General features: G+C 34.9%; 4 protein-coding genes and 3 pseudogenes across 37 annotated transcripts; 2 read left to right on the top strand and 5 right to left on the bottom strand.

Moving 5' to 3' along the window:
- Positions 1–1,754: 1,754 nt before the first annotated feature.
- Positions 1,755–6,040, bottom strand: LOC127083710 (acyl-protein thioesterase 1). 3 transcript variants are annotated; one of them, XM_051024036.1, is made up of 10 exons: positions 5,944–6,040; positions 5,383–5,452; positions 5,112–5,226; positions 3,831–3,867; positions 3,622–3,691; positions 3,370–3,474; positions 3,133–3,283; positions 2,968–3,050; positions 2,419–2,512; positions 1,755–2,193 (listed from the first exon to the last, which is right to left on the bottom strand). In XM_051024036.1, exons 2-10 carry the CDS (start codon positions 5,411–5,413, stop codon positions 2,103–2,105), a joined length of 777 nt encoding a protein of 258 aa, XP_050879993.1. In that variant the 5' UTR covers positions 5,414–5,452; positions 5,944–6,040; the 3' UTR covers positions 1,755–2,102. The 3 variants fall into 3 exon arrangements, with proteins under 3 accessions (XP_050879993.1, XP_050879992.1, XP_050879991.1); XM_051024035.1 differs by lacking the exon at positions 5,944–6,040 and adding an exon at positions 5,763–5,846; XM_051024034.1 differs by lacking the exon at positions 5,944–6,040 and adding an exon at positions 5,616–5,736.
- A 32,013-nt stretch (positions 6,041–38,053) lies between these two features.
- Positions 38,054–39,013, bottom strand: LOC127078850 (uncharacterized). The gene has a single exon (XM_051019269.1). It carries the CDS (start codon positions 39,011–39,013, stop codon positions 38,054–38,056), a length of 960 nt encoding a protein of 319 aa, XP_050875226.1.
- A 510-nt stretch (positions 39,014–39,523) lies between these two features.
- On the bottom strand, positions 39,524–45,990 carry LOC127086786 (peptidyl-prolyl cis-trans isomerase CYP95). 3 transcript variants are annotated; one of them, XM_051027597.1, is made up of 14 exons: positions 45,680–45,990; positions 45,135–45,263; positions 44,995–45,049; positions 44,630–44,718; positions 44,292–44,316; positions 43,675–43,713; positions 43,464–43,581; positions 43,221–43,348; positions 42,684–42,999; positions 41,989–42,095; positions 41,610–41,814; positions 40,536–41,531; positions 40,373–40,444; positions 39,524–40,058 (listed from the first exon to the last, which is right to left on the bottom strand). In XM_051027597.1, the coding sequence occupies exons 2-14, from the start codon at positions 45,219–45,221 to the stop codon at positions 39,737–39,739; spliced, it is 2,559 nt and encodes an 852-aa protein (XP_050883554.1). In that variant the 5' UTR covers positions 45,222–45,263; positions 45,680–45,990; the 3' UTR covers positions 39,524–39,736. The 3 variants fall into 3 exon arrangements, with proteins under 3 accessions (XP_050883554.1, XP_050883555.1, XP_050883556.1); XM_051027598.1 differs by lacking the exons at positions 45,135–45,263; positions 45,680–45,990 and adding an exon at positions 44,112–44,160; XM_051027599.1 differs by lacking the exons at positions 44,630–44,718; positions 44,995–45,049; positions 45,135–45,263; positions 45,680–45,990 and adding an exon at positions 44,461–44,508.
- A 22,676-nt stretch (positions 45,991–68,666) lies between these two features.
- LOC127078849 (ABC transporter B family member 1-like) lies at positions 68,667–70,547 on the bottom strand (annotated as a pseudogene).
- A 2,085-nt stretch (positions 70,548–72,632) lies between these two features.
- LOC127078848 (uncharacterized) lies at positions 72,633–98,129 on the bottom strand (annotated as a pseudogene).
- A 12,160-nt stretch (positions 98,130–110,289) lies between these two features.
- On the top strand, positions 110,290–116,080 carry LOC127086773 (uncharacterized). 30 transcript variants are annotated; one of them, XR_007789624.1, is made up of 7 exons: positions 110,290–110,538; positions 111,105–111,530; positions 111,760–112,410; positions 113,152–113,205; positions 113,331–113,439; positions 115,121–115,329; positions 115,790–116,080. XR_007789624.1 is itself a non-coding variant. In XM_051027574.1 (4 exons), exons 2-4 carry the CDS (start codon positions 111,132–111,134, stop codon positions 113,249–113,251), a joined length of 1,200 nt encoding a protein of 399 aa, XP_050883531.1. In that variant the 5' UTR covers positions 110,290–110,538; positions 111,105–111,131; the 3' UTR covers positions 113,252–115,476. The 30 variants fall into 30 exon arrangements, 2 of the variants coding, with proteins under 2 accessions (XP_050883531.1, XP_050883530.1); XR_007789628.1 differs by adding an exon at positions 112,887–112,954 and having other exon boundaries at positions 113,331–115,329; XR_007789614.1 differs by having other exon boundaries at positions 111,760–112,460.
- Positions 116,081–117,107: 1,027 nt separating this feature from the next.
- Positions 117,108–119,761, top strand: LOC127078847 (uncharacterized; annotated as a pseudogene).
- Positions 119,762–144,179: the final 24,418 nt, after the last annotated feature.

Here is a 144,179-nt window from a genome sequence, read left to right as displayed (position 1 = left end):
CAAGACACTGTCAAGCTGCAAGTTTTTCAATTATATGTAGTTGATAAAGCTACATGAAGAAAGCTAATATGTTCCCTTGATGTTGTAGAGTTAGTTTCAAGGTGAAGATTTGTGAGAATTTGGATCAAACTCTAATCTCGACAGGGATAGTTTGATATTTCTACAGGAGTTATGCAAGTTATAGTCGAAGTTTGTTCAAGCATGTTGTCAAAATATGTTAAATTCTATTTTAAGTTAGTATGTCGAATTGGGAATTTTGTTAAGCCCAATTGTTTAAGTTAGCTTGTTGCTTAAGTTAGATTAGTAGTCTATAAATAGGCTAGTTCTCTCAGATTGTTGAGAGAGGTTAGTTGTTGGTATTCACTTGTAATCTTTAACCCTTATTGAGTAAGTGAATAGTAAAACAGTTCTAACCAATTCTTCTTTTTCTTCCTTTTTCTCTCTCTTTCGTAAAACCTAATAGGGTTTCTTGTGTTTGTTTAAGAAACTCAATCTTTATCTCATATTTTGGTTTATTCTTTACGACATCAATTCACAATACTATGTAAATTAATAACCGTCAACAACAGTTAACTCTCCAGAATTTAACACGTATATTATTATGACTTTTATCCTCTGCTTCGCTTCCCCGCGTCTTTAGTTCTTGAACTGCTACAAACCGTTATTGTTGTCGAAAACAACTTCAGTTTCATTAACTGCCCCTGTCGAGAACCTCACCGGCCGAAGCTTGTAATTTTGATGTCGAAACATGATTTAACTACCGATGCTTTAGCATGTGTATTCATCTCTCATCCCTACTTCTCTTGAATATGCTTAAGTAAAAAATCACAAACTAACAAGTCCATATTTCAATTTCCGAATAGTGTGACGGAATTTGAATTTTAAAATTCGGACGCAATGTACATATTTCATCTAAAAAAACCATATGATATAAAGTAATGATCAGTATAATACATTGTTCGTTACCTGAAATTTCAACTTCTTTTGTTCTTTTTGATGTCAAAATACAAAAGAATGTTGTTTTGTAGTAAAAACTCTTGAGTAACAATGGAAGGAGATTTTTGTATGGTGTTTTTTTTAAATAAAAAAAAGTGTTATGAACATGAAAAAACATGATGAGAGGTATACATGCAAAGTGACAGCCAAATTCGTTTTCCCGCTTGGCTTTCTAGAGATTATAATCTAGATTGTATCCGAAGATTAAACTCCAAACATATCTTTGGCAAATATTGACATGCCTCATTCATGAATTGATTTGATTGTAGAATTGGTGCGAATTTTGAAATCTAAAATATAAGTATGTTTGATCCTTATATAGGATGCAGTGAACAACACTCATTACCAATACAATACGAATCAAACCAGTTTTTCAATTCAAAGTAATTTTAGCCGAACTCGTAAAACCAATGTCCAAACTAGTCAGAAGTTAGGTCTCTTTATTGAATTATGTAATGTCAGTTGGGTGATTTGGGTCCTAAGACGAACCGATAATCACCCCTACAATAAAAGGATAACTCAGTTGAAGAAAAATCATACATCAACTATTTTTATTTATTAAGGGCTCGCTTTTCATGTTTTTTTATTTAAAGAAAAAAAGTTTAGATGAGTTAGGTATTAAATATTCACTAGAGTTTAGAAGAGTTAAGTCTATTAACTGCTGGCTGAAACCCTAGCAAGTATAAAAACTTGTGTTGGCTGTGCTTTTCATCTTTACAGCAACTTGTCTTAAAATCTAAAAATTACAAAAATCCATGTCAATGATATTCTAATGTAATTTTATTCTTGTTTGGCTTATTACATTTTGCCTCAAAGACATAAAAGAAATACAGAAAGCAACAATACATAACCATAGCTACATGAAAAATTGCCAAATGAAGAGGAAATTATCCATGTCCACACACCAATAAAAATGAGTAACATTTAAAGGTATAAAAGGAAAAGTTTTATTTAGTGCCAAGATAATAGAAAAAGAAAGAGAGAATGAAGAGGCTATTATACCATATTACCAATATACCCCCACACCACTATCTATTCTATAACCCCTTGATTAAATTTAAAGTATGGTTCTATAATCTATAACATGATGATTGAACTTTACTTCACTAGTTCAATCTTAACCCCTCAAGTGCCAAATTTGCAGTTAACCATCTGCATACTTCATCAGTCTCTTCAGGAACTGTATAATGACCCAACCTGCACACAACAATAATATTATATTATATATTACAATAACTTCATGTCATCCACAAATATGAAATATGATCTAGTTCGGTTCGGTTCGATTCGGTTTGGTTCGGTTTGGTTCAGTTCAGGTGACCTTTTATTATGGTTCGGTTTGGTTTTCTAACTGAACTGAACCATGAACTTCCCTCCAAAACCTTTGTACTTGGAAGAAAAGAAAGATAAATGGTTGAATACCCGTTGTAGCTTCTAAATATAAGATTCTGGAATCCGGCTGAGCTTAAGGTCCTTGCAGAATTCTCTCCGTGTTCATATGCAACCACGTCGTCAGCTGCAAAAACAATTCAGGTATGAAATCGGTTCAATATTATTGCATGATTTAAGATTGTATCATTACAACTTTGAAGCTTGAATTACAATTTACAATATCAGAAGCAAGCAAAGAGTGTAAACGGTTGGTTCGACGATGGTGAAATTTGATTTTGATTGAGTTTGTTTTTGTTTAAATGATGTATATGATCGGTTATATTCACGTGAAAGTGAGTTGAGCAATGAATTCAAACGTAGAAATGGTGTTTGTAGAGAAAAGTTATAAAATCAATTCTAGATGCAAAATCAACTCTAATCAAGAACCTCCAAACATGCCAAAATCAATTCTACGTTTTCAGAATCACTTTTGTCAACCTCCAAACGTACACATTTATACCGAAATTAAAAGAAAGGGAGCAGATTATAACACATTAAATTTCAAGTTGCAAAGGAAAGCGATAAAAGTTTTCTAAATACCCCTCCCATGGCCGAGAAATAAGGGCAACGACGCTGCGCGTCTTATGCCATCGCGGGATCCACGAATCTTGTTTTCCAAGGTCCTGTATCAATTAGCACCATCCGAGTTATATGTATAGCATGTAGCTTTACAGAAAAGGAAATGGTAGAAAGTAGAAACCAAACCTTGAACAAGGAAGCCAGCCACTTAAAGAAACAATCGCACTCAAGTTGATACGATAAACGTTTCCATTCCCATAGTGTCCCAAAACATGACATGTAGCCGAGTGAAGTGCAGTTGCAGCGCCGTTACTGAAGCCTCCAATACCGAGTTTGACTGTACATAAGCATTAGCTCAATCAAATTAGACGATTATCGACAGTTTATATCATTACGCGTCTCAAAGGATCATAGAAAACCTACTATTTGCAGGCTCTGTTGACAAAAGATTGGCAACATGTGCTGCAGAAGCATCCAAACCCTCCAAATCATTCAGAGCATCTTCGGAAATGTCACCGACATCAGACCCTGGCAGAGATACCTCAATCAAATTAGACTATTGACGAGAGTTGAAATGGAGACGGTAATGTTACTATAGCTCTAAACCAAATATACAAAAATCATGTTTTGCAGCGGAGAAACGAAAATGGTCAAAGAGCAACGAATGAGCCTTACAAGCAGTGCAAGGAAATCCGCCAAATAAGGCTACAGGCCGCGTAGGAGCAGTTGGACAAATCCATTTAATCTGAAACACAAATTTCAACATCACAAATTTCAACATCACAAACAGCATCTTCTTAGCATAATAGCATAACATGCAACTGCGGATTTGCAGTATCTGTTGAAAAAACAAACGCCTGTGTCGAATCTACGAGTATTCTTACATTTGGAAGAGGAAGAGTTTCCAATAGTTGAGACCAGCTGCAAAGACAAAATAAAGTCTATGTTATTCATCATAGGTCAATCTTAAACTAGTTTAAGGTTTCTATAACCTTAGTTTGGGACCACACTACATATTTATAAATAGCATAAGTTGTATTATATAAGTCAATAATGCACTAATCAACATGGTTTCAAAATTATGGAAATCAAGAGTATATTACTTGCATAGGGACTATATGTGTTCTAGTTTGGTGTGGTCCCATTTCTATTATTTGCATACACAAGTATCAGAATCAATGATTCCATCAATGCAAAAGAATGGAAAATAAACTTATTAATAAACCAACTTTAACAGAAGAGGACAAAAATATTGACATTCCCTTACTCTAAAAGCATACTCTCAAGCATAAAGAGAAGGTAGGTATCTATAAAAACTAAGTTTAACAATAAAAAGGAATAAACTTTTTCAAATATTCATGTTCCAAACAACACCAGTTCCAAACTTTTGAGCCATGCACACTAACATGGATGTTGAGAAAATGCATGGTAATCTATTCCTGTGAGCAGAATCAGTTTTCATAATAGAAGTAACATTTAATTGCACTTGCCAACCAGCTCATAAAAGCTTTCCATCAAATAAATCTCCAAATGTATTCCAATTCTAAATTCTAATAAAGATAGTATCTAGGGTTTTCAAAAACGGTCGCGACAAAACAGTATTGATAGATGCCGATACCGATACCGTTATCACCGTATTTTATGTTCAAGAACAAATTGTGGTTAATTCACACCGTGATGACTGCAATCAGTATCGTGACACATATACCGACCGAAATCGCAGAAGCCTTAACGCGACCGCGACCATTTTTTAAAACCCTATAGAATTCATCTTTAAACCATGTTAGCATAAATCACTATGCTCTTGATCAATGGTGAGTCTAGTGTTTGACACTGACACGACGCAACAAGGCTGTCATTGAGGACGTGCAAGGCGGACTATCGCATATGGCCAAAAATTTGTCTTGGCTGAACCGTGACTAAATATGGCCTCATAAAATATTTTCACGGTTAAATCGTTGTTAAATATAGTATCTATGTTCTTTTCCATTGTTAAACACATTTAACCTACACAGAGCCTCCAAAAACTTGAGACGACTCTGCGACTGCGACACAACACCAGCGCACGTGATTACATCCAATTAATTCATTTTCTCACATTATTATTAGTGTCAACATGTCTGTGCCAGTACTTCACACATAAAACATTCGAGTTAGCAATATACCTTGAGCCGTTATCGCCAATACCGTGTAGCCAAACTATAGTTGCCTGGTGCTTTCCTTTAGGTCTAACCACATGAGTCCTTCCAAACTCAAATGTCCTGCCAGCATTTCCACTACCTGAAACATAGAATACTTAGTTTCTACAAAGGTTAATTACTAAATCGGTTAAACGACCCGGGTTCAAACCCGGGCAACATACTAACATTTGCCTATAAAAAAACAAAACAAATTTGCAGTGCAATAGAAATGGCATTGTTACACATGAATACTAACCAGAACTAGTTGAGAAGTTCCTGTGACTCATATTTTCAACTTCAAACAGGTAAATGCTTATGTTAAGCTTCTGGAATGAAGAAAAACCAACATTAGCAATATCTATTTATACCCAAATGAGAGAATAAAATATAATAATAACAACAACATCAATGAATCTGCATCAGCTACCCTACTTATAAAACTAGCTAAAAAGGCTCGTTAAAAATTGACAGAAAGTGAAAAGTTGTAACCCTTTGTGAGCTAGAATCCACAAAGAACGAAGCAAAAAATGCAGAGAGAAAATAGTAATAAGAATGGAGAATCTATGCTTGTGAAAATAGAGTAAAAGCAATTGGAAAGCAAAGAAAACAAGAAGAATAATTTGGTAATATAAAAACCTTTATTTTTCTTTGACATTTGCCACCTTGAATAGAAAATAAAAAAAAGTTTGTAAAATAGGTGCATGAATTAAGGATATTATTATTATTATTGTTATTATATATGCATACTAGAATCTTATTACATTAACAAAATATATGTTTGTTCTTTTCACAAAGCTCGACCAAGTGAGAAACAAACCTAAAAAAGCATATGGGCTTTTTTGGTTTTCTTCGTGATTTGCCTTTTTTGGCCTTGTTCCCACGACTTTCCCTTTTGTTACATCACGAACTCTTCACATTTAGCAGTGACAAAGAACATGGTAAACCTTCACTTTATAGTACCAAAATATTGTGAATCAATAATTGCATTCACTCTTAAAACTAAGCTTTTAAAATTAGTTTTAACACTGCAAGTCATTTAAGGCCAAATTCTTTAAGGATTTCACATGCAATCATTTTGATATCTCTTGGTATTTTATTGTATTACTATGAGTAGCTAAATTATTCTAAATTAGGATTTACTTGATGAACTTGTTTTGAATTTGTTAGATTATGTTTTTAGTTTGATGTTTTGTGTATAATTGAAGTTATATTTTATATTTAATTATGTTTGCTATTGATGTTTATTATTTGTGTACGCGTTGATAATATGAACTGAGATGAGTGGGGATTATTGACCCTAAGCCTATGAGTTTGAACTAAGATAATCAATCTAATTTCGCCTGTTGAATGGGGATAGGAGGTTATTAGTAGTGGCTTTTGAATTAACACATTGTAATAACGCCTAATTTCACTTTCATCGACCGAATAGAGATGGGAAGTCACTTGTAGAAATTAGTGAGATATACATCAAGGGATTAGGTATAGTGGCTTTGTTAATTCGCCATAAAAATATAATGAATTTACCAATTCATTTAATGCATTAAACAGCAACCGGGGTTAAATACGGGATTCATAGTAAAACCTAGTCATTTTTCTCCTATTGAGTTCAGAACAAATTTACTTTTCGCATTAAAATTCAAAACCCTCCCCGCATAATTACTTTTATTATTCGTGCAATGGTAGTTTTGTTAAATAGCAATCGATGTGGAGACGATATCTTTTAGTATTACTTTGACACTATCGGTACACTTTCCGAGAAGTCGTCAAATTTTTGACGCCGTTATCGGTGATTGTTGATAATACCAATGAGGTAACGCTTATGCGATGTTCAATTTTATTTTTTATTTTTTATTTAAGTTTTTTAGTTATTTATTTTTCGTTAATTTCATTTTCTTCGGTTTGGTGCAGTACTACTGGATGTATTTTTCTGTTTGTTTATGCGAGGTTCAAGATGAGAGATAATACCTTTTGATCCAGAGATTGAAAAAGACCGAATAAGCAAATCGGAAAGCAGCACGAGAAGCACTTTTAGCACAACAAACTTTAGTAGAGAAAGATTCACCTGTTTCTTCTAATAACGAAAGCGAAGACGACGAAATAACCATGGCAACTCCCCTAGCTCAAACCATGGGGGACTAATGCAAACAAACTAATGCAGGGAAAATTTCTATGGGTTTCGTACTCGTTAACCCGGCTACTTTTGAAATTAAAAAAATTTCGCTTTCAGGTTTAAGGGACAATTTTTTCGATGGAAACGTGATTAGTGACCCGTGGGAGCATCTAGCTCGCTTTTATGAAACAACCTCAATGTGCAGACCAATTGGTGTGGCTGAAGATCAAGTTAAGTTGAGGTTGTTCAATTTCTCGTTGATTGGGAAATCTAAATACTGGTTGTTGTGTTTTACCAATGGCATAATTGGTACATGAAAGGAGTAAGAAGACAAATTTCTAGAGAGGTTCTTCACCACCATCTAATTTTCCGAGAAGAGCTGAAATCACAATTTCGAGCAACAAGAGACTGAGTTCTTGTACGATTCATGGGAGAGGTTCAAATTGTCATTACGAAGGTGCCTGAATCATAATACGAGCAGCATGGAACAAATACAAAATTTCATCAAAGGGCTCAGAAGTCAGACACGAATATTATTAGATGCCTCAGTTTGAGGTACCATTTAAACCATGACCGAAGGGCAGATAAAAGAGCTAGTTGAGAATGTATGCTTGAACGAATACCGCTCAAAGAGTTAAACGGGAGTCAAGGTTGAAACGACAGGTACACCAAAGAGTGTGTTAACTCTAGACACTCATATTGTATTATGATAACATGTAAAATGCACGATTTTATTAGTTTGATTTGCACCTATTTTAGAGTAGATTAGTGTATTTTATGTTGTTATTGTGTCTGCATTTTAGGTACTTAGCAGTTGGAGGCCTTTATGCAATAAAATGATGAAAAACGGTGAAAACGCATGAAAAATACCCAACTATGACTATCATGACGGGCATAACCCAGTTATGATGGGCGTCATGGTCCCAGAGGTGTAAATCGTTATCCAGAAAAGTGAAGGAACAAATGAGGGCATGCTTTAGAACCATGACGGATATGTCATCATCCAAGCTGACGCACATCATGGCCCTACGATCTGGATATTTACTCAGCATATCATGACAGGAAGGTCGTCAGCCAAGCTGACGCCCGTCATGACGTCGTCTTCCTAAAACTTCGCACCAGATTCTGCATTTTCTTATACTACTTCCCAAATTTTCTCCCACTCATTTTGCATATTTCAATCAGTTTTCCTGCGAATCTTAGTTTATAAATAGGTCCTTATAACTCAGTTTTAGAGAGTCAAGCTTTGTCATAGTCATAAATTTACTCTTAAAAGTGTTTACATATTGCATTGAGGTGTTCTTGCAACCATAATTTTAGGTGCTTGGAGATTTATTTTTTGCAAAAGTGTAGTTGCTCTTTTCATTTTCATCTGTTGTTGATTTATTTTGTTGGTGTTGTTTTGTATTTGTACTGAAATTAAAGTCTCTGTTTGGAGCAGTTTATTTTATTCAATTTTATTCCTATCTAGGTTCCATCTTTTATTGATTTTCTTTTACTGCTATTGTTTGTATGCTTTATTTAATGTTTATTGTTTTCAATATGAACAAGATATATACATGCTTTATTTTTACCATTCTTAACATGTCAGCTTAAATCAGTTGAGTCCAGAATCTGAAGACCATCGTATTGGCGGTACTCTAATAAATCGTGTGAATAATAATTATCGGATATATTTTTAAGTCTGAAAATTTTGTTTTTAACATTAAAAGTTTGTTGTGAAAGTAGAAATAAGGCGATATTAGTTTCAGCTCAAAATAGTGAAACATGTATCTGACGGTAGAAAATTCAGAAATTGATTTTAAAATACAGCGAAAGCGCTTTTCTAATTAATTTAGAAAAATCTATTTTTCGAAAAGGCAATTTTAAGCTTATAAGAGGACACGCGAAAACAAGTGTTTATACGTTTAAAATCTGGTACTAGCCACGCGAAAGTGGGTGGTACCTTTAAATTATTTTTCTACTAAAAATAAATTTTTGAAATAAGAATTGATTATTTTACAAACATGATTTTGAACTTTAGTATGTACACACGAAAGCGGGCAATTAGATTATAGAAAAAAATCGATCTCGGTCACGCGAAAATGGACAGTACCTTTATCATTCACACAACCATAGTTTCGTTAAATAGAAATCCTTATGGAGATGATACATTTTAGTATTACTTCGACATTATAGATACAATTGCCGAGAAGTCATCAGCTTCTCCATGAAATCATATTTCCTCCAATAAGAGCACAATATCTAGAAGTGGATCTCTTATCTGAGGGTCATCTGGCTCAGTCTGCATCTAAATAACAAACGATTTCAGCATCACATTTATCTTCATATAATAGTCATCTTCCCGGTGCATTCTTTATATATCTGAGAATCTGAATAACTGCGTTCCAATGACTATCACAATGAGCGTTCAAAAATTGGATCACAATGCTCAACATAAATGTAATATTTGGTCTAGTGACAGTAAGATAATTGATGTCTACCCATAAGATGTCGATATCTTCTTGAGTCTTTCAATTATTCCCCCTTACCCAGAAGAAGCTTGATGTTGTGATCCATAAGAGCATCAATAGGATGACAATCAAGCATACAATTTTCACTTAGGATGTTTAGTTCATACTTACGTTGGTTAATTGTAATACCTGATGAGGACTAGGAAACTTCAATGCCTAAGAAGTATTTGAGTGGACCCAAATCTTTTGTCTAAAAGTTTTTGAAAAGATGAGCATTGGATACCATTTGGGTCATTTTCAGTGGTAACATTGTCATCAACATAGACAACAAGAAAGATACGCCGACTGGAAAAGGAATTAAGGAAGAAAAATTAGTGATTCGCTTCATTTCTAGTCATACCAAATTGGATCAAGGCAGAGCTGAAGCAACCAAACCAAGCACGTGGGGATTTTTTTAAACCATAAAGAGAATGCGAAGCCGACAAACAAGTCTAGAATTGCCCAGAACCATAAAATATGGAGGTTAATACATAGAAACTTACTCCTCCAAATCTCCATGTAAAAAGGAATTTTTAATGTCCAACTGATGAAGAGACCAATGGTGAATGATAACCATTGCAAGAAAGAGGCGGATTGAACTGATCTTGGCCACTAGAGAAAAACTGCCACCATAATCGAGACTAAATATCATGTGTATCCTATAGCTACCAAACGGGCTTTATAACGATCGATCTAACCATCTAGTCCAACTTTCACTGTATAAACCCATCGACATACCACTGTAGTTTTGTTTGGAGGTAAAGATACAATGTCATAAGTGTTGTTTGAATGCAATGCAACCATTTCTTCCACAATCTCCTGACGCCAATTAGGATCAGTCATATCTTCACATAGTAGACTTAGGAATAGACAGATAATTCAAAGCAGAAATAAAAGAAACATAGGAAGTAGAGAGATAGTCATAATTTAAAACACAAACATATTAAGGATTAAGATGATGAAACCAAATACCTTTTCGTAATGCTAGTAGAAGGTCAAGTTCAGGTGACGTAACTGGAAGAGCAGATGGCGTAGAAGATGGTGTATGTGGATCAATATCATATCTTACTTATGATGGACGGTGTGTCTATTGCTGGTAGATACGCAATGGAGGTGTATCTCGAACATCTAAAGTACAATTCTAATTAGGTGACAGAGAGGAAAAGAAAAATGGGGAAGTTTCAAAGAGTGTGACGTCGGAGGAAATAATGTATCATTGAAGTTGGGGACAAAATCAATGATATACTTTTTGTATATATGAGTAGCATAGAAAAATACATTTGAAAGATTTGGCACAAAGTCTGTCTTTACCTATACCAAGGTCATGAACAAAGCATCTGCAACCAAAGACGCGAAATATATTTGACGTTTGGCTTAAATAGTCTTTTGGTCCTTGTAAGTTGGCGAGTTTTTTTTTCCGTCCATGTATCTCTTTTTCTTGAAATAATCCTTGAATGTTAAAATCATATTGGCTTTAGTCCCTAAAGTTAAAATCCGCAGGGATTTCAAAGAAAAATCCACAGGAAACCTGTGGATTTTAACTTTAGAGATTAAAATAAAATGAAATTCAACATTTAAGGACTTTATCCAGGAGAAAAAAAAGATACAGGGACGAAAAACAAAAAACACAGCAACTTACAAGGACCAAAATACTATTTAAGCCTTGACATATTTATAGGTATCCTTGGGCAATATATGACCTTTATTTGAAAAGATCGAGTTTGAAAAGCTCAATGGGGTTTCCACCAGAAGCAACTCCAAAAGATGAAAAGATATGGGAATGAAGCCTCAATGGGAAAGCCCCAGAAACACTCTTACTTTATTATTGTTTATTTGTTTTGTTTCTATTATTTGTTATTTTAGCAAGTATTGTATATCTGCCTATTGTAAGGACAAGTTTTTTTTTAAACATTTTTTCCCTTGTGCCACATAAGAGGGCAAGGGTTTTTAATGAAGCCCCTCATTTTTTTATTTTTAGTTATTTGCATTGTTGTCTTTCTCTTTCTTCGCAAGAAAGTGAAGGAAACCACCCTCGTAGGCGAGATAAAGTTGGATCTTCATAGAGGGATCATTATCGCCCTATAAAGAGATCAACATGGTGGATCCTCGTAGATGAATCCTTTCCTCCCTTTGAGGCAATCAAACACGCTAGATCCTCATATAGGGATCCTTGCCGCCCTTTGTGGCAATCAACACGTTGGATCTTCATAGAGGGATCCTTGTCGGCCTTTGAGGCGATCAAACAAGTTAGATCCTCATAGAAGGAGCCTCGATGGCCTTTGAGGCGATGAAACACGATGGATCCTCATGGAGCGATCCTTGTCGCCTTTGAGGTGATCAAACACGATGAATCATCATTGAGGGATCCTTGTCTTCTTTTGAGGTCGTCAAATATAGTGTATCCTCATAGAGGGATCCTTGCTTCCCTCTGAGGCTATCAACATGTTGGGTCCTCATAGAGGGATCCTTGTTGCCCTCTTAGGCGATCCAAAATGTTGGATTCTTATGCGGGGTCCTTACAGCCCTTCAAGGTGATAAAAAAAATTGTAATATTGGATCCTCACGGGGGAATCCTTGTCGCTTCACCTTGACCCATATGACCTAAAAGCTTTCCATGGGTCACTAGTTGGATTTTATAGGGAGCGGGTACAATTCAAAGTCTACTTAACATGGAAGGCCACATTCAAAGTAGGATATCAGGCCAGGAAGATCAAGGTCGGATATCTAGTTATAAACACACTCTTTTCTTATAACACGATCATAAGGCGACCAACTTTTAATAAGTTATGTGACGTCATGTCTACTTTATATTTGTGCATGAAATATTCGCTCTCTAATGGGTGGGTTGGAGTCATTCAAGAAGACCAAGAATTGCTAAGAAATGCTACATAAAGAGTCTAAAGCTGAAAAGAGTCTAAACTATAGGCATGAACACCAAAGGCATGGGTTAGAGAGTCAAGCCACCATAAGCAGCTCCAAAAGATGAAAAGATAGGGGAATTAATCCTTAAGCCCATCGATGTGTTCAAACTAATTCACGTGTTGGAACCTTGAACCTGCAGAAGGACCAAAATACTATTTAAGCATTGACAATAATCCTTCTGCAGGTTCACCTACAGAAACCTTGTTACGATTTCTCCTTCCTCTAAATGATAAGGTTCAGTGGACTTTTCACAATGTCTCGAGCAACAAACCGCCCACGTCTCTGCAATACGAACACTTCACCAGACCACTCAATCGGTATGAGTGATGGACGGTGTGTATAATGGGTAAGGACGTAGTCAACGCAAGCTGATGACTCGCACTTACTAGAAATTCCTCGTTGAAGACCGAAAATTGCAATGATTTATCTCCATCACGATGAAATTTCAAAGATTACCCGGGCCTGATGGCCAAGGATATAGACTCGTTGAATACATCAGTGTAGCGCACGTGCAGCCCAGAACATCTAAGGGCATCACAAACCGATTATTACATCAAACTTATGTGGCCTAAGCGACCATAGTCCTTCTAAAAAGCTGGTCATGGAAGGTTACATCCACATAGTTATTTAGCAGGCTAAGGTCTCGTTCGTAAACGGAATTAACAAGACAAATCGCTCCACCAACTAAGAATGTCCATGCAACACCACCCATAGAATCAAGAAAGAGATCCCAGTCTATCAAATTAAGTTGTAGACTCCACTCCTGGTGGTGCCCTTCCGCCACTTCCTTTACGTTTCAGCCTTGCGACTATACTCCCCCATGAACAATAACAAACTAATGTATAGTTATTCTATTATACTAAGTATGATTCGAAGACTTCTTCAAATATGTACCAATTTATCGATGTGCCCTTTAGATTTCAAGTCATGTATATTTTCTTCAACTGAAATTGAAGATGTTTCGAAGGACTCTAAATTGTTGCAAACATTAATTGGGATCTTATAGGATTGTGAAGATTTTGATTGTCCAATTTGTTTATCTCCTCCATATGATGTTGTAATTACATGTTGTGCTCATATTTTCTGCCAAGAATGTATTTTGAAAACTCTATGGTGCAACAACTCTAGTTGCCCACTTTCTCGACACTCCCTTTTAGAATCTGACTTATTCTCAGTTCCCTTTCTCAATACAGATACTACTGAACTGTGTCTTGTGATGTTGTTACTCTTCAGTGTTTCAACAATAAATATGTCCTCACTGCACCTGGATTCTCACGCATTATGCATTCCCCAGCCTCAATATCCTTTCACCTTCAAAGGCTACCCTTCCACTCGAAATGTTGTTGTTTGTTCCGCAAAGCCAATCGTGTCGCCTCGCACTAAACTCGCAACTGTTGATTATATTGTTGGCTGAACCGATTCGTTTAGCCAAGTCTACAGTGTTCACGGTTGTCGATTGGGCGATGAGAGTAAGGGAAAGCTAGTCGACATAGGCTATCTAAAGCACCCAGTAAATGAGTCATTTTCATCTTCATTAGTCAGGTAGAGGGAATTTTTTAAGGAAATTGGGATCAGAGACTTTGTTCAAATAGTTCTGGTGGAGAAAAGTATTGTTAACATATGTGATGTTACTTCTAAGCAAAAGGTGCTTTGAAAGGTTGAAACCATATATTTAAGTTTTGCTATACATTTTTATTTGATATTATTTTCAATATACAGACAGAATGTCGTCTTTGCACAGCCGTAGAGATTGTCATTTTTTGAATGGTATGTGTCGGGCATCTTTAGAGATTATAAAATATTATCACACCGTTGATATTCTGCATGTTTAAAAATTAATGAGTACTTTAAATAAATAAAAAATGAGATTGCATTTTTAGTTGGCTGGGGTTTAAAAAACAGTGATTTATGCTTCGAAAAAGTTATTACGTCGTGACGTTGATCTAGAATATTGGACAGCTTCAAAAGATAACTTTATCAATGCGTGTTACAGTGTAATGGCGTTAATACTTGGAACGAGGAAAAGAAAACAAGTGAAAAATTAGAGTTAAAAAAAATAGATATTACACGTACGATTAATTATAATATTTATACTTATTGTATAATATCAATATTTAAAAATAAAAACATAATTTGACGAGATGTATCTCGTCCTTTATTTATTGACTATGTAAAATATTTTATAATTTTAATGCATGCTTTTATTTTCAAAAAATTAACAGAAAATATAATTTATGTTTTACCAAATTAACAGATAATATTGGTCCTTCATATCAAGATGGTTTATAATGTTTTTTTTAATAAAAAGGTGTACTTTAGAAATCTAATATCTATCTAGGCTGTTTGTTGGTCTAAATGACATTGTAGATAAGTATAATATATTATGTCACAATTTATTATTTGATAAAATAGTAAAATATGATAATTTTATTTTAAATTTTATTTTTATTTTAATTTGAAATTTTGTTCGATCAAATCAAAGTATCGCATAATTAGATTTCATAATAACATAACTCATATATATTCAAAATAAAGACAAAAGGACATCTTATTAAATATTTTATCAATAAAAATAAACCAATCTATATATAATTACAAACTCTATTTTTAACTATTTTTAAGAAAGAAAAAAAAAGTACTTTTAGTAGTACACATCATAATTTGATAGTGTAATTCAAGTCAGTATCAAAATAATCCAATTATCAAAAATAAAAATATAATGTGAGTCTCTCTCTTTATTTCAAAAGGGCTAAAGATAATTCTGGGAAGTTTGAAAACTAAATAAGATATATAATTGTACTTGTGAAACACAATAACGAAAATTTTCTCATGTGTATAGAGGAAAAGATTATGTATATAATGAATATGTGAAATTCGTGAATAATCTTCGATACTAAGGATTATAATATTTATAAGTGCATTGAATTGTTGCTAGAGTGAAGGAATGGGTCAATTCCTATTTATATGGATTTGGCCATGGTTCTATGGTTTGACTAGATCATGGAACGAGTGAAACTGATATCCCTTAATCTTAGAAGAAGCATGTGGCGATCTAATATATTAGTTTATATGTTTTACCACGATCTATATCTAAAGTATTGGGTCTCACGGTAATAGAGCAACAAAGTGGTATCAATCTTCCAACTAATCCTAATCATTGCGCCCGCCGGTGGACATGAAGCATATTATGGCTTAATCAGGTCGGTGCCTAACATATATGGGCTCGAATCGGACGACCCAAAATCTAGGCAAGGTGGATCAGGCGACCATTGACCCACATGACTCACTTTATGGCCCTTTTTAAAGTTTCAGGAAGTTTGAGTTATTGGCCATTCCCTTTTAAGACACGCTCTGAATTTTCTCAATCCAATGTTCCTCAAGCACGATTTTAATAAGGACGAAATGATTAAATAAGGTAGACCGTGATCCCTTTCCAAGTGAGGCTAGTAAAGATCAGGTGAGACTTTGAAAAGGTGAGTTTCTCATGTGAGACTTTGTAAAGGTGAGTCTCTCACACGAGACTTTATAAAGGCGAGTCCATCAGGCGAGACTATATAAAGGCAAGCTCCTCATACGAGACTTTGTAAAGGCGAGTCCCTAAGACGAGACTTTGTAAAGGTGAGTCTCTCATGCGAGACTTGTAAAGGGAAAATCCCTAAGACAAGACTTGTAAAGGTGAGTCCCTCAAATGAGACTTGTAAAGGTGAGTCTCTCATGTGAGACTTGTAAAGACGTGATACATATACCTAAAACATTAAATGATGCACTTACCTAGAATATTTCACATTTCATCTCCAAATCCACCTAGAAACTTCAAAAACACCATCGTTTCTCATCACCTTTCTTCAAATCTTCAACATAACCTTCATAAAATTCCTAGAATCTTCATTTGATCACAAAAACCCTTCTTCCTTTTTCCCAGAAAACATACCTTTTGGCTTACCAAATAACCATGATATTCATCATTCTCTCACATTCATTTTCATAGCGAACCTTTTTACCCATAAATCACCAATTCACCTTTATCAATTTTGTAACCCTAAGCCTAAATCATACTTTTCAAAATCTCCTACCACCTTCTATCAACTTCAACCTCTTAATCACAATTTTTACATCATCAATGGAAATTTTTGATGGAATTGTTGAAGATAAATTAAATTCAAACGATTCGCAAACTATTCCTCACCTTAGCCCTCTTATTTCCAATATTTCCAATCCTACTCATACTACCTAATGTAGTTATCAAACTGATATGTTAGACCCTTTTTTCATGCACCCATATGATAATCTGGACCATTCCATAGTTACACCTCCTTTAACCAACCAAAATTGCCATACTTGGTTCCGTTCCATTCGTGTAGCTCTTGTATCGAAGAACAAATTAAGGTTCATAGATGAAACCTTAATTCGTCCTTCAACAATGAATGAAAATCCAAGGCATAGGACCATTGTAACACCATGGTAATGGTATGGGTAACTAATTTTATCAATCCTGAGATAGTCGAAAGCATCCTTTGGATGGAAACTGCACAAGAAATTTGGGAGGAACTTCGAGAAAGGTACCATCAGGGAGATATTTTCATAATTTCATAGTTACAAGAGCATATTTGTGCGCGTTGTCAAGGCGACCAAACCAATATCCAGTTCTTCACAACTCTTAAGAAGATGTGTCAAGAACACGATAATTTCCGAACTATCTCTTCATATACTTGTGTCTTTCCATGTTCTTCCACCCTTCTTGCCATAATTAAAACATACAAAGATAACAATCATGTCATTCACTTCCTCAAGGGCCTCAATGAACAATACTCTCATGTATGATCCCAAATCATGCCCGTGCATCCTCTCTCAAACATTAACAATGTATTTTCTATGCTAATCCAACAAGATATGCAATTCACTCCCTCTACTGATCCTAAGAAATTCATTGCTCAGCTTGACAAGTTTCAACCTAAATTTCGTACTCAAGATTCTTCGTTCAAACCCGCCACTCCGGGAAGAGGCAGAGGATTCAAATTTTTTCATACTGCAACAAACCATGTCACACTACAGAAGTGTGCTTTAAGAAGCATGGGCTTCCAACCTACCTCAAAAAGATGGATCTGACTCAAACAACTGAAGTTTAAAGTGACAACACAACTACGGATCCTCTTTGGGAGACTTCTTCTTACCATATCCCTACGAGCTTCACATGGGATCAGCAGAAATCACTTTTGGCCCTCATTCAACGTGCACCTCAATCAACTCAAGCCAACATTCATCAAATGCATACCAATCCCCCTGCTTCATCAGGTACCTTTTCTCATCCATATTTTTTTCTAATCACGACACTTGGATTTTAGACACTGGGGCCATAGATCATGTGTTCCATTCTTGTTCTATGTTTTCTCATTTAATTGAAATTAAAATTATCCTAATTAAACTCCCTAATGGAGCATCTATTAAAACCATTCATCCATGCACTATTCATTTTAATAAACACTTTTATCTTGATATTGTTATGTATATCCCTGAATTTCATGCCAACCTAATTTCTATTCCCCGAATAGCCATTGCTTTGAAATGTACCATTTACTTTTATTCCTCTAAATGTTTGATACATGGGAACCATAGCCTGAGGATGATTGGTACATCTAAGCTAACTAATGGGCTTTACATGCTTACTTTTGCCTCCACTTTTGTCCCTATCAATACTAAACACGTTGTTCCTAATAATAGCATTTGTTTTAAGTCTTATAACAACATTTCCAATAGGTTTAATCTATGTCTAAATCTCCTTGGTCACCCTTCTTATGACACGATCATTCATATCAATAAAAAAAATCCTCTGAACATTACTACAAAATCTACCTCCATTTGTGATACTTGTTTTATAGCTAAACAAAAACGTCTTCCCTTTTATAATAATTTTACTAAATCTTTAACTTGCTTTGACATTTTCCATATGGACATTTGGGGTCCCATCTCCACCCCATCCATGTTTGGCCACAAACATTTCTTAACTATTGTAGATGATTATAGTAGGTTATGTTGGATTTTCTTGATGAAACTTAAATATGAAACATCACCTTTAATTTAATTCTTTGTTACTTATATTCAAACTCAATTTCTTCAAACTATATGGATAATGGTCCTGAGTTTACCATGAAAAGTTTTTATCAAAAACATGGAATCATACATCAGGCCTCTTGTTCGGATACCCCTCAACAAAATGGTTTTGTAAAATGTAAACACCAACACTTTTGAGTGTCACCGTGCTTTACTTTTGCAATCTCATTTGCCTAAAAGTTTTATGGCACATGCCCTCCATCATGCAGTATACATAATTAACAGACTTCCCTCTCATTTTTTATAATTCAAAACTCGTTTTCAAATTTCATACAATAAAAATCATGAATACTTTGTCATTAATGTGCTTGGCTTCCTAGTTATACTTGCACTTCTAAACACAACAAATCTAAACTTGACCTAGATCTTGCAAGTGTATTTACTTAGGTAATAAAGATGGTGTCAAATGTCACATTCTCTTTGACATTCAACCTAGACTTATTTTTATCTATAGATACACTTTGTTTTTTAAATCTATTTTTCCCTATCCCTCCATACACAACATTAACCTTCAAACTCCCACATTTCCTCTACCTATAAATGTCCCATCCCAACACATAACTCATGCTGACTTTGACCTTGACTATCTTGATCATTAATCCCCTCATGCCACCTCTCCCATAATTCCTTTACCTCTGAATGCTCCTAACACAACTCAACTCTTAACTTCCATTAATTATACTACAAACAACACTCCCCCACCATCCCCACTCAATTAAATCCCATTTCTACAGCCACTGTGATACCCACCACCCAACCCACTATAAAATCTAGTCGTATCTCTAAGCCTTCTTTATATCTCCAAGACTTCCACGGTTCACTTATCCCTAATTCTCCTACTCCATCCACAAGTAGATTTATTCACCCTTTATCTCACTATTTATCTTATGCTAATTTATCCCACCCTCATAAAAAAAATCTTTAAAATTATCTTCCATCCCTTAACCTACTTCTTTTTCTACTTTTGTTTATGATCCTAACTGGAAGAAAACTATAGATTTAGAATTACAGTCTCTTATTGACAATCAAATGTTGGATCGTACTCCCTTCCCCCCTATTAAAAAGGCAATTAGTTGCAAATGGATATTTAAGCTAAAATTCCATTCTAATGACACTATAGAGCGATACAAGGCTCGTCTAGTCACCAAAGGCTTTACTCAAACTGAAGGTCTGGTTTAGAATGAAACATTTATCCCCGTTGTCAAAATGTCAACAATTTATACCTTTCTTTCTATCGCCTCCATCAAAGGTTGTCATTTACATCAGATAGATATTAACACGACCATTCTCCATGGGAAATTAGATAAGGAAATTTATACGAAACTCCATACGGGCCTTAACCATTACTCCAAAAACCTTATGTGTAAACTCAACAAGTCTATCTATGGCCTTAAATAAGCCATTATCCAATGGAAAAATACCCTCACTACCACCCTCCTTGAATTATGTTATACGCAATCCAATGTCAACTATTCTTTATTTACTAAAACTGGTGATTTATATTTCACTGCCATTCTAGTATATGTCGATGATATTTTACTTACAGAATAACTTATAAAAATTTAATTATATAACATATGATCTTGAAAAACATTTTAGTATCAAAGATTGGTATATTAAAATATTTCCTCGGTTTCAAGATTTCCATATTAGTTATTGGCATGTCACTGTGCCAACGAAAATACTATATAGATTTACTACAAAATACAGGTTTATTGGGAGCTAAGTCTAAAACTGACAAGAAACACAAGAAATGGGGGGTTTGAATTGGGTTTCTAAGATCAAAACTTTTCTTACCCAAAACACTCAAAGATAGAACAAGAACAAAAATAAATGAACACAGCTATTTTTATTCTGGTTCACTATTAACTAAGTTACTCCAGTCCACCTACCAAGGTGATTTAACCTTATCCACTATAATCAACTGATTACATATAAACAAAGACAACATGTCAATGTCTTCTTTAGAATCTTGACCAAACCCTAGTCTCATAGGAATACAAACTCAATCAATGAGATACAAGAAATGTGCTTACAAGATTGCTTCTAAGAAAGCAGATTACACAAATTTCAGTATAATGAATTTATCACACAAAAACGAACAAAAGCTCTATGTGTGTTTTCTTTTCTATATTCACAAGAATAATATTCAGTTCAGCAAAAGCGTTGTGATATAATAGTGTATTAGCAAATGATCATTCTTTCAAGTCTCTTTTATATAGGCAATGAAAATATTCATTGGAGAGTGGATAGAAATCTTCACAAATAAGTTGTCACCTTGCATAACGGTCTGCAAATGTGGGAGATAAAATGGTACAATAATACAGTCTTTATTCCACAAGATCAGCGTAGTGGAATGGGCATTTGCACTTGTACTGTGTACTATTTTTCTCATGTAAAACCTTGATCTTATCTTATAATCTTCAAAGGCTTTTGAATAAATGTTGTTGAAGCATGTTTACACTACGCCAAATAAGGGAAAAGAGGACGCTTTTTTTGGCCTATAACAGCGCTTTAAAGCGCCCTCTAATCTGGCGCTGGCATAGGTAAAGACAGCGCTTTTTTTCCTGGTGAAAGCGCTGTCTAAAGTGGCTCTTTAAGCCCTTTAAGGGCCACTTTAGAGGGCGCTTTTTAAAGAAAGTGCCCTCTAAAGTGGAAACATTTAAGGGTTTAGAGGGCGCTTTTACTGGTAAGCGCCCTCTAAAGTGGAAACTTTTAAGGGTTTAGAGGGCGCTTTTACTGGAAAGCGCCCTCTAAAGTGGAAATTTAAAGGGTTTAGAGGGCGCTTATTTTGGGAAGCGCCCTCTAAAGTGGGTGGTTATTTAAATTTTTTTTTTTAAAAAGCGCTATATTTTTTTATTTATTTTAGACAACCTGTATATTGAAGCAGTACACCCAAAACTGTATAATTTGAAGCCCTTTTTCACACATTGCATTCAACAAGCCTTATATACAACAATCCATACATATACAACAATCCACTGATATATAATCGTTTAACTTCTAAAGATTCTAAATATACAACCAATTCATAACTTAAAAAGAAATAAAACTAAGTAGCAAAAGCATCTCTGAGATGTATGTTTTTTTTGCTAGCAGCAGTCTTCTTACCTCTTTTTGTTCAATATCAATAGCATGAACCTAAAATATCATAAAATTAGTTAGGTGAAGTATAAGATCAAGAATTAACATTTTCTATGCATAAATATCATATAATTGTGTTTATACCTTTTTTTTTATGCAACTGACTCAATTTGCTGCGTAATCCCCTTATATTTTTGGTCCCTTATCTTTTGAAGATAGAATTGATATTTGTTTAGATGGACATGTTCCATTGTCGTAGAGGGATACTTTCAAATATCCAGCATCATCATCTACGCGAATGAGGCTTGACGACAATGGAACATCTCCATCTAAACAAATATCAATTGATACTTTCAAGTATCCCTTGCCCCTTGCACGAATGATTGACTTCATAATAGCCATTTTACCTGTAATAAAGAAAACAATTAAAATCAGATGCAAATATAAAAACAATTAAAATCATAAAAGTCATTTTACCTGTAATAAAGAAAACAATTAAAATCATTTGACCTGTACCTTTTTCACTAAGTTCTCTTTCTTTTCTTGGTTGGAATATGTTCTACATGTCTCTTAACAACACGGACGGTTGGATTGATCCAAATACCCTCATTATGATCATTTCTAATATATGAATCATTTGATATAATATTCTCATCTTGATCATTTCTGGTAAACGATTCAATCTCAACATCAATATCACCTTGATCTCCAGTGTTTTCATCAATTACTTTGTTGGAAAAAAGAACTATAGACCATTTCGTACTTTTTGGATCATTGACATAGAACACTTGTCTAGCTTGAGAGGCTAGAATAAAAGACTCATCTTTGTATCCCACCCTATTAAGATCCACTTGCAAAAATCCTGACTTATCCATTCGAATGTCGTTATTATTTTCAACCCACTTGCAACCAAATATAGGAATCTGAAACTTCTCATAATCAAACACCCAAATGCGCTCGATAACACCAAAATACGACAGATTTGCAAATTTGGGGTTTAAGTCCTTCACACTTGATATGTGCATTGCTTCAGCTACCACGGTGACACCACTATTCTACATAGTACTTTTATCATCTTGTTCTTTGGTATAAAATGTGTATCCATTAATCGCGTATGCGCTATAAGAAAAAACATGGAAACTTGGACCATATGCTAAGCATCTCAACCTTTCTGTTATTGAAGCGGGATCTGAATAATACTTTGAATAAATATGATCCTTAAACCAAGGTATAAAACATCGATTGTGCTCTCGTACTATCCAATTTTCATTTCTATTGGGATTTAAACCTCGGAGAACATCCTTGTGAATTTCAACATACGGCTCAACCTCATTCTCATTGTGCAGAACATACAAATGCACTTGATCCCGTTCGACCCTTGATACTGCCACGATTTTATTTCCAATTAGATTTTTTCCTTCTTTCTTTTCGACAAGCTGAGACTTGGGGAGTCCGATTGACTGAACATTAGACAAATATTCAGTACAAAACTCAATCGCTTCTTCAACAATGTATCTTTCAACCATACAACCTTCTGGTCGACTTCGGTTCTTCACGTACCCTTTTAATATTTTCATATAACGTTCAACAGGGTACATCCATCTCATATAAGCTGGTCCACACAATTGTGTCTCTTTCACAAGATGAACAACTAGATGTACCATTATGTCAAAAAATGATGGAGGAAAAAACATTTCAAGCTCACACAAAGTAATAACGATTTCTTTTTGCAACATTGGTAAGATCGCAGGATTGATCACCTTACTGCAAATTGACTTGAAGAAAGAACACAACTTAGTTATAGAGCTTCTTACTTTTTCTGGAAGAATAGAACGTATACCTATTGGGAGAAAATGTTCCATTATAACATGGCAATCATGGGTCTTTAAACTCTTTAACTTGAGGTCTTACATAGACACAAGTCTTCTAATATCTGAAGAGTACCCTTCTGGAACTTTAACTTCACTTAGAAACTTACACAATGTTTTTTTCTCCTTTCTAGATAGAGTATAAGCAGCAGGCGGTAGATATGTTCGTTTTCCTTTCTTCAAGGGTCCTAATTCAGTTCTCATTCCCATCGCTATCAAGTCCTTTCTTGCCTTAAGGTCATCCTTAGACTTTCCTTGTATATTGAGTAACGTGCCAATAACACTTTCAAATACATTTTTTTCAATATGCATAACATCAAGAAAATGTCTCACATACAAGGACTTCCAATACGGCAATTCAAAAAAAACTGACCTCTTCTTCCACCCACTTTTGACAAGTGTCTGGGCAAAAGGCTTGCCAAACTGAGTATCCAAATCTTTCACCTTTTCAAAAATTTGATCACCCGTCAATATAGGTGGAGCTCTGCCTTGTTCTGTCTCTCCATTGAACGCCTTTCTCCATCAACGGTAGTGATGATTTGAATTTAAGAATCTCCGATGACCGAGAAAGACATTCTTCTGACCAAACTCCAAGCGCTTCCAATCTGTTTTATCTTCACAAATAGGACACGCACATTGACCTTTTATGCTATACCCTGATAGATTTCCGTATGCTGGAAAATCATTAATTGTGCCAAACAACATCGCCCTCAAGTTGAAACTTTCTTTCCTATATCCATCATAAACCTCCACACCGGTCTCCCACAAAATCTTTAAATCTTCGATTAAGGGCTTCAAGTACACGTCTATGTCATTCCCTGGTTGTTTAGGTCCAGAAATCAACATAGACAACATCATGTACTTACGCTTCATACATAGCCATGGAGGTAGGTTATAAATCATAATAATCACAGGCCATGTACTGTGTAAGATACTCTGGATACCGTGTGGGTTCATTCCATCAGTAGATAATGCCAAGCGAAGGTTTCTTGATTCTTCTCCAAATTCAGGATAATCATTATCAATTTTCAACCACTGTGGTGAATCTGCCGGATGTCGATACTTTCCATCTATAATTCTTTCATCTGCATGCCAGGTCAAGTGTCTTGAATCGGTTTCACTACAAAACATGCGTCTAAATCTCGGAATAACAGGAAAATACCACAAGACTTTTGCTGGAGACAACTTGTTCTTATATCGCGAGACACCGCATTTAGGACACTCATTTAACGATGCATACTCATTTCGAAACAAAACGCAATCGTTTGGACATGCATGTATCTTATCATAGCTCATGCCAATAGAGCACAACATCTTTTTGGTCTCATATGTTCGATTGGGAAGAACATTATCCTCAGGAAGCATATCTTTCAAAAGGGCTAATAACTCTATGAAACTTTTATCCGACCATCCATTGCCGCCTTTAAGTTGTACAACTTTAATACCGCAGACAATCTTGTGAATTTAGTGCAACCATCATACAAAGGTTTCTCTGCATCACTTACCAACCTCTCAAACATTTCGGGACAATCCTTAAGATCTCCTTCAAGTGCTTCTGCAATCTCTTCAACTCGATCACAATCGTATGTATCTGCGCCACTATAGTTTGAGGCATAGGTCGTACTATCCCCCGGTTCAACATTCTCGTTACTTTTCTCACCATGCAAATTCCAACATGTATAACTTCGATCAATTCCATGCCTCATTAGATGTGATGTCAACTGAAGTGCGTCAACCCGTTTCCCATAACAACAACCCAAGCAAGGACATATCATTCTACTGGGGTCTTCGGCGTGCGCAACGGCAAACTTAACGAATTCTGATACCCCATTCTCGTACTCTCTCGACAATCTATTGGAAGACATCCATGTATTATCCATTACTAATTAGAATAAACAAAAAACATTTTCAAAAGAGAAACCAAAAATGGGATGAGACAAAACAATTTCCCTTTATTGAGTTAGTCTCTGTGCAGGGCATTCATGTCTCCATTTACTCTATCAAATAACATCCATACCTAAACTTCTTAAGTTACTAGCTACGCTATGTACGCTAAGTTACTAGAATCAAAGGTTTCTAATGTCTCTATAATGCAACCATAACCGAACCCTAACAACAGTCTTTGAATGTGATTCATAGCGATATCAAATTCAGCAATTTAAAAACCAACCGTCAATTGCCTAATAAACCCAAACTATTTAAATGACTATGAATATTGAAACTTTACAGGTCGAAACAAACGTAGCATAGACAATAATAACATAAAACTGAGATGGGGCAAAGCTAAAACAAAGCAATAGTGCAAGTAATAATGTATGCTAGAATAAATACACTCATAAGCTGCATCGTGTACCTTTGATTGGTAGAAGGAGGAAACGTCGTAGATCTAACATAGGTGGAAGGAGAACGCCTTAGAAGTAGCAAAAATCGTAGCAGTGAGAACCCTAACGTGAAATAACAAAGAGTGAAATAACAAAACGCGCAGTATGTTATAATTTTAATGTTTACTAAAGGGGACCTTAGAGGGCGCTTGTGGAAAAAAAGCGCCCTCTAAAGGGGGCCTAAGAGGGCGCTTATGAAAGCGCTCTCTAAGGCTTTCCAAAAGCGCTTTATAAACTGGAAATGCACATGGACTTATAGAGCGCTTTTTTAAAAGCGCCCTCTAAGGTTAACCTTAGAGGGCGCTTTCTAAAAAGCGCCCTATATTGTTGTCCCTCTATCTCCTCCTTATTTTTTCGCTTCACCTTAGAGGGCGCTTTATTACAAAAACGCCCTCTAAAGTGCGCTGCCTATTGCTCCTTATTTTTTCGCTTCACTTTAGAGAGCGCTTTTGTAATAAAGCGCCCTCTAAGGTGCGCTGTCTATTCCAGTTTTTGGCGTAGTGTTAGAAGGATCAAGACTGAATAGAGAGTCTTCAAAACTTTGTCTTCAGAGTTTTTAGAACCTTGTCTTCAGAGTCTTCAGAACTCAAGAGCGCAGAACCTTGAGAGCTTGACAAATCTTCAGAGGCTCTTCTATCAGAGTCACGCTCAGAAGCTTTATCATAAATGTTCATCAGAACTATTGTTTAAGAGCGTTCTAGAACTTGATATAATCTTGTAAAGTGCATTTTTGTATCTTTTCAGAGTCAAAGTGTGTTGAGTCCGGAATTTGATGACGTCACTCGCCAAATATTCAGAATCAGAACATGTTAGCAAAAGCTACACACTAGACAAAACCATTAGGATACGCAATTGTCCTATAAGAAATAATGTATTGTTATCATCAAAACTAAAGGCCAGATGCAGAACTAAATCTTGTTCTTACAATCTCCCCATTTTTTATGATGAAAAAACCATGTATTTTAATGAACAATTTTTAATAGGTTTAATCACATAAAACATCAGAGTGAGGTTTGTAAGCTACCCCTGAATTTTATACTATTAAAATTATTTTTCAGCCCAGAATTTTAGAGTTAGGTTTGCAAGCTCTCCCTGAATTTAATACTTCAAAATAATTTTAACATATAAAATATCTCAATCGGCATGAAAGAAATAACTTCCCAGAACATAGAAGCTTAGTTACAGGATTATTCAAAATTGTCTTGGCTTTGAGTATCATAAAGTCTAGTTATTAGCCTTGTATCAGAGCTTGATTTGTTAGAACTTTTATACGCCTGGTCAACTCAAACTCAGATCAGCTTGGTTAATATCTTCTGAAAAAAGGTCTTAACTCCTGAAAAGTCTGGTTAACTAGCAGCATGGTGAACTTTAATCAAAGTTCCCATATTAGTTTTCATAGTCATAAGTAAGAGTATCAAAGACATATGTTGGGTGTCAGAAAGGAAATAGGTATATCAAAATCACATCACTCTTCTCCCCCTTTGTCATTAATCAAAAAGAAATAAATAGATAAAGTAAAAACCAAAATAGAAATTCATTTCATTTTTAAAAGAATAAGGTACAAAAACAGAAATAATAAAAAATTAGAAACTAGGAAAGCAATAAGTTTTAAAAACCAAGGTTTAAGAATGGAGTGAAAGTCTGGATAAGATAGCATGAAGCATCCATTCAATCTTGTTGTTCTTTTCATCTTGTTATTTGAACATCTCATCTTGTTTGTCTAGCTGGGTCTTTACAACTTCACTCCCTTACTTCAACTCTTGCAGAGTCTTCAGAACCAGAGGAATGGGTTCGGAACCTGAACCTTCAGTTTCCACATATTAATGTATTCCAAAAGATGTTTCCAATGTAGTTTCTAGAGTAGGAGGAGTAACTTCCACTTCAGTTTCAATTTCTTCTTCAACCATCTGAACTTCTGGGATTTCAGTTCCAGGAGGAGGAAGTTATCTTATAGGACTTCTTGGGGAGAAATAGTTCACAAGAGGCTCTAAGTATTCAGTTAGCTTGACATTGAATCTTCTATGAGCACCTACATAATAAATTTCCTTGAGCTCCTAGAAGCGTGAATTCATCCACCTTCTGAGGCCAACCCATGCAGCATCACTCTGAGCAGGATTGACACAGTTTGTGCAATCTTGTACTACAAATTGGAGACGTTCATTTTCCTCTTACTCAAACTGTCTAACTAAATCATCAATTTCCTCAGGGTATGTGATAGGGTTAGGTTCATATTCTATCTTAGAATCAGAAGAAATTTTAATAGTTTGGTTAGAAAGGATGTTTATTGTTTGGTCAGAAGAATCAGAGGTAGAAGGTTCATTATTTCTGATTCGTTCCATGAAGATGTCAATGACAGGTTCCTCTATGATAGGTTGGGGGATGGATTTGGTGGAGAGGGTGTGTCTTCTGAAAAGGCACGATCTACATGTATTTTAAGGGTCATTGAAATTGATGTGGAAAAGACAAAATCAGAAGAGTAATCTTATGTTTGCATAGGTTAAGGATCAGTGGGAGTAGGTTCAGAAGTTGGTGGTGGTTCTAGTGTTTGTTCATATGGTTGTTCAGTAGATATAATAAGGGTTTGATTCATGTGTGGTATTTGTATTTAGGATTTGGTAGAGAGGAGTTTGTGGAATAGTTATTGTGGGTACTCAGGCAGTGGTTGTTATTATTGGTTCAGAAGGAACTAAAGTATTAATGATCGTGGTTGATTCAGATATTATTGGAATAGGTATATGGAGTGTTATAGAAACAGATGATATAGGTGTGGTGATTGTTTCAGAAACACTTGATGGTTTTTGAGATAGAGTGGTTATGGTTTCAAAAGGAATGCATGAAGAGGGTGGCGGAGAAGGTTGTAGAGGAATAGATGAAGTAGAAAGAATAGAAATCACCAAAATAAATCAAGTCTCAGTCATAAGAGACCTACCATGAGCTCTAGAAGGAGTAAATGCTTCAGTAGCTCTAACGTTCCCAGAACTGGCAGGTTCAATATCTGATCCCAAGTATCTCTCAGAATATCAAAAGTCCTAGCAACTTTGGTAGAGGGGAGTCTGACAGTTCCAGAAAGTCCATCACCAGAAGACTTAGGCTTCCTCTTTCTCTTGAGAGAGAACACATCAGTAGGATGATTTGGGAGTTCCTCATGAGAAAGCGCAACTGGAGTTATACTTGTTCCCAAGGAATCAGCTATATAAAATTCCAGAACCTCTATAGGATCTTCCTTGGAGAAGAGAGGATAGTTATCCATTTCAATTCTTCTAGTACCAACAATCGTCTTGTCCAGAAACTCTGAAGGGTCAACAACTGTTGTGATCAAGGACATGTTCTTCAAATTTTGTTCATTGAAATTCTTTCCAATTTCAAATTCCACTTCCTTTGTCATCCCAAATTCCATTAGAATTTGAATCAATTTGGTCTCAAAGAGGATATCAGAAATCAACTTTCCCATAGGTGTCAAACTTCTGAGCTTAAGGGATCCATCTCTTGTGTCTTTAACCATCTCCCTCAGATACTTGAAGAGGATGGAAGACGTATTCATCTTATCTCCAAATGACAGATAGTACAACATGTACTTCTGATCTATGTTAATGTAATCTGGAGAATTTGTAGAAGGTTTATGATGAATGCACTCCATAAGAATCTTGAACCAAACTCTGAGATGTTTGTGAAGATTCTTAGAATTGGAGGAGTTCTTCCCATCCAAAAAAATGACCCTTGCAATTTATTCCATTTTATCCTTCTTATCCAACATCTCAAAGCAATGTTTCCCAGAACCATCATGACTAAGAAGCTTAGCAATAGACTTCTCAAAAATGGTGATCTTATGCCCTAACACTGAAGACGTTACTTGAAGGTTCGTAGCTGAAGAAAATACCTATAGATGATTCACTAACTCAGTGTAAACAGGTCCTTTGAGACATTTAGAATAACATTCCCAGCCTTGAGTTATAATATCTTCAGTTAAGTCAAACCCATTTGCTTTCAAATTCTCAAAATCCACCATTAACTCATAGAGAACTTCCAACTGATTAATTGTTGTAGAAAGCTTGAGTTCCTGAACTCCTTCTCTTATTTGCTCTTATTGTTGAGGTTGTTGATTTTCTTTATGAGAATATTGTTGTTGTTGAGAAGTCATTATGAAGATGAACATACGAACAAAGGGTTTTGGGTTGCATAGAACTTTTAGTTTGAAAGAGATAAAGTGTAGGAAGTGAATGTAGCGAAATTGTGTGAAATGAGTGAAGTGGGTTAGTTTAAGGGTTTTGCAATCATGAATAAAATCTTGAACAGTGTACAAAACTGACAAGGGGTAAAGCATGAAGATTTTACTTAATCCCAAGAAATTTATTCACCCAATATGTCACTCAATCATTTAGAAGCATTTCAATTTTCTAAGACAATTGTCTTTAAAACTGTTCCACTAACCAAGACTGATTGATAGCTAATTAATGCAAAAATTGTTCAGTATCGAGAAGATAGAACATTGAACCAAACAAGTTCTAACTGGATACTTATGAACTTATGTTCTCACTTCAGAAGACTCAAATGTTCAGAGTCAAAATATCCCAAAGCATCATTAAACCACTATGAGATAATCATCTTTTTCATTCTAAACATAAATCCAAGTTTAAATTTTTCAGAACGAAAACAAATATATCTTTAGCAAGGGGTTTTGTAAAGATATTAGTCCATTAATGGTATATATCAATAAATTTTAAATTTAAAGTTCCCTTCTGAACATAGTCACGTATAAAGTGATGTTTAATCCCAATATATTTCGCTCTAGAATGTAAAATGGGATTCTTAGATAAACAAATAACATAAGTATTATCACAAAGAATATGAATGTTACTCTCATATATCTGAAAATATTCTAGATTGCTTTTTATCTAGAGCATCTGAGTGATGCATTTAGAAGCTGCAATGTATTCAGCTTCAGCACTTGATAGTGCTATGGTTGATTGTCTTTTGCTGGACCATAAGATCAAGTTCTCTCCCAGAAACTGCAGCTTTCATAAGTGTTTTTTCTTTCAAGTCTATCTCCAGCATAATCAATATCAAAATGACCCACTAGCTTATACTCTTTTGATTTTCTATAACACAAACCAAGATTAATAGTACCTTTCAGATACCTGAAGATCCTCTTAACAACTATTAAGTGGGATTTTCTAGGATCTGATGTGAAGCGAGCACATAAACAGACACTAAACAAAGTTTCAGGTCTAGAAGCAATTAAGTATAAAAGAGAACCAATCATACTTCTGTATACCTTTTTCTTTACCTTTGCACTTACCTCATCCTTCTCAAGGATACATGTAGGATGCATAGGAGTCTTTGCCAACTTGCATTATGACATGTCAAACTTCTTCAGAAGTTCTTTAGTATATTTACTCTTATGGATATATGTTCCTTCTGGATTTGGATTAATTTGAATTCCTAGAAAGAACTTGAGTTCTCCCATCAGACTAATCTTAAATTCTGCCTACATGGACTTAGCAAATTCCTTGCATAAAAAAGCATTAGCAGAACCAAATATGATATCATCCACATAGATTTGAACAACAATGATATCATTTTTGAATGTTTTACAAAACAAAGTTGTATCAACCTTCCCTCTAGTGAAATCATTTTCTAAAAGAAAATTGCTTAGTCTTTCATACCATGCTCTAGGAGCTTGTTTTAAACCATACAATGATTTCTTAAGTTTGAAAACAAAATCTGGGTTTTTATGATTTTCAAAGCCAGGAGGTTTGTGTACAAATACTTCTTCAGTTATGTAATCATTCAAAAATGCACTCTTAACATCCATCTGATACAAGATGATGTTATGATTAACAACAAAGAAATCAAGAGATTGATATATTCTAACTTGGAAACTGGTGAAAAGGTATCAGTATAGTCAATACCCTTTTGTTGACTATAGCCTTGTGCAACCGATCTGGACTTGTTTTTTACTACCTTTTCTTGTTTGTTCAACTTGTTTCTGAAGACCCATTTTGTCCCAATGACATGAGTTCCTTTGGGTCTAGGCACATGAGACCACACATCATTTCTGGAGAATTGGTTCAGTTTTTCTTGCATTATCAGAATCCACTCAGTGCCCAGAAGTGCTTCATCAACATATGTAGGTTCTATAAGGGACACCAAACCCAGAAGTGTCACTTTATAAGATTTGAAACAGGACCTGGTTCTGACTGGTTCGATCTTGTTACCCAAAATCAATTCTTCAGAATGTGAAGATCTTTGCCTTTGCTTCCTCAAAGAAGTCTGAGCATTTTCAGCTTCTAGAGAATTAACTTTAGAGACTTTCATTTATGATTCTTTAGCTCTAGAGTCTTTTGCTTCAGAATACGTGATTTCTAAATCTGCGAATTTCTCAACTAGCTTTGACTTTTCAGAGTCAAGCTTATCATCGAATATCACATGGATTGATTCTTCAACAATTTGTGTCTCAGTGTTATATACTCTAAAGCCTTTTGAGCATTCAGAGTATCCTAACATGATGCACTTATGTGCCTTAGAATCAAACTTATTCATATTCTCCTTAGCATTTAACATAAAACAAGAACATCCAAAAGAATGAAATTAAGAAATGTTATGATTCTTCCATAATTCATAGAGAGTCTTACCCATAATAGGTCTTATGGAGATCTTATTCTGAATGTAACACACAGGGTTAACTGCCTCTTCCCCGGAGTGTTTTGCCACATTTGTCTCATTGATCATGGTTATGGCCATTTCTTACAAAGTCATATTCTTCCTCTCTACAACTCCATTTTGTTGTGGAGTTCTAGGGCAGGAGAAATTATGGCAAATGTCATTTATGTCAAAAATATTTTCAAAATGTTTATTCTTAAATTCTCCACCATGATCACTTCTGACTTTGAAAATTTTTAGATCCTTCTCATTTTGAACTTGGGAGCAGAAGGTATAGAATACAGAATATGACTCATTCTTATGTCTTAAGAATTTCACCCATGTCCATCTGCTATAGTCATTAACAATGACTAGTCCATACTTCTTACCATTGACAGAAGCAGTTTTCACTGGTCCAAAAAGGTCAATGTGCAGAAGTTCCAATGGTCTGGAGGTACATTTTTTTTCTTTGAAAGAGGTTTTAGAAAACTTGCCTTTCTGACATGCTTCACGAAGAGCATCTGAAGAGAACTTCGGATTTGGTAAGCCTCTAACTAAATTGAGTTTATTTAGCTGAGAAATCCTTCTCATACTAACATGGTCAATCATCAATGCCACATCCATTGCTCTTCATTCATAGACATTAGACATTTTACATTTTGACTTTTTAAATCATAAAGCCTAATTTTGTAAATTTTGTTCTTCCTCTTTCCATTGAAAAGTACTAAGTCATCCTTCTGTCTGACAACTTTACAGGACTTTTGATTAAAAATAATGTCATAACCATTATCATTTAATTGACTTATGGACAGAAGGTTATGCATTCATCCTTCAACTAATAAAACATTAGTAATAGAAGGGAGATGATAGTTACCTATTGTTTCGGAGTCAATGATCTTCCCTTTCTGATCACCTCTGAAACCAACGACGCCGCCAGGCTTAAGTTCTAGGCTTTGGAACATATGCCTTCTTCTTGTCATGTGTCATGGGCATCTAGAGTCCAGGTACCATGATTGGTGTCTTAAATGCGCTGCTAAGGATGTCTGCAACATAGATTATCTTATACTTAGGTACCCACAACTTTCGGGGTCCTTTTTGGTTAGTCTTCCCAGAGTTTTTGACAAGCTTGGGTTTCTTTCAGGATATTTATACATGCATGCATGGTTGAAACATGAATGAACTTTTTCTTTAGCCTTAGGTTTTGAAAAGGTTTTACCTTTAGGCACAATATCATTTTTTTACCAAAAGGGACAAAATGGGAAGAAAGAGTTTTTGGTTTATCATCTTTTTCAGAAGTAGATTCTTCATCAGAATCATAACCAATTCCTCTTGTTCCATTTCTACTTACGCCATAAATAATTGAAGTCATTACGCTTCTATTTAGGCTTCTAGCAAGAAATTTCTGGAAGGATTTGTCATATTTCTTGATGACATTATCAGTCTGAAGAGGCTCCTGAAAGATTTTCCTTCTCAAGTTTGAAACTCTTGCTCTGAAGCACAGAGTTATTATTTTTCAAAATAATTTTTTCTTCATTTAAACTTGAAAAATCTTTCTTAAGCTTACAGTATGCTTCTGACTCAGATACATGAACCTTTTTTAGATCCTTGTATTTGTTCATAAGCTTTTTATATTTATCCAGAACTTCTGTTAAACTGGATTCAAGTTCAAAGTGAGAGAGTTCAGCGAATACCTCTTCAGAGTCTAACTCAGATTTTGATTATGATTGAATCTTCTCAGCATGAGCTTTTGTGCATTCTATTAGCGCCACATTAGCTTTCTCTTCCATATAGTCATCTTCTGAGGATTCTGAATTATCCTATGTAGCCATCAGACCCTTCTTCTTCCCTCTAAAGTCTTTCTTCTTCGATCTATCTTTCTTCAGCTTGGGACATTCATTCTTGTAATGACATGGCTCCTTGCACTCAAAGAAGATAACTTCCTTGATGGCTCCAACTTTCTTTGACCCAGAAGTAAACTCATAACGACCACTTGTCCTTCTTTGTTCTCTGAATCTGCCTTGTCTTTTCTTCTAGAGTTCATTCACTCTTCTGGACATGAGATACAACTCATCTTCTTCTTCAGAATCATCTTCTTCTGCTTGAAAAGCTCTAGTCTTTTTAGACTTTCCTAAAGACTTCAGAGCAAAAAATGTGTTCTTTCTATGGCGCTGATCTTGTTCAAGTTCAATTTTGTGACTAAAAAAAGAACTAACAAGTTCTTCAAGATAGGTGTTGTTCAGATCCTTTGATAACTTCAACGCAGTTACCATAGGTCTTCATCTTTTAGGTAGACTTTTGATGATCTTCTTCACATGATTAGCAGTAGAATACCATTTGTCCAGGACCTTCAGTCTTGCAACAAGAGTTTGAAACCTTGAGAACATATTCTCAACAATTTCACCATCTTCCATCTTTAACGCTTCATATTTCTGAATCAAGGAAAGTGTCTTGGTTTCTTTGACTTGAGTGTTTCCTTCGTGAGTCATCCTCAAAGAATTAAACATCGACTTTACAGTCTCTATTTGTTATCTTCTCGTACTCAGTATACGAGATGGCGTTCAGCAAGATAGTTCTATCTTTGTCATGATTTTTATAATCTTTCTTTTCTTGTTCTGTCATCACTCTTCTTTCTATTTTGTTGTCGCTGGCGTCAATAGGATGTACGTAGCCATCGACTACTATATCCCATATATCTACATCATGACCTAAAAAAAATATTTATATCCTATCTTTCCAGTAATCAAATCTTTCTCCATAAAAAACAGGAGGTTTAGCACTATAATGATCTTTATCATTTAAAGCAGGAGCAGGTGCAGGTGGAATAACCGTCATTGTGTTTAATAGACTGGATCTTTATCTGACATGGTTAAGTGTTTGATAATCTTATCAATACCAGAATCGGAGCTCTAATGTCAATTGAAGGTGACAAGAAACACAACAAAGGGGGTTTGAATTGGGTTTCCAAGATCAAAACTTTTTGTACCCAAAACACTCAAAAATAGAACAAGAACAAAAGTAAAGGAACACAATTATTTTTATCTTGGTTCACTATTAACTAAGTTACTTCAGTCCACCCGCAAAGGTGATTTCGCCTTATCAACGAGGACTTAATCCACTATAATCAATTGATTACATACACACAAAGACAACGCATCAATGTCTTCTTGAGAATCCTGACTAGACCCTAGTCTCTCAAAGAATACAAACTCAATCAATGAGATACAAGAAATTTGTTTACAATATTTCTTCTAAGAAATCAGATTACATAAATTTCAGTACGATGAATTTATCATACAAAAACGAACAAAAGCTCTATGTATATTTTCTTTTTTACATTCAAAAGAATAACATTCAGTTCAACAAAAGCGTTGTGAGATATTAGTGTATTAGCAAATGATCATTCTTCCAAGTCTCCTTTATATAAGCAATTAAAATATTCGTTGGAGAGTGGATGGAAATATTCACAAATGAGCAGTCACCTTGCATAACGGTCTCCAAAGGTGGGAGGAAAAATTATACAATAGTACAATCCTTATTCCATAAAATCAGCATAGTGGAATGAGCATTTTGTCTTGTATTGTGTACTATTTTTCTCACGTAAAACCTTGATCTTATCTTCTAATCTTCAGAGGCTTATGAATAAATGTTGTTGAAGCATGTTTTGGAAGGATCAAGACTGAGTTGAGAGTCTTCAGAACCTTGTCTTAAGAGTCTTTAGGATCTTGTCTTCTGAGTCTTCAGAACTTAGTCTTCAGAACTCGAGAGCGCAGAATCTTGAGAGCTTGACAAATCTTCAGAGGTTCTTCTATCAGAGTCAGATTCAAAGTTTTAGCACAAATGTTCACCAGAACCATTGTTTATGAGCGTTCCAGAACTTGACATAATCTTGTAAAGCTCACTTTTGTATCTCTTTATACTCAGAGTGTGATAAGTCTATAATCTGATGACGTCGCTCGTCAAATCTTTTGAATCAGAACCTGCTAGCAAAAGCTACACACTAGATAAAACCATTAGGATACAAAATTGTTCTCTAAGAAACAATGTATTGTTATAATCAAAATTAAAGTTCAGATGCAGAACAAAATCTTGTTCTTACAAAGTCTGCCTCTACACCAATGGATCCAACATCCAATTTGCAAGATGAACCAACAGATTTACTCCCTGATCTGTCTCAGTTCTGACGTTTGGTAAGTTGATCTATTTAACGCGTTCATGACCTAAGATTTGCTTTTCTGTTTACAAGCTATGTCAATTTATAGCTAGCAACACCAAAAGACGCCTCAATGCCGCATTAAGGATTGTATGATACTTGAAAATGCATCGGCTAATGGATTGTTCTTCAAAGAAAATTCCAGCCTAACTCTAATCGGGTTTACAGATGCTGATTGGGGCTCATGCACGCTTATTAGACGTTCTACTACATGTTTCTATTTCTAGTTGGGTTCCTCTCTAATCAGTTGGAAATCAAAGAAGCGGATCGTTGTTTCTCGATCATCCTCGGAGGCTGAATAACGTACTCTCCCAAACTCCACCTGCGAAGCACAATGGATGCTACATCTCTTACAAGACTTATTCGTCTTGCAATTCAACCCGGTTACAATTTTCTGTGACAATCAAAGTGCAATTCACGTTGCGACGAATCCGATGTTCCATGAACATACAAAACACATAAAATGGACTACCAAATAGTTAGAGACAATATTCTAGATAAATTTGTTCACCTGCAACCAATACCTTCTTCGAATCAAATTGTTGACCTCTTCACCAAAGTTTTACATTTTAGTCCCTTCAATTCTTCGAACTGGATTTGTTCCACATCAATTCTAGTCAGAGGGGGTGTTAAAATACCATATTAATTATTTAGTTAGTTTTATTTCATTTAATATTATTTATCAATTAGATAGATAATTCGCATTTTTCTCTCTAGATTGGTTGCACTTTATAATGTATATATGGGACCATTGATTCTGACTAATTAACTTTTGATTGAATGAAATATTTTTATCTGATTTTATTTTTCATTTGTCTTTCATGTGTAAATTGAGATGATGAATATCACAGTTCAACAAAACCAACTGTCACGGTCCACAAATCTTAATTAGATTGATAGAAGTCAATAGTGTTAGATTGGACGTTATTACTAGAATTTGAATTCTTGGTTATTACTACTTCATCTACGAAGAAAAAAAGTAACTATTATTATTGATTTTGACAATGTAATCATGTAAGATTAAAAGGACAAGTATAATAGTAATAGAATTGGTGAAAATAACTCTGAAGCATGACATCATTTGACTTGTAATAACTTGATTAACTAAAGCTATTAATCATATGGTGAGCAAACTAATTCCATGTTAGTCTCTAAACTCATCTTTGCAATCTTCCTCATCAACAACTCAGCCTTATCTCTCACTCTAGCCGAACCCCTCACAGAAATATCAGCCAACACACTTGAAAACTCTGATAACATCAAAGCTTCTCTAACACATTCATCACTCTCATCAAAAAGTCTAACAAGAATATCAACTGCACCTTCCTTACACAACAAGGACCTTCCTTTCAACACACTTAGCATTGAACTTATTATCTCATTTGTTTTCTTCACTACATTCAGCCCTTCATCAAACCTCACAAGGAGACCGAGAACGGTAAGAGACGTTCCAGCCAAATCCTCGTTGATATTATCAGTGCTCTTTACGACTTGAAGCAGGACCGGAACTGCTCCGCCTCGAACAGCTAGAGTACAGTTTCCATGGAATTGAACAAGTTCAGCTAAAGAACTTAGAAAATGATGAGCGTCAGCGGAATCGATAAGAGAGTCTTCAATAGCCTTCACTAACAGCTGAACGGTACCTGCTACTCCGAATTTGGCTTTGTTTTTATCAAACATGGCCAAGCTACAAATCAATGAAGAGGCAAGTTTGCATGAATCAAGGGATCGCAGAGATGATGACGATGAGTTTATGAGAGAATTGAGGTGATAGATTGTTTCCATATCTGCTAGAGATTGCTTTAAATCAGGGTTGAGGGAAAGGTTAAAGAGAATCAACAAGGAAAGGGTTTGGATAATAGAGGAGGAAGCATTTGTGAGTGTGGCTAAGGTTGTGATTGCTCCATCTGTTTGAGCTACCAAGGTTCTGTTTTGGGGACTTACCTTGGTGATGGCAGCCAATGTTTGAAGACCTTTCTCCTGAGATTCATGAGAATCTGATTTTGCAAGGATGAGACATTCATGTATGGTGTCGAAAACACGAGATGACGACGACCATGATGATACTGACATTTGTCTGTTTTTTTTATCTATGGTATCTGTTTCAAAAACAGAGGTTGCGGAGTGTTTATAAAGCTTAAGAGTAGAAGAAATGGCCTAACCTTAGACAACAATGAAGTGGATTTGGATGGTTACAATGTTTTACTAGCATTGGAAACTGCCCCACTACTTAGGTTTTTTGTCTGCCTCCGGATTGTCCTGCCTGTCACATTTCTTTCATCACATTGTGCCGCCTCCTTACCACATCAGTTAGCGGTAGAAAATTAATTAAACAAGATTAAATTAAATTGAGCTGATCTCTTAATAAAACATGATACACTAATCATTATTTTTCTACCAGATCAACATTTTAATTCCAATAATGTATATCTATAGTAATGAAAATATATTAATTTTAACTAAAATATTTTATGTTTTCATTAAGTCGGTTAATATTTAGATTTTGTAAAGCAGGCTACAACTTCAAAACAAACAAAATTGCAATTTAAGATGTATTTATGAAGGAGCATTATGGACCAAATCTAATGTATTCCAAAATTTTATAAATCCAACTCAGCCACCGAAGACAAGTCAGGCAATGTTTCTAATTCGAGTTCGACCAAACACATGTGATTGCTGTCTATGAAAGGGAAGAAAAAAACATGAGACCCACAAATTCCAGCATGCAAGCAAAGCATGAGGTAAAGCTCGAAAATCGAAGCCCCAAAGTACATAAAACATGAGACTATTTCACATTTAGCCTGAGTCAGGAGAACCATCGCCATATGATACCAAGCCTTTCTTTCCATCTGGGCTTTTGGATGATGACTTTGACCTTCTATCTCGACTTACTTTTTGTGGAGATGGTGATTCTACAGAAGACCTGGACTTGGGTAAACTCCTGCTTCTGCTCCGAGAAAATGATGAATGCCTTTCTACACGAGAGGGGCGTGATCGATTGGGGGAAGTACTCCGAACTGGAGAGCGAGTGAGAATTGGGCTGCGGCTTCTGCTATATCGCCGACCTTGGTGGCGTGGACTGGGTGACACAGATAGCGTTCTGCTCCTCTTTCGGTACCTAAAGTATAAACTCCCAAATAATTATATGAACTCAACTATTATTAAATAAAGGGAAATTCTAACGTGTGCCCCTTTAAGAGTTTAAAAAGGCAAGTATTTTTGAAAATGCGTGTATTGAATACATTGGAAATTGAAATAATTAACTTTTTTAAGAATATTTTATTAGGAATTCTTAAATAGTGCCCATATTTTCTTTATTTGGAATCATTAAAGAGTGCCCTGACCCTTAAATATATGGCACAAGGAACTAACAATGGGCATAATAAGCAATGCATCAAAACAAAACCAAAAAACTAATAAAATTATATAAACCTTGGAGGAGTTCTTCCACGAGGTGGTGGGCTTCTGAAACGCCTGGGAGAATACCTTCTGTAACTTGAAAATCTGCTGCCAGAATGTTTTAAGTCTATCACTCCACTATTAAATATCAATACCAACAGTGAGGTAACTAAGTAAAAACTGCATATAACTTTACCTGTCGCGATCAATTCTACCATTGTACCGGTTTGACCTCACCGGAGACCGAGAAGGTGTTCTATACCTTCTTGCATAGGAGTATCGCTCGCTGAAACCTCTTCCCCTTCTGATACGCTTTGGTGAAGCATCGGGTGAAGCACTCCTAGACAAATTACCCCCACGAGGTGTCCTCCTACGTACAGGGCTAGGACTCCTAGAATAACTGCGGCGATTGCTTCTACTAGGTGCTCTGACAGGACTTCTGCTGTTGCTTCTCTTCGAAGGGACCCTACCAGAGCTTCTGCTTAAGCTTCTTACCCGTGATCTAACTGGACTACGACTTACACTCTTTCTTGACACTCTCACAGGGCTTCTGCTTAAGCTTCTTACCCGTGATCTAACTGGACTACGACTTACACTCTTTCTTGACACTCTTACAGGGCTTCTGCTTAAGCTCCTTGCAGGTGATCTAATTGGACTACGACTTACACTCTTTCTTGACACTCTTACAGGGCTTCTGCTTACGCTTCTTGAAGGCAATCTAATTGGACTGCGACTTATGCTCTTTCTTGACGATCTTACAGGGCTTCTACTGATTGTTTTTCTTGATGATGCTCTAGAACTCTTGCCCCGGCGGGATCTAACAGGGCTCTTGCTGACACTTTTAAGAGGACGAGCTATAACAGGACTTCTACTAACATTTCTCCCCTTTCTGCTTCTCACTGGGCTCCTGTTGATGATGCTTCTTCTTGGACTCCTACCAATGCTTCTATCAGAACTCCTGTCGATGCTCCTGACAGGACTCCTGTCGATGCTCCTGACAGGACTCCTGTCGATGCTCCTGACAGGACTCCTGCTCAAACTCATCCTTGATGGGCGAGGAGGGCTTCTACTAACATGTGGGCTTTTGCTCATTCTTCTTTTCGGAGTAATACTACGGCTCTTGCTTCTACTCCTCCCGGGACTAATACTCATGCTCCTACTCGTGGGTCGCTTAGGACTTATGCTTCGACTCCTGCTCATTGACTTTTTATAAGTGAAAGAAATGATAAGCATAACAAATAACTGAGGTGACAAGAGAAGGAAGTATTACCTATATTTGCCCAAATGATCATCCATCACATCAGGCTGCATCTCTTCACTTCTCTCAGATCTATACGCAGCTCCAGTACCATTGGTATGCCGCTCTCCATTTTCCTTTATTATTTTTGGTTTACCCTCGGGCATACCTGCCTCTTCCTTTTTATGATGAATGGTAGGTACATCTTTCCCCACCACTGGGGAAGACGTAACTTCAGCTGGACATAAAAAAAAAAGAGAGAGAGGGAGAGAGAGAAACATGTCATGCATATATCCCAAGGAATTAAACTTAAACCAAAAAAAAAACATTAGGATGTATTCAACAATTTTTTTAAGATAACTACGGGTCACAGTTTTATTTGGAGAAACAATTAAAATGCTTCAAAATTTACCTTTCTTCTGAGAACGATCTTTTCGCTTCAGCCCTTTCTGAAGAGTATCAAGACTTTCACTGTCAGAGCTACTGTCACTCTCACTGTCTGATTCACTGCCAGATTCCCTGATAAAATATGACATTCAGTTTGAGACTTTGAAAAGACTTGTTCTCTCAATATATTAAATTGAAATTTTTGAGAAACACAAGAAAATTGATGTTTTTCTAGTAAATTGAAAAAGATTGTGAATCGAAAAAAGAATAGTTAAAATCACAGATCAAATTCATAAACTTCAAGTCATCAACAAATTCCGACGGTCAAAAATGCAAGAAAAACATCATTCTCAAGAAAATGTATAAAAAAACCTTGAGAAAGAATATCTGCAATAGATTATTTCATGCTTACAAAGTACTCCTCCGTTCTCTTTTGTAAGCAACTTTAACTTTTTAGATTCATTAAATAATTGATGTATCTAGTCTAAATATAGTCCAAATACATCATTTATTCAATGAATCTAAAAAATAAAATTTGCTTATAAAAGAGAACGGAGGGTGTACGCATCAAAAGAGATTTGATACAAAAAAAAAAACATGTGAGAAACTTGTATAAATATGCACTCTATGGGAAATAACCTACTTCAATCATTGTGCATCCATGATAATACATTCCTCACAACAAAGATAAATTACTAGCAATATTTAAGTATTCAATACCTTTTTGATCTACGCTTCGATCTCTTATCTAGTCTTTTCCGCCTTTTGTCACGGCGTTTATCTCTCTTTTTGTCACGTTTATATTTGTCTTTCTTAGATCTCTTCCTCTTTTTTCGTCTATCATCACTAGAGGAACTTGTATCAGTTGATGAGGATGTATCTGAGTCAGAATCACTGTCAGTTTCTGAAGATTCTGTGTCTGAATCCAAAGAACTCTCCGATTCAGAAGAGCTGTATCTTCTCTTTTTCCTTCTGTCTTTTGCAGATCTTTTGTGCTTTCCCTTTCCTACTTTTGATTTGTTTACTTTCTTCCCATCTACACATATGAATATTCAAATCAAGGGTTTAATAATATTAAAAACAAAAAGTGGTTAAGAATAGAGCGTTTTCAAATAAAGAGGGAAAATAAAAACAAAATAAACTATGCTCAGGCATTTAAAGGGAACGTTTGGAGACGGAATTTTCATAAATATAGAGTAATTAGCATTCATATCAAGAGTAGAACTGTGTTATTCAAATGAGTTAAGCAATGCGTACCCTCGTTATATTCACCACAATAAATAATTTTAACAGTGACAGTTGGATGTCCTTCATCATCACCCACATCTTCAATTCTCCTCAATACTTGTTGCCCTTCAACAAGCTTCCCAAAAACTACATGCTTCCTGTTAAATTGCCTCACAGTAGCACAATTAAGCAATTTATCTTACCACACCCTCAAACAAATATAATATCAAAGTAACAAGTCAAATGCAACCAAAAAATATCAGATTAACAAACCTATCAAGATGATGATCAGCTTTCAAAGTGATAATAAAATGAGACCCGAGTGTGTCACGGTCAACAATTGCCATAGTTAAAAGACCTGGAGCGTCATGCTTTAGCCTAGGCGACTCATCTAAAATAAACCAAAAATGTTAGTTGAGATAATATAACATAGCACAAGGAACACTGTACAGTTTGATCTTGGTGGAGGTGGTAGTATTCTCACCTTGGAAGTTTGAACCATATATGCTTTCTCCACCAGTCCCTGAAAACATGAGAAAATGTAGTGCACGTGTAAGTTAAAAATTAATGGACATGGGTAAAAACCACCATATCACGGAAGAAAAAAACACTTGAACCTAGACTAATCGCTAAGCCATGACGGTAAATACTATGAAACACCAAATAGATATGGTATTTAATCAGCGGCTGCAATACTTTCAAAATATTGAAAAAAATGAAACACAGAACTCAAAGATTATAAATCCACGTATTTTAGAGACATATATTACCATCAACATTACCAATATCAAAAGTAAAGTAAACCATATTTATAAATCAAATCAAAAAATTCTAATACCCCTATTCAGTTACAGGCCAGTTTGTGTTCAAGTAAAGGAGCTGTGTTAAAAATGTTTCCAATTGACTTAGAAAAGAAATTACCATCGTCACAGGAAACATGCAAATGGAACAAGGCTTGCAACTCGGACAACTGAATGATCAAATAATAAAAAAAAAACACAAAGGAAGTGACTACGTGTATTGTATCAAATTGCAACCATCAAAAAATGGACAGCAAACTCATAATGGGGTGCAATATATAGATATTTATAAAATACATACCATTACGATTGACAAAATCACCACCCTGTACAAAAGTAAAACCAGCAATTAGTACACATAATAACAGTACAAAACAATGCATACAAAGTGGGCTGGGGCACCAAGAAGCTTAAAGCGTTACAATGATGTACAACTTAGTAAGAGCAACAAACAACACTGTAAGTACAACCTTAAAACTATATCACAAGAAAAGAAGTTGTGACCATCAGCCCTGTGTATCCTACAGCATAAACAAGGGTAATGGAAACCACTGCTAAGCCATGTTCAACCACAGTGAGAGGACATATATCGAAATTCCATAGGAAAATTTAGATATAAGACCAGATAAAACAACATACCTTCACAATGGAGCCTTTTATAACACGATGGAAGAAAGAACCCTTGTAGTGCAGCGATTTTCCAGTATTTGGACCGATACCTCTCTCTCCTAAACAAAATCAAAATTTGGAAGAAAAAATGAGGAATAAGTGCACCATTCATGAGGTAGACAGTTTTTAAGCAAAGATCAACTTGCAACCAAAAGTAAAAACAATATCTGCATGGATGCAAAGTACATTAACATGTCCAAGAACCTGTTTACTCGGTGAATGTGTATCTGCGACTCTAGAAAATGAACTTTTGAAAAGGAAAAGGAAAAGGACCGGTAAACAGAGGCTAGAATAGAAGAAATTCCAAAAGCAAATCAAACATAAACTCAAAATACCTGTACATAATGCACGGAAATTTTCTGCCGTCTTCGGAGCAACATCGTAGAAAAGCTGTGACGACACAATGATCATGCATTAAGGTTGTATAGTACAATAACTGCAGCACAAAAATATTAATACAAAGAATATAAAGTACCTCGAAAACCATCCTTTCAACAGGATCCCCATCAATAGACACATCCATAAACACCAGGGGATTCTTTTTCTTTGCCATAGCCTTCATCTTATAATAATTACCAAATTCTAAAACAGCATAATCATTTACCTGAATTAACAAGGCATTATTAACAAAGAGTGTTTACTCATTGATTTGTAGTTAATAAATCTTAAATAAGAAATAAACCGGAACTTAGAAAATAGAAATAATCATTGGAGAGAATAAAATAAGACTAGACTCCTCTAGAACATAGGATAAAAGTGCATAATCATTGCATAACTATAACTGTTAATCGAAATATCAATGGTTCAAATGTTATCTACTTTGTAATAATAGTTATAGATCTGGGTACATTTTCAACAATCTCGAGAGGTTCATTTTCCGATCAATGTATGTTGCATTTATCGCACCACACTTCAGATAAGAGAAATTCGAAAAATAATTCTGTTTATCTAATAATTGTATGTAAAACTTGAACGAGTGTGAAATTAATAGTTAACAAAGGAAAAGTGGATTTTTCTCACAATTTTGTGGCGGGTTTCGTTGCTTCGCCTGCGATTTGCGGTGGTTTTGACGGCTGAGTTGAGTTGTTGCGACTGAGAATAGTTTCTGAAACTGATAAGACGGCAAAATAGCAGCGGCTTTGTTTGTTTTATTGTTTTAGGGTTTTAAGGGCCGGTTCTAAAGGAAATGAATTGGGCTTGGTAATTGGTATTGCAATCTCATATATCTTTCTCAAATATTAATGTAAGTTAATAGTTAGTAGTAATTATTGTGTCTCTCTAGGTCATAATGTGCATATTGTTGAACTTTTTGTTTTTCATCCAACACCCTTAAAAAATTCTTATGTAGTTCTTTTGATGTTGATATGTGATTGTTGCAAACAAAATTATAATAATATTCATTGTTTTATTTTAATAGGAAAAAACCATATTGAATTGTATCCTTTTAAATGTGCATGAAAATTTAAGGTTTAGATAGTGGATATTGGATTTAATGGAATGAAATAAAGTTATAAATAACATATTTTTATTGTTTCAATTTTGTAAATAATTGATAGAGTTGAATGGTTGTTGAATTATTTGATTCAACGTTCATAGGTAAATATCGACTAATTCCTTAACATATCTCTCATAATTTTGATACACTCGTAGCGTCTTTAATGGATTTGACCATACTTGGATGAGTCGTTGGTATGTTGGTGAAACGTCAAGGATCACATATTCATTTTACCAATTTAACACACCCAAAATATTTGAAACTTTTACGCTAAATAATGTATAAGTCAACTAAGAGACAGTTTATGCATTGCTAGTCTTCAACCCAAGTCGAACATATCTTTATATTCTCATGCAAAGCATTTTTCTATCCACAAAGGATAATAATAATTTCTTTCCTTAAAGACTCATCTAACAAATAACGGTTTGGGTTTTGTCTCTTCTTATATCAAGTTAATCTCTTCGAGTGGATCTTGTACCTTTAAATTCCTAATCTCACTAGACCATTCATTCTTAAATCCTAACAGTTAATCGTCAATAATGCATTCAAGGGTGTAGTCTAAAGATGTGATTTATGTCACATCCCTTTAGGTATCTTCAGTTTTTTGTGTTGGGGAATTCTTCATATGGTTTCTTTGACCCTCTTTTGGATTTTCATTTACTAACATTTTTAAATACTTTTTCATCGAAGTTGGTTATAATAGTCGGTAATTTTATTTAGGCCCTCAAGGTCATCTTCAATTTATTATTTTCCATGCAGCTCGATATTTGACCGATGAAGCTTGAGGTACTAATGCGAGCACACATCATGAAGGTGAGAAAAACACAATAAACTATGGAGGTTGAATTGTGTTGATTTTAAAGTATTCTTTTTATATTCTCGAGCTCATAGAGTAACGCACTGTGAAGTAGAGTAAATAGGGAAGAGAATCATACACAAAATTTATACGGGATCGATTCGTTAACTATAGGCTAATATAGTTCTCTCACACTTGAGAGATTTCCATTAAAGTCACACCTAATCACAAATAATTGACGATAGTTTGTCATTATGTGTTTTTTAGTACAATTTGTATTCATTTCAAGTACTTTTGTTTTTAATTCGTTAATGTTTTTTTTTAGGTTTAATAAATATTTTGAATAATCATGGAAAGACCTAATCCATGCAAAAAAAAGCATTTTAACCAAACAATTCATGTGGTATTTTACTATGAAGTTGTGATGACGGATGAAGGTGAAGACTTGCATACAATAATCGAAAAAATAGAAGAAAAGAGGACAAATTACAAGATTTAACAAAATTGTGTCGCACAAGACAGACGGTGTGACACCATATGGAGCATGAAAATAATAGTTTAATATTGGAAATATCACGACATTCGGTCCAGACATGAAGTGTAACACGACTTTTACAATCACAAGACACACATGTCACCAACATTGCAAAATTGTGGTGCGCCATTAAGGAAATGCAATGTGATTTAGCGAGATTTATTTTATAAGTTACCAAACATATTTAGATGTTATGGTTCTAACTTTTATGATAAAATAGACGTATTATAAAGCATTTGAGCATGGGAGAAGGCAAGGAATCATAAGGGTTCGATACATCATCATTTGTAAGGTGTAATTGCTCTTTTTTCCGTTGAATTTACCATTAACCCATTAAGGATGGGTAGCTAGACCCCTTAGACTAACTCTCCTTAAATGAATTTGTCCTCATTACTGTGATCCATTTAGATATGATTTCTGTAATAGTAACTTATAGTTATTCAGTAATATTTTGTATTTAATGTTTTTTTCCATTTACAAAATTGTGTGAATCAATCTTGGTCATGTTTGATAACTAACCATAGATAACACTATTGTGATTAAATATAATTGGAAGACTATTTGTCGATCAAATCTTCTTTGATTACGACTCTGCCCAAGACATTAGGCTATTGTAATTGGACAGAGCATGTTGTGTAACGAGACATCGTGTGCAACTATTTTGTAAAATAGTCATGATATAAGAAGAATCATTATAGGTTCAGAGAGAGATTAACAACATCAAAAAGGGGCAAAGGATTCAAAGAGAACTTAAACGTTTATATCATTAGTATTTTAAACTTCTAGTATTCCCTTGGAGACGATTTAAACTCATTAATCACTTTTAATTTTTGTTGACACATGTTATACTATACTTTCATTTTTCACACCAACAAAATGATGTTATTGTCGGGGATTGTTGATTACTTCAACAATGAAATATTAGGCAATTATACTTGATATTAGTTGCATGTCATTTCTATTGATTTATTTTTATTTATAATTTATATTTAGTTTATTTTATTTCAATTCATTTGGTACTACCAAAGGTACCCACTGGTTTAATTTTGTGCATCACATGTTTGAAAAATTAAGATTTGATATGAGAGTTTTAGTATGAACCTTAATCATCCAACTTTAACCCAAAAACACTGAGAGTTGTGATCACAACACATTGGTGAGAGAACTCTAAAACACTCAACTTGAGATCCCTTAGATGAGACATCAAAGTACAAAAATGATTGGATGGTAGCTTTTGACAATCAAGGTGTTTTCGTGTGTCACTTTTAAATTACTTTTCTTTATACTTCGATGATATAACAAATAAATTTCCATCGATCAAAACTCAATTATAATTGGGTTATTTGGGTCACTAGACTAATCACATGTTGTTTATATGATGAAGATTTACACTTGAATCATATATTACACCACTTTCTCTCTCATTATGTCGACAAAAGTTATATCCTACTCTAATAATTTAGTGATAATGTTTTCATTAGTATTTATTTTTAATAATATAAAAAAATATGTTGAACTTTATTGAGACTTGAGGGTTATAAGTTAGTTTTGGAAAAAAAGGTAATAACGAAGATAAGTGTTAGACTCGACAGTTGTGTCAATGCTTAGATGAAAGTCTTTCATACACTGACTTCAATAATCAATATGAAAAATGCACGCATTTCATATAAATTCAATTTCCCTCGTTTTTGTTCCAACCCCATTTGTAATATTGAGCGATTACAGTGTGGAACACAAAAACCTTGCATACTTGTTTTCTTAAAACTCGTTATTTATAGTGTGGTTGAAGGAGAAGGGCGATCCAAAACGCAGCGGAATTTAAAATTTCTCCTTTAATGATCCTTACGAATGGGCATGATCAATGATAGAATCGTTACCTCATGTGGCGATTGTAACCTTTGATGCAGATCTACGGAGCGATCACGAACGTTGAACGATGGCAACGTCTCTACTCAGTCCACACGAACGGATTCCTTCAATCTCAGTGCTAGCTGCTACGAATGAAGGCTTTAAGTGTGTGTGTGCGTGTGTGTGTGTGTGTGTGTGAGAGAGAGAGAGAGAGAGAAACGAAATTGCAACTGCACTAATCCTTCTACACAAGGGTTCTATTTATAGAACCACTTGTGTGGGCTATAAGCTAAAAAGCCCACTTAAGTGTATGTAGCCCATATCTTATAATATGCCAAAATCACTTAAGCGCGTGGTACCTTACCATATTTCGTATTCTACTTAAGTACACCGTACCTTACGATGTTCTATAATTCACTTAAGTGCACCGTACCTTACGATGTTCCTTAGTTACTCTATCTCTCATCAATTCGTCCTTTGTGTGTGACCTTATAGGTTTTCGCGGCATTGGCAATTATATTAAATCACGCATTAACATAATAAACAGTGAGCGGTATCTAGCAACACATCACTGCTATCCACGACACGAAAATGTCATGTGATCTGACAAATCCTTATGTGATAATACTTATGTGTATAATTACCCTTTTACCCTTATGTCTATATTGAACACAAGGCATAAACCGTGTCATCCTTATCCAGTTCAATATTGGACCCATAGACATTTATCCTGTTACGCGGGATGGGAAAATTCCATCTAGGTCACTCATGTCCCTTAGCATGCTTCGTGGAGTACCCATCAACTAGCTTTATGGTCATCCAATTACAGACAACGTTTGATCAACAATAAGGCACTCGACTCTACATCTAGGGTCCATAGTGATTTCAGGTCGAAGGGTGGTATACACAATTATCACCATGAGAATAACTTATGACACTTTGCACAACATTCTATATAGTATTCTCATAGCGGGTCAATCCAGTATAAATATTACTCTTAATATTCATACCTATGTTTAAGACTTGATAACTCTTTATCCGTGATCCATGAGATGTGATCATCAGTCTATAAACATAATAGTATTCATGCTTTAATGTTATCCCACTTCACAATAAAGCTCGACTACGAATACTTTAAGAATAGTGTCCTTACGTTTAATGTGATCTCATGATTAAGTCACATTTGATACATTAAACGGACTATCTATTCTATGGACTTTATTAAACAAACATAATAAAGAAAAAGCCTTTTATTATTAATAAACAATTCGATACATGTACCAAAAGTATTGGCCTCTAGGGCTTACACCAACAATCTCCCATTAGCACTAGAGCCAATCAGGCATACCCCTAATGCCCATAGATATAATATGACCATCATGCTTCTGCTGCGCAAGAGGCTTTGTCAGTGGGTCAGCAATATTGTCAAGTGTAGGTACTCTGCATATTTTCACATCTCCTCTATCTATTATCTCTCGAATGAGGTGATAACGCCTAAGTATGTGTTTGGATCGTTGGTGAGATCTAGGCTCCTTAGCTTGTGCGATAGCACCATTGTTATCACAATAGAGACCAATGGGATCCACAATGATAGGAACTATGCCAAATTCACTAATGAACTTTTTGATCCAAACAGCTTCCTTTGCTGCACTTGAGGCAGCAATATACTCGACCTCTGTTGTAGAATCAACAATTGTATCTTACTTTGAACTTTTCCAGCTCACAGCACCACCGTTTAAGCAAAACACATAACCAGATTGCGATCTAAAATCATTCTTATCTGTCTGGAAGCTAGCATCGGTGTATCCAATTACATCCAACTCTTCCTGACCTCCATATATCAAGAATGAGTCCTTAGTCCTTCTCATATACTTAAGGATATTCTTGACAGCTATCCAATGAGCATCACCAGGATCAAATTGGTACCTACTCGTTGCACTTAAAGCATACGAGACATCTGGTCGAGTACATAACATGGCATACATGATATATCCTATTGCATATGCATATGGAATCTTATTCATGTGATCCCTTTCTTCCTTAGTTGAAAGGGATTATGTTTTTGATAGACACAGACCATGTTGCATAGGTATGAATCCTTTCTTGGAATCATGCATATTAAAGCGTCTCAGCACTTTGTCTATGTATGTACTCTGACTTAGGCCAAGCAGTTTTTGTGATCTATCTCTATAGATTTTGATTCCTAATATATAGACTGCTTCACCTAGGTCCTTCATAGAAAAACATTTCCCCAACCAAGACTTTACTTGTTGTAGGGTAGGGACATCGTTTCCAATGAGTAATATGTCATCTACATATAATACCAGGAAAACGATCATGCTCCCACTAACCTTCTTGTAGACACAAGGCTCATCTTCGTTCTTGATGAATCCATATTGTTTTACCGTTTCATCAAAATGAAGATTCCAGCTTCTGGAAGCTTGCTTCAATCCATAGATTGATCTTTGTAACTTACATATCTTTTGGGCTTCTTATCGTATGTTAAATCCTTCAGGCTGTGTCATGTACACATCCTCAAGAAGATTCCCATTAAGGAAAGAAGTTTTGACATCCATCTGCCATATTTCATAATCATGATATGCAGCGATAGCAAGTAAAATCCGAACAGATTTAAGCATTGCAACTGGTGAAAAGGTTTCATCATAGTCAACCTGTAACACCCTTCTAAAATACCCCCAATAATTAATTAATTCAACAAAATATAAATCAGAGTAGATATGCAATTAAGGGTGTCACACTTGACACTTCACACCATTCACCAAAATAGTTTGTCATGCTCATTTAATAATCAAAATAAATTTTTGCACAATTCGCAGCGGATATGCAAACCATGTAACACATTACATGTAAAATTATTCAACAACCAAATGAAAACAAGGTAAAACATCCCGTCCCGATGTTACATATACCAGAGCATGACCCACTAAGGAACTACACTAGACTTCAAGCACTAGCTTCTACTCAATCACTGCTCGTTACCTGAAACATAGTTGTAAGGGTGAGTTCCTCAATCGATATAATAAGCATTATAAAATATCATGTAATGCTAAGTAATTTAACACATTTCATCACCCAAATCAGATCACACATTCAGCAACGGCACATCAACTCAAAATCATAATCATACTCAACCCAACACAAAACACACGTATAATATTGGAATACATCCATTCATATTATACGCCATACATACATTATGCAATGAGACTCCATGCATGCGGTACCGACTATTCATGAACACATAGTTCAACCTCACCGATCAAACCCAGATACGGCTACCAAGCTCACTAGTCCCACTCATTTGAGACCTAGTGACTCACTCACTAATTCCTCACCATGGGAATTAGCTACCACCCCAAGGGCTATGCTATGCACGCTAAATCACCTAGCATGCAAACATCAACAACAATCCACAATAACTCACTCACTAATTCCTCACCATGGGAATTAGCTACCACCATAAAGGCCATACTATGCACGCTAAATCACCTAACATGCAACCATCAACAACAATCCACAATGGACATATGCTCACACTCTAAGCCATAAACAGTCCATTCACAATTGCATACATAACAGATAGATTCACAGTATTATGCATACCATCATACATCATCAGCATATTTATCACAGAATCATATTCATATCATGCCAAATAATAAATCACAGTATTAGCACACTCTACTAATACCTATACTGCTCAAAACAACGGGAAATGATCCCTATTATATCATACACCAATATAGGCCAATCATCAAATATGTCCACAATATTTAAATATCAATTTTTCACTTTTCCAACAGTGTTAACCGGTTAACGCCCTGGGTTAACCGGTTAACGCAACACAGAACATGTTTCCTGGCATATTTTAACAGTGTTAACCGGTTAACGCCCTGGGTTAACCGGTTAACGCAAGACAGACAGCAATTTCTCATAATTCATAACAGTGTTAACCGATTAACACCCTGGGTTAACCGGTTAACGCAAGACAGAAAGCTGTTCCTGCGCTAACACGAACAGAATGCAGAATCCCCCGCATTTTTCGCCGTCGGAGGACTTCCGGACCTCCGATTTCAATTCCGTAAAAAGCTACACGTCCAGAAATTTACGATTCACCCACATATAGATTCAATTACAGTTTTAACATAACTTATTCATCATCGTTTACAACATTTCTCATCCCAATTAGAGTCAATTCAATGGCTTATTACTACCCATTACATGTTAACCCATAATACCCATTAAACGACGATAAACCCCCTCTTACCTGAGTTAATCCGACAAATCCTTTAGCTTCAAGCTTTTCCCTTCTTCAACCCTTGTTCTCTTGCTCTTCCTCTTTGCCCTTTTCTCACTTTCTGTCGCTTCTCTGGTTTTCACGTGAAAAACCCTTTTTACCAAATGGAACTCTTTATATATATATTCCAACTTTATTATTCCAATAATAATAATCCAATAATATTCCAATTATTTAATTAAATTAATAAATATACTATTAACTTAAATTAAATAATTATCATATTTTATCGGGGTGTTACAACTCTCCCCCACTAAAAGAGTTTTCGTCCTCGAAAACATACCTCAAGCGAATAACTCTGGATAAGACTCCTTCATCTGACTCTCAAGTTCCCAAGTCACATTGCCACCTGCTGGTCCTCCCCAAGCTACCTTTACCAAAGCAATCTTTTTACCCCGCAACTACTTCAACTCTCGATCCTCGATCCTCATAGGTGATGTTTCAACAGTCAGGTTATCTCTCACCTGTACATCATCTACTTTGACCACATGCGACGGATCAGGAATGTACCTCCTCAACTGAGACACATGAAAAACCTCGTGCAAATTCGCAAGTGACGGCGGTAAAGCGATACGATAGGCTACCTCCCCCATCCTTTCCAAAATCTAATAAGGACCAATAAATCGAGGTGTCAACTTCTTCGACTTCAAAGCTCGACCAACCCCAGTTATCAGAGTAACACGAAGAAACACATGATCTCCCTCTTGAAACTCAAGTGACTTCCTCCTCTTGTCGTGATAACTCTTCTGACGACTCTGAGCAATCCTCATCTTCTCCTGAATCATCTTAATCTTTTCCGTAGTTTGTTGAACAATCTCCGGTCCAACCACAACACTCTCACCGGACTCATACTAACATAAAGGTGTCCGACATCTCCTACCATACAAAGCTTCAAACGGTGCCATACCAATGCTCGAATGAAAACTATTGTTGTAGGTAAACTCAATCAAAGGTAAATAACAATCCCAAGCACCTCCCTTCTCCAAAACACAAGCCCTCAAAAGATCCTCCAGTGACTGAATCGTCCTCTCAGTCTGACCATCAGTCTGCGGATGATATGCAGAACTCAATCTCAGCTTAGTTCCCAAAGCCCTCTGCAAACCTTCCCAGAACTTCGATGTAAATCTAGGATCTCTGTCCGAAACAATACTCGACGGAATACCATGCAAACTTACAATTTTCTCAATATACAACTCAGCTAGTCTCTCTAACGGATGATCCATTCTGATCGGAATAAAATGAGCCGATTTTGTCAACCTGTCAACAATCACCCAAATAGCTTCAAAATTCTTAATTGTCCTCGGTAAACCAGAAACAAAATCCATACTGATACTATCCCACTTCCACTCTGGAATAGCCAACGGTTGCATTAGCCCAGACGGCTTCTGATGCTCAATCTTTGACTTCTGACAAGTCAAACAAGAATAAACAAAACTCGTAATTTCTCTTTTCATTCCCGGCCACCAAAATAACTTTTTCAAATCATGATACATCTTCGTAGCCCCAGGATGAATACTCAGGCCACTACGATGTCCTTCCTCAAGAATACTCTTCTTAAGTTCGGTAACATCCGGAATACACACCCGATTACCAAATTTCAAAACACCATTCTTATCAACTTTGAATTCACCACCTTGACCTTGATTCACTAGAGTCAACTTATCAACCAAAAGCACATCGGATTTCTGACCCTCTCTAATCTCATCCAGAATACCACTCGTTAACTTCAACATTCCCAATTTAACACTATTGTGAGTACTCTCACACACCAAACTCAAGTCTCTAAACTGCTCAATTAAATCCAATTCCTTAACCATTAACATAGACATATGCAATGATTTCCGACTCAATGCATCAGCCACTACGTTTGCTTTACCCGGATGGTAATTCAAACCAAAGTCATAATCCTTCAGAAACTCTAACCATCTCCTCTGTCTCATATTCAGCTCTTTCTGATCAAACAAATACTTTAAACTTTTATGGTCACTGAAAACCTCAAATCTTGACCCGTACAAGTAATGCCTCCATAACTTCAGAACAAATACCACAGCTGCCAACTCTAAATCGTGTGTCGGATAGTTCCTCTCATGAACCTTCAGTTATCTCGAAGCATAAGCTACAACCTGCTTATTCTGCATCAAAACACCACCCAAACCCAACAATGAAGCATCACAGTAAACCTCAAATGGTTCCGACGGACTCGGTAATATCAGAATAGGAGCAGTAGTTAACCTTCTCTTTAACTCTTGGAAACCTTCTTCACATTTTGAGTCCCAAACAAACGCTTGCCCCTTTCTAGTCAACATCGTCAACGGTAACGCCAACTTAGAAAATCCCTCAATGAATTTCCTATAATAACCTGCAAGTCCAAGAAAACTCCTTATCTCAGAAACTGACTTCGGGGCTTCCCACTCAGACACCGCTTCTATCTTAGAAGGATCAACAGCAACACCACCTCTGGAAATCACATGACCAAGAAAACTAACCTCTTCTAACCAAAATTCACACTTAGACAGTTTAGCAAATAACTTCTTTTCTCGTAGAACTCCTAAAACCACTCTCAAATGTTCAGCATGCTCTTCTTCAGATTTCGAATACACCAAAATATCGTCAATAAACACCACAACAAACTTGTCTAGGTACGGATGGAAAATCCTATTCATATACTCCATAAATACCTCAGGCGCATTAGTCACACCAAAAGGCATTACAGAATACTCATAATGTCCATACCTTGTTCTGAAAGCAGTCTTTTGAATATCCTCAGTTTTCACACGTATCTGATGATACCCCGATCTCAAATCTATTTTGCTGAACACACTCGCACCAACCAACTGATCCATCAAATCATCAATCCTCGGCAAAGGATATCGATTCTTGATCGTCACTTTATTTAGTTGCCTGTAGTCCACACACAACCTCATAGTACCTTCTTTCTTCTTAACCAATAACACTGGTGCGCCCCACGGTGACACACTCGGACGAATAAATTTCTTATCCAACAGATCTTCCAGCTGACTCTTCAATTCAGTTAACTCAACAGCAGACATACGGTACAGAGCCATCGATATCGGCCTAGTACCAGGTACCAAATCAATCGAGAACTCAACTTCACGCTCTGGCGGTAATTCATTCACTTCTTCAGGAAACACATCAGGAAAATCACACACCACGGCTAGATCACAAATCACCAGTTTATCTTTAGCCTCCAAAGTCGCTAACAGCATAAACAACTCTGCCCCATCTGCTACTGCCTCATCATAGGGAGTGTAATACTTCGACAGCTCTGTGAACTTAGCAGCATACTCAGTAACAGACCGATTGCCCTGCTTCAATTCTAAGAACTCTATCTCTTGCTTTCCCCTGACATCCTCTGGAAAGTACTTCCTCAGGAATCTCTCTCTGAACACCGCCCAAGTGATCTCAGCACTCCCCGCAGCTTCCAACTCAATTCGGGCAGCAACCCACCAATCATCTGCTTCCTCTGACAGCATATGCGTACCGAACCTGACATTCTGGTTATCGGCACACTCAATCACTCGGAAGATCCTCTCGATCTCCTTCAACCACTTCTGAGCACCATCTGGATCGTATGCTCCCTTGAACATTGGAGGATTATTCTTCTGGAACTCACTCAGTTGACGAGCAGCTCCCAGTCCCACAACATTCGGATTCCCTCCAAGTACTCCAGCTAGCATACCCAGAGCCTCAGCAATCCCAACATCGTCTCTACCTCTTCCAGCCATCTCTATTCTGAAAACCCAACAAGCTAAAACAATAAGTACTGATAGGGTTACACAACACCTATCACGTACAGGGAAACAGAATAATTACGACTCGACTCGACCGACTATGCTCTGATACCACTTATTGTAACACCCTTCTAAAATACCCCCAATAATTAATTAATTCAACAAAATATAAATCAGAGTAGATATGCAATTAAGGGTGTCACACTTGACACTTCACACCATTCACCAAAATAGTTTGTCATGCTCATTTAATAATCAAAATAAATTATTGCACAATTCGCAGCGGATATGCAAACCATGTAACACATTACATGTAAAATTATTCAACAACCAAATGAAAACAAGGTAAAACATCCCGTCCCGATGTTACATATACCAGAGCATGACCCACTAAGGAACTACACTAGACTTCAAGCACTAGCTTCTACTCAATCACTGCTCGTTACCTGAAACATAGTTGTAAGGGTGAGTTCCTCAATCGATATAATAAGCATTATAAAATATCATGTAATGCTAAGTAATTTAACACATTTCATCACCCAAATCAGATCACACATTCAGCAACGGCACATCAACTCAAAATCATAATCATACTCAACCCAACACAAAACACACGTATAATATTGGAATACATCCATTCATATTATACGCCATACATACATTATGCAATGAGACTCCATGCATGCGGTACCGACTATTCGTGAACACATAGTTCAACCTCACCGATCAAACCCAGATACGGCTACCAAGCTCACTAGTCCCACTCATTTGAGACCTAGTGACTCACTCACTAATTCCTCACCATGGGAATTAGCTACCACCTCAAGGGCTATGCTATGCACGCTAAATCACCTAGCATGCAAACATCAACAACAATCCACAATAACTCACTCACTAATTCCTCACCATGGGAATTAGCTACCACCATAAAGGCCATACTATGCACGCTAAATCACCTAGCATGCAACCATCAACAACAATCCACAATGGACATATGCTCACACTCTAAGCCATAAACAGTCCATTCACAATTGCATACATAACAGATACATTCACAGTATTATGCATACCATCATACATCATCAGCATATTTATCACAGAATCATATTCATATCATGCCAAATAATAAATCACAGTATTAGCACACTCTACTAATACCTATACTGCTCAAAACAACGGGAAATGATCCCTACTATATCATACACCAATATAGGTCAATCATCAAATATGTCCACAATATTTAAATATCAATTTTTCACTTTTCCAACAGTGTTAACCGGTTAACGCCCTGGGTTAACCGGTTAACGCAACACAGAACACGCTTCCTGGCACATTTTAACAGTGTTAACCGGTTAACGCCCTGGGTTAACCGGTTAACGCAAGACAGACAGCAATTTCTCATAATTCATAACAGTGTTAACCGGTTAACACCCTGGGTTAACCGGTTAACGCAAGACAGAAAGTTGTTCCTGCGCTAACACGAACAGAATGCAGAATCCCCCGCATTTTTCGCCGTCGGAGGACTTCCGGACCTCCGATTTCAATTCCGTAAAAAGCTACACGTCCAGAAATTTACGATTCACCCACATATAGATTCAATTACAGTTTTAACATAACTTATTCATCATCATTTACAGCATTCCTCATCCCAATTAGGGTCAATTCAATGGCTTATTACTACCCATTACATGTTAACCCATAATACCCATTAAACGACGATAAACCCCCCCTTACCTGAGTTAATTCGGCAAATCCTTTAGCTTCAAGCTTTTCCCTTCTTTAACCCTTGTTCTCTTGCTCTTCCTCTTTGCCCTTTTCTCACTTTCTGTCGCTTCTCTGGTTTTCACGTGAAAAACCCTTTTTACCAAATGGAACTCTTTATATATATATTCCAACTTTATTATTCCAATAATAATATTCCAATTATTTAATTAAATTAATAAATATACTATTAATTTAAATTAAATAATTATCATATTTTATCGGGGTGTTACACAACCTCATGAATTTGTTTATATCCTTTTGCAACCAGTCTTGCCTTATAGGTATGTACCTTACCATCCATGTCAGTCTTCTTTTTGAATACCCACTGGCATCCTATAAGGTTAACTCCTACAGGAGGCTCTACCAAGGTCCAAACTTGGTTTGTGTACATGGAATCCATTTCAGATTTCATGGCTTCTAGCCACTTCTTAGACTCGGGACCAGTTATGGCCTCTTGGTAGGTCACAGGCTCATCTTGATCCATGAGTAATACATCACCTTGATCAGTTATGAGATATCCATATCTCTCAGGTATGTGACGTATCCTGCTTGACCTACGCTGGTCTTGTTCTACTTAAGCAGGTTGCTCTTCCACAACTACTTGTGTTTCCTGCTCTAATTCCTCCATAGGTGTGTCGATGCTTTGTGATTCTTAAATTTCTTCAAGCTCTACTTTCCTCCCACTGATTCCTTTGGAAATAAAATCCTTTTCTAGGAAAACTCCAGTTCGAGCGATAAACACTTTGCTCTCAGAAGGATTGTAGAAGTAATACCCTCTTGTTCTTTAGGATACCCCACAAATAAGCATTTTTCAGATTTGGGCTCAAGCTTAGTCGAAATTTGTCGTTTCACATAAACTTCGCAACCCCAAATCTTCATGTAAGACATATGTGGTTTCTTACCACTCCATATCTCATATGGTGTCTTCTCAACCTTTTTGGATGGAACACGGTTAAGTGTGTAACCTGTTGTCAATAGTGCATGTCCCCAAAAGGAGTTTGGAAGATCGGCGTGACTCATCATGGATTGGACCATGTCTAACAGGGTTTGATTTCTTCTCTCAGATACACCATTCCATTGGGGTGTTCCGGGAGGAGTAAGTTGGGATAGGATCCCACACTCTTTTAGATGGTCATCAAACTCTAGGCTTAAATACTCACCACCTCGATCTGATCGAAGAGTTTTAATATTCTTTCCTAGTTGGTTTTGTACTTCATTCTTGAATTCCTTGAACTTTTCAAAGGACTCTGATTTGTGTTTCATTAAATACACATAACCATATCTACTAAAATCATCAGTAAATGTGATAAAGTACTAAAAACCTCATTTGGCTGGTATGTTTAGTGGTCCACATACATCAGTATGTATGAGGGCCAAAAGATCATTAGCTCTTTCACCTTTTCCTGTGAATGGAGACTTTGTCATCTTTCCAATTAAACAAGATCTGCATGTCTCATATGATTCATAATCAAAAGAGTCAAAGACTCCATCTTTATGGAGTTTGGAAATGCGTTTCTCATTTATGTGGCCTAATCGATAATGCCAAAGGTAAGTTGGATTTAACTCATTAGGTTTCATCCTTTTAGTATTAATGTTATAAATAGGCATTTCAAGATCAAGGACATATATTCCATTGTTCATTTGTGCAGTAGCATAGAATATATCATTCAAATAAATTGAGCAACAATTATTCTTTATTATAAATGAAAAACCAAACTTGTCAAAACAAGAAACGGAAATAATATTCTTGCTAATTGCAGGTACATAATAACAGTTCTCTAACGGAATTATTAAACCACTAGGTAAAGTCAATACATAAGTTCCTACGGCTAAAGCAACAACCTTTACTCCATTACCAACTCGTAGGTCAACTTCACCTTTTGCCAAATCTCTACTCCTTTTTAGTCCCTGCACATTGGTACAAATGTGAGAACTGCATCCAACATCTAATACCCATGATGCAGAAGTAGATAAATTAATTTCAATAACAAAAATACCTGAAGTTGAAGTCTTTACTCTATTCTTCTTATCTTCCAGGTACTTTTGGCAGTTTCTCTTCCAGTGTCCGGTCTTACCGCAATGGAAGCAGGTGCCTTCTTTTACTATGCCTCCACTAGGCTTCAAAGCAGCAACATTGGGTTTGGGTTTGGCAACTTCCTTGCCTTTCCCTTTATCACCCTGCTTGGTGGGCCTTTTGTTCTGTCTCTTTCCATTTCCGATCATCAGAATGGACTTCCCTTTTGACTTTAGATTCTGCTCAGCAGTTTTAACATGGCTAGCAGTTCAGGAAGAGATTTGTCCATATCATTCATATTGAAATTTTGGACAAATTGACTGAATCTATCTGACAACAATTGCAAGATCAAATCAGTCGCAAGTTCCTTTCTGAGGGGAAAACCCAACCTCTCGAGGTTTTCCACATACCTAATCATTTTGAACACATGGGGACCTACAGGGGCTCCCTCAGCTAACTTGCCTTGAAAAAGGTCTTTTGAAACTTCAAACCTTTCATGCCTTACTGGCTTTTGATAGAGCATCTTCAGGTGTTCGATCATATCGAACGCTGCCATGTTCTCATGTTGCTTTTGCAACTCTGAGTTCATGGTAGCTAGCATGAGACAAGCAGTTTCATTGGCATCATCGACATGCTTCTTATAAGCATCTCTTTCTGCCTTAGGTGCAGAACTAGGAGGTTCCTCTTCAGGAACAGGTTTCTCCAAGACATACAACTTTCTATCATGTTTGAGGACAATCCTCAGATTTCGGTGTCAATCCAGAAAATTTATCCCAAACAATTTTTCCTTGTCAAGGATTGATCGCAAAATGTTGTTAGAGGTGTTTGTTGTCATGGTAATCTACATGAAATTAATGAAAATATAAGTATCAATAACATATTTAATTAGGCCTTTAATTAAATATGCTCCCACTATTTTACTTAAAACAAATGACCATCACCATTTGATTCGGAAAATCCCGTTGGAAGATTTTCTAGTGGGTCGAGATCCATATTTCACTTTGTTTTAAGTCCGCGTAGGCGGATTATGCAAAACTAGGTTATTTAGGTAGGAACTCCTTCCAATTGTATCTAATACATCTCTCGAATATTTTAGTTGGGTGAATAACTCCTTATTCCAATCCATCACATGGATCATTTCCAACTCTTGCTTCTAAACATATATAATATTATTATAATTTGTTTAGTTAAGTTTGACCCATTGTTTTAACAATTGGATATTACAATTATCCCATCGCACCTTACTAATATAGAACATGCACCTCGCGTAGGTGAAACCTACATTATCCGATACTAGTCTTAATGAGTGTTAAAACTTAGAAAGCATAAACTTAATATTTAATTTGAGGGGATTTTGCAATTATTCTGATCTCACCGACTTATTTATCATATAAATCGTCTCTCACATGTCAACATACATTCACATGCATCAACATACATACATAATGAAACAGTTATGGCCCCCTAGCGCAATTGTTCTCCCAAGCCAATGAGAGAACCTAAGCTAACTTAATAACGATCTAAGCTTCTCCAAGCAAGATCTTCAAGGTTGTCCTCCTTTGATATTGAATTCTTCTCTTTCTTCATAACATTACATTACATAAAAGAAACTCGTTTTACATACGAGGGAGTGAGATGAGAAAAGAAGTTACATTAAGAGATTAAAAGAGAGGCACGACACGCTATCGTACCTCGGGAAAATGAGAGACACAACCTAGCAAAGCGCAATCGCACGCTCGTAATGATGAACTGAACATAGTCGCCACCGAACTTTATTTATTCCTAAAAAGGAAAGGGGAAATATCGATAAAACCCAAGATAAAATGACAATGATTATGGTCGTCGCAACCGAATCAGGGTTCGGGAGTCGATTACGCAAGGGGAAGGTATTAACACCCCTTACGTCCGTTGTACTCAACGGGAACCATTAGGTCAGTTGTGCGTATTAGTGTTAGTTTGAAATGTTAGGCTTTTCAAGTTATTAGGTGGGAAAGAAAGAATAAAAGAGAGGAGAATGTTTTTTGGATTTTTCAACGAAGGACTAAACCTAAGTTTTTTATTAGTGGGCGTGACAAGACTTACAAATCCTGCTCCTACGTATCTCAATAGAGAAATCAAGGTTTACGTAGTTATGGGTAGAAAAATGTTTGTTTGTTGGTCGATTTTAGCGAAAGATACTTTGTGTCAAATCGACGAAAACATTGTTGGACTACCCAAAACAGGTGGAAAAACATTGTCTTGCATTGTTTTGAAACAAAGTACCTTTCGTTTGAGAAAAGGTTTAAGAGTTAATCGCACGACGGTGAGAAAAAGAAATTGATTGGTTTGATGTGTTTTGAATAATGGCGAGAACTTGGATGAGCGAGATATCCATCTCGAATCCTAGTCTCAGGAGTGCGTGGTATCCACCACATTCCATTTCCATCTTATTTGCAAAAGTGTTTGATAAGGATTATGTGTTTTAAATTTGATTGAGAAAGGGTTTGAAGAACCGCATTGATAATTTTGGATGATGGCGAGTGCTAAGATAGGCGAGGCATCCACCTCGAATCTTAATCTCAGGAGTGCATGGTATCCACCATGTTCCATTTCCATCTTTATTAAAAAAATATTAAATAGGAATTAAATGTTTTGGGTTTTATTATGAAAATGACTTGACATTGGATCAAGCATTGATGGACGTTTAAGAGAAATTTTTGAATGAATGTTTGAGAGAAACATAATAGATGAATTTGGATGATGGCGAGAGCTAAGATAGGCGAGGCATCCACCTCGAATCTTAGTCTCAGGAGTGCGTGGTATCCACCACGTTCCATTTCCATCTTTATTGAAAAGGTCTTAAATATGAATTAATATTTTTTGATTTTTGATTATGAAAAATGGCTTGACGTTGGATCAAGCATTTGATGAAGTTTTGAAAGAAATGGAATAGAATGTGAAGAAGAAATGGATTGATTTGTTTATTGATAAAATACTCGACGTTGGATCGAGTCTTATTTTTGATCTTTTGAAAATGGTTGATTTTATTCTTGTGTTAGTAGCTAACTAAACAGTCAAGCAATAACAAAATGAAACAGTAAAATTATTACATGGCAGGGGAGTGGGGGTACATTTTATCGAATGGGAATTCAAAGTAATGAAATAATTAAATCGAACCCAAACAACAAACAATGCGATGTATGAGTGTAAGTGCAAGAGAACTGTCTCATTGTAAGAAGGCCCAAGAGTAAGCCATGTAAAGAAAATAACACAACAAGTTATATTTACAACACACTTAAAAATTAAATCGAAAAAAGGTGAAATCGGGATTTGCACAGATGGAAATTGAGGGACACACAACCTAAATAATGTGCTCAAAGCCGATTTGCACATATTAACAACAACCGAAATGTCATATATGATTAATCAAAACGCGGCGAAATACTATCAATATATCGATAAAAATAATCATGGAATAACAACATGGGAATTGTTGAATCCATAGATTAAAAATCGATGTTTAAACAATAAAATAAATTAAGGACAAACATTAAAATCAACAAGTGTCGGGAAAAATGGGAATAAAACATAAAAATATTAAAAGAGAAAATAATGAAATAAATAGGAAATGACATGCACAAGGATCAAACCCATGGTCCTGAGAATGCAAACCTACAATTCTACCACTCAACCAGGATCGCTTACTGATATGTGCATTCAATCACCACTATATGATATAAACGAAAACGCTGAAATGTAGAAATAAAATCACAAAGATGAAACAGTAACAAGATCCTCTCTTTTTTAAAAAAAAAATGGATACTCTAACCAAACTTTCCAATCTAAACTGACATTAAATTTACGTGAACAACAACAGCAGCTCAAATGTGTCTACTACACCATTCTATTAATGCATTGTCCAAACAAAACTATAGTTAATATAATTTATGCATTGAAACTTAATCAAGAGTGGAACACGATTCACACTATCGATTTGGCAACGCAATAAAAACTACAGCAAAAAATAACACACACGCGCATCATGGTGACAAAATCAACGGTGCAAACACAACAGTCCATCAAAGTCCATAGGAAAGGAAACGGTAAATAAAACAGGTGTAGACAGATCCAAAACGGATCTGAATCGAGATCGTACTTCTTATTCGAAAGTTATTACGCCGCTCGGATCGAGACCGTGTTAACTCTGTTCGTCCTTGCTGAGTTGATGTTATTTGTGGCGAAGAGACGTCGAGCTTGAAGACAATGATGTTAAGGTGCTTCACGACCGACCGTCGTTCTACGTTGGTAGTGTTCTTTATGAGCCAAATGGCTGGCAAACAAATTCTCTGCACTATGTGGATTGTAGTTGGAAGAAGAAAGGTTACAGTGCCGATTTCATGAGGGAAAGATGAAGGTTTTTTTTGTGTTAAAGCAGTGCTCTTCAATTCTCTTTTTTTTTCTTTTTTGGATGGTAGCCGCCTCCCCATGAAGAGAGTGTTCTTGCTTTTATATTCACCTGCTAGGGTTTGGAATTGGTCACTGAGATCAAAAGAGTATTGGAATTGGAAGTGCTTTCTTGTGCTGCTTTATTGTCTACCCCATTTTGGTGCTTGCTCTGAAAAAGGTAACTTGTACCTTGTACCTTCTTCTGAAAAATATTTTGATTCCCTTTTGTTGTTTGTGAATTTTTACCGTCTTATCGAGTCGTTATGATTTTACTGCAGTGAATTTTCTTGCAACTTTGAGGTTTCTGTTAACCACACTCAAGCTTTAAATATTTTCAACATACATGACAATCTCATGCTCCGTCACATCGTAACATTTCGGTATATTCTGGACAACGATTGATGATAATCGCATGGGAGCAAGGGGCACCAAATCAGGTATTTGTTTCAGAGCATCATGCACCTGGGACAAAACCTTATTCTTTCTATCAGCTCCATTTTCGTTTTTCAGAAAAATCAATGACATGTTTCACTACAAGAAAAACTCCCCCCTGCCACATGATTATCACGTGGCAAAGGTGAAAATCACTTCACTAGTCAAAAATAGCGACGTGTTGATTCACGTCGCTGGAACGCGTGTGGCAACTTTTTGTGACGTGATAAACACGTCGCTAATTTGCCAAAGGCAAATCACGTCGCAACATTGTGAATTAACTTGCTTCTGCGCTTAAACTTTGCCACGTGATATTCATGACACAACTTTGCCACATGAATATCACGTCACAACATTTGAAAATGGATGGTATGTTGCCACATGAAAATCACGTGGCAAATTACCCACGTGATTTACACTTCACAACTTAAAAACAAAATTAAAATAAAAGATAAAATATATTGTTATTATTAAATTATATTATTAATAAAAGATAAAATAATTAATAAATAATAAAATATAGAATAATTAATAATTAAGTGAAATATTTTTAAATTAAAATTACACATATGAAAATATATCGTTACTATTTTAATTTCAAAAGTGATATTCCTCTATCGTCCAATTTAAAAATCGTTCTATCGTACATCCAACTAATTATTACGTACAATTTAAAAAAAATATATTATACTATTAATAAATATATAATATAACTATTATATACTTTATTGTTTAAACTAAACATATATTTATAAAACATATACCCTAATATGTGTTATTTAAAAAAAAACATTTTAGACATACATATTATTCATACTAATTTTTTTTATAAACATATTTTTAATATAAAAATATATATGAAATTAATGTTTTGTTTTTTTATACATTATTTTAAACATAATATTAATAATACAACTTCTATTTATTTAGTTATCTAAATAATATATATACACACTTATCAATTTTTACTCAAAACACTAATCTATTATATTTTTTAAACTAACCATATTATCTAAATAATAATACAACTTCTATTTTTAGACATGATTCATATTACTTTTTCTAATAAACAAAATATTTCGTTTTTTTTTATAAATATTATTCTGTTTTAATATTTTGTTTAAAAAAAATTATATATTATATTTCTAAAAAATATAATGTGCACATATATAAAGGCATTAAATAGTTTCTAAACAAAGTAATATCAAAGTTTTAATATTTCCAAGCTTGACATGATTTTCTTTTGAAATTTATAATTTCTCTAGAAATAATTAAAAATGATTTTATAAATAGGGTATTAATAGAGAGGATAGTATTGGTATTAATAGTATATTATATAAAATCTATTTCTAAATTATAAAAATTTAATACATAAAATATTCTGTTTTTTTTGTATAATACATTAAATATATAATACATTAAATATTCTGTTTTTTTAAAACTATTATATATTATATTTCTAAACAAATTCTAAACAAATTCTGTTTTAATAATACATTAGGGTATATGTTTTATAAACAAATTCTAAACAAATTCTAAATATATAATACATTAAATTTCTAAACAAATTCTATTTTAATACATAATGTGCACAAAAACAAAATCCAGTCCAAACAAATTCGGTTTTAATACATAATAAGCACAACACATAATCCAGTCCAAACTCAATACATTTAACTAATCTGAAAATAATTTAAAAAAAAATTAAATTTCACAATTTTGAATATACCTGGATGAAGACTTTGAATCTGTTTGCTCCAAATTCTTGAATGAATAATTCACTCTTAGCTATTTCTTAAAAAAAAAATACAATAATTAAAATAAAATTCATATATATTAAACAGAAATGGGTTTAAGTTGAAATAATAAAAGTATTTACCTTTAAATTTCCAATTTCAAAATGGATCTGAAGCTTGAAGGAGAGAAATGGGTTGAAGGAACTTGAAGGGAAAATGGGTCTGGTGGAAGCTTGAAGAGGAAACGAAGAAGAATGAAACGGTGAAGGGAAGAGGGAGAGAAGAGGGAAGTTAAAGGAAAGGTTCCCACGTGGTAAACACGTCGCTATTTGCGACGTGATTTACACGCCACAAAACATTCAACGGTCATCTATAACGTCTCTCTGAACCCAGTACCCACATGCTTGTCACGTCGCTATTTGCGACGTGATTGTCATTTCGGAAATTAAATTACACCACATGTACCCACGTGATCAGCACGTCACTAGTTGCGACGTGAATTACATTTCACAAAACATTATTTGAATTTTAAATTTAAAATAGCGACGTGATCTGCATGTCACTACCAAATTTTAATTATTTTCATTTCCCCCCAACCTGAAAAGTTGTCATTCCATTTTTTTATTATATTTTACCTTTAGCCACGTGAAATTCACGTCGTAATTGGCATTTTTTGCCACGTGCATTTCACGTCACTAAATCACGTGGCTGCACAAAGTTATTCTTGTAGTGTTTAGGAGCAGTAAAATGCCTCACAAGCCTCTCCAAACACCAATCAATATAGATTCCCTTCGAAGCAGCCAATGAAACGAGGAGCTCAATCAAAGCATCCATGATATAAGTTGCATCATAATTCTTATATGTTGTGGCCAAATTCCACAAGCTCATTCTCTTAAGAGCAAAAATAAGAGCTCCATGATGGACAGAGTCTACGTAGGACCATAAAAACATTGATTGTTTTAGAGAAGTCGGATATTCCATGTTTCACTAGCCATGAAGCATACCAAAGACCAAGTGCATACGAAGCATAAAGTGCAAACTAAGCTATTCCATATCCGCTTTCAGAAATCTGTCCCTTCCAAAAGCACCTTTGTAGCGGAGTTTCAAGATTTGAAGCAAAAATGCGAACAATTTTTGCTTCTGAATTTAAGGCTGCAACAGTCCTTGCATTGGCTATAGCCTCCCCAGCTAGTTGCGTGGCCTTGGCATGCGCAGCTTCCAGGTCACCAGAGAAATCGGTCATGAACATTTTCTGCAAAATAGTGGCTACAACAACAATAGGGAATACAACAATGAGGACAAGGGCGAGACGCCACTGCAACACAAAACCTGCAGCACAAACAACAAGCATAAGTGCAGTATTCTACATAATTATCGAAATTCGGTCTCCAATAGCTTATCTGACATTGTTGGCATCAAGAGCTAGCCTTGCAACAATCCTTGCACTTTCATTTTCCTCCTGATCAAACCATGCCATTTCATTCTTAAGCACGGTCGCCAGCATTTTCTCCCTCACATGTTTCATAAGATTTTCGCCAATAATATCCCAGAAGAAGTGTTGCAATGTGTTGAAGATAAGTGTAGTTGATGAAAGACCAATCAACAAGTAACATTACTTATTTATTTCTCGGATCATATATTTGTGGTCCGGATTGTAATAGATACTGAGAACAGCACTAAGAACATAAGCAAAAAAAGCACTAAGTGATCCACAAACAATTGAACCGGTTAAGCCAATTAAAGCGTAAAACCATTCAGGAGAGTTCATTTTAACTAGTCTCCAGAACGAACCGGCTTGATCTCTGAAGGCAATCTTTTCGTGCTTGTAATTTGGATGAGATGCATATAGGGACAAACTGAAATCTGATGTAGAGAAATCAGACAATCTACGTGAGTACGATGATCGTCCATAAGAAGAATTCCTAGTAATTATTGGCAAGCTAACTGAGTTTCTTGCACTTGAAGGCCTTGCACTACTCTTTATGGCGTTATTCATAGCAGTTTCATGAGCAATCTCTTGCATCTTAATGAGCTTGGCATAAACTCCATTTTCACCTTTGGAGAAGAGCTCGTCATGAGTTCCAATTTCAAAAACACTTCCTTATTGAATCACAACTACAAGGTCAGCTTTGCGAATTGTGGAGAGACGATGCACAATTACAAAAGTTGTTCTGCCAATCATAAACCGGCCAAGTGCTTCTTGCACCAACTTTTCTGATTCAGAGTCCAACGCACTTGTTGCTTCGTCAAGAAGAAGAATCGCTGGATTCTTTAGCATTGCCCTTGCTATCGATATTCTTTGTTTTTGCCCTCCGAAAAGTTGTAGTCCTTTTTCTCCTATCTGAGTTTCATAGCCTTCGGGAAGTTTTACGATGAATGAATGAGCATTAGCAACCCTAACAGCTTCCTCAATCTCAACCTGGTTTGCATCAGGTCTTCCCAAGAGTATATTTTCTCGAATCGTGGTAGCGAACAAAGCAGGCTCTTGACTCACAAGTCCTATCTGCTGCCTCAGCCATTTAAGCTTCAAAGTTTTAATGTCTTGTCCATCTAGCATAACTTGTCCTGAAGTTGGGTCATAAAATCTCTCAATAAGAGAAACAACAGTACTCTTGCCAGAGCCACTGCTACCGACTAAAGCTATGGTTTTTCCGGCAGAAACATTCAAGGAGAAATCATTGAGGATTTTAACCTCGGGCCTAGAGGGATAAGAAAAGTTAACATTTTTTAGCTCCACAAGTCCAGTAACTGTCTCCAATTCCAAGATCTTCATTCCCAACTCTTCATTTATTTTTATTTGAGAAGCTTCCGACTTTTTTCTATTCTCAGTTTCTTCACTTGCATGTTGTAATTTCCACAGCATTTCCTCACTATGTTTTTTTTTGACAAAGACAGTTGTTGTTTCAGTTCTTGCAACTTAGTTTCATATCGTTCTTTGATAAATGCAATTCTCAATGACTCCTGCATGGCGGTCGGTGGTCCTTCATTTCCTCTTCTGTCACGAGCATTAAGACATTCAGTTTCGGCTTTGTCTTTCAGCTCCTTCAAATGAATAGACAAATTCTTGAACTCCTCTGTCTTAAGAACCTGTTCAGAAAGCCTCCTGGTAAGCTCATTACATTGGTCCTGCAGCCTTATCAGTTCATTATCTGATTGTTTCAATGAAGTAATTGCAGTTTCCAGTTCAATCAATTTTCCTTAGAGAACTATACATTTGACTTCAGCTTCTACATTTGATAAAAACAGTCATGCCCCGTCTCTACAAACACTTTCCAACAACTGCTCCAGCCTTACGACCTCAAGCCGACACTCACTTTCACGCAAGCAAGAAGAATTGCTGAAATTTTCTGTCCTACTTTTGTGTTCCTTAAGCTCTGATATTGTTACACTATTTTGATCAATTAGTGCTTTACACTGAGCAGTATACACTGCTAACTCATACTTTAGGTAGTCAAGACTCGTGGACAATGTCATATTTTCTTCCATGCAATTCAATTCTCTACAAAGACAGGCATTCAATTCAGATTCTACATCAAGATTCTTTTCACAAAGCACATCAACTTGTCTACAAGCAGAATGAAGCTTCTCAATAAGTTCCTCTACATGACCCTCAAACTGAGCTCTGGTAAAGGTCATAACAACATCTGTAGCAATTGAAAATTTGTGCACTTCAGATAAGTGGGTTTCCAAACCACTAAGAGAAGAGGAGTCCACTAAAGCATCTTCAAGACGTTTCTCAGATATCTGTAGAAGATCTGAAATTCTTGATTTTTTTCAAATTCTACATCTGTGACCAGTTGCTTGAGATGGACCAGCTCCTGCTTGTTCATATCAGAATACTGCTGCTGGTGTTGCTTTTCATTCAATTCGGTGGTTTGAGCTCTGCTTCCTGTTAGATGAACCTTTGGTGGTGGCGTTGCCATACCGAGAAAATGGAGAAGCATTTGAATGATTCAATAGTTGCCTTTCCTCATCGGTACAATATAACAAGCTGACAGAAAACACTAACAGAGGTATTAAAATCAAACAGATTTCACCAGACCTACATTTAATCGCGTTGTCGAGTAAAATTAGTGTTGGAAGTCAGACTGTAAATCAATAATGAACGCAAGATAAAACAAAACACTCTCAGTAACCTCCGGTCAATCCCGCAAGTTCACTTTGTACTTGGCAAACAAACTGCCCTTTCACCCGTGGACGTTTATCTGCCTGTCTTTTCCGCTGGCTCAATGTACTTGAAACTCCTTTTATTGGTCATTGTAATCGAAGATTGCTTCTTCTGGGGACTGCTTTTGTCATTCAAATCCTGTGTTTCATCATCTGAGTTATTCATGCTAATATCATTTTGAATTGGTTGTAGGTCGTGATAACTTCTTGCAAGCATGGCGCCTAAAACAAATTTGAACGTGAGGGCTATGTTGTCAAGACCATGAATGCTTGTCCTCTGATTTAAACTGGCTTGTTTGGAGATAAAAATGTTACAGAATTGGTGCCGACTACAACGCTCGATTGCATACTGGTTTGAGGAATCTCATGTCATAACAAATGATAAGCTTCTTAGTCCTTGCTCAAGCTTTTCATGGTATATGACAGAGTTGCTGAATTTATACGTATTTGCTATATTTGATGTTTGTGTTATGTTATAGCAGGTTCTCTTTTATTGTGGCTAGTAGACTATCACTCTGCCGCCACGAGTTAGCCCAATCGACATTACAGAAAAGTTGACATTCAGTGTAACAAACCTTGAGTACAGAGGAAATCCTCCCACACTGCTGATTTTGAGCAATGCCATATCTTTCTTGCACTACATTGATATTTCCATGAGATGGAGCTGCTCCACTGGTGATACCAAGACAGTCTCTTGCCCAATGTCCTACTTGATGGCATTAACATAGTCACCTTGTTTATTAAGGGGTGTATGATAAGTACGGAATTCAGAAGCTTGTATGACACCACCCTTGTAACCATTGAGATCTACACTATTGGTGTAAGCTCCATGGCCACCCTTTGCACAATCAGCTGATGGCAGCGCATTAAGAAACCAGGGAAGCTTCTCTTTGAACTGTGTTGTAGATGGACGATCATTAACCAAATCCGAGTGGCGGAAACATGTTGTACAGTCTTTGCAGACTCCACCAAACTCACACGGTCCTTCATCTGGGAAACAGCAAGGTGGCTGATCATCAGGTGGACAATATGAGTCATTTGTGAATTTCCGACAGCAACTAAAAGCTTCAGGTGATATCCATACAAGGAAATCATCAAGCCATGAGGCAACAGGTTTGGCAATGTAGCTTGACTTCGGTACCGATGATGCTTTAGATATCACTTCTTATAACACAAGATGAGCAGCTCATTTAAAAGAGAATTTGAATCACAGTTGCTAATGGAGCATATCTGGTTTGTATGTCTCGATTCCAAACTGTAATTGTAGTCTTTCACAACAAAATACAATGGTGGTCCCACTCTGAGGTACTCAGAAATGTTACTGAAATAACCCTGAAGGCAGGAGTCCCGCGGAAGAGCAATTTGTTGCTCAAGACCAGGTTCAATCCTGGTGCATAATGCAATGCTTGCTAAGGTAAATGCACCAAATATGGCAATGACCAAGATTTTGACTACCCATAGTCCAACAAATGGCGCGTGAACCTCCTTCATATACCGTGTCGGTAGTCCATCTGTTTCCTGCCTAGTTCCTTTAGTCTGCTCCATAGAGTGTCGGTTCAACTTAATGCATGGGAAGCAGTCAACCCTGCTATCCTTGGCTCTCTCAAAGTCTAATGTAACCAAAGCCACAAAAGCAGTGATTTGTAGAAGAAAGTCCAGCAGAACTGCTAAAGCTGCAATCATCGAGAAAACACGGCATACTGGCATAGAAACAAATGATCCTGCAGCAAATGCTAAAACCTCTGAAAAGCTGGAGAGTGTTATGGATGGTCCAACTTCTCCCATTGCATTGCTTATTTGTTCTTCTTTTGGTATGTCAGAGGGTTGCCGTTTAACAGCATCTACGATTATACACATGTTATCCACACCAACAACTTGGTCGAGAGGTAGAAAGAAGATAAATGATGTGGTGTATCTCCCAGTGCCACTGATATATAGGCAAACATTACAATATAGCTTACGAGTATTGTAATGACATCAACAATGCTTTCTCTATTTAATTCTTCCTCAATTGAACTTTCCGAAGAGAAAGACAAAGTAAGGTTGCTAGATTGCACCATTGGCAGCAATTCCTCCTTGTAATTAAAACTTAAGTGCCATTTTTGTAAATCATGTATGTTTTGGACAACTATTGATTTGTAATGAATATGACATTGATATAAATGAAAAATTGGTGTTTTTCGTAGCAAGTCAAAAATCTTTCTTTGTATTTTAGAGACCTTATGTATGATGAATTAATCATATGCTATGTAAATGGTGGACCATGATTGAATAAATGAATGAAATAAACAAAATATGAATGAGGATGTGGAAATTCTTGAATATGAATGAAAAAATCTCCAATGTAATGAAGAAATATGAATGAAAATTTTGAATATGAAATGTAGAATCTCGAATGTGAAAATGGAGAATATAAATGTGAATGAAGAAATATGTGTGGAATTTCTTTGAATTATGAATGAACGAGAAAATGAATATGCATGATGACCCAAAATAAAATATTTTGCACTTGACACATGATTTACTCGAAAGGGGGGGTGAAAACTGTAAATAAGATAAATGATAGATGAATAATCACTTCGATGAAATTGGAACGAAAGATGAAACACGAGGTTCATTTGATTCCAACAAATGAAAGAGTTTTCAAATCTCGCATGGCTAAGAAGATTAATCATCTTATACCAAAAATCAAGAAACAAAGCCCAAAAGACCCACATGGACTAGTCGTGGTAGCAAGCCCAACAACTAATGTTGGTGGGTAGCATCATGACTATATGGAATGGTCATGAAACAAAGAATGCAAACGAATGATTGATGGGAGAAATTTTCAGGGCCAAAATCGGGGTATGACACACGCAGGTCGTATTTTAAAACCCAAAACAAAATAAAGGAAAACTAAGACCATAACCGATCACCATAAGACAATAATAATAAACACATTATTATTATTATTAATTTTAATTCTTTTAATTAATTAAAACCAAATTAAATTTCGGCTACCGATCACACTACGCAGAGTTAGTCGGGGGTCCGCTGCCCCGTCAGCAAGAACGGGTGTTCCGCTGCCCGGTCAGCGAACGGTGAACCTTAATCGCATAACTCTTTGACAACACAACCCTTGTGTCGTCATTAACCCTAATGCACCAATTTCAGACCGTGAAACATATCTCGATTGTTGATTCAGTATGATTGATCAATACGTCATTGCTTCACCATACTAATGTCGGATCAAGAAGCAAACGACCATTGATCGCTCAAAGGAAAACAATCATTAAGTGTTTGAATGAATGAAACAAAAATAGTATATCATATATACCAATTTTGCATCAGGATTACTTATATCGTATATATAACTTGATCGATCTTAATTTAATTACTCGTTTATTCTTTGATTCATTATGTCTTTTAATCGTATTAATACAGAAAATACAGAAAATAAACAGCTATCAGATGCATGGTTTCATAAGTGACTCTGATACCACTGAAGGAGAAGGGCGATCCAAAACGCAGCGGAATTTAAAATTTCTCCTTTAATGATCCTTACGAATGGGCATGCTCAGTGATAGAATCGTTACCTCTTGTGGCGATTGTAACCTTTGATGCAGATCTACGGAGCGATCACGAACGTTGAACGATGACAACGCGTCTACTTAGTCCACACGAATTCTTTCAATCTCAGTGCTAGCTGCTACGAATGAAGGCTTTGAGTGAGAGATATAGAGAAACGAAATTGCAACTGCACTAATGCTTCTGCACAAGGGTTCTATTTATAGAACCACTTGTGTGGGCTATAAGCTAAAAAGCCCACTTAAGTGTATGTGGCCCATATCTTATAATATGCCAAAATCACTTAAGCGCATGCTACCTTACCATATTTCGTATTCTACTTAAGTACACCGTACCTTACAATGTTCTACAATTCACTTAAGTGCACTGTACCTTACGATGTTCCTTAGTTACTCTATCTCTCATCAATCCGTCCTTTGTGTGTGACCCTGTTGGTTTTCGCGACATTCGCAATTATATTAAATCATGCATTTAACATAATAAACAGTGAGAGGTATCTAGCAACACATCACTGCTACCCAAGACGCGAAAATGTCATGTTATCTGACAAATCCTTCTGTGATAATACTTATGTGTATAATTACCCTTTTGCCCTTATGTCTATATTGAACACAAGGCATAAACTGTGTCATCCTTGTCTAGTTCAATATTGGGCCCATAGACATTTATCCTGTTACGCAGGATGGGAAAATTCCATCTAGGTCACTCATGTCCCTTAGCATGCTTCGTGGAGTACCCATCAACTGTCTTTATGGTCATCCAGTTACGGACAATGTTTGATCAGCAATAAGGCACTCGACTCTACATCTAGGGTCCATAGTGGTTTCAGGTCGAAGGGTGGTATACACCATTATCACCATGAGAATAACTTATGACACTTTGCATAACATTCTATATAGTATTCTCATAGCGGGTCAATCCAGTATAAATATTACTCTTAATATTCATACCTATGTTTAGGACTTGATAACTCCTTATCCATGATCCATGAGATGTGATCATCAGTCTATAAACATAATAGTCTTCATGCTTTAATGTTATCCCACTTCACAATAAAGCTCGACTACGGATACTTTAAGAATAGTGTCCTTATGTTTAATGTGATCTTATGATTAAGTCACACTTGATACATTAAACGGACTATATATTCTAGTGACTTTATTAAACAAACATAATAAAGAAAAAGCCTTTTATTATTAATAAAAAATTCGATACATGTACCAAAAGTATTGGCCTTTAGGGCTTACACCAACAATGGTATCTTCTTCTTGAACTCTTTGATCGATTTATTTTATAAATTTAGTGATGTGATTGTTGCTCCCAAGTTGTTTGATACAATTACTCTTTCAAATATTTTTTCTTGGAATGTCATGATATTTGGTTGTGATTGTAATTTAATATTTGTGAAGTCAATAGAGATATTTTATAAGGTATATTTGTTTGGTTTTGATCAAATTTTAGGAGTTTAACATTGTAGATATCATCTCATTCATCTGGCCCATGAGCCCGATGAGTTTAGTTTTGGGAGTGTGCTTTTGGCAATGTATGTGTTGCTTTGTGGGTCTCACTATTAGGTATTAAAGTTTTTACTCTTCTCATGAAAAATGGTTTTTAGTCACGTTTAAACTCAAATGGTGGATATGTTTTGCAAATTTTCAACTTTATGGAGGTTCTAAGATTTTATAATGATGTTTCATGTGATAATTTAGCAAGTTGGAATGTTATTATGTTTTTGGCAATTACAAATGAAGAAAACCAAGTTGCTTTGAATTTGTTTCATGAAATGTGTCATGGATATTTAATGTCAAATAGTTACATATTTCCAAGCATCTTAACACCTTGTTGTGAACTTAAAGAGATACAAATTGGGAAATGAGTGCATGGATTGAGGATCAAATGTGAAGACCGATATCTTTGACTTTATGCAAAATTTTGATATATGAACTAAGTTTATAGACCATTCTCCTATGTGGTCTAGAAAGATAAATAACATATATCATGTCTCTAAAAAGATGAAACTAATTTCAAATATTATTAAACATAAATAACACATAACATATGTCTTAAAACATAACATTAATTTTAAACAATATTAAACATAAATAACACATACACATCATATGTTGTTTCACCATGTCTATGTAAATATATGTTGAGAAATTCAATACAGAGAACAAAGTAATATTGTGAGAAAGAGAGTTTCTCGAAGAAGAAAGAAAAGTCGTTCAATTCAAGAAGAGTGAGAAGATATGAGAAGAGAGAGAAAATATAGTTCGTTATGGCGGTTATTATATTCACTTTCTCATTTAGCATTAAATGATTACAAGTAAAAAAATAACAATAAATCTCTCTCCTAACAAGTGATAGAGCAAATTGTTTATAGACTGGTAGCATATGTATGTTAAGTACTACATAATATATATATATATATATATATATATATATATATATATATATATATATATATATATATATATATATATATATATATATATATATATATATATATATATATATATATATATATATATATATATATATATATATATATATATATATATAATCAAATGACACTAAAATGTCAAACTTAATAACATGACACATCCGATAACTCTTCATCACATATCTGTATAATAAAATTCATTGTTGGATTGAAATTTATTATCCTATAGATAATATATATAAAATTTAACATCAATCGGAAATCATTTGATATATTAACGAGATGCATAAAAGTTAACGGCTTACAAAACTTTAACAAAATCGTTAATTTTGATATATTTTTTAACATATCAAATGATTTCTGATCGATGTTAAATTTTATAGAGATGATCTATATGATAATATATTTCAATCTAACGACGAATTTTGTTATATAGATGTGCGTTAAAGTGTTATCAGAGGTATCATGTTACTCACTTTGACACATTTGTGTCATTTGCTAATGTCTTTTATATATATATATATATATATATATATATATATATATATATATATATATATATATATATATATATATAAAGATAGAGAGAGAGATTCAACTTACTTCAATAATAAGTGTTTTTTAACTTATTCAAAATCAAATTTTTTAAATTAACTCTAATTTAATGGTTAACATTTTTATTTCATTAATCATTCTATTAAATCTAAATTAAAGGCTATGATTTAGAGTAAGTTAAAAAACTCATTCTTGTAGTAAATTGAACCCCACTTTTAACAACGAATGATAAATGAGGATTTTGATCATTCGTATGCACCTGTGTACTCACTGGCCTCTTTGGTATTGTTGATGTCCATGTTCAAGGTAGAATGAGGGGTGATTTATTCTACATGAAACATGAATTCGGTTAGGTTAAGTCATTTCTATAATGCATTTTTTTAAATGTTTCCCATCTATATAAGCAAATGGTACTCATTTATAAAATTTCTTTTTTATTGTTACAATCGTTACTAGCTGGTGTGGTTGCCTCTGACGCACTTACCTCTACTTTGAGGTTAATTACTAATGTTATTCTTAAAAAATCTAAGTATGGTCTCAGCAGAGGAGCTAGTGAGTGTAACATCTCTCTCTCTTTCTCTCTCTCTCTCTCTCTCTCTCTCTCTCTCTCTCTCTCTCTCTCTCTCTCTCTCTCTCTCTCTCTCTCTCTCTCTCTCTCTCTCTCTCTCTCTCTCTCTCTCTCTCTCTCTCTCTCTCTCTCTCTCTCTCTCTCTCTCTCTCTCTCTCTCTCTCTCTCTCTCTCTCTCTCTCTCTCTCTCTCTCTCTCTCTCTCTCTCTCTCTATATATATATATATATATATATATATATATATATATATATATATATATATATTACATCCAAATATGGTTAGTTGCTATAAAAATATAATAATTATAACAATTTAAATTCATTGTAATTACCTTCTTTATGATATCATATGTATTTGAGATTGCATGTGAAATGTTGTATGCATTTGTGTTTGAGAACATACTGGTTATCGAGTATTATCACAAAAAAACATCATTGTAATGTGCACCACTGTTTCACCCAATATAACACCTAGTGACACCTCCCAACCAAGTACTAATTCATTTTCATGTTTTAATTAGTTTCTAATAAGTCTCAAATTTTCTTATTATTTAATCATGATTCACTTATATGTAATTCGAATTTCACTGTATCCTTTTGTTGTTTATTTTAGAATGATGGTTCTACCATGCAATAAAGGAAGGGAAAAAGACAATTGTTAATGGAAAACATTTATTACCTACATGGTTTGTTCATGATACATGTGTTGATATTGTCAATATATCTCGAATTCCTTTCTAAAGATATCAGAGCACATAACTTAACATCCTAGTACATTGTTTGTTATGTTCACTCTAAATCTTTATCATCTTATTATTTTAAACAATGAGTGATTGTTTTAAAAAATACAAGAAATAACTTATCCAATTAGTTTTGTAATTAGTCTGATATCCTTGCACGCCCTTTGTATTTATAATTTGAGTTGCTCTAAAACAAATGAATAGTAAATAATTTATATGCAAAATTTTGAAAGCATCGCATAATGGTTTTTAATTTATATGTAAATATCAACAAGTATATTAAATGATGGGACACACATTGTTTTTACCCCTATTCAATTTTCTATTCAAACTCTTTTTTTTTTGTTACGAGAGGACTCTTCAAATTCATTTGCGTGTGCATTAACAAAATACGAGGCTATGAATAATAAAATAGATAAAATGTATATTATGTGTGAAAATCAATCAAGCGTGTTTAATTTGTTTGTAGGTATCCACTGGTTCTCATTGATATGTTAACATGATGAACCTGATCAATATAGGTACACATTGTTACTACAATCCTTAAGATTAGAATCTCGGAGGTTGATTACAATAACACGTGCATGCCGTTTTCTATTAATCCTGATATTCTACTTTATAGCCAAATATGACACCCAAGGATAGATGATAACACTGTCATCCTTTTCAGAACTTTCAAATGGATACTTAATAGTGTGTATTATGACTTTTGCCCCCGAGGTTACAAGGTAAAACATAAAAAGTCTTAAATTTGAGTTGAGGTAAATTAAAAAATTTCGATGTCCATGTCTTGATATTTTTCGTATTTTAATAGGGTCCCAAACAAAACTACATGGGAAACTTGTCGATGTTGTTCATATTAAGTGGAGTTTTCTTAAGGGCGACATTAGATTTATCGTGTTTAGTTGGTAAGGGATGGTGAGATATCTTAAATATGAAAATAACATATGGTTTATTTATAGTAAAAGAGAAAGAATAACAATGTTATATTTTCTACATACATGGGTTGATATTATATTATAGTATTAGATCGAACTTCAGTCTCAACAATGATAGCTTCAGGATTTGACAGGGTCGAATGTGCATGTTATAGTCGAAGTTTGTTCAAGAATGCAATAGTCAAAGATATCTTATATATATATATATATATATATATATATATATATATATATATATATATATATATATATATATATGATAATTTAATTTATGATTAAAGAATATTCTAGTTTCCACATGGTAACTCTCGGCCTAGGTGATATTTACTATGAACTACTCACAATTAAGCATCAACAATGGTGGTAAAGCCTAAATATTAACCACAGATCAATCTCAATTTTTACGAAAGAGAAAACATTAAGCTCAAATTGTAAATAAGTCATATATCATAAAATCAAAATCATTACAAGGTAAAAATATATAATTGTATCATAAATTTGAACCAGGGACACCCCTAACATTTAGGGGTTTAACTACTCGTAATAATAAAGAAAAACATAGTAAAATTCATAAACATTATTGATCTAGAGATGAAAGAAGTCTTCAATCACTTAAAGCTCATGAAAATCTGAGTTTTCCAGCCTTCTACGCTTGTTTCTGCCGTCAAAATTCGTCCCCAAATCAATCTAAACCTTAAAAAAAACACTTTATGGCTTTAAATACTCAAAACTGACTCTTTTTTAAGATTCTGGAGGCACACATATGTAGGAGGTGTCAACGTGTATTGGGGATATCATATGTGTATGGGCCAGCTAAAATGTGCACTTTAGATGTTTCATACGTGTATAGGACATATGGGGGATAGGTCATACGCGTATGGGCAGAAACATGCATTTTTTTCCAGATTTGATACGCGTATGAGCAAATTGATACGCGTATGAGAAGAAAATTTTGAATTAGATTTTGGTGTCTTCATGAAAGTTGTAGCCTTATACGTTAGCTTTCATTTCCCCTAGTTGCACATTATTTAGAGTTACGACACTCTAAATATGATCAAAATATCACACGCCTATCATGATGTAAAGCGTGCTGAAAAATAGATTGTGAAACTTTCTGAAAATTCATCGCGTTCCTTTTTCGGCCATTTATTTGACTTCCTCCAACCTACAAAACATGTTAACCTTCCCAAAATGATCAAAAGTACCAGGAATAATTAAAACTAGACAAATACAAAAATAAAGAAACTAACATATAAAGCACTCAAACTATGTGGAAAATACAAATAACTTGCATACTTTCATCTGTTAAAATGATAATAACTATAGCATAAATTGTGATTGATCACAACCTCCAAACTTAGATTATTACTTGTCATCACGAAACTTTAAGAACAAAGAACTCATGTCACCCCAAATGAAAGAAAAACTTTTCATGTGCTTTAGTTGTTGGTGTAAGCCCTAGAGGCCAATACTTTTGGTAATTGTATCGAATTATTTATTAATAATAAAAGGCTTTTTCTTTATTATGTTTGTTTAATAAAGTCCCTAGAATAGCTAGTCTGTTTAATGTATCAAGTATGACTTAATCATGAGATCACATTAAACATAAGGACATTATTCTTAAAGTATCCGTAGTCGAGCTTTAGTGTGAAGTGGGATAACATTAAAGCATTAAGACTATTATGTTTGTAGACTGGTGATCACATCTCATGGATCATGGATAAAGAGTTATCAAGTCTTAAACATAGGTATGAATATTAGGAGTAATATTTATACCGGATTGACCCGCTATGAGAATACTATATAGAAAGTTATGCAAAGTGTCATAAGTTATTCTCATGGTGATAATGGTGTATGCCACTCTTCGACCTGAAACCACTATGGACCCTAGATGTAGAGTCAAGTGCTTTATTGCTGATCAAACGTTGTCCGTAACTGGATAACCATAAAGACAGTTGATGGGTACTCCACGAAGCATGCTGAGGGACATGAGTGACCTAGATGGAATTTGTCCATCCTGTATAACAGGATAAATGTCTATGAGCCCAATATTGAACTGGACAAGGATGACACGGTCTATGCCTTGTGTTCAATATAGACATAAGGGCAAAAGGGTAATTATACACATAAGTATTATCACATAAGGAATTGTCAGATCACATGACATTTTCGTGTCTTGGGTAGCAGTGATGTGTTGCTAGATACCGCTCACTGTTTATTATGTTAAATACGTGATTTAATATAATTGCCAACGTCACGAAAACCTACAGGGTCACACACAAAGGACGGATTGATGAGAGATAGAGTAACTAAGGAATACCATAAGGTACGGTGCCCTTAAGTGAATTATAGAACATCGTAAGGTACAGTGTACTTGAGTAGAATACGAAATATGGTAAGGTACCATGGGCTTAAGTGATTTTGGGCATATTATAAGATATGGGCCAAAATACACTTAAGTGGGCTTTTAGCTTGAAGCCCACACAAGTGGTTCTATAAATAGAACCCTTGGGCAAAAGCATTCATAGCGGTTGCATTATTTTCGTTTTCTCACTCACTCTCTCTCTCACTCAAAGCCTTCACTTGTACCAGCTAGCACTGAGATTGAAGGAACCCGTTCGTGTGGACTGAGTAGAGACGTTGTCATCGTTCATCGTTCGTGATCGCTCCGTGGATCTGCATCAAAGGTTTTGATTGTCACAAGAGATCTGCACCAAAGGTTTCAATCGTCACAAGAGGTAAATATTCTATCACTGATCATGACCATTCGTAAGGATCTCTAAAGGAGAAAATTTTAATTTCCGCTGCGTTTTGGATCGCAATTCTCCTTCAGTGGTATCAGAGCCACTTACGAAACCATGACTCAGATAGCTGTTTAATTTCTGTATTAATATGATTAAAAGACAGAATGAATCGATTAATTAAACGGGTAATTAAATTTGGCGTCATGAGTGTACGAGTTGGATGATTGATGTTGACTATGCTTCGATACCGACATTAGTATGGTGAAGCAGCGATACATCGATCGTCCATAGGTTACGCAATTGAGACCGATCAACTTATATATGATATAAGTAATCCTAATGCAAAGTACGGTATATGTGATATACTGTTTCTGTTTCGTTCATTCAAACACTAAATGGTTGTTTTCCTTTGAGCGATCAATGGTCATTTGCTTCGGAATCCGACATTAGTATGGTGAAGCAATGACCTGTTGATCAATCATACTGAATCAACAATTGAGGTGTGTTTGACGGTCTGAAATTGGCGCATTAGGGTTGGTGACGGCGCAAGGGTTGTGCCGTCAAGGAGTTGTGAATTTAGGGCTTTTTGGAAGAGGTCTGTAGACTGTTTCAAAGTTCTGTTATTTTGGCCGCGTGAAGCTCGTGTGACGAGCGTAACAAACTGGATGCGTGACGGTCGTAACAAGGACGTGACAGTCGTCACATGCCTTGTGACGGTCGTCACACTCACATTGCCTGTGACGGTCGTCACACTCCCAGAGTCAAAATTTTGGGGTTTCTGTTTTGTGACTACGCAAGGGTTGTGTGATCGGTCGCCGAAATTTAATTTGGTTTAATTAATTAAAGGAATTAAAATTAATAATAATAATAATAATATGTTTATTATTATTGCCTTGTGGTGATCAGTTATGGCCTTAGTCTTCCTTCATTTTATTTTGGGTTTTTAAATACGACCTGCGTGTCGTGCCTCTCCTTTTAATCTCTTAATGTAACTTCTTTTCTCATCTCAAACCCTCGTATGAAAAACGAGTTTCTTCTGTAATGTAATGGAGAAAGAGAAGAAGACAATGTTATGAAGAAAGAGAAGAATTCAATGTCAGAGGAGGACAACCTTGAAGATCAAAGGAGGGCAACCTTGAAGATCTTGCTTGGAGAAGCTTAGATCGTTGTAGGTTAGCTTAGGTTCTCTCATTGGCTTGGGAGAACAATTGCGCTAGGGGCCATAACTGTTTCATTTTGTTTGTATGTATGTTGATGCATGTGAATGTATGTTGATGCATGTGAGAGACGATTTATATGATAAATAAGCCGGTGAGATCATAACAATTATAATTCCCTCAAATTAAATATTAAGTTTATGCTTTCCAAGTTTTAAGACTCATCAAGACTAGTAATGGATAATGTAGGTTTCGCCTACGCGAGGTGCATGATCTATATATTAGTAAGGTGCGATGGGATAATTGTAATATCCAACTGTTAAAACAATGGGTCAAACTTAACTAAACAAATTATAATAAGATTATATATATGTTTAGAAGCAAGAGTTGGGAATGATCCATATGATTGGAATAAGGAGTTATTCACCCAACTGAAATTTTCGAGAGTTGTATGAGATACAATTGGAAGGAGTTCCTACCTAAATAACCTAGTTTTGTGTAATCCGCCTACGCGGACTTAGAACGAAGTGAAATATGGATCTCGACCCACTAGAAAATCTTCCAACGGGATTTTCCGAAACAAATGATGAGGGTCATTTATTTTGAGTAAAATAGTGGGAGCATATTTAATTAAAGGCCTAATTAAATGTGTCAATGATACTTATATTTTCATTAATCCTTGTGTAGATTACCATGACAACAAACACCTCTAACAACATATTGCGATCAAACCTGAGGATTGTCCTCAAACATGATAAAGGGAAAGGCAAGGAAGTTGCCAAACCCAAACCCACTAGTACTGTTTTAAAGCCTAGTGGAGACATAGAAAAGAAAGGCACCTGCTTCCATTGCGGTAAGATCGGACGCTGGAAGAGGAACTGCCCAAAGTACTTGGAAGATAGGAAGTATGGAGTAGAGACTCCAACTTTAGGTATTTTTGTTATTGAAATTAATTTATCTACTTCTGCATCATGGGTATTAGATACTGGATGCGGTTCTCACATTTGTACAAATGTGCAAGAACTAAAAGGGAGTAGAAAATTGGCAAAAGGTGAAGTTGACCTACGAGTTGGTAATGGAGCAAAGGTTGCTGCCTTTGCCGTAGGAATTTATGAATTGACTTTACCTAGTGGTTTAATAATTCAGTTAGAGAACTGTTATTATGTACCAGCAATTAGCAGGAATATTATTTCCGTTTCTTGTTTGGACAAGTTTGGTTTTTCATTCATAATAAAGAACAATTGTTGTTCAATTTATTTGAATGATATATTCTATGCTACTGCACAAATGAACAATGGACTATATGTCCTTGATCTTAAAATGCCTATTTATAACATTAATACTAAAAGGATGAAACCTAATGAGTTAAATCCAACTTACCTTTGGCATTGTCGATTAGGCCACATAAATGAGAAACGCATTTCCAAACTCCATAAAGATGGACTGTTGGACTCTTTTGATTATGAATCATATGAGACATGCAGATCTTGTTTGATTGGAAAGATGACAAAGTCTCCATTCACAGGAAAAGGTGAAAGAGCTAATGATCTTTTGGCCCTCATACATACGGATGTATGTGGTCCACTGAACATACCAGCCAGAGGAGGTTTTCAATACTTCATCACATTCACTGATGATTTCAGTAGATATGGTTATGTGTATTTAATGAAACACAAATCAGAGTCCTTTGAAAAGTTCAAAGAATTCAAGAATGAAGTACAAAACCAACTAGGTAAGAATATTAAAGCTCTTCAATCAGATCGAGGTGGTGAGTATTTAAGCCTAGAGTTTGATGACCATCTAAAAGAGTGTGGGATCCTATCCCAACTTACTCCTCCCGGAACACCCCAATGGAATGGTGTATCTGAGAGAAGAAATCAAACCCTGTTAGACATGGTCCGATCCATGATGAGTCACACCGATCTTCCAAACTCCTTTTGGGGACATGCGCTATTGACAGCAGCTTACACACTTAACCGTGTTCCATCCAAAAAGGTTGAGAAGACACCATATGAGATATGGAGTGGTAAGAAACCACATATGTCTTACATGAGGATTTGGGGTTGCGAGGTTTATGTGAAACGACAAATTTCAACTAAGCTTGAGCCCAAATCTGACAAATGCTTATTTGTGGGGTATCCTAAAGAAACAAGAGGGTATTACTTCTACAATCCTTCTGAGGGCAAAGTGTTTGTCGCTCGAACTAGAGTTTTCCTAGAAAAGGATTTTATTTCCAAAGGAACCAGTGGGAGGAAAGTAGAGCTTGAAGAAATTCAAGAATCACAAAGCATAGATACACCTATGGAGGAATTAGAGCAGGAAACACAAGAAGTTGTGGAAGAGCAACCTGCTCAAGTAAAACAAGACCAGCGTAGGTCAAGCAGGATACGTCAACTACCTGAGAGATATGGATATGTCATAACTGATCAAGGTGATGTATTACTAATGGATCAAGATGAGCCTGTGACCTACCAAGAGGCCATAACTGGTCCCGAGTCTGAGAAGTGGCTAGAAGCCATGAAATCTGAAATGGATTCCATGTACACAAACCAAGTTTGGACCTTGGTAGAGCCTCTTGTAGGAGTTAACCTATAGGATGCAAGTGGGTCTTCAAAAAGTAGACTGACATGGATGGTAAGGTACATACCTATAAGGCAAAACTGGTTGCAAAAGGATATAAACAAATTCATGGGGTTGACTATGATGAAACCTTTTCACCAGTTGCAATGCTTAAATCTGTTCGGATTTTACTTGCTATCGTTGCATATCATGATTATGAAATATGGCAGATGGATGTCAAAACTGCTTTCCTTAATGGAAATCTTCTTAAGGATGTGTACATGACACAGCCTGAAGAATTTGACATACCAGAGGTAGCCCAAAAGATATGTAAGTTACAGAGATCAATCTATGGATTGAAGCAAGCTTCCAGAAGCTGGAATCTTCGTTTTGATGAAACAGTAAAACAATATGGATTCATCAAGAACGAAGATGAACCTTGTGTCTACAAGAAGGTTAGTGGGAGCATGATCGTTTTCTTGGTATTGTATGTAGATGACATATTACTCATTGGAAACGATATCCCTACCCTACAACAAGTAAAGTCTTGGTTTGGGAAATGCTTTTCTATGAAGGACCTAGGTGAAGCAGCCTATATATTAGGAATCAGAATCTATAGAGATAGATCACAAAAACTGCTTGGCCTAAGTCAGAGTACATACATAGACAAAGTGTTGAGACGCTTTAATATGCATGATTCCAAGAAAGGATTCATACCTATGCAACATGGCCTGTGTCTATCAAAAACACAATCCCCTTTAACTAAGGAAGAAAGGGATCGCATGAATAAGATTCCATATGCATCTGCAATAGGATCTATCATGTATGCCATGTTATGTACTCGACCAGATGTATCGTATGCTTTAAGTGCAACGAGTAGGTACCGATCTGATCCTGGTGATGCTCACTGGGTAGCTGTCAAGAATATCCTTAAGTATTTAAGAAGGACTAAGGACTCATTAATGATATATGGAGGTCAGGAAGAGTTGGCTGTAATTGGATACACTGATGCTAGCTTCCAGACAGATAAGGATGACTTTAGATCGCAATCTGGTTATGTGTTTTGCTTAAACGGTGGCGCTGTGAGCTGGAAAAGTTCAAAGCAAGATACAGTTGCTGATTCTACAACCGAGGCCGAGTATATTGCTGCCTCAAGTGCAGCAAAGGAAGCTGTTTGGATCAAAAAGTTCATTAGTGAACTTGGCATAGTTCCTAGCATTGTGGATCCCATTGGTCTCTACTGTGATAACAATGGTGCTATCGCACAAGCCAAGGAGCCTAGATCTCACCAACGATCCAAACACATACTTAGGCGTTATCATCTCATTCGAGAGATAATAGATAGAGGAGATGTGAAAATATGCATAGTACCTACACTTGACAATATTGCTGACCCACTGACAAAGCCTCTTGCGCAGCAAAAGCATGATGGCCATACTAGATCTATGGGTATTAAGGGTATGCTTGATTGGCTCTAGTGCTAGTGGGAGATTGTTGGTGTAAGCCCTAGAGGCCAATACTTTTGGTACTTGTATCGAATTATTTATTAATAATAAAAGGCTTTTTCTTTATTATGTTTGTTTAATAAAGTCCCTAGAATAGCTAGTCTGTTTAATGTATCAAGTATGACTTAATCATGAGATCACATTAAACATAAGGACACTATTCTTAAAGTATCCGTAGTCGAGCTTTAGTGTGAAGTGGGATAACATTAAAGCATTAAGACTATTATGTTTGTAGACTGATGATCACATCTCATGGATCATGGATAAAGAGTTATCAAGTCTTAAACATAGGTATGAATATTAGGAGTAATATTTATACCGGATTGACCCGCTATGAGAATACTATATAGAAAGTTATGCAAAGTGTCATAAGTTATCCTCATGGTGATAATGGTGTATGCCACTCTTCGACCTGAAACCACTATGGATCCTAGATGTAGAGTCAAATGCTTTATTGCTGATCAAACGTTGTCCGTAACTGGATAACCATAAAGACAGTTGATGGGTACTCCACGAAGCATGCTGAGGGACATGAGTGACCTAGATGGAATTTGCCCATCCTGCATAACAGGATAAATGTTTATGGGCCTAATATTGAACTGGACAAGGATGACACGGTCTATGCCTTGTGTTCAATATAGACATAAGGGCAAAAGGGTAATTATACACATAAGTATTATCATAGAAGGAATTGTCAGATCACATGACATTTTCGTGTCTTGGGTAGCAGTGATGTGTTGCTAGATACCGCTCACTGTTTATTATGTTAAATACGTGATTTAATATAATTGCCAACGTCACGAAAACCTACAGGGTCACACACAAAGGACGGACTGATGAGAGATAAAGTAACTAAGGAATACCGTAAGGTACGGTGCCCTTAAGTGAATTATAGAACATCGTAAGGTACAGTGTACTTAAGTAGAATACGAAATATGGTAAGGTACCATGGGCTTAAGTGATTTTGGGCATATTATAAGATATGGGTCAAAATACACTTAAGTGGGCTTTTAGCTTGAAGCCCACACAAGTGGTTCTATAAATAGAACCCTTGGGCAAAAGCATTCATAGCGGTTGCATTATTTTCGTTTTCTCACTCTCTCTCTCTCACTCAAAGCCTTCACTCGTACCAGCTAGCACTGAGATTGAAGGAACCCGTTCGTGTGGACTGAGTAGAGACGTTGTCATCGTTCAACGTTCGTGATCACTCCGTGGATCTGCATCAAAGGTTTTGATTGTCACAAGAGATCTGCACCAAAGGTTTCAATCGTCACAAGAGGTAAATATTCTATCACTGATCATGACCATTCGTAAGGATCTCTAAAGGAGAAAATTTTAATTTCCGTTGCGTTTTGGATCGCAATTCTCCTTCATTAGTACCTCTAAGATCTTCCATGGCTCCTATTTATTGCTACTTTCGATTTTGCTGGATTACCGAGGTCGATTGATTGACCACACCTTCACTTGAAATCACTACTTCATATGTCATCTTAATTCATACTCTCACTAAATCTCTCGGGTGTTAATGTGTTTTACACTCAAAATTCACAATACACAATATCATACCATATGCTTGAATACATTCTCTTTCGATGTCAATATGCACGATACGCACACTCTTTGAGATCTTTATGGTTGTAACGGGGCTAGGGTTAAGGTGGGATACTTTTGGAAAAGTATGCTAAGGTACATAGTAAATACGATTGTTATTTTCACTATGTCATTCTGATGGATTAATGTTGGAATTCTTTCTTGCACTCATCCTTTAGGATCAACTGTTTTCGAGGATTCAACTTTTGGATTTGTCTTTATTTTTTATATTTGCTGACTTCTCCTTCTTTCAAGTGCCTCGATGATTATTTTTCTTATTTTTTTAAATTTAATTTTTCAAATTTTCATCTTTTTTTTTCAATCATCAGGTGCCCTCATTTGTACTAACGTTGCACAACTACTCTAAACTTAAATGTTGTTATCCCAACAACAATCCCAAACTTAGAATGAACATAGATCTGATAACTCACATAAATATTTTGAACAGAGTGGGGAAGTGTTTGGGTCGTGGGTTAATATGATGTGGTTTTTAAAACAAACAAATGGATAAAGGCTCAAATGGTGTTAACAATGGATAATAATAAAAAATGATGGCCAAAAAGGCTCAGGGGTAATAACAAAAAACGTGTCTTAGTGTATGAAATCATGCAACCCAAATCAGAAAAGAACTTAAGCAAGTTCTGAATGATAAAGATATATTGAATGCTCTCTTATGATGTACATTGTGTTTGGCTTTTTTGGGCTTTCACCGTGTTGGGTAGAGCTGACAACCTCCACAATATCTCTTACTCGATGTGGCTTCTGAATCAGTTGCAACAAACTTGCCCAACCTTTAGTCCAACTCAATTAAACCAATCAAATCATTTAGAAGTATATAAAAAATATTTTTGTGAATTAGCATGCATAGAGGACACACATGCCTTTAGTTTGTGTACTTTTCACACAACCACTAAAGTTATAATTATCATATTACTATATGAAAGTAAACAACAACAAAAAATAAACCAACTAAAAGCAAACAAAACTAAAAAATTAATATAAAATTGAAACTATAAAATAAAAATTACGAATACATTTCTTGGGTTGCCTCCTAAACAGTTCTCTTTTAACGTCATTAGCTCGACGCCGCATTCCCCTGTTATGGGGGTGTCGCATCCCGAAAAATACGATTCCTCGCGATGGTCGCGGAAAAAATTTACGTTCGAACAGAGTCGCCACTGAACTTTATTTATCCCAATGAAGGAATAGGAAAATATCAATAAAACCTTTAGGAAATAGAATAATGGTCGTCGCAACCATATTCGGGTTCGGGAGTTGATTACGCAAGGGGAAGGTATTAGCACCCTTCACGTCCGTTGTACTCAACGGGAACCTTTTAGTTCTAATGTGTGTTTCGGGTGTTAATTCATGTTTGTTTGTTATATTTGGGTTATAAAATATTAAAAATAGAAATGGATGAGAACAAAGGGAAATGAGAGGTTTTTTTATTAGTGTGCTCGCGAAGATACAGCAATCTCCTGCCTACGTATCCTTATGGTGCAATAAGGAAGTCAGAGCATTCGTAGTTCGGGGAACTACAGTTGGTTGGTGTTTTTTAATAAGCAACTATTTAGATCGCATCCTAAAGGCTAAACGTTGGCTTGTCTACTCTCGGCGGAGGCTTAAGCACTAGTTTGTTGTGCGTATTAGAAAGGATTAACAGTGTTCTTTCTGAAAGAGTTTTGGTCACACGGGGGCGACAATTTGGATTAATATGTTGGATATTTTGCTTGACTGGTTTCGATCGCACGAGGGCGAGGACAGATAAATTTGATGCGTGGAGATATTTTGGGTTGGATGACGATTACTCGGACAATCAAGTAAAACAACTCGTATCCTAACAATCGAAAAAGGGAATAGAAGACTCTAGATCGCTTTCTTTTTCATCTGAGTGATTATGAAAATAGGTTTATGTATGGTTGAGGTGTTGTTATATAAACGGCAAATACTCGAATGGCTGAGTAAGACAACTCATATCCAAGCATTTGAGGAGAGGAATCGAAGGCTCAAGACCATCCCCCTTTTCGTATAGTTTATCACGAAAATGATTTGATTAATTTATTGACTTATGGAAAAATGACAATTATTTGACTAACCGAGTAAGAGATCTCGTATTCAAACAACCGAGGAGAGGAGTTAAAGGCTCAAAACCATCCCCCTTTCATTTAGTTTATTATAAGAATGTTTTGATTTAATCGGGTTTAGAAGTTTGTAGAGAAACGACAATTGTCTAACTAACCGAGTAAGAGAACTCGTATTCAAACAATTGGAGAGAGGAGTTGAAGGCTCAAAACCATCCCCCTTTTCATTTCGTTATTATGAAAATAATTTGATCTCAATAAGCTTAGGCGAGTTAGAAATGACAATTATTTGACTAACCGAGTAAGAGAACTCGTATTCAAATAATCGAGGAGAGAAGTTGAAAACTCAAAACCATCCCCCTTTTCATTTCGTTATTATGAAATGGTATCTAATTGTAATTAGTTGTTTTATTTAATTAATTTTGAATAAAATACTCGACATTGGATCAAGGTTTTAAATTTGTGTTTTTGTGAATAAATTGGATTTTATTTAGTGAATCAATCATCTACTCGATTAATTAATAACCGAATAGGTCCCATTGTAAGAAAGCCCAAGACTAAGCTATGTGAGGTTGATGGCGATGCTTAAAAGCAATCGGCTTACGAAAGTATTGGAAAATGGGGTTCAATATTCAATCGAGAAGTGATTGACTTTTAAATAGTTTATGATTTTTGAATCGATGAGATTGAAATGGATTTAGTTAATGAATTAATGAATTAATGATGAAGTTGAATAAAATCAAATTTGAGGATGGTTTGAAATTGTGATAATGAAAAAATTGATCAATATTTAATTATTAAAATTAATTTATTAAAATTCAGTTAAATCGATTAATTAAGTCAATTAAGATTAATTATCAAAATTATTTAACTAAATTAAATAATTAAGTTAATTAAAATTGATTAATCAAAATTAAACTAATTAAGCAAAAATTTAATCAATTAACTAATTTAATTAAAAGAGAAATAAATAAGTGACAATGTTGATTTAAAAAATGATCGGATTGAATTTGCCATAATGTGTTTAAAAACCGGTTTGCGCGTAGTGACAACACGAGTAATGTCATATGCAAAATCATAACTCGGTGAAAATATCCAATTGATATGTTGAAATTTGGGCGGCACAACGACATAAAATTGTCGAATCCGCGGATCGAAATTCCGACTTTATCGCAATGGAATCAAATTTAAATAGCAACCACTCAATATTATTTATAATATGTTACCAAAAATCAGTAACAACACAACATAATCAGATCGAAATTTACATGCACCGCAATATTCTATTAACATTATAGTTACAGATTTTATAAACAAACTACATTTTAAAACAACAGTAATACAAATTACTAATCAAAACACAAATGCATATGCACCATGTTCATGGAACAAAAACAAACCTCCAGTATTACAAACCAACTTTTTTTTAAAAGCCATGCAATTTAATATGAACACCATATTCATGAAATAATAAGGTTATGTGCAATATCAACATGCAGTATCAAAATTACAGTATAAAAATTCAATAAATACTATCACTAATGGCTATGCAAAAGAAATTCCATATGCAACATCAAAAATTAATATAACATTAAACAATCATGAAACAATAACATCTAAAAAATTGAATTGAAATTAAACTTAGTAACATTAGAAACTTGGATAAAACTGAAATTTGATTCAAAAAATTACCGCGATGTCGAATTGTTGCCAGGAAATGAAACCAACGGTAACACATCACTTCAATATTTATCGCACCGGCGCATCCGTGGAATTCATCTCGTACATGGCATGAAAGATTAAAACAAACATTCAGCAACGAGGTTGTTGTAGAGTTTGATATACGTGTTGCAAGTTACACAACGCGTTTGGGTTGCCTTCCATTTCAAATCCTAACCGGACCAGCACCTGCATAAAAGTCAAAACCAACAACAATCCAATAGAAGAACACCTTGCTAACTCGAAATCATCCAAAACACCGTTGAAGCAAGAGGCTCCTTTATTGTTCGATGTTGCCGCTGTAGCAAAGGTAGACTGCACTGTAGCAGTTTTGTTGTTCGGAAATCTTGCGAGCTTGCTTCGGTCAACGAAATCCTAACGGATCACAAATTCCAGATCTTGGTGATATCCAGGAACTTTGTGGTGGCTGAAAGAATTTTCGATGGTCAAGCGACATGAAGGTTTATGGTGTCGTTGAGTCTAGTTGCGGGTCTGTGGCGGTAACCATTCATTCGCGCGGTGGTTGAGACAGAAGTGTCCTTGGATATTAAATGGGTGGTTCGCGGTTCAGAGGGAGAACGGTGAGGGGGATCCAGCGGAAGGTTTGTGTGATTATGAGGGAGAAGACGAAGTGTGAAGGTTGTTGTTTGCTCCATGGTGGGTTGAAACGGTGGAATAGAGAGGCTTACACGGTTGAGAGGTGATTGTCGGTGGCGTTGGAAGCTTAGATGTGAATGGTTATGATGATGTTACAGGGTTAACAATGGAAGATGGAGGTTGTGTTTAGGCGATGTAGTGAGAAAGAAGAATGTGGTGGAGGGGAAAAGCGGCGGTAGGTGGTGAACGGTTTTGGCGTTTTTGCTGAAGGAGAGGTGGGTAATAGTGAGGTGAATGAGAGAGATCGAAGAAGAGGAACAGTGATTCCTCCTTTTCTTTTTCTTTCTGTTTTCTTTTTAGTAGAGAGAGGAGAGAGGGACGTGAGGGATGTGTGTGGTATCCAATGAGAGTTGTGAGTGAGTGCCTTTAATGAGAGAGGAAACGTGTAGGGAGTGTGAAGAGTGGCGTGTGGTAGATGTTTAGTCGGCGCAGAGAGAGACGTGTGTGAGACATCAGTGAGAGACGTGTCGGAAGCGTGAGAGAGTGATGCAAGCTAGATTTTCAATACTGTTGGAAGTGTATCAGTAGTAAAAAAAAGAATAGGAATCCAATGTTAATTTCATTTTATTTTTTGAAAACAATTATTATTTAAATTTTCCTATTAAAAATTTCTAATAAATGCTTTGATTTAAATAAATTCTAATTATTTTAGTTGAATAATTAACCTAACAAAAATAGTGATCGATTATAAATATAAGTCGAATAAAAATTTGCTCGAAAAAAATTAAATCAGATACATTAAAATGATGAGCACAAAATATACTTATAAAAAAAATACAACGTTTCTTCAAATTCTGAAATAAGTTTGCACCGGTTAAAAGGTTCAGGCGGGTCAAAACGTAACTGAAACAGCCGCTGAAAAATACAACGAGCACACCAGGTTAAACTACATGAACCGTAGATTAATAATACTGGCGTCTGCAATTTTAGTTTCGAAACTTTTTATCCGCTGATTTTGTCCGTACTTGAGAAAATGATCCAATCGATTTGTCTGTATTTTCAATAAATTTATTCTGACTGATATTTTAGTTATTATTCATAATGGAATGCACGTCATGTTGTGCATATGATGCAAATTAAAAATGAAGTCGATTTAAAAAAATTTAAATATGCCGGGACAAAATTGGGGTATGACAGGGGGTACTTCAGTTTCCACACTTTGTTGCTTGTCTTTTCCGAAACAAAGAAATCATCTTTTTTAGATATAAGGACTACTTTGTGCCACTGGTTATTTCCAACTTCTATAACCTTACCTTGATGTCGCTTTCTCTTCTTTCTCTTGGCTTTTGGAATGTAAATAAGAGTTTTTCCTTTCGGGGTTTTTTATAAAGGCGATGCCAATTGAGATGGCATTCTTTAGACTTTTTATGATGTTGGCATGTTACTTTATCCTTTAACATTTGTCTTTGTCATGCCTACTTGATAGTAATTTTTTTGTCTATCTCTTGCTTCCTGTTTTCAAGCACATTCAAGGTTATTTCATCATCATAAACTCTTAAAGTCAGTGTATCGTGTTCTATGTCGAAATTGCATTGACTTGTCCGCAAGAATGGTCGACCCAAAATGATAGGTGTCTCTTCATCCTCAGGTATGTCCATGATCACAAAATCAACAAGAAAACTAAATTCCTCTATTGTCACCAATACATCTTCCGCTGTCCCATATGCATTCTTTGTGGAGTGATATGCAAATTTCAGATTTGTCCCTGTATCGCTGACATTTCCAATGCCAAGCCTTTGATAAATTGACAACGGAATCAGACTCACACTAGCTCTCGAATCAATAAGTACCTTCTTAAAAGTTTTGTCTTTTATAGTGCATGAGATTGTAACTGTGATAGATTTAAGATGCTTCTGCTTGATTGGTATTCTCCAATCTGATGATATTACACTACACTTCCATTAAAGGTTATCGGCCCATCTTCTATTGGTCTCTTTTTAGAGATTACCTATTTCATTAATTTTTGGTACATGGGTATTTGCTCAAGTGCTTCAAAGAAATGCATATTGATCTCAAAATTTTTGAACATTGTGATGAAATTCTCAAAGTCGTTCTCTTTTGGATCCTTCTTTGTCACTCTCTGAGGGTAAGGTAACTTAATCACTGGTCTAGCCTCTTTTTTAGTTGTTTCTTTAGTTGGCTTTATGGGTGGTATAACTTCTTCTGGTTCTTTCTTATTTTCCCTTACTTCCAGATCTACCTTTATGACATGGTCATCTTTTTTTGCCTTCTCTTTTTCATCTCTAGCAACTTTCTGACTTTTTATTGTGACAATATAAACTTTCTTATGATTTCTCATATTTTGTATTGTTGCACTCAGAAGGGTGCCTTGAGCTTGATTTAAGAGTTGTTATGCAATCTGTCCCACTTGAGCTTCCAAATTCTTAAATGCAACTATAATGTTCCTTTTGTTGTTCCATGTCTCTTGCTTAAATTGGCCATTTTGAGCAGCCATATTTTCAATAGCTATTTCCCAATCTGCTTTCTATGGTGCTTGTTGTTGATGTTCTTATAGGAATTAATTCTGAAAGTTCTGTTGAGGTTGAAACTGTTGTTCATTCTCATATTGCATTGGGCCCTGCTTTTGAACATTAACTTGCTGGTCTTTTTAGGAGAAGTTTGGATGATTCTTCCAACCTAAGTTGTAAGTATTAAAATAGGGATTATTCCGTTTGAGATAACTAACTTCTTTTACATGTTGAAGGTGTGCAACACAATACATGGCAAAATGAGGACCTCCTCAAAATTCACAACTAACTACAATAGCTTGTTGGACTTGAGCTACCTGCTGAGTACCTACATTTAGTGCCTTAAATCTCTTTTCAACTTCAACCGCAACCTGATCTTCTAACTTAACAACATGTGTAGCCAGTTTCAAATCAATCACCCATTCTGGTTTACTTGTGCATCTATCATATAATTCAAGATGTTCACTTGCAACAATGGCTTCAATGATCTTCTTTATACCAATGGTTATTGTAAAACTGGATGAGCCACCAACAGCTGTATCAATCAATTACTTCGTCTTTAACCTGAGCCCAGTTACAAACATTTGCATTTGTTCAATTTTATATAGATTATGTGTAGGACATGCAACTAAAAGTCTCTTGAATATTTTATATGCATCACCTAATGATTCACCTTCCCTCTATTTGAAGTTTAGAATTTCATATCTTTTTATGAGAAAAACTAAAGCAAAAAAATACTCATTCAGAAAGGTCATTTCCATCTCTTCCCATGTGGTGATGCTATCAGCTAGAAGTGAATAAAACCATTTTTCTGCATCCTCTGCTAGAGTAAATGGAAACATTCTCAGTTGCTTACTTTCTTCAGTATGCCCTTCTATCTTCAGAGTAATACTCATTGTCAGAAACCTTTGCAGATGTTTATTGGCATCTTCATTGATTTTTCTTGTGAAAGGTCTCTTTTCAAGTTGGAGAATGGTAGTAGGATGCAACTGAAAATTGGAAACATTCACCAGTTGGTTTACTATTGTCAATCGACCCCCCAATGCATTTGTTCTTCCATAGTCACCCAATAATCTTTCAGGTTGTGGATCGACCCCCACCTCTAACCATTTGAATTAATCTCCATGACCATAGTGAATTACATGTGAAATTAAGTATTATTTTAATAAAGAATATTCTAGTTTCAATAGGGTAACCCTAAGCCTAAGTGGTATTGAAGCTAGCGGAAATATACCCGAACGTATCGCACACTCGAACATACAACAAAATCGCCATCGAACTTTATTTATCCCCAAAGGGAAGGGAAAACATCGATAAAACCCGGGGGAAAGAGATATGTTGGGTAAGCAAGTCGGTTATGCAAGGGAAATGTATTAGCACCCCTAACATCCATGGTACTCCATGGGAACCGTTTTGATTGTTCTCGTTCGGATAAGTGTTATCTAAGATTACTCGCAAAAGAATGGGAAAAGGAAAGAGAATAAATAAAGTGTTATATGAAGATTAGGACCCTCATGCCTACGTATCCTCATAGTGCAATGAGAAATTCAGAGCTCCGTAGTTCAAGGAACTAGAGGCAAGAGATGAAAAGAAGTGTGATCAAAGTATGGTCTGAACCAAAGAATAATATGATTTAAACTCCAACAGGGAGAAATATGAACCCAAGAGTAAACAAGTATGAACCAACAAGTGAGGGCCTACAACGCAGTATCACTGTATTGGAACAACAGAAAAAGAGAGGAATTAGGTGTTTGGGATACAGGCCAAACATCTGTTGGTTCACAAGGAGGTACAAGATAGAGCGCAAAGGTATAATGTGTTTGGCTCAAAGGATAAGGTATATCACATGAAGTGAAGGAAGGTAGAATATGAATATAGGTCGTGATTAATGTTCCATGGAGATGAACGGAAGGAATTCCCTAAGGCAAGGATAATAAATAAGTATGCTCGCGAAGGATTCAAACCCTCGTGCCTATGTATTCTTATCGTGCAATGAGAAAGTCAGGGCAATCGTAGTTCAGCCTACTACGGCTGAAAGTAAAGAGAGATTCGATAGGATTGCCTAAAGGCGAGGTAGATTGCTTAATAAGCAAGGACGTGACACTAACCGATGATGGTAATTAACCACAAGGACGAATGAGATATGATTGGCCTATACACGAGAGGGTTTACAAGACAAAAGATTCGTGTAAGCGCGAGAGGTCTTATAAGACGGACAATGATTATGAAATGATTAGCCTACACACGAGAGGATTTACAAGGCAAAAGATTCGTCTAAGCACGAGAGGTCTTATAAGACGAACACTGATAGGGGGTTTGCCAAAGCTCAAGAGGACTGATAAGGCAAACAAAAATCAAGAAGTAGGCCTAAGCAAAAGAGGATTGACGAGGCTCACAATGAATAGGGGTTTTCCAAAGCACAAGAGGACTGACAAGGAAAATAATGATTGAGTTGATTGATTATGATTTAAAGACTTGATTTCAAGGGAATTGATCCAAAGGATATCTGAATGTCAAAGGGAGTATGATTAATGATCCACTGAGGAGAGAAAAGATTGATATGCAATGATGCTTCAATAATGAAGTGTTGAATGGTATGAACGATAAATAGGGTAGATTGATAAATAAGATAGAAATATATAATGTAGCTCGCGAAGAATCTAAATTCTCCTGCCTACGTATCCTCATTGTGCAATGAGCAAATCAGAGCTTTCGTAGTTCAGCCTACTAGGGTTGAAAGTAAGATGATGGAGGCAAAAGAAATGAATGATTGAATTGAGATGATTAGAATTGATAGACTTGATAGTTACTGGTTGAGAATCACACTAAAGTCTATGGGTAAAGGTGGATACGATAAGCAACGAGCCGAATGTCTCGCACCCAAAGATATCCAAAATGAGTGTAGAAAAGCTCCAATCTCATTCCTTCTTTACCACTTAAGGCTCGTGGCATGTAACTATCATCTTAACTTTTAAGTGGAGAGAGAAGAGTCTTCGTAGTTGTTTCTTGTATTGATGAAGGTCTTATCAACCGTTCGATTCGAATTGCACTAAAGTCTATGAATAGAGGTGAATACGATGAGCGCTGGGTCATACGTCCCATACCCAAAGATACTCAGAATGGGGGTAGAAATACTCCAGTCCCACTCCTTCTCTATTGCTTAAGGCTCGTACCGTACAACTTGATTCATGATTGATAAGTTGTTGATGTAGTCCTTGCTTCTTGTATTACTTTATGAAAAGAGAGAGAGAGAGAGAGAGAAAGAGAGAGAGAGAGAGAGACTTGTTAATCGTATGATTAGAATTATGCTAAAGTATATGAATAAAGGTGAATACGATGAGCGTTGGGTCATACGTCCCATACTCAAAGATACTCAGAATGGGGGTATGAATACTCCGGTCACACTCCTTCTCTATTGCTTAAGGCTCGTGCCACACACTTCTAACTTTGATTTAACAAGTTTTTGTAGTTTCCACCTTTGATGTGCTTGAATAATCCACTGCTTGGTATGACTAAAGATGCCTTGATTGAAGATCTTGTCTTGAGGCCTTGAGCTTCACATCTTGGAAGAAAAGTCCTATTAAGTGACCAAGGGTCTTTTGGTCACTCATTTTAGACTGTGGGATTATACAAGTTCAAATGATTTAATCAATCAAAATTGCTTTTGATCAATTTAATCATGAGTTTTATTTTGGTTTTAAAGAAATTGGTTAATCCTAATCTAGAAGTTAGTAAGGGTTAGAAACTATCCTAAGGGATCATGCATTGATTGATTAAAGTTGATTGCAAAATCTAGGTTAAATCCCTAAGGGAGCATGTTAATGTTAATAAAAGTTGATTAAAAAATCCTATGCTAATTCTATTCCCAAGGGAGTATGTGATTATACGGCTAACAATACCAAAATAACCCAAAAGGGGAAATATGGCTAATTCACAAAATACGAGTATTAAATTCTAACCAAAATTTCAAATAGGTCCAAAATTTAATCCAATTCTAAACTATTCTAGTGTTAGCAACTAAGTTAGATCAAATACTCTAAGAAAACCAATTAACTCTAAAAGTCAATTAAATTCTAAGACTAGCTAACTCTATAACTAATTGAATTCTATAAAAGATCAATCTGATTAAATCCTAACTTATTTAGAATTGCATATCAAAATATTCTAGTAACTTTATTAAATTGTAATTAAAACTAACCTAATGGCTAATCATACTCGTGATTAATCATCAAAATAAAAAGAACCAAACAACCATAAGCCCAACAACAAATGGGCCCAATAGTATGAATGAATTCCCAAGAGGGGTGCAAGACCGAAATTGGGACTGTCTTCATGACTGGATCATAAGCCCAATGCACAAAAATCCCAAACGAAGGCAATCCAAAGCGGTGGGGGTGTAGGGGCCTAAACTGCATGCATTCAGCAATTTGTCTCCCTAAGCCCAAAACAAAGCCCAATGAAAATTAATGCCTAAACGCCAGTAAACAAATGGGGAAAAAACCTTGCCACACATAGGATCCTGTGGAGATAAGGCATCTTGGAAATAATCCTCCAAAATGAATATGTACCTCATCTACTTGCATTTTCCAAATCATGAGTTACGTGTGAAACTTGGCTTGAGTCATTTTGGAATTAGTCCCCACGTGACCTCCTGTGTACCGTGAAGCTTGCTAAGAATGCAACCGATGCTTAGAGAGTCACAAACAAGAAGGCGAAGAAGAAATATTGCAAGGCTGCATATTGCATTCAATCGATGGTATATTCAGTGAATTTCGACAAGATCTTTCATGCTGAATCGACGAATGAGGCATGTGATATTCTTGTTAAGTACTATGAAGGAGGTGAGAAAGTCAAAGTCGTCAAATTGCAGACTTTGCGATGATAAAGTGAATTGCTGAATATGAGAGAAGATGAAAAGATTGCAGGCTATGTGTCAAAGGTGCAAAATCTCGTCCATCTCATGAAGGGTTATGGTGAAACCTTAATTGATAAGATGATAGTTGAGAAGTTAATGGGTATGTTGACCTCTCACTTTGATCACATTATCATAGTTATTCAAGAATCCAACAATCTTGAAACCTTGAAACTAGAAGATTTGGTTGGTTCGTTGGAGGTGCATGAGATTAGGATTATCCAAAGAAAAGGGGTTCAAGATTCTATACAAGCACATCAGGCTCAGGCTTTGAATAGGCATATGGTGGTTCTGACAAGTTCAAAGGCAAAAGAGGCAGGACTAAGAGCAAGACGTCTTGGTAGAATCCTCAAAAGCATAAGGTCGATGATAGGGCTTTCGAATCCTTGAAAAGAGGATAAGGAAAATCCTATCAAAAAGACAAAGAGAAAAAAGGTGTATAGTTCTATAATTATGAAAAGTAAGGTCACTTGGCCAAACATTATTGGTACAATAAAGACAAGGGAGCGACAAAAAGCAAGGAGGAAGGAGCGAACCTTGTACACAAAAATTAAGATGATTATGAAGATATGGTGGTTATGGATACGTTGTAGATGACCATGTCGAATCCAAGATCTGGTTCCTCGACTCAGGCTACTCAAATTGCATGACTGGTCAAAATGTGTGGTTAGTAGATTTCGACGAGTCGAAGAAGAACAAGGTCAAACTTAATGATAATAACTCGTTCCAAGCAGAAGGTACTTATGATATAGTTATTTAAAGGAGCAATGAAGGAAAAACTATGATCAAAGATGTACTCTACGTACCTAAAATGAAGTGCAGTATGCTAAGCACGAGACAACTGGTCGAAAAAGGTTTCTCACTGATTATGTAAGACTAAGCCTTAGAATTGTTTGATAACCATAACAATTTGGTCTTAAAATCCCCTTTGTTAAAGAATAGGACATTAAAGACCATTATCAATACGACTGAGGTACAATGCCTCAAAACAATTGTCGACCATAAGACTAGTTGGTCGTGGAATTTGAGGTTTGAACGTCTAAACTTTCGATCATCCAATCAACTCATCACTCAAGATATGGTAACTGGCATACCATGTTTGGAGATGCCCAACAAACTTTATGAAGGTTATATAGTCGAAAAGCAATCCAGAAAATATTTTGTTTTGACTATGCCAATGAGATCCTCTTGCATACCAGAAGTATTAAACTCATATGTATATGACCCATTTGAGAATCATACCATTGGTGCAAACAAATATCTTGTATCATTTGTTGATGAGTATAGTTAAAGGTTTTGGATCTATGTGATCAAGCGGAAGGATGAAGTATTTGCAATCTTTAAGAGATTCAAAATACTTATTGAAAACCAAAGTGAAAAGAAGATCAAGGTTCTGCGAACAAAAGAAGGTGGCGAATATACACCAAAGGTGTTTGAAGAATTCTATGTATAACATGGTATTGATCATGAGGTAACTGCTATTTACATGCCTCAACATAATGGAATAACTGAAAGAAGAAACATGATCATATTGGACATGGCGAGATGCATGCTGAAGTAGAAGAATTTGCCAAAATCCTTATGGGGCGAAGCTGTTTCCACTATTGTTTATATTCTGAATAGATGCCCTACCAAAAAGCTGAAGAACATGGTCTCTGAAGCAGTGTGGAGTGTCAAATGACCATCAGTGAGTCATATAAAGGTTTTTGACTCTATTTGTTACAAGCATGTTCCTGATGCAAGAAGAAGGAAACTTGATGACAAAAGTGAGCCTATGATTCTGGTAAGATATCACAAAACTGAAGCATACAAACTATTTAATCCAATGAATGAGATGATCATGATGAGTCGAGATATTATTGTTGCACCCCAAAATTTGCCCTCTATTTTTAACTCTAACCAATTTTTTGTTTCACATTCATTTGCATCATCTTCATAACATAACATTTTTTTTCTGTCTTAATATTAGCCGGAATAATTTCTCGGAATTTACAAACAGACTGGTCAAATTAACTTTTTAACTGTGCATAAAATTAGTCAACGAAAAAATGTCAAGTTTAAGTTTGCAAATGTCGGTAACATTAATCTGCGGTTCACGTGGTTTAATTTGACATGCTAAAAATATTTTTACGACTATTTTTGGTCATATGTTGATCAGTCTGAGCAGTTTAAACGGTCATAATTTTTATTTCAAAATCCGACCAAATGCTGTATTTTTCCGAGTCATTTATTTCGCGCTGATTATTTTGACGTGTTCATTTTATTTTTTCGAGCATTTTGGTGCCCGACTTTTATTTTTTTTGAGTCTATTTATTTTTATATTGGGTCTAGAATAAATAAATAGGTTAATTAGTTTTTATTTTAATTTTAACTATTTTAATTATTTTCAGTTTTTAATTTAATATTGGGTTTCAAAATAAACTTAGGCCCATTATCATTAACCTAATTTGTTCCTATATATATTTACTAGCATGACTAATAGAGGGAGGCCGAAAGACACAACAAAAAAAGAGAAACTGAGAGTGGCTGATCTATACTATCGTACACACAGTTTGCTAATAGTTTATATATGATATATACTTTATCTATTTTGTTGATATATTTGTTACTGCGTTTCAAATACATGTTCATATGTGTGACTGTGTTATGTATTCCAGATACACGCGGTTTGGTTAAATATATATATATTTCTATTTTATGTTATAATTTGATTATGTTTTCGGATCGAATCGTGTCAATACGCCGTTTTCACATATACGTGTATGAGGCGTGACATTTGTGTTATCCGATCCAGTTGCGATGATCGCAATTTTGCGCTAGCAACGCCGTTGTTTTTTTTTAATTCATATTTTTTTTATACATATATTTAGATCTGCACATTTTTTTTATAACTAACTACCCTGATTTTTCCTAAACCCTGACAATTTCGCCACAAACTCTAAATTTCAAACCTAAAACTTTAACCGTGTTGTTTCCTCTAAACCATAAACCTTTTATTAAACCTTAACAAACCTTATTATTATTTTCTATTTTCGCTCATATTTATGTTATTCATACACTGTAACTGCTTCGCCCTTGTAATATTTTAAGTTTTAACTTGTAATATTTTCAGTTTTACTTTTCGCCATCTTTATTATGTAACTGCACCAAAGCGTTGTAATAATTAGGATTTTATTTTCTGCCATTTTATTTTTCTGCCATTTAAATTCCTGCCATTGATCCTATATTAACTGCGTGGTTTAGTAATGTAGGGCGTGAAAACCTACTAAATTAATTATTTAATATTTTTCTATAACCTTTATATTTTTTGTAAATAAATAATAAATACTAACTATTTTAATAACTTTTTTTATTACTTACTTATAATAATAAATCCTTATATATTTTGTAAATAAAATTTAATTGACCATTTTTCTAATTGAATAATAATAATAAACCTATTAATCTAATAATTTGATGTTTTCTATAATCTTTATTTATTTTGTAAATAACTAACTTAATATTTTTCATATAACTCTTTTATTTTATAATTTGTACATTAATGTATTTTAAATTCTTTTATTATTACTAATTTATTTTAAACTCATATTTTTCTAATAACTTCTAAAAAAATCTAACTTGTTTAACCTAAAATAATTTCTTTTAAAATTCTAACCTTTTTATTATCACTTTATTATTATTGTTATTTTATTATTGCTTTATTACCATTGTTTATTTATTATTTTATTATTATTTGCTTTTATCTATTCTATTTTTGCTTCATTATTTTCCTTATTTTAATTTTGTTTTATTTATAATATTAGGAACAAATGTATAGGTTGTAAATTTATTCTTTCTCGCCTGATTATTATGTATCTGTCCCATAGCCATGTAATAGTTTAGGAATTTATTTTTCTTGCTTTTATTTTTGTAAATATTTATTGCGTGGTTAGTAATTTAGGGAGTGCAAAAAACTAACGGTAAATAATTGAACTTAGAAAATTAAATTCAAGACAAATATCTGAAAAATAACACTCACACACGTAGGTCGATCTTCGATCGCCATCTGTACTTCCTAGGGTATTCCTCTTGGTTGCCTTCTTTAAATGGTCAAGTCCCTCGAAAATAGGGGTGTCTTAAGCAAAGTCCCTTCAAACAGAAAAATCATCAAGTCCCTATAAACTTAAAAGATCAAGTCCCTACGAGGTTGCCTACGATATAATGATCTTGTCCCTTCGGTACATATGATGATAGTCCCTACGAGTTGCTAAAGACACCCCTTATGTTGTCTTCATTGACCATACGATGACCCTACGCTCGTCCCTTAAACACATCCAAGGTAATGACTACCTATTCCTTAATAATAGGGATAGTCTTACCATTGAAAGAATATACGAGAACACGAAAGACTTGATCTAGGGTAGGTATCTCATAGTTACTTGCTCACACTTTTCAAAATTACTTTTACACCTCACAATTTCTAAACTAGGCTTTGTATACACCCATACGAGGGTCATTACAAAGTACTTAAAGAAATTTTTCTAATCACACACTACACTCTTGCAAACAAACAAAGTGAGCTAAGTAACTAAGAGCCCATGGATAACCATGGATATAAAGGGTGCTAATACCTTCCCTTTGTATAACCTACCCCCCGAACTCAAAATCTTTTTAAGGTCTTTCCTGTTCTTTTATGTCCTTTCCTTTTGGATAAAATAAAAGTCGGTGGCGACTCTTGCTATCCGCAACATTTAACTAAAGTCAGTTCTCCCACCGTGTTACAATTATTATTGATGAAAATTCTGCTTGGGATTGGAATTCTTATGATACAATTAACAAGCCATTGATGAGCTATTGCGTCGAGGAAGAAACCAATGAAGTTGAAGTCGAAGCAATTTTCAATATTCCAATCAAAGCAGTTGCTGACATTCCTTACACAATCAAAGTCGAAAAGGGTATGTCTAGCACAAGCCAGAGACCTCAAATAACTAAAGTTCGTTCAACGAGACTTCAAGACTATTAAGTGATTGGTGATGATGAAGTCACACTAGAAGGAGAATTAGTTCATCTTGCTTTACTTGCAGATGTTGAGCCAGTCAACTATAGCGAGGCTTTAAAAGAATATGAAGTGGAAGTCTGCTATGGTTGAAGAGTTACAAGCAATTGAAATAAAAAACACATGGGAGTTAGTCAAAATGCCATCACATACAAAAGCTATCAAAGTGAAGTGAGTGTTCAAGTTGAAGCACAATGTTGACGGGTCGATAGCAAGACATAAGGAGAGATTGGTAGCTCGAGGTTTTCTTAAGAGAGCAAGAGTCGACTACTCTAAAGTATAAGCACGAGTATCAAGATTGTAGACTGTTCGATTGGTGGTAGCCTTGGCATGTAAGTAAGGTTGGTCGACATTTCACTTAGATATGAAATCAACATTTTAGAATGGATCTTTGGATGAAGAGGTCTATGTCACACAATCTTCTGAGTTTGTGACCCAAAAGGAAGCAAGGAAAGTATGTAAGTTGCACAAAGCGCTATATGGCCTCAAGCAGGTACATATGGCATGGGCAATAAGATCAACTCATACTTAGTCGAATTAGGATCCATCAAATGCAAATCTGAGTATGGTGTCTATGATCAGGCTGTGGCACAAGAAATAATCATCTGCTTATATGTTGATGACTTGCTAGTGACTGGAAATAAATTGAAAAACATATCGAAGTTAAAAGAGATGATGAAGGGGGAATTTGAAATGTTAGATATGAGAAACTTATCTTATTTCCTAGGCATGGAATTTCAAATGTTAAAGCAAGGTATGGTGCTACATCAAAGAAAGTATGTTAAAGAGATACTCAAGATATTCATGATGGATTATTCGACTCCCACATCCTCACATGTCGAACCAAATTTGAAGTTGGAGAGGCATGAAGAGGAAGAAAGAGTCGATGCAACTTTGTTCAAATAAATTGTTGGATCTTTGAGATATGTGTGCAACAGTCGACCTAATATATGTTTCTCAGTCAAATTAGTGAGCAGATACATGAATGAACAAAGTGTGTTACATATGAAGGTTGTAAGAAGAATCCTAAGATACTTAAAAGGACCGATAAACTATGGAATTCTATTTCGACGAGACTCTAAAAGAAAAGAAGCTATGGTTACTTGCTATTCAGATGCTGATTGATGTGGAAACAAGGAAGATAGAAGAAGTACAACTAGTTATTTCTTTCAAGTATTTGGTGCCCCAATCTCATGATGCTCGAGAAAGAAACCTGTGGTGGCATTGTCATCGTCTGAGGCTAAATATATAACAGGATCCTATGTTGCGTGTCAAGCAATTTGGATCAGATCTGTGCTGGAAGATATTGCAGGTAAAGTGAAGAAACATTGTTGTTACAAATCGACAATAAGTCAGCCATAAACTTTGCGAAGAATCCAATTTTGCATGGAAGGATAAAGAACATTGAGGCTAAGTTTCATTTCGTGAGGGAAAAGATAAATCTAGGTGAAGTTGAAGTAACACATTGCTCAAGTGAAGCACAGTTGACCAATATTTTCACCAAAGGATTGAAGATCGACAAATTTATGAATTTTAGAAAAAAAATTAGGAATAATTCAGATCAACTATAATTGGCGTATGTTTGACAACTTGAATTATAAGCGGTATGTTGAGATATAAGTAATATAATCCAAGTTGTGTGTGGCCTAAGGCCAAGTTAGTTAGGGTTAGGGTTTGTTACTTAGTAATCAAACAATTTTGTATATAAGTACATGCATATTGTAATTTAGTTTGGACAATCATAATTTAATAATAACAATAATTATTCTTCATTCTCTCTCTCTCTCTCATCACTAAAAGTGCCTCACACACAAACACTTTTCACCACGATTGAAACTTCCAATTGTAATTAAAAGTAACGCCTGATCATGAGTTCGAATCCTAACACCTACAATTTTTTGTTGTTGTTGTTGTTGTTTTTGTTCTTGTTATTCTTGTTGTTGTTGTCGTTGTTGTTGTTCTACTGCCACATTTTTTATTAAAAGACATACAACAACAGTTGTTTAAAGTAGCTGTTGTGATATGTTGCACACTACTTGACTTATAATTACGGTCATACGACCGTGGTGGAAAGAATCATATATATAATTACACTTTATCTCACAACGGTTGATCGAACATGGTTGTATCTCTTTTCTAATCGATATGAGATGTATTTTCTATTGTAGTGTTTGGTGTTGCATCTTCTTATTATGGATAAACTAATTCAAACAATGGTTTAATGATTCAAGGTGAACACTTCAAAATTATAGTCAAATAATTCCAAGATGAAGAAAATTAAATATTAAATGATTTTAATTTTAAGATGAAATTAAGGTAAATTGATTCATAAGATGTTAAAATCATGTAAGATTCTAAGATTTATTTATTACAATTTTAAAGTATATGTAATAAAAAAGTGGAAAAAATTCTCTCACACAATGTGAGGGAATTAGATTAAGTGGTTCAACTAATATAGTATCTTTTATTCCAACCTTAATTTGTATGACATTTTTTCTTTTGTCAATTCAATTCCACTCTTTAGATTTTTATATTTTTATAAAAAGATTCTTGCAAAATTTAAAATTAACATATTTCTTTTAGAAGAGAGAAAATATAAATCCCTGTAAAATGAAAATGTCATTTTTTACATAACAAATCCTTCAAATTCACAATTAATTATTTGTTGTGCATTTAATTATGTATGCTAGTATAGTGTCTTTCTGTCTTAGGTTCTTTAGAATAATAATATATGACATTTTTTTATCAGATGCACATTCAATCTCTATAATATGATAAAATATGTAATATAATAATATTTTATCATGTCTTTATCTTATTACATTTATACTCAATTTTATCATATTTCTTCATAATTATTAAACACGCTCTAAAATTATAATTTAATACAAATTAAAGCATGGTTTAGTCCTTCTATAGAACCTAAACACTAAGCAATAAATTTCCGTATGATCTAAATTAAAATTCAGAATATTTTACCGTGATTAAAAATTTATTTAAGCAGGTTATAAAAAAATAATAATTTATCTAAGCATTTCGTACCTTAGAATAAATAATAAATTCTAAATAAACGGGCCTGAATCATACCAAAGAGGGCCCATAAGGTGTTGTTGTTAATCCAAACTTGTGCCGCACAACAAGTTATCATTTTTCATACAGAATTTACATATAAATATCTTTTTTATTTATTTTCTCTCGAAGCAAGCGCATAAGCCTGATTTCTCTTACCATAATCAATCGATTTCCGAGTTTATGAAACCCTAATTTGCTCGTTCATATCGGAATAGTGAAAAACACTCGCACCGAAGCGTCTCATTCAACGATTATCCATTTCTTCAACCGGAAAACTTCGACAAAGGTTAGTAGCATCGATCTTCTTTGAACTTTTTTTGATTTCAATTGTTTCGATTTATGTGTTTTCTTTCAGAAATCGTTTTATCTGTTTGATTCTAGGCTTTTTCATTTGTGAATTTGATTTTGTTCTATCGCTTTTCACGATCTGTTATCTTTTGATTTTTTTTTTGAATTTTTGTATCTATTTTGATCTAGTTATTGTTTTTCAAATAACGGTAGCTTCAATGATATCTTAAAAATTGAGTTAAAAATGATATCTGGAAAATTGAGGTGTGATGATTAAAACCATGAGACATCTAAGTTTCAACCTACAGACACGCAATTCTTTTTGCATGTTTTTTTATTCCTTTCGTTTTTCTCGTTGCCACAGCGTAGCCTATTTATTTCAATCGTTGTAGTGATTAGAGAATTAACTTTGGGGAAATTATTTTTTAAAGAATTCATTTTATGAATGCTAATCGTTTGACAAACTGTGATTCTTTTTGTAATGATTGATGAATGTCCTTGAAATTGTTTTGAAGATAATTGTGAGTTGTGTGTGGTAATAACATTTATTTAACAATGTGACAGGTTCAAGATTGAATTGTAGTTTTTACAATGAGATTAATAAAAGGAAGCAAAGTAGAGATCCTTGTCAATACTTCGAGGCTTGAAGTAGAATGGCATGGTGCACGTATTACTTCTGGTAATGGGCACACTTACAATGTCAAGTATGACCATTCTAGTGCAAACGATAAGGCTCTTTCAAGGAGGGTTCCAAGGAAGGCCATCAGACCGTGTCCCCCTGCTATGAGAAATATTGAGGGTTGGAAAGTTAATGATGCTGTGGAGGTTTGGAATGACGGATGCTGGAAAAAAGCTACCGTGTTGAAGTACATGACTGGAGAATTCTACTTGGTAGGGTTGCACGGATCTTGCACGGAGCTGAAGGTTCAAGAAATTCACATGAGGATGTGCCAATCATGGGAAAACGGTCAATGGATAATTAGTCCAAAGGTAATTTTTGTTGCTTATATAGTTTTTCTATTTCAAATATTAAAGTCACACTAGCAAGCATTCTCAATTTTTTGGCAGTTTCTTAGTGGTAGAATTTATATTATTTGTTTAAATTGCTACAAATTAGCATTGTTAATTCTTGTGAATTGTGCTAATTTTTATCTCCCATCATTACTTTGAAAATTTTGCCAGGCCTTTTCCTTAGATTATTTTCTTGTGTTTGACCCAGGTACCAGCCAAGTCTAGAGTGATGAAGTTTAGCCAGAATTTGATTTCAAACAACTATAAGGTGATGCCTGATGTTCAGCAAGATAACAATGTTTGTTCACTAGGATTGGATGACAGCTGTCTCCATCTACCCTCACCTTCAACTTTGAAAAGACAGTGCTCCCATGACTCATCTCGGATTCAGGATTATCCCAGAAAAAAGAGGGCTGGTGTGATTATGGGTGAGTCTAAAAGGTTCAAAGCAGTATTCACTGCTCCATTGATGGAAAAGGTAGATGCTATTGCTTACCCACAGAATATTATGGGTGAAAAATACATGCATTATTCCCTCACTAATAGTACCAATCAATTATATGGAATAGAGAAGAAGAATCCTTGTAATGTTAAAACCACTGTAGAACAAGATTATTCTTGTAGTAATCTGAGTTCAGTTGGCAGCTGTAGTGTAATAAGTGGTAGTGCCAATGAATATTTTGGTGATACGTTAGCAGGTCCTTTCCAAGATGATGCAGATTCCCTTCGCAGTAATCCAGAATTTCCAGATGTTCAAGACGTTGATGGATTTTATGGTGATATGTTGGCAAATCCTTGCCAAAGTGATGACAATACCATTTGCAGTGATGCAAATTCTCTAGATGTTGAAGACGCAGAGGTAGGATGCACCATTATCCCAAAAGAGGTTGTAGCCGAAAAAATCCATAGGTTAGAGTTGAATGCTTATCACTGTACCTTAGAGGCAATGTATGCTTCCGGTCCTTTAAGTTGGGAAAAAGAAGAAGTATTGACTAATCTTCGTATTTCACTCAATATATCAAACGATGAACATTTGATAGGGATAAAGAACTTAGTTTCCGGTGTTCCGAATTTTTAAATGTGTACATAGGGGAGATTTCATACATTCTTTCATTTTTGAACACCATGTACAGTATTATTAGGTTCTGAACCAGATAAAAAATTTCTGATTCATCATTTTCTCAGATTCATTCTGTTATAGAAATTAGGATGTCACACTCAATATGAAAAAAAATCAATTGTCAAGTTATAATGCTCTTTATTTTATTTATTCTTTGTTTATCTATTTATTTTTTTAAATTTTTTGGATCTTATCTGTTGTCTTTGTTTTCTCAGTATTATATATGGTGAGAGCTTCCATACCTTCAAAAAGCTATGAGAGTTGCATGTGATTGTTTATTCAAGTACTACTTTCTGATGCTATGTAAATCATTTAATTGGCAAGCAATGATGAACTGCTTCATGTATATAGTTATTGAAGTATGAAACCTAAAATTTTGCTTAATCTCAGTAAACTTTATTTACTGTTTATTTTCTTATATGGTCTTTTTCCTACTATTTGATTATTGATTTTTATTGATGAATCAAAATCATTTTCCAGGGCCAGTGTAGGAGGCTTGCATGCCTTGCTTCCAATGGCTAAATATGATGCTAGGTTTGCCTCTTCTCTCTGCAAATTAATTGGTGACCTCTACCAATAATTATCTCAGAGATAAGAAATTTCTGACCTCTGTTTGTTATGATTGTTTATGTGCTTTCCAATAATATTGGATATCTCAGGTGTGCTTAGAACTCACACTTGTCAATCATGGCCAGAACATGAACTTGCTTAAAAGCTGCAGAAACAACCCTCGCATGGATGATCTTCTTATGCATTATTCAGATAATGGTAGTCTGTTTTATTTATTTGCACACCATATGGATTATCTTAATGTGACTTGAAATGAATACTCTATCCCACCAGTTGAAAAGCAAGTTATGCCAGGATGTTACATTATGTGTTTATACTAGGGTTGTCAATTCTGCCATTATGTCCTGTCTTGTAACCGGTAAAATCCTGTAAAACCCTTGTATACTTCACGATCCACAATGTTTCTTCAGGGTTTTGCTGTCTTTTTGTTGTGTCCTCCACTCTTCTATTGGGTCTGTCACCGAGTACCCCGCCCTCACTCTCCTTTGGTACTCAGTTTATCACACATTCACAATGTGCCTCTCTTGATTTAAATCCTACTTGACTCTATTGTGTGTGTTTTTGGTTCACGAAGATCCCTTTTGAACTTTAATTGAGTGCTTTGAGATAGCGTAATGCTTTAATTTCTGATTTTATTCAGAGTATATTCATTTTGTTTTTGTTTTTGTTTGTCTATAACTGATTTTGAAATAATTGGGTGATACACTCTGCTAACCTTGCATCATACCTTAGTAGACACGTGATTTTTAACTGTCAATTTTTCGTAATGCTAGCATGTAGCCATGATATTGATATAGAATCTCATCTCAGACAAATCAAAAGCTTACTAAGCTATCCATTTTAGATCAATGCACTATTTTTTATACCTTAGTAGACACGTGATTTTTAACTGTCAATTTTTCGTAATGCTAGCATGTAGCCATGATATTGATATAGAATCTCATCTCAGACAAATCAAAAGCTTACTAAGCTATCCATTTTAGATCAATGCACTATTTTTTTTGGAAAGATATCCGGATCTTCATTGAGGTCATTCTAGCTCTTCACTATGTTTGTGACTATTTTACTGTGACTACTGTTGAACTAATAAAGTTTTAATCAAAAGGCTTGTGGAAAGGACTTATTTGAAAAGATGCATATTGATTTGGTCCTCCTTTAAAATGCGAAGTGTGATTTGCTCTGGTCACTGCGGGGCTATTCAAGCTTTGACTTCATTATCAAAAAGGCTTGTGGAAACAGTATTTCAGAAGCTGATTTGAACAAGCAACTTTATGCACGCTTTGTAGTTCTGAATGTTGGTATTATCTCTTCAAGTACCTTTTATTCCATTTGTTTTTTAAGTTTATGTTTGCAGCTAATGCTGTGTATATTGTCAGCTTAGCTGAATATAAGCTCTTTCGCAGTTGTGTTTAATTTAATCCATATTTTTTTATTGGCTGTTATAGCTCAACCAACAATGTTATTTATCTTTAGCTGTTATAGCTCAACAAATAATGTTATTTATCTTTTCAATTCTAATAATTTATAATTTCTATATTATTAATGAAGAATAGTTGTGCAGTACAAAATTTCTTGTCTTTATGAAATCAACCAGTTTCTTGTAAAGTAGAAAATATCAGTGCTATTTGAATACATAAGAATTAGGCCACTTTACTATGTAGTTGGATTAAATGAGTATATGATTTAAATTGGTTAATACCTAGAAATGCAGGTATATCCGCAATTACAAATTAATTTGAATTTGTAGTCTTCACTTTTCTGAACCAGGTGCCTACTCAAATTTTTGTTTTGTTCAGTATATTTCGTTTCTGCTATTCAAAATAATTTTTTGTTTTGTTTTGTTGCCTGTAAATTGACGTTAAAGTGTCTACATGTACAGACCCTTTACTGGATACAACATATAAAGGATCTTCTTAGAGAGATGATGTCCTTATGATCTGTGAGATCTTCTGCTGGCGACCTAAAGAAAGCTAGGGGCATTCAATAACAAAACAACCTCTGGTACAATTTAAAACAGAAGGATACTCAAATCTGACCTTTTTCATAAGGTTGCTAATGCCACATATAAGCATTACTATTAGATTAAAGGTAATGATATAATATGTTTTGCTCTGCAATTCTGTGTTTATGTTCTTCACACTAGTAAAAGACTGGGTTGCGTGTTTTAATTGGGTTACGTGATGTGAATTATTAATTCGGAAATATATACAAATGGATAATAATTGTGAATCGATATATTTATAGTTGATTGAGTGAATGCATCAAAATTTAAAAACTTGAAAATAATTTAAAATACTTTTTACAAAAATAAAGATAAACTGGAGATTGTCAGGGTGGATTTATCCCCTTCATATAACTACGTCGTTTTGTATTTAATAATAATAAAAAAATAATGTTTTTTTAAATTATAATGACATTGTTTTGGATTTAATAATAGTTAAAAAAACAAAGCAACTTAGTAAAACAAAAATAATTTTTTTTATCTTCTTTTGCCACACTCATTAACCAAACCATCACCACACTTACTCATTACTTTCGGAGACTGTAGCATACGGCGGTGGCGACGACGACCACGTTTGTTCATAAGTTCAACGGTGAAGATATTTCCATCGCCACACTTACACATTACTTTCGGAGAGTGTAGCATATGGTTGTGGTGGTGACTTTTGTTCATAAGTTCAACAACGGTGGCTTCGACGAGCTTTGACAACGATTTTGACGGCTGCTTCAACGTTTTCTACAATGATTTATTCTTTTTAGTATTGATGATATATTGTTTTATTCTAAGAATATTTATATTTATTCTATATTTATTAAGAAAGTTTATATGATTATTATAGATTTAGTTGGATTGTTCATTGTTGGAACACTTTCATAATTTATTCTTATGATGTACTGCTTTCAGATAAAATTTCAGTAAAATATAATACATTTTTTTTAATGTTTATTAAGAAAGTTTCTATGTTTATAATAAATTTAGTTGAATTGTTCATTGTTGGAACACTTTCATGATTTATTCTTATTAGTGTTGATGATGTACTGCTTTCAGATAAAATTTCATTAAAATATAATACATTTTTTTTAATGTTTATTAAGAAAGTTTCTATGTTTATAATAAATTTAGTTGAATTGTTCTTGTTGGAACACTTTCATGGTTTATTCTTATTAGTGTTGATGATGTATTGCTTTCATGAAGTATATGTGTTTATTAAATTTATAGATTTAGTTGGATTGATGAATTTCTATGTTTATTAAGAAAGTTTCAATAGAATAGAGTGCATTTTTTTTCCAGTGTCAAGGATTATTTGGTGTTGGTTTTTTTTTTCCCACCTTATATTCTTGATTTAACTTAATTTTATTAGATTTAGGTTTGAAAAATGTAATTGATTATTCGTGTATTCTTTAGGAGCTATATAATGGTTAAACATAAAATAATTGAAGTATTTTTTAAAAGAAAATTTTCTAATAAAGATGAAAATTGTGTAGCTTCAACATCGACACTTGAGGAGTAAGTTTTTGGTAATCAAACAATTCAAGTTCAATCAAATGAGCAATCTCACAAGATTCAAAAAGTCGTGGAAGAATTTGATGTGAATTATTTAGAACGTGATCCTGACAAACATTTCCAAATTTAGGAATATTTAATAAATTAAAGAGATGAAGTTCGAAGAGCTTATCTTATTTGGGATCCATATCAATGCCAAGTTGAAAAGTACCCCTTTAATCAAAGAAGATTTCAAGCATCTTGGTTTAAAATGTTCCCTTCATGGATAGAATTTTCTTAAAATGTTCCCTTCGGTAAAAAAAAACCTAGTGGACATCCTAGAGTTGATGTGTTTACTAAAAAAAGATTTAAGACATGGAGAATGGTCAATGCTGGAAAGAAATGTGTTTTTCTTAACCATATTGGAGGGAGTCCTTGTTCACCTCACAATAATGCTTTGAAATCTTCTCAAGACTTGTTCAATCAATCAATTCACATCAGAAATGTTCTTAATGTGCAGTGTGCCGATCAAGTCATCCAAAATAGACTTCGTCTCAAGAGCTCTATTGATTCCTCGCATTTTAAGCTTGTAATACGAGAGGGGAATGGAATGGATTGCAAGCATTATTTATCAAGGATTATCCATATGCTTATTATATACATTGTTTTGCACATAGATTGCAATTTACTTTGGTTGCTACTTCAAGAGAAGTTTTTCTTGTTCATGATTTCTTTTTAAACTTGACACATATTGTGAATGTTGTATGTTCCTCTAGTAAGCTTCATGATGAGTTTCAAAATGCCATTTTTGAAGAGATTTCACATTTGCTAGAGATTGGTGAGTTTGATAGTGGTAAAGGACAAAATCAGATTGGTACTTTAAAACGAGTCGTAGATACACATTGGAGTTCACATTTTTCTTCTGTTTGTAGTATGATAGATTTGCATAATCCAACTTGTGTGGTTCTTGCAGATATTAAAAAATGGGAGAAGTTAGGGGGGGGGGGGATGACTATTATCTTGAGGTTTGTGGATAAAAATGAGTGTATTCAAGAATGACTTTTTGAGCTTGTGCATGCTAACGACACGATTGTTATCACTCTTAAAAATGTCATTTGTGATATTCTTTTCCTACATGGTCTAAATGTTTCATATATTTGTGGGTAGGGGTATGATGATGCTAGTAATATGAGAGGGGAATGGAATGGATTGCAAACATTATTTATCAAGGATTATCCATATGCTTATTATATACATTGTTTTGCATATAGATTGCAATTTACTTTGGTTGCTACTTCAAGAGAAGTTTTTCTTGTTCATGATTTCTTTTTAAACTTGACACATATTGTGAATGTTGTATGTTCCTCTAGTAAGTTTCATGATGAGTTTCAATATGCCATTTTTGAGGAGATTTCACATTTGCTAGAGATTGGTGAGCTTGATAGTGGTAAAGGACAAAATCAGATTGGTACTTTAAAACGAGTCGTAGATACACATTGGAGTTCACATTTTTCTTCTGTTTGTAGTATGATAGATTTGCATAATCCAACTTGTGTGGTTCTTGCAGATATTAAAAAATGGTAGAAGTTATGCTACACGTGAGGAATGACTATTATCTTGAGGTTTGTGGATAAAATGAGTGTATTCAATAACGACTTTTTGAGCTTGTGCATGCTAACTACACTATGACTATCACTCTTAAAAATGTCATTTGAGAGAGGTATGATGATACTAGTAATATGAGAGGGGAATGGAATGGATTGCAAGCATTATTTATCAAGGATTATCCATATGCTTATTATATACATTGTTTTGCACATAGATGGTAATTTACTTTGGTTGCTACTTCAAGAGATGTTTTTCTTGTTCATGATTTCTTTTTACACTTGACACATATTGTGAATGTTGTATGTCCCTCTAGTAAGCTTCATGATGAGTTTCAAAATGCCATTTTTGAGGAGATTTCACATTTGCTAGAGATTGGTAAGCTTGATAGTGGTAAAGGACAAAATTAGATCGGTATTTTAAAACGAGATGTAGATACACATTGGAGTTCACATTTTTCTTCTGTTTGTAGTATGATAGATTTTTATAATCCAACTTGTATGGTTCTTGCAGATATTAAAAAATGGGAGAAATTATGCTACACGTGGGGACGTTAATGTTGCCTATAAGTTTATGAAATCATTTAAGTTCACATTAATTTTGAACATGGTGAGAGAACTTATGGGAATTACAAACTGTTTGTGTCAAGCTTTATAATAGAAATCTCAAGATATACTTGATGTTATGCAGTTAGTCACAATTACAAAAATATTAATTCAAAAGTTGAGAGAAGATGGATGAGATGGTTTATTGAAAGATGTAATATTATTTTGTGAAAAACATGATATTAATTCTCCTTATCGTAATGCAGTTTATATAGAGTGTAAAGGGCGTGCACGTCATCAAATGGATCACATCTTTGTGGGTCAACATTTAAGAGTGAATCTCTTTTGTGTTACAATCGATCAATAATTGCAAGAATCAAATCATAGTTTTATGAGCAAACAATGAAGCTTTTAAGCCTAAGAAATAGTTTGGTTCCTAAGGATATTTACGAAGCATTTGATATGAATAATATATGTGCTATTGTAGATAAATTATATCCTACAGATTTTAGTGATAATGAGAAAATTAGTTTAGATATCAACTTCAACACTTTCATCTTAATGTTGTTGGTTATCCAGATTAAAATAACTTGTCAATTATGTCTGATTGTGTGAAGCTCTAAAAAAGACAGGGAATCCAGATACATATTATTTGATAGATCGACTTATCCGTCTTATCTTAACTCTTCCGGTTTCTACAGCTACTACAGAAATATCATTCTCAGTAATGAAGCTAATCAAGACAAGATTGCGTAATAAGATGAAGGATGAATATCTTGATGATAATATGATGCTTTACATTGAAAAAGAAATAACTGAACACTTCACCACTAATTCAATTATTAATGAGCTCAAGTCTTTAAAAGAACGAAATGTTGTACTTTAGTTTGAGGTTGGATATCTCTTTTAATATATTCTATTTTTATTTTGTTGAAGTTATTTTGAATATTTGAAAAAATATATATCTAAATTTTATAAATTTTTAGTCAATTTCAATTATAATATTTTAATTAAAATTTGTCACCCCCCCTAATGTTTTAGTCAAGATCGGCCACTGAAGATTGTACAACAATTTGTTCAAAAGTACACGTAACACAATCATGTTCAATGTAGTAGTTGAGTAAGGAACATGGACACTAGAGTAGAGAGAATAAACTATAACACATGGGTACATGTGACATTGCTCATCTGTGATCAAATATTAATCAACTATATAATTTATAAATTATTGAAACAAACTCAAAAATCTAATTTCATTAATAAAACTAACAACAACAAAAGACAGATTGAGATAAGTGGATAATTTTACAATATCATATTAAAATAATATTGAGTTGCTAATATTCAAACAATTAGTGACACAAATTGTCACGAGTGATAAAATGGGTTCGACCCCGTCGAGCATGCCTGTTTTGCCTATATTTTCACGGTGCGAGACTAGGTTTTGGCCCCACACCTCATATTATGTATGCCCCACCTATTTTTGTACATACACGAGCATTAACAGGCTGACATGAATTTTTTCAAGTTTTAGACTTTAACGAGTAGTGTTTATCGGGTCCGCCTCATCCTGCACTCATTTTCTGGTGGGGCAATCAAAGGTTATAGACCCATACTATCTATTATTGGCTCCACTCTGCCCCATTTTTTGTGTGTCTTTATTGAGGGAACTGAATGCAGTTGGCATACCAGTTTGCCGCCCCTACAAATTATTGTAAAAATATTTATTAATCAATTTTTAGGTGACACACATTTCTCTCGTATTTAAATTAGTTGTGTATTTTTTCATAGTATTTACATAATGAAACATATTTATGTATTTATTGGTTTAATTGTAGAAGTATCAATTAGTCACATACATTTTATTGTACACATTATTTTCCCATAAATTGTTGAAGTATTTGAGATTACATAACATACATTGGTTGCTTACAAAATTTGGAATTTTGACCATATATAATGTGTTGTACTTTGTTCTAAACTAAGACATAAAATTAAAGAATAACATAAAATCATTTAGTTAGAACAAATGAGTAGTTGCAGTTAGTAGCAAAATCGGGTTTAACTACATTAGTTAAAATATAACACTTATATTGAGAAATGACCTGCTATAGTAGGTTGTAACTACATGCTACCAAGTGTCACTCATTTTATAATTAGCTTTCAGAGTTAGTTATTCAATTTTATAATGGGATGATGTCAACATATTCTTATATGTATATCTCTTATATTCTCCACAAGTGCAACATGAATTTGACTTTGAAGCATGTCCGGTCGTATTGAGGAGCTATGAGTTTCCTTTAACTTATCATACTTGAAGAAACTTATAATATGATAGATTTATTGAACACATCACTCCATCGATATGTGCTTGGAATTGGGACTACACATAGTTATTTTGTAATAAGTTTTTCTCTTACAAAAAAAAATCATTCTCCGTGTACTGGGCCATGGCATGTAAGATACGATTTTGGGCGAGTAACACAGTTGATTAATTGTTACAAAAAATTATAGGCAATTGTGCTATAACACACAACTCTTAAGTAAGTATTTGGATCTACATAAGTCCCGCCGACAAATGTGAAATATTCATATATTTAACATCAATGTTAGATTTTGCTACAACAAGTTGTTTTATGGACCAACATGTGACCAAATTAGGAACAAAATAAATTGTAGCTTTTGATTTGCTTCTTATGTCATCTGGATCAACTCCCAAGTCGACATAAAAAAAACCTTCAAAGGAATGACAAATGACTTGTTATTGCAGATTGTAACTACATGCTACCACAAGTGTCACTTATTAAATAATTAACTTTTTGAGATAGTTATTAAGTTTTACTGACATGCTGTTAACACATTCTTATTAGTATCTCTTATACCCTCCATTGTTCAACTTGCCCCATATTTTAAGAAACTTTGAAGAAGATCACATTTAGCATGGTCAATCACATTGAGCTTGTGATACACATTTAACTTGTCCCATAACTGAATAAATTTTTAAGGAAGATGGATATTTAATTAGCATATCTTCTCACCGATCTGTGCCTGGAATTTGGACTACACAAAGGTATTTTGTATCAACTTGTTCTCTTACAAAAAACAAGCTAATCTCTATATACTTGGTCAAATTTTGGGCCAGTAATACAACTGATTTATTATTACATAATACTTGAGGCGTCTCTGCTAGAAAACACAACTCTTAAGTAAGAGTTTGAATCTACATTCGCTTCGCCGACTTATGTTTCATGTACATATACCCAATTCTAATGTTGTAATTTCCTACAAGATGCTTTCTTGACCACTATGTGACCAAGTTAGGGACACAATAATTGTAGCTCCTGATTTGTTTCTTATAACGCCTTAGACTGCATAATTACCGATTGACCCCACAAACCTGAACGAGTCTTTTTGTTGGAACAAAATTGGCTGATAATATATCCCTTGGGCTTTGATGATAACAAAATATTTAAAGAACAATTGGATATTCTAACATATGTTCAAGTACGTAGAATTATATTGATTAAGAACATATGAAGATAAGCTTGATGAATCTGCATCTGAATATCAGACTCTGGCTCTGAAGATCACTTCTGAAGACTCTGGCTCTGATGGAATATCTAGACTCGAAAGAATTCAACTCTGAAGAAAGTCATTCTCTGGTGATCCGGAATCTGAAGCTTCATAAGCCAATAAGTGGACTATGAAGTGATCATCCTCTGAAGAGTGAAGTCAGAAGCCTCTGAAGCAAAGTCTCTTTAATTGAGGAAACTCTGACAGACTTAGATACCTTTTGATCATGTGAAGACTTAAGTAAAAATATCCCCTTTTATGTCCGAGCTTCAACAGATAATTCCTCTTGCAGAAAATTGTTTTCATGATGTGTCTAATTGAGTACAAAGGTTATCCAACCTTTTGGTGAAAGTATTCAATGTCTCTTTCTCTCCTTTCAATTTAAGGAGAAATAAACCCGAAGAACAAACACAACAATACAACACACCATATCACAAGACTCTGGATATTTATATTCAAAGAGAAACTACTGTGACAAAATTGCTAGACTCAGAATATCTTAACAGTGTGTATATTTTAGATGTTCTTAAGTCTTAGAGTCTTTCTAAGTTGTATTTTATCTACAACTTTGATTATATATCAAGTGTCGTGTTTAACCAAATCTCTTAACAATTTGTTAAAGAGTCAGAAGTATCTTTATTTAGTGCTTTAGCATTTGAAGTCTCATACTTGTGTGTTTGAGCAATGGAAGTCTCTTGCTTGTGTGCTTGAGCATAAAAGTCTTTTACTTGTGGATTTGAGTAAAGAAAGTCTCTTACTTGTGTGTTTGAGCATTGAAAGTCTCTTACTTGGTGCTTAAGAATTTGTAATCAATTTGGTTATAATTAAAATCCATTGAAAGTGAAAGGGGATTGGACTACTCTCAAGTTGTGAGAGGAACCATGATAACTGCTTGTATCTTTGCTTTTACTTTCCTTATTGTCACACCCCAATTTTGACCCTGAATCGTTGATTTAATACATTCATCATAGTTATTGCATCTCTACATAGCATACCATGCATTCCATACCGCATAGTGCCTAGAATATCAGTCGAAATAATTTTTTCGGATCTATAGGCAAACCGGTTGAATTAATCGATGGATGTGCGTCAAATCAGTGGACGAAATTTTTTAAAATCAGACTTCCAGACATCAGCTATATTAATTTACGTTTCGCGTAGTTTAATCTGGTATGCTCGATTTATTTTTCAACTAATTTTTCGGCCACTTTTTGATCAGCTCGAGCCTATTTAACCGGTCAAAATTTATTTGAAAATTAAAAGAAACGCTGTATTTTTCCAATAAATTTATTTCACAGTGATCATTTTGGTGCATTCATTTTAACTTTTCGAGCACTTTTGTGCCCGACTTTTTTTTTTATTTTGAGTCTGTTTATTTTTTATCTTTTTGTCAATATATTTGAAATAAATAAATAGAATTAATTATATATTAAAATTGATTTGATTTGATTTATTTTAAATGTATGAATTGTATTTCAATTAATTGGTTTCAATTTATTTTTGCACTCAAAATATCAAAAAGGGCATTTACGACTTTCTTTTAAAGTTAAAATCCTAGCTCACTAGCTCACTTAATATATAAGTTAATCTTGTGAGGCATTTGGAAAAGAGGAGAGAACCGGCCGCCACTTATATACATATTGCAGATCTTTCTCTCACAAAAATTCAAAAAAAATATAAGAGAAAAGGAATGTAAACACCACATTTTCTTCCGGGGGAAAACGTGACTTCCTTGTCATGTTCATGAAAACACCACCTCATCCATATCTCCTTCTCATATTGATTCTCCAAAAAAGCATTCATCACCTTTTTCACCAAGCAAAATTTTCATTCTTCAAATCACCAACTTAATACAAACCCGCACAAAACTCTTTCATTTTCATGTTCTAATCTTATTTCCATTCATTCACATAACTATTTCTTTTTCATTCTAACATATTAACTTCAACAATACAAAATCATTAATACACACATCCTTCTCTCTATCTCTCACTTTCAAAAAGAGTGAAAAATTTAGAAAAAAAAAGAGATAAGTTTCATTAAGTGAAGGAAATGCTTTCTCAAGAGTTTCTCATCTTAAAATACAATCATTTTAGTTTTGATACGCTGCCGCAGACAACAATCACCCGGCCAAACTCTCACCACCGACAACCACACATTTTCACAACCGGCCGGAAACTCGGTTGCAAATCGTCACTGTTGGTAATCCTTTTTTCTTACTCTCATGAATCTCTATGCTTTTTAGTGATTTGAATTTAAAGGATATTAATTTGATTTTATTATTATTAGTTAGGTAAAGATGTTTGCTTTTGATTTAAGAAAAATGAAAGAATTTATTTTTGTGCTCCTACTATTGTATCCTTTCATGTGGATTAAGGAAGAAGAAGTTTGAGTTTTATTTTTATTTAATTAATACACCACATGTCATTAATTAATTGATGGATGTGTTTTATTCTTTTATAAAATAAATGGATAGACAGTAGGCTTAAGCGCAAACGCTGCTTTTCCTCTTAAATACATTTATTATCATTATTATTATTATTATTATTATTATTATTATTATTATTATTATTATTATTATTATTATTATTATTTGTTTGTTTTGGGCCTCTTGGGTCTAATTGCACTTTTTTTAAGTCCGTTTTCTTTGTCTTATTTTTATTTTGTTTTGTTTGTTTTAGTTTTATATTAAAAAATAATAATGATAAAATCTTTTTTATAATAAAAAAATATTAAAGTCTTATTTTAAAAAAAATAACAAAAATATTTTTTAATATTTGTTTTATTTTCTTTATCAAAATAATTAGAAATAGTTATTTAAATGTATGCTTAGAATTTTTTTTCTTTTTATCAAAGATATTGCAAAAAAAACAAACAAAAAAGATTCTATTTTAGTTTAACTTATTCAAAATTTTATATATATATATATATATATATATATATATATATATATATATATATATATTTGTAATTAATATTTATTTTGTTTCTTATATTATTTATTTTGATTGGTTTGTTTTGTATAGTTATTCCTATTTGCTTTATTTCATTTTTCATTATTCTCTAATTGAAATAGTGTTTCCCCCACCATTTGTTTGTAATTATTATTTATTGCTTTTATTTCTCTCAGCTAGCTAAATATATAATATAAGAAAAATCAAAATATAAAATCAACCTTTTAAACAAATAAACACTTGATGAACATCAAGTTAGTTTTCAAAATCTCACCAACTCAAATATTCAAATTATTTTCATAAGTAAAATCTGAAGAAAAAGATTATCCTGGATGGAATATCCAGTCGTAATCCCGAATATTATGCCCACGTTGTAAGAGCTTGTAAGCCTTATGTATTCGTCTTCTCTTCAAAATTTTTGTAAATATTCAAACGTATTTTTCTCAATAAAATCTGAAGAAAAAGATTACCTGGATGAAATATCCAGTCGTAATCCCCAATATTAGGCCCAAGCTGTAAGAGCTTGCAAGCCACAAATATTCGTCTTCCCGAAGATTACTTATAAATCATTTTCATAAGTAAAGTTGGAAGAAAAAGATTACCTGGATGGAATATCCAATCGTAATCCCGAATATTAGGCTCAAGTTGTAAGAGCTTGTAAGCCCTATGTATTCGTCTTCTCTTCAAAATATTTGTAAATATTGAAACTTCTTTTCTCAGTAAATTGGAAAGAAACAGACTACCTGGGTGGAATATCCAGACGTAGTCCCGAGTATTAGACCCAAGCTGTAAGAGCTTGCAAGTTACAAGTACTCTTCTTTCAAACTCCAAAATACTTAATTCCTATCTTAACCTCTTTCAATAAAGATGGAAATGGAACATGGTGTATACCGTGCACTCCTGAGATTAAGATTCGAGGTGGATGCTTCGCCTATCTTAACTCTCGCTGTCATTGTCAATGCGGTTTCTTCAAACCCCTTTCTCAATCAAATTCAAAACACATAATCTTTATTAAATACTTTTTCCAGTAAGATGGAAATGGAACATGGTGGATACCACGCACTCCTGAGACTAGGATTCGAGATGGATATCTCACTCATCCAAGTTCTCGCCATTACTCAAAAAATACACCCAACCAATCAAACTCTTTCTTGCCGCCGTGCGATTGATCAGAAAACCCTTTTCATAAACGAAAGATATCTTGTCTTAAGGTGATGCAAAACAATGTTTCAGCCACAATTGTTGAATTGAGATAAGTGACGTTTTTCCGAATGTTGATTTGTAAATCCATTCGATGTGTGGTATACGTCCGCTCCTCATCTGTTTTGGGTAAAACAATATTTTCGTCGATTAATACAATATAGCTTTCGCTAAAATCGACCAACAAACAAACATTTTTCTACCTAGAACTACGTAAGCCTTGATTTCTCTGTTGAGATACGTAGGAGCAGGATTTGTAAATCTTGTCAGGCCCACTAATAAAAAACTTAGGTTTAGTCCTTCGTTAAAAATCCAAAAATATTCTCCTTTCTTCTATTCTTTCTTTCCCACCTAATAACTTGAAAAACCTAACATTTCAACTAACACTAACGCACACAACTAACCTAACGGTTCCCGTTGAGTACAACGGACGTGAGGGGTGCTAATACCTTCCCCTTGCGTAATCGACTCCCGAACCCTGATTTGGTTGCGACGACCAACATCATTGTCGTTTTGTCTTGGGTTTTATCGATATTTCCCCTTTCCTTTTTTGGAATAAATAAAGTTCGATGGCGACTCTATTTAGTCCATCACGCGAGTGTGCGATTGCGCCTCGCTAAGTCGTGTTCTCATTTTTCGAGGTGCGACACTTATTTATGTACTTGATATTCCGTTGCTATCAACTCTGATCCTCTAAGTCAAACTCAGATTCTGAATCTGATGAGGTCTTTTAGAAGTATAACAAGTTTTTTGAGTCAGACTTTGAACCAAGTGTTCAGACTCTTAAGAAATATCAGAAGCTGAAGCTAAAAAGCTTAGAAAGAGAAAAAGCCAACACAATTCAACCTATTTTGCGTGTTTTTCTCACCTTACGTTTCAGCATGCTTTGTCCTCACTCACACGCCTTATGGGAAACTTCCGAGAAGGTCGCCCATCCAAATACTACTCCATGTCAAACCTCCTTAACTAAGGAGTTTTTATTTATTAGGATACCGAAAAGAAGATGCATATTGTTGGTATAGGTAGTAATAATAAATCCTTATAAGCATTTTGTCAACCATGAAGCCCCATACCTGTACAACCTCATGATCTCTCTCATTTTGATGTGAATTCGAAAACTACTATTTGTCCTCTTCGGTCTCGAGTGTTACATCCACTTTTCACCCTTTTCGGCCTCAGGTGCTACAGTCTCAGCTGCTTCCGATTGGTTCGTCCCCAAACCACATCGTACCGGGAGAGGTCTGACTCTGATATTAATAGTATAAGTCTGACTTATTTTAAAAAATAGGCCTTTAAAAAAACCTAAGCCTATCTTTTTTATTAAATAGGCCATACCAGTCAGACCTTAAATAGGCCAGGCTATAAGTCGACCTGGACTATTTCCATCCATACCTAATAATCATTTTGTCTGCAATCATATATGTTTTAGTAGGGTTGGATATGATTTGGGAGACCGTGTTAACTGGTGAAGATATCTCTATGTTCATTATCTCATATTGCATTTGTACATAAAAGGACCAGGTAATGAGTTGGATCCTACCTTGACGAGTCTGCAAGTGGAATGCATATAAGTGTATATAATATTGTATTCAAACATATTAGTTCTTCTAAGAAGGCCTCTAATGTATTTGTACTGAGAGAATGAGTGTAACATTGGATTGCTTATGAACATCAATACAAAGAAATTCGTTTAAATGATTTAAATCGTTAAGAGAGAATGTAATGTTATGTTTAGAAATAAGTTACTGAATGAGGGGAGCAAAGTTGTGTGTGTTTATGACATCATCCACATAAACAAGTAGGTTGGCCACTTGCTTGTTTTGAGACAATGTGGAAAATGTGAGGGGTTATATTTGTAACATTAAAGCCTAGTTGAATGGTAACATCCTTAAGTTTCTCAAAACAAAATTTGAGGGCTTGTTTGAGGCCATAAAGAGCTTTGAGAGTTTGCACACTAAACCTGAATGATCAACCGCAATCCTTGTGGTTGTTTCATGTAGACTTTTTCATTAATCGTGCATTTAATAATGCATTATTGAGATCTAACTATCAAATGATACATTTGTATGTAATGGTAAACGTGAGAATCAACTCAATTGTTACAAGGTTAACCACAATACAAAAAGTTTCATTGATGTTAAAACCTTGTACTCGATGAAAACGTTTAGCCATTAACTTGGATTTGAACTTGTTAACGTTGCCGTATGGGTTTTCTTTCATCCTGAAAACCCATTTAACACCAATGGCTTTCCGATTAGTTGGGAGAGTTACAATAATCCATGTATTATTTTTTTGAGAAATCTAGTTTGGCTATTTTTGGTTCATTGTGAGAAAGAAGTCTAGGTTCATATATAGGTTAAATAAATGCATATTTGGATCTGGTTTGTATAAGGTGACCATTTACTAGTTTAATGGGAATACACATGGCTTTGAGTGGAATGGTAATATATGTATAATGAGTCATGATGGTGAGAGATGTAGCATTGATGAACACAAATTGAATTAAATTAGGTTCATGGGACACAAGTTAATGCACGAGAACATGTAGATGCATTTGAGATATGGACCATAAGAGGTTTAGAAATTTCAGGCTCAAATGAGTTGATAGGTTCATACGAGTTTGTAGAATCGATAGGCGTAATGAAAACAAATGACCCCTATTTTCATTTTTTGATGAAGAATTAATCAAATGAACACCTAACCTCCATATTCCATTATAGGTGATGGTCGTGATGGAAAATTATGATGTTCATTGGGTTTAGTTAACAAGGTAAGATTTTGCGAAATCATGTACTCGAAGATTTTAGACACATTAAAATTGATACACAATGACCTGATTTCCTATAATAAGTGTGATTTATGCGACTTTAATGGGTCCTTGGCCAAATCCTGGGGCTACAATGTGTTGTTAATGAGATTTGGGGAAACTTCATATCATAAAATTTGTTTAATCGTTTCTCAATTAAAAAAATTGATTGATCTAATATAAATATAATATATTTAATACAAAAAAAAAATCTTCAACTAAATGTATATCTCACCATTAATATTTTCATTAAGACTTGATTTTCTATGGATTGTAAGTTTTCCCAAAAACTTGGTTATTTGTCCATTTAAAGGAACATAGGTTATTTGAGGAGAAAAGGAGGTGCACCACAAATGAGAGTCTCTATTCTCTATGTGACCTTCAAATAACACAAAAAAACTATCACGGGCTTTGCGGATGATGAAGGTAACTAACTAATATCTATCATTATAAGTCTTGAAATTGTCTATATAAAATTCAAACATTTTTTCACTTGTACGAAGGAAAGAGATCCTTGATCTCGATTTTTCGTGGATGAGGTGCGTTGTATGTTGAAAATGTGATAAAAGAGATTTAGTACAGGGACACCATTCTTGTACTCACCTCAATATTGGAAGACATTGACATAGGGCCAACTCATTAGGTGCAGTTGGAAGGGGTGATTCTCAAGTGATTAATGACCCTGACTTTAAATTCATCGAAAGGAAGCCTGAAAACAAGGTATGTAAGTTAGATAAGTCTTTGTATGGTCTAAAACAAGCTCTAAAGTAATGACATGAAAATTTTGATAATTTAATAATATCGAATGAGTACAAAGTGAATGAAAATGACAAATGTGTTTATTACAAATTTGAAAATGAAATTCGCAATATCATATGTCTTTATGAGGACGACTGACTCATGTGGGGATAACAATGGGCAGGGTACTATAGTACCCATTCCCATACCCGCGATTTGAACAAATCCCCATATCTAAATACTTACCCACTTGCGCGCTAAAGTTAGGACCCGTACTCGTGCCCCATTGGTATGTAAGTACCCATATCCGTACCCGTTTCCCGCATTCCTATTAAAAATAAGTAGATCAATTATTGAATATCATGTCATTTTAGGTTTTTAAAAATATTAAAATGTTTTCAAAAAATTTATTGTTGAAATAAACGAACACGTATATTAAATACATAATGATTTAACATTGATATACTTTTTAAAATTGATAGACGCATATTTTTATATAATAGTATAAATTAAAATATATAAATATAAATTAAAATACATAAATATATATTGTGCGGGTATGTGATGAAGTGAATATCAAGGTGCCCATTATTGGTGTAAGCCCTAGAGCCTAATACTTTTGGTACTTGTATTGAATTATTTATTAATGATAAAAGGCTTTTTCTTTATTATGTTTGTTTAATAAAGTCCCAAGAATAGCTAGTCCGTTTAATGTATCAAGTGTGACTTAATCATGAGATTCCATTAAACATAAGGACATTATTCTTAAAGTATCCGTAGTCGAGCTTAGTTGTGAAGTGGGATAATATTAAAGCATTAAGACTATTATGTATATAGACTGATGATCACATCTCATGGATCATGAATAAGGAGTTATCAAGTCTTAAACATATGTATGAATATTAGGAATAATATTTATACTGGATTGACCCGCTATGAAAATATTATATATAATTTTATGCAAAGTGTCATAAGTTATTCTCATGGTGATAATGGTGTATACCACCCTTCGACCTGAAACCACTATGGACCATAAATGTAGAGTCGAGTGTTTTATTGCTGATCAAACATTATCCGTAACTGGATGACCATAAAGACAGTTGATGGGTACTCAACGAAACATGCTGAGGGACATGAGTGACCTAGATGGAATTTGCCCATCCTGCATAACAGGATAAATGTCTACGGGCCCAATATTGAACTGGACAAGGATGACACGGTCTATGTCTTGTGTTTAATATAGACATAAGGGCAAAAGGGTAATTATACACATAAGTATTATCACAAAAGGATTTGTCATATCACATGACTTTTTCGTGTCTTGGATAGCAGTGATGTGTTGCTAGATACCGCTCACTGTTTATTATTTTAAATACATGATTTAATATAATTACCAATGTCGCGAGAACCTACTGGGTCACACACAAAAGGACGGATTGATGAGAGATAGAGTAAGTAAGGAACACCGTAAGGTACGATGTACTTAAGTGAATTGTAGAGCATCGTAAGGTACGGTGCACTTAAGTAGAATACGAAATATGGTAAGGTACCACGCGCTTAAGTGATTTTGATATATCATAAGATATGTGCCACATACACTTAAGTGAGCTTTTTAGCTTACAACCCACACAAGTGGTTCTATAAATAGAATCCTTGTGCAGAAGCATTTGACCAGATGAAAATTTCGTTTCTCTCTCTCTCTCTCTCTCTCTCTCTCTCTCTATCTATCTATCTATCTATCTCTCAAAGCCTTCATTCGTAGCAGCTAGCACTGAGATTGAAGGAATCCGTCCGTGTGGATTGAGTAGAGGCGTTGTCACCATTCAACGTTCGTGATCACTCCCTAGATCTACATCAAAGGTTTCAATCGCCACAAGAGGTAACAATTCTATCACTGATCATGCTCATTCGTTACAATATCATATGTCTCTATGTAGACGACTGACTCATGTGGGGATGATAATGGACAGGGCTTGGGCAGGGTACTATAGTACCCATTCCCATATCCGTGATTTGAAAAAATCCCCGTACCCGAATACTTACCCGCTTGGACGCTAAAATTAGCACCCCTACTTGTGCCCTATGGGTACGTAAGTATCCATAGTCGTAGTCGTTACCCGCATTCCTATTAAAAATAAATAGATCAATTATAGAATATCATGTCATTTTAAATTTTTAAAAACATTAAAAAGTTTTCAAATAATTTATTGTTGAAATAAACGAACACGTATATTAAATACGTAATGGTTTAACATTGATATACTTTTTAAAATTGATAGACGCGCATTTTTATATAATAGTATAAATTAAAATATATAAATATAAATTAAAAAATATAAATATAAATAAAAATACATAAATATATATTGTGCGGGTATGTGGTGGGGTGAGTACCAAGGTGTCCATACCCGCACCCATATCCACTTATTTTTGTGGCCCGAGCCTATGCCCGTATCCATTTTGCGGGTTTTTATCCTACCCATTATGGGTAACTTTTGCGGGTTCCAGTTGGGGATGGGTCAAATTTCCATCCCTAGACTCATGTTTGGATCAAAACCTTTATGTTGTTAATCAGATGTGAAATCATTGTTGTATAGCAACCTTGATGTGAAAGACCTCTGAGTAGCCAAAATGATTCTTTGAACCAAGATTCATGTATCTGAAAAGAAAATATCTTTAGATCAATCTCCCTATATGGATAAGATCTATTTATTTTGATTGTAAACCTTCTTGCACACGATCCTAATGTTGAACTATTTAAGAACATTGTTGATATTGTTATACAAACTGAGTACGAAAGCATCATTGGTAGTCATATATATGCCATTAATTGTATTAGACCCAACAATGCATATGTCGTATGATTGTTGTGCAGATTTACTAATAAACTGAGTAGTGAGTCTTATCAAGCTATTGAGCAAGTCACGCGATGCCTTAAGGCCATGGATCTCGATCTACATTATCAGAGATTTCATGTTATACTTGGAGGATACAATGATGCAAACTGGAACACATTATAAGATGATTCCAAAGCAACTAATGGCTATATATTAAGTATAGTTTAAGGAGCTATATCTTGGAAATCTAATAAATAGACTATCTCGACTCAGTTTACGATGGAGTCTAAAATTATAACATTAGAAATTTCTAGTGAATAAGCAAGTTGGTTAAGATTATTGCTACATGAGATCCCTTTGTGGAAAAGAAACATATACCCCATGTGTTTATTCACTGCTATAGTACCTCGACTATTGCAAAAATTAAGAACTATTATTATAATGGTAAGAGACGTCAAATAAGGAGAAATCACAATGTTGTTAGAGACTATATCTCTAAAGGAGATGTAAGGATGGATCATGTACACACTGATGAAAATTTAGTAGATCCTTTCTCTATAATTCTTGGATGTATAATACATCAAAGAAGATATGACTAATGCCTATAGAGAAATGAGTTTCTCATGATGGTAATCGGACCTAATATACCGAGAAATAAGTTCAATGAGTAATAAAACATTGTGAGTAATATGAGATGATAATGCTAATATAAATAAGAGAGACATTAATCTTGAAGCGAAAAAAGAATGAGATAATAGAAACTCTTAATGATATCTAATTCTACATGAGGGAATACCTAGCTATATGAGAACTCTTAATAAACTCAATTGTGTGATTGTGGAACTTAGACCGATTTTAATGGAATTTCGAGGCAAAATTCGTAGAGCCTTCACTAAAGTGGGAGAGACATCTAGGGCCGTTAAAGCACGATCTTACTAGAATACACCTTAAGAAAAGGTTGTGTGCGAGTTTAATGTTTGAGATAGAGTTCAAGAGAATTGTGTCACTTTTGTTTAATCAGAAACCTACTTGTTACATAAAGGTTCAAGTCATAGAAACTTATGTTTACACACAATCTTAGAAATATTTGATTATACTTTTGAAAGACTTTTTTAAATTCAAGTAGGGGAATGCTAGAACATATAAATATTTCAATAGTTAGATAAATTTGAAAAAGTTTCTTAAGCTCCACATTGTTATAAAAAAGTGTGTTTGTGTGTTAGTTGAAAAAAATTCCTTAGTCCCACATTGTTTAAATTATATATCTTGGCTAGCTTACTTCATTATATAAGGAAACTATTTGTTTCATTCCAAAATTTACCAAAAACTTCTATTAAGTTTTTCCTTCCATGATCTCATAACTCTTCATCTTTCGAATTATCGAAGTACCAACTTTTTTCCCTTTCTTTCTCCTTGTTGAATTTTCCAAGTATTTTCTTGATTTCTCTTTTGAGAATATTTTAATTTCTCCTCGTTTGAGTTGAGAAATTATCAAGTATTATTTTTTGGATTATCTTTGGAGAATTACTTGAATTTTTTTTTGTTTGAGAAATCCTTTTTAATGGTCAAATGATCATCCATTATTAAATTCTGTTTGAATAATTATTTGAATTTTTCATCGTTTGAGAAATTATTACGACTGATCTTTATACCAGATACTACGAGTGATATTTATACCATATTTGAATGGTCTTTGTACCATTAGAGGATGTGTTTCAAGATCGATTATCTATCGTGCAAGTAGTTATCGTATATTATAGAACTGATTTTTTTAATCATGGAGGAATCATGGTTGAGTGATTGCTTTGCATAACTTTGAGCAATGCCGCAAAACTAGGGGTGTTCATTGGTTCAAAAAAATCAGAACCAAACCGAAATCCAAACCAAACGATGGTTTTTGGGTTAAACATTTTTTTAGTTCGGGAAAAAATGAACAAAATCAATGAAACCTGATGTTAGTCGGTTCGAGCAACGAAATTCCAAAATTGTACCAGTGATCCTGACTACTCTAGCTAATCGTGATTAATTAGTATAATATATTTCGTCATTATCATGGAAACTAGAATAAGGTATTCAACTTAAAGAAGAAGAAAATTAAACTCCATTTTTGATATTCACAACCAATATGGAGAAACGAAAAATTAGGGATTTTATATTTTTTTGGAAGATTAGTTGATGTAAGTTAGATATTTTTTCAAAATATTTTTGCACCTGGATTCGATCAATCCCACCCAAACTAACCCGTTGTTTATCAATTTGGTTCGGTTCAGACTTTATCGCAAAAAAGTGCAAATCCAATCCATATATTTTTGATCGATTTGGGCATCAGATTCTCCCAAAACTGAACCCAACCGGTCCGCGAACACCCATATGCAAAATGTCTAAAAGAGAGTGACCTATCTCGTGACTCGAACCAATAATTTCTTTAGTGACAATTTTTCAAAACCGTAAAACAATAAAAGCTTTTAATGATTTAATCACAAAGGCAAAGTTAATTGATTTTCCTTTACATGGAAGAAGGTTTACATGGTCTAGATTGTGGGGATCAACAATGAGCCGACTCAACATATTTCTTATTTCTGAAGCATGGTACAAGACATGGTTGAATTGTAGTAAGTGGAATCAAGACAGAATTATCAGATCATTGTCCGATTATTTTATGTGCAAAGAAGCTAAAATGGGGCCCTAAACCATTCCATATGCTAAATTGTTGGGGAGAAACAAAGGGATAACATAAACTTGTCCAAGAACAGTGACGAAACTTGAAAGTGGAAATATGGGGGTTGATTGTGCTCAAAGAAAAATTAAGATTAATCAAAGGAAGTCTCAAAGACTAGCATAAAACACACACTCAAAATTTAGACTAAAAAATCAAAGAGGAAAAATAAAAAATAAACAAATTTGAATTAAGAGGAGAGGAAGTGAGATTATCAGAAGAGAAAACTACCACCAAGAGTGAGCTAACAACACGTTTGTATGAAATGTTAAATTTAAACTGCAACATTCAATGGCAAAAGTCCAAATCTATGTGGTTGAAGGAGAGTGATACAAATTTAAAATACTTTCATGGATGTATCAACAAAAGAAGACTAGAGAATGGAATTTTTAGTCTAGAAGTGCATGAAAGATAATTGACACGCGTGGAAGATATTAAAAATGCAATTGTTGAACATTGATGACTTCTTGGCCAGTGTACTAATAATGTCGCAGTAATAAAAAGACCGAATCCATATAGACTGCCTTCTAACAAGATAAAATGTGTGCATTGTATAAAAACTAGTAAAAATGAGGGTTTTCGAGTTACAATGCGAAAAGTAAATAAGAATTTAAAAAAATTATGAAAGCGGCCAGGTTGTGTTTAGAAACCCCTATTTCTCTATTGTTTATGTTTGATGCCTTGTATGAATGATCTTATCACTATAACCCTATAACAAATTAATAAAGTTATTATAATCGATCCCTCAAGAAGTATCTCACTAATCACTACTCTGAGCTTCCTATTCATAGTCCACCCGAGTAATCAGGATTAAGCGATGCATAGAACTTTAATTCCCTATGGAACTACTGAGAGTCTCCTATTCCTATTTAACCAACGTAACAACAACAATTGCCCTAGGTCCAACACATAGGCTAAGGTCAGTATTCCCTATGTGCCTAAAATCAATTTAAAAGAGTATCTCATATAAAAAACATTAAGAACAATAAGAAATTGAATGACATAATATACCAAAAGGTTCATACAAATTTAAATCAATATATTACCCAACAATATTGAAATAAGCTCATCATAACACAACCTAACCTAGAGGAGCTTAACTATTCATAATTCAGGTTACAATACCATAATTGATAGATTAAAATAACATATGAATTCCCTTAAAATAATGGCCTCCAATGGCTTTAAATGCCCTAAAAATCTCCTTTTATGCTATCCAAATCGTGTTTTACTCTTCAAAATTAGTAACCCTTATCAAAATGCAAAAATTCTCCTTAAAAAGAGTTCATAATGGATCAGATGCGTTAGGAAAAAGGATCATCACGTGCATGATACAACTTTTATGGCCTTATCGCGCGCGCGATGCTGCGCGATGGTGTATGTGATTTATCTCGAAAGTTGCACTCTTTTGCTCCTTTTTTCACCCAAATTTTCACTAAGTCCACAATCATCACACTTAGTTATTTTTTCCTCATTCTTTGGTCTTTCTTCTTTATTTTAGCTCATCTTTCACTTGTTTTGATCTGATTCGTCGACTAAATTCATGCAATGGCGGACTGTCACCACAACCCCAAACTTGAATCGTTGCTTGTCCTCAAGTAACTCACCTAGAAATGCACATTTCAACAGAAAACAAGCCGCATAATAACAATCGAACATCACCAACTTAAAATTTTCTTTACCTGTCCAGCATTTTAGCTTCCAACTTATATCCAAAAAATTCATAAAACATCCTCAAACATTGACGAGTATTCAACCTATCTCTTAGCTCACCTTGACTCACTCAATGGATAGGGTTATCTCTCAATCAACATGCAAAATTAATTATGCTTAGCTTGATCATGTTCTAATATAGTTCATCACATAAATCACAACACACATATTAAAGGTCTTTTCAGGTTGTAACTTGGCTTATGTTTGGTAGGACATTTTTAGGAAAATAAGTTTAAACCTTTGGAGTTAGGTGTATAGTTCTCCATCCATTATCATACCTTTTTGTTCCTTTTTTAAATTACTAGATATCTTTTGTCCTTCTTATACTTTCGTTCTTTTTTTTTTTGAAGAAGTGCCTTTTTCCACTTCTTTCTTTTATCATAAATTTTGAAAATTTTGCCAATATTCTCTAGTACGCCAACCCCAAACTTAAAACTTTGCTCGCTTCCAAGTGCAACCCCAAACTTAATATTTTTCATGCACTCTAGGAACTATACTTCTACCAAACGCCAAAGAGAGGGTGGAAAGAAAAGACTTTTCAAGTTATATGGCTAAGAATTTTAGGCTACGTCGCTGAAAGAAAGGCTAAAGCTCAAAGTGGTTAGTAATGGATATACCTATTACTACATGGTGGGTTAAAAAGGCTTAAAGTTATAAAAAAAACTTCCTCAGTGTGTGTTAGTCAAACCGGATGAACTTAATAGGAAATAGTTCAAACTAGATAAAATAATAATGCACGGATACACTCATAAAGAAAGAAAAGTGAACCATGGAATTTATTTGCCTCAAACCATACTAGATGAGGTATTTGGAGGTTAAGTATAAGTCCTTTGATTCTTTTCTCATCCTTCACCTTCAAGTTTCTAGTTGCTATTGTGATGATCAAGTTTCTTTTGGATTATCTGTTCAATTCTAAAGTGTTAAACTTGCAAATCTGGAAAAAAACACAGTCGCAAACTTGTTCCTTAAAGACATTTAACAAAATAGTACAAAGGGGAAGAACACTTATAATGACTATTACTCTTCTCTAGGTTATATTTGAAATTAAAAATAAAATAAAAATAACTTACATGTCTTTCCATTAGTCATTGTGTAGAAAAGGTCATGCATATCATTCATTGTGTTGTTGAAGTCATTGTTCTGCCTCGTCCATTCTGCACGCATGTGGTCTCTCCTACTTGCTTGCTCTTGCTCTTGATCTTGTTTAGTAAAGTAATTATCCATTTCTTCAGGTGATGCAAATTGGGATCTTAAGCTCTAAGCCAACATATGGTCTTCTTGCTGATTATAGAAGTCTCTGAACACAAGGGTGAATCTTGGAAGTTTAACATACAAAGTGGGTGAAACTTCCGTTATCCATCTTGTAACCCCCACTACGTGAGCTTCCATTCTTATCTAAAACTTTTCCGCTTGTTAACCTTGCACTTGCTATGATTTTTGTTTCTCTTGTGGTTGGTTAAGTCCTTCATCATTTCCTGGTTGATTGTCTTGTTGATCATTTTGAGCAACTTCTCCTTGATGCATGTTTTGAAATCTCCTAATGGCCGAAGCTTTGAGCGATGCTTTCTAATTGATTATCTCATCTTCGAGGTAAATGAGCACACCTTCTCTCATGCACGATTCATTTATAACACAAAAATGCCCACAAGCCTTTTATGGAGCGTTAACCATTCATTTGATAATTTTTTAGCAATTAACAACTCCAAGTTAATAGGTTCCCCCCCCCCCCTCAAAAGAGCTATTATACCTAAACACCGTTTCACAATGAATTATGATTGATTAGATTCGACCTCTAAAGTTTGAACAAAAAATGAGGCCCACACCCTCAAAATTTAGCGGAATTCGACGGTTTTGAGACACATTATTAAACCACACTCTATCACCCACGATGCCTCTGGCCTACAAAAAGTATCTAACATTACCTGGCCATTTCCTTGCTTATGACCTTGTGTTATTGTCTATAATTCTTGATAGCACACACAAGAGCAAATTGCAAATTAAAAAGATAATTTATAGGAGAATGAGAATAGTCAATATACTTACCTCGCACATACGAGGTATAGAAGTTCACATCTCCAAATGCCGCATTCGCGTAAAATTCTAGGCTGATACTCTTATTTGTATCATGAATCAAGTTGTTAAAACTTACCCAACGCCTTTGTTGCAAAGCTTCAGCGATTTCACCAAAACCTTGCAAATCTTCCAAAGGGAAGGTTCTTTTTCTCACAATATGGTAATCCATTAACTTAAGATGTTTTTCTGCATGGGCCTTAGAGAGAAATTTGAGATTTGGAAAGGTAGGAGCGTTAGGCGTTGGAGCAGCCACTGATGATGAGCCTCTTGATAGACGTTCTCTCTTGGAAGCCATGATATCTACTACAACACAAAAATAATATTACACAAAGAAAAATAAGAAAAGTTAGCGCTGAACTTTAGCTTAGATGAATGAATAGAAAGCAGAGGAACAAAATAATATTTTTGAGAAAAAGTGATTTGAAAATCACTTTTTATAAGGCAACTAGTCGTTGCTCATCGTAAGCATTGTACCTCGCTCGCATATGCGATAAAAACAATCACCTTCAACGTCTCTCTCCAACGTTCATATTGCACACGTCATAACCTCATTGTGCATGCGATAGTAACGGTCCACAAGTTCTCCCAAATGTCTCTATCGTATGCGTGATGTCTATATCGCATGCGCGATGGAGTCTTATCATACGCATGATATACTGCATGATAATTACATCACCTACAGTCTTTTTCCTCTCTCTTTTTTTTTCTTCTCTTCTTCTACTTTGATTTTTCTTTCTTTTCTTATTTTCCTGCTTTCTCTTCCAACAACATAACACACAATTTGACATTGTTAAAAATAAATTCTTATCGATGAGTTGCCTCCCATCAAGCACTTATTTTCCATCATTAGCTTGACGGTCCATGCCTAAGGCACATCAGGCGCAAGAGATACCCTCACGCCGGTCAATTCACTTATACCTTTTCCTTTATCCACCTTACTACCTTTTTCCTTCAGATGGTAGCAAGTATCCAAGTCCTCCACATACGGTGTCAAGTCATACACCTTGATAACCACCTTTTCTTTGTTGAACTTCAAGATAAGTTCACCTGTTTATACATCTATATTTGCTTTCTCGGTTGCCAAGAATGGCCGTTCGAGAATAACATACCCTCATGAATATCCTTTTGTATCCAACACTACCAAATCTGCACGAAACACCAATCATCGACATGTACTAACACGTCTTATAAGATACCAAGTGGCTGAGTAATAGATGAATCAACTAAAGTGAGAGCCATGTTACTCGATGTGATCTCACCCATTTTCAATTATTTGACCTTTTTTAGCGGCATAACATTTATACTAGATCCTAAATCACATTGAGCATGTTCAATTTTCACTCCACCAGTATTACAAGAAATAGTAAACTTACCTGGGTCTTTTAGCTTGGGTGACAATGTTTGAGGCATTACCATGTCAACCTTCTCGGTCCTATTTACCTGTTCCTTTAACACTTTCTCTTTTGTCCCCCTGAGTAATGCCTTCATAAGTTTAGAAAACTTAGGCATTAGTTCTAAAATTTCATGTAAGGAAACTCACCTAGAGTGCAACTAACATTTCCTTGAACTTTGAAAACATTTCTGACTCATCGTCCTGAACCGGTTTCTTCTTAATTATTAGATATGGTGGTTTGATGTAATATGGTAACTCAATATTTGGATCATTCAGGATATGCTTCTTTGTTCTCCATCAAGGATAGTTTTTTATCTATAAGTTGATCAAGGGTGAATCCTCTTTCGTCTTTGTCATCTTGATTTCCACCCTCCTCTTTTTCAATTCCACATTATTTTTTCTTAATCACATCCTCTTTAAGTATTTCAGCTTCACCCTTTTTAGTAATCACCCGAAAACCTATTTCCATAACCTTGCATGGTTCATTTTTAGGATTGTCTACAATGTTACCTATAAATCTTCCACTCGAGTTTGGCAAAGCAGCTATTTGTCTGGATAACTGACCAATCCGCATCTCCAAATTTTTGATAGATGCATCATGGTTTCTACTCATTGTTTCATGGCTCTTATTTACCTGATCAAAACTACTTTGAGGGATTTTAATGAAATTCTGCAAGGTCTCTTCCTACAGTGAAGGTTTCCTTTGAAACGGAGCTTGTTGACCTTATTGCATACCTTGGTTAGCACTTGAATTTTGATTATTGCTCCAATAGAAATTTGGGTGATCTTTCCAACCCGGGTTGTAGGTGTTGGAATACGGGGTGTTCTTCGAAAAATTAGAAAATTAGACTTCCTCACTTAACCATTCCAAAGAGAACCTTCAGTTTGCATGTTCTCCTCCAAAAAAATCACACCTAAGTGCTTGTACCTGAATCAAGTTAGCTTTACCTAAGCTACTTCCAGATAGCTTTTTATTTAACAATTCAATCTGAGCTAAAAGAGAAATATGGGTATCAACAACTAACATACCTTTAGGCGTTCTCACAGTTTCGATTTTTAACGACTTTCGCTTTTTGAACAGTACTCATTCATACACATATTCTCAATAAGATATTTCACTTATGGTTCAGTCATTGATCGGATAGTGCCTCCTACGGAAGCATCCAACAACATACGTGTTTGACTCTTGAGACCTTTAATGAAATTTTGCATATGCTCCATATTTTTCATATTGTGATTCGAGCATCTACGTAGCAAAAATTTGAATCTTTCCTATGAGTCATAAAGCGACTCAGTTTCCTGTTGCTCAAAATTCACAATTTTTGTTTTGCGCTCGGTAAATTGAGTAGTAGTGAAGAATCTTTCTAGGAATTTATCCTCCAATTCCTTCCAAGTTTGAATTGTTCCATTTGGAAGGCAAAGTAACCAATCCTTAGCCCTTCCAATTAATGAGAACCCAAACAACCTCAAATTAACCCGGTCTTCAGTGACATCTATTGGTTTGCACATTGAAGTTGTTTCGTAGAAGCGTGCAAGATGCTTCCACGGTTCTCTAATCGCGTTCTTGTCGAACAGATTCTCACGTAAACCTGAAAGCACACAATTCTTAATATCAAAGTTAGCAGGGTCTGCCGGTACAAACCTCTCGAAACCTATCCTTCATTGGTTCATTTACAGTAATCCCCATAGTTTTGAATGGTATAGCTGCCATGATGACTTCTTCTTCAGAGTCAGAAGAAATCAGAGGTTGATCTTTAACTAAGATCTCTTGTATAGCACATGCAATCCTTTCAATTTTTAGATCTAATGGAGTCAACGCCGATCATGAGCTGCACATACAAAAACAGAAAATACCTCAATAGCACTATGATTATTAAGAAAATAAAACAAAAATAAAAAAGGTTAAAAATAAAATGTTGCACAAACGTCGCCTTGTTGAGATATCAACAGTCCCTAGCAACGACGCCAAAAACTTGATGACTTCTCGGCAAGTGTACTGACACTGTCACATTAATAAAAAGATCGAATCCACAGGGACTTCCTTCTAACAAGAAAAAATGTATGCGATATATAAAAACTAGTAAAAAAGGGTTTTCGAGTTGTGATGCAAAAAGGTAAATACATATTTAAACAAAATTATTAAAACGGCCAGGTTGTGTTTAGAATCCCCTATTTATCTGTTTTTGATGTTTGATGCCTTGTATGAATGATCTTATCACTATAACCCACAGTGAATTAACAAAGCATTTATAACCGATCCCTCATGAAATAACTCACTAATCACTACTCGGAGCTTCATATTCCTAGTCCACCAGCGTAAGCTGGATTAAGCAATGCACAAAGCATTAATTCCCTATGCCACTACTCGGGGTCTCCTATTCCTATTCAACCAGCGTAAGTACACCAATTTCCCTAGGTCCAACACATAGGTTAAGGGTCCGTATATATATGTGCCCAAAATTAATTTAAAAGAGTATCTCACATAAAAAACATTAAGAACAATAAGCAACTGGATGACATTATAGATTAAAAGGTTCAGATAAAGTCAAATCAACATCTTACCAAACAATATTGAAATAAGTTCATCATATTCAACCTAATCTAGAGAAGCTTAGCTACTCATAATTCATATTATAAGACCACAATTGATAGATGAAAATAACATATGAATTGCCTTGAAGTAATGGCCTCAAATGGCTTCAAATATCCTAAAAATCTTATTCGATACTCTCTAAATCGTGCTTTGCTCTCCAAAATTCGTAACCCTTATCAAAGTGAAAAAGTTCCCCTTATAAAGAGCTCAGAATGGATCAGATGCGTTAGAAAAATATAAGAAAAAGGGACCATCACACACATGATGACTTGCATCACGCGCGCGATGTAACTTTTATGGCCTTATTGAAGGAGAATGGCGATCCAAAACGCAACGGAATTTAAAAATTTCTCCTTTAATGATCCTTACGAATGGGCATGATCAGTGATAGAATCGTTACCTCTTGTGGCGATCACGAACATTGAACGATGACAACGCCTTTACTCAGTCCACACGAACGGATTCCTTCAATCTCAGTGCTAGCTGCTACAAATGAAGGCTTTGAGTGAGAGAGAGAGAAACGAAAATGCAAGAGTGATAATGCTTCTACCCAAGGGTTCTATTTATAGAACCACTTGTGTGGGCTTCAAGCTAAAAAGCCCACTTAAGTGTATTTTGGCCCATATCTTATAATATGCCCAAAATCACTTAAGCGTGTGGTACCTTACCATTTAAGTGCACCGTACCTTACGATGTTCCTTAGTTACT

The sequence above is a fragment of the Lathyrus oleraceus genome, chromosome 5, assembly GCF_024323335.1.
Source record: "Lathyrus oleraceus cultivar Zhongwan6 chromosome 5, CAAS_Psat_ZW6_1.0, whole genome shotgun sequence".
Classification (NCBI taxonomy): Eukaryota; Viridiplantae; Streptophyta; class Magnoliopsida; order Fabales; family Fabaceae; genus Lathyrus; species Lathyrus oleraceus.
The sequence above is the reverse complement of the archived record's forward strand: the minus strand, read 5'-3'. Positions and strand labels throughout refer to the sequence as shown.

Excerpts from the sequence above, each read along its gene's own strand:
- LOC127083710 (XM_051024036.1), bottom strand. The coding sequence starts at position 5,413 with ATGAGTCACAGGAACTTCTCAACTAGTTCTG. Across the intron at positions 5,227-5,382 it reads GAACTTCTCAACTAGTTCTG|GTAGTGGAAATGCTGGCAGG; the intron begins GTTAGTATTCAT and ends TCTATGTTTCAG. Across the intron at positions 3,868-5,111 it reads ATTGGCGATAACGGCTCAAG|CTGGTCTCAACTATTGGAAA; the intron begins GTATATTGCTAA and ends TTGTCTTTGCAG.
- LOC127078850 (XM_051019269.1), bottom strand. The coding sequence starts at position 39,013 with ATGTCAGTATCATCATGGTCGTCGTCATCTCGTGTTTTCGACACCATA.
- LOC127086786 (XM_051027597.1), bottom strand. The coding sequence starts at position 45,221 with ATGAAGGCTATGGCAAAGAAAAAGAATCCCCTGGTGTTTATGGATGTG. Across the intron at positions 42,096-42,683 it reads TCGAAGCGTAGATCAAAAAG|GGAATCTGGCAGTGAATCAG; the intron begins GTATTGAATACT and ends ATATTTTATCAG. Across the intron at positions 41,532-41,609 it reads GATCATTTGGGCAAATATAG|GAGTCGAAGCATAAGTCCTA; the intron begins GTAATACTTCCT and ends GTCAATGAGCAG.
- LOC127086773 (XM_051027573.1), top strand. The coding sequence starts at position 111,132 with ATGAGATTAATAAAAGGAAGCAAAGTAGAGATCCTTGTCAATACTTCG. Across the intron at positions 111,531-111,759 it reads AATGGATAATTAGTCCAAAG|GTACCAGCCAAGTCTAGAGT; the intron begins GTAATTTTTGTT and ends TGTTTGACCCAG.